General features: G+C 41.5%; 2 protein-coding genes and 1 long non-coding RNA gene across 8 annotated transcripts; 1 reads left to right on the top strand and 2 right to left on the bottom strand.

Moving 5' to 3' along the window:
* Positions 1 to 12,163: 12,163 nt before the first annotated feature.
* On the bottom strand, positions 12,164 to 17,546 carry LOC141929868 (uncharacterized). Its single transcript, XR_012625125.1, has 5 exons — positions 17,498 to 17,546; positions 17,174 to 17,277; positions 16,244 to 16,275; positions 12,716 to 12,816; positions 12,164 to 12,437 (listed from the first exon to the last, which is right to left on the bottom strand). It is a non-coding gene; the product is annotated as an uncharacterized LOC141929868 (long non-coding RNA).
* Positions 17,547 to 27,749: 10,203 nt separating this feature from the next.
* Positions 27,750 to 63,318, top strand: CAPN7 (calpain 7). Of its 6 annotated transcripts, none has more exons than XM_074839801.1 (21): positions 27,750 to 27,942; positions 32,163 to 32,271; positions 33,948 to 34,105; positions 36,340 to 36,407; positions 37,412 to 37,612; positions 39,117 to 39,203; positions 40,058 to 40,184; positions 40,883 to 40,968; positions 41,860 to 41,953; positions 43,520 to 43,666; positions 45,353 to 45,459; positions 46,991 to 47,111; positions 47,351 to 47,495; positions 49,338 to 49,437; positions 51,101 to 51,236; positions 51,685 to 51,760; positions 54,099 to 54,244; positions 54,936 to 54,998; positions 57,629 to 57,759; positions 58,967 to 59,059; positions 59,136 to 63,318. In XM_074839801.1, exons 1-21 carry the CDS (start codon positions 27,841 to 27,843, stop codon positions 59,278 to 59,280), a joined length of 2,442 nt encoding a protein of 813 aa, XP_074695902.1. In that variant the 5' UTR covers positions 27,750 to 27,840; the 3' UTR covers positions 59,281 to 63,318. The 6 variants fall into 6 exon arrangements, with proteins under 6 accessions (XP_074695902.1, XP_074695931.1, XP_074695948.1 ...); XM_074839820.1 differs by lacking the exon at positions 27,750 to 27,942 and adding an exon at positions 28,335 to 28,615; XM_074839811.1 differs by lacking the exon at positions 27,750 to 27,942 and adding an exon at positions 28,635 to 28,762.
* A 1,116-nt stretch (positions 63,319 to 64,434) lies between these two features.
* On the bottom strand, positions 64,435 to 118,746 carry SH3BP5 (SH3 domain binding protein 5). The gene is made up of 9 exons (XM_074839861.1): positions 118,612 to 118,746; positions 116,454 to 116,516; positions 106,202 to 106,330; positions 84,532 to 84,696; positions 76,660 to 76,790; positions 72,728 to 72,770; positions 70,561 to 70,780; positions 66,577 to 66,834; positions 64,435 to 65,875 (listed from the first exon to the last, which is right to left on the bottom strand). Exons 1-9 carry the CDS (start codon positions 118,690 to 118,692, stop codon positions 65,694 to 65,696), a joined length of 1,272 nt encoding a protein of 423 aa, XP_074695962.1. The 5' UTR covers positions 118,693 to 118,746; the 3' UTR covers positions 64,435 to 65,693.
* Between the last annotated feature and the right edge of the window lie 16,264 nt (positions 118,747 to 135,010).

Raw genomic sequence — 135,010 nt, 5'->3', positions numbered from 1 at the left:
TTTTATAAGTCTATTATCTATTTTTCTTTGCTAAGCTTAATAATTAGCATGTTATTCTGTAAGCCTTAAACATTCATCATCATTCATACTTGTATCTTCCTGATGGCTTAAACAGCACAAGTTGCAATGAGTACACATTAACAGAAAATTTTAAGTGGACCCTGGTATTCTAGCAGCCTCAAACAGCTCTTAACCTACCATGAAATTAAAAATCAAATTATAGCTTCTCTCTTCAGTCAAGAGGATCTCCCAAAACCAAAGCATCTATCAGAGAACCCAGCTAATTATGATGTCTCCATAACTGAAGTAACCATACCCATGTAGTCCCTCCTGAAGTCAAATGTGTTGTATGTATTAAGTATATATTTATATTGCCTCAGGATCAGGACCTGAGCTCTCAGCACCCTTTAAAAACCTGCTCTATCTACCCACCTTCCCCCAGCTCAGCATGACCAGCCTGCACTTCCCACAATGCGTTGCAGTCTCTCCTCCTCCAGGAAGAGATAAAGCAGGTAGACAAGCAGAGCTGTCTTTGCTGCCTGACAGGTAGCAGAACTAAAAATTCTGTAAGATTCAAACAAAATTTCTGAAACTGTTCTGCTGCCTGCCACAATCCCCAATACTTTCCTTTTGGGAAATCTTCAGTGAAAAGTCCATTTTTTTCCCCAGAAAGCTAATCTTTATCACAGAATAAAATAAAACAAATAGCTGAAAACCCCATTGGTTGAAAATAAGATCTCACCAGAATATTTACCGCATCTATCTAAGATCACAGATGGCTATTCTGAGGGCCTGACAAGCTTTCACTTCTTCACTTTGCACACCCTGTAAATAGCTATTTACTAATCACATCCTCATTTAATTGCTATACTTAGTTGAAGTTAATTAAAGTTTGCCTTTAAGTGTATGAATTCAGTGACACTATCCCATGTTCTCATTAAAATGTGAACAATACTATACCATGGCTTTAAACTTTTCTCCTGGTTTAGTTTCCTCAAGAAAGAAGTCAGGCTGAATGTAACGTTTCACCTTTCATCCCAGATGGGGAAAAGAATTTGAAAATCAAACCCTGTAAATGGAGCTGTGAAGCTGAAGAGTCTCTTAACCTTGTTAAATAAGTTCTTACCTAGCAATGACTCATTCTGACCTAGAACAAGTTCACTTTCAAACTCCTAACCATTTTGTTCTTTGGCCTCAATAAAAGAAGGGCATAAGGGGACCTCATATGATAATTTGGGATTGTAATCAATAACGTGTATATATATATTTGTATGTATTTCACAGCAAAGTGGGTTTGCCTCCTACTAAGGGATTTGCTAAAAGGGAGCAAAGGATGTCAAAAGAGCTCTTTGGTACGAGGAGTACTTTTCCCAAAACAGGAAGTCCTTATGGAGCAGGAGATGCATTTGTTATTGTTCTTCTACCTTTCCTGTCAATCCTGGCTTTAGACCTACTTCGCGTAAGACATGAGTATCATGGCAGTACCAAGGATCAAGTTTGTTTGCTTATAGAAAAGAATACAAAGGTGACCAATAAAAAGCATTAAAGCAGGAAACCAAAACCATTTGACAGGTCTTGTAAAATGGGCCAGCTAAACCTGGAGGATGATACAAGTAATTTGTCATATCCTTGACAGTTCCTTTGACTGGAAAGTAGACAAATGTGAACAGCATGAAGACTAAGAATATCAACTTTATCCACATGTGCTTCAGTGACTCATTCAGTAAAGGATATTAAGTGAACTAAACACAAACATTTCATTCATGAAAGCAGCTTCTCAAAGCCAGAAGTGCTTAAGAAAACTAGCAGATGTGACTCTCCTACTGCCAAGAATACTGAGTGGGAAAGCATCCTATACACAGGAGTAAGTACTCAAACCCAGTCTCATCTGGAACAAATTATTTGTATAAAAAGTCTTGCTTTAGAATACAAATAATGTAAGTCACCCCATGTTGAACTACCACAAAGTGGGGAATTCAAAATTGAGGCAACACTTTACATGTAACGTCACAGAAGTTTTTGAACCACCAGTACATTATCTGCTAATATATGCTAGACGTACCTTTGAAATGGGACTCTAACAATCTGAGCTTACTGGTGGTGGCAAGATGCAGGTTCTTGCTTTACAAAAGCTTTATGTAAGAAAATTGTAACCTTGCATTAATCAATAGAAGTAAAACTTCTGCTAACATCACTTGGCTAAAAGAACCTAATTGTCCTCCCATTTCTAATGCTGAAAACCATGTATCTTTACCAGAATCTACCACTTTTGATAGCAGGAAAACATGAAGCTAGAAAGAACCAAGGCTTTTGCTTGTGAATATCTTCACAAAATCTGCCCTGAAAACAACTGGAAAACTGTAATTTTATAGCTACAAATGTGAGGTATATCTCCTCTTTCTTACCAGTTCTAGGCTTGTAATTGCTTATAACTAGTCTTTTAAAGTAAGTAAATAAGATTTAAACCAAGCTTTCACTAAGATGCAAAAAATATATACCTCCTGTAATAAGAAATAAAGAAAGCAAGATGCTGTTCATTTTAACATTATCTCTGAAACTTCTCAGTGCTTTTCTCATTGTCATAACTCTTGGAGAACTGAAAAAGCAACAGTTTTTCTCATCCTATCTTTCCTTACTGCAAACCACCAAAATTACCATATCGCCCATAATTAGCTCAAAGCTCATCATGTCTTGTCAAATGAAATGTCTTTGTAATATCAACAAAGCAGAGATTTTAGCCCAAGGAAGCTACATATACATTTCTGAAGCATCCTAATATTATTATTAGGTGCATATTTTACTTTGAATCATTTGGAACAAATTTTGTTTACCCAAAGGCTCTTTGCTGATTGACTGAAGCAAACAGGGTTTGTCTGATGAATGATATTTGGATTTGAATGTATGGAAGAATTATGTAAATTGCATGCAGGCAAATCAGAGCTGAATAGCTTTATGGCTATCATCTTTACAACTACAGCTGTTGCAAAAGCAATGAAAACTAAACAGCACTCTTTATATATTGCCACATCATAAGAACAAACCAAAGTAAACGCTAGAAGGATGAAAGCTAACACTTTCTCGGGTGTCTAGAGTACTTACGCAGGTAACTTAGAAAATGCTTTTTGTGACACTCACCATGCGCTAGATATAATGTAAGTTAATGTACACGCAAACATTTGTTAATAATCCTCGGAAACAGTATCACTACATTGGAGCTCTTAGGAGGAAAACAGTTTTGCAAGGAGCTAAGGAACTTTAAAATGTGGCTTCACACTGAACCAAAATAAGAGCCAAAAATTCCAATTTCTTCTTGAAGGGAAATTAATCTGAAAATAATTTGGCATCCCTTAAAGCACTGTGTTTTCTCAAAAAGTAGTGTCCACTGATTTTTTGGAAATACTACAATACCAAGCTTTTAAATGCTGAAATGAGCTATATCACATTTAAAAAATGAGCATGTTTTTTGCTTCATTTTACAGAGGGAAGCCAAGGAACCAAGTTGTTAAGAAGAAAAATACCTGCTAATACTGTGTACTCACCTTCAGATGTGGCATTTCAGAGTACCTAGCAGTCAAAGAAGAGCTTTTGCTGATCTCAGTTAAAAAAAGCTAGACTCCAGCATTAAAAAAAAAAAATAATGAGGCATGCAGAGAAAAAAAAAACCAAACCAACAAAAAACCCAAACTCCTAGAACACACAATAAGAGACCACCTGTGAAAGGTTTGTCACATCTGATTACTCAGTATTACACAGGACTACCTTGGCAGATGCAGGAGTATCATTTGAGTCTCTAGAGTGGTACTGGAGGTGCTGAATTCTCTTCCTTCAAAGCCCTGTCCCTTTTGTCCCAATAAAACCAGCAAGAACTGTGCACATAACCTCCTCCACTACTTTTTTTCTTTTTTTAAATTCACAAAGCCAGTTGTTCATGCACACTGAAAAACCTGTGTAGGAAAGATACCTTGAAATAAAATACAGTTAAACACTGGTTCATACTGCATATGCACAGGGAGTCAGTCATGGAATTTGGCCTCTACAGCATCATCTACAAAAAGAATCCTCTGTTTCCTTAGGACCACACGAAAGAAAACAACAAATATAGCATCACTGTGTTTTCCCTGAGTGCTACTAAGATTTTCTGGCCAATGTTTCAGTTCAAGACTACCATATGCCTTTATTTACTGATTGGAATTCTTACATGAGCAATTATGTTTCTCCATTCTAATTTTGCTACAGAAGGTTGTAGGTTCAGTTCAGTTGCAGAAGAGCTTCTGAACAAATGCTTTTACTTTGTCTGATGTCAAGAAAGCCAAAAAAAGTGGAATCTTACACACTGTATTGCCCAACATAGTGACATATGGATAATTTAACTGCAGTTCAGTCCCTTCTTAAAGCATGCTAATTACTTCCAAACACTGAAAGCAGAGCTCTCCGGATCCTCTGAAAGTTGAGCATGGAAGTGCGTCTCAGTACCACCTGGTGATGCTGGCCTCAACAGATAGTAAATAGCCCTTCAATGAAAGGGAGACGGCAACAACTATGTAATCAAATCTATCTGGAGTTGTTCTAGGTAAGAAAAATGCTTGTACATGCTACAGAAATGTTTTCAGACATTTCAAACTTAAATTGAAAGGAAAATGCTGAAAGCTACAGTATTAAAACAACAGTCTTCCTAGATATCTTCTCACTTACATACACTGTTCACCAAGCTTGTGCTCATCAGCTATATATAGTACAGCTACACCTGGATACAGCTTCTCTTTCAGATTAATTAATGGATTGGGGATGGAAAAGCACAAAACTCTTCAGAATTGTTTCCACAGGGGTTATGTTGTCCCTCGCCACCTTTTTATAATATACTCATCAAATGCAGCATTTAAAAATAGGTGTCCTGGCTTCCCACTCCCTATTAATTAGTCTAGTCTCAGGATACAGAATAAGTAATAGCCACATCCTGGAACACTTAAAAAAAAAAAAAAAAAAAAAAACAACAAACCAACAAAAAGAAGAAAAAGATCAAGCAGAATGACAGAAATAAAGGACTCATTTATGTTCTGCTGAAGCTCACAAAGTTTCTAGAAACTGTACTGCTGTCAACAGCTAATAAGAAAAATCCCAGATCTTTGCAGTCAACAAATGCATTGCATTTCAGAGTTTCAAAGTGTTTTGAGTGCTTTATGAGAAAATTAGAGGTTCACCCATTTAAAAAAAAAAAAAAAGACCTGGAAAAACTTTAAAAGATTGACTAGCAGAACAGCAGTAGTCAGGACGTCCATAACTTCATATGGGTCCATCACAATTTAATTCAATAGGTATCACTTGCATGAATACATGAAAATCCTAAAAGATTCTACTAAAAATGATAAATTTTGTCAACAAAACCTCATCTGTGGATTAGGGTGATATAAACTTATTCTTCATTAGGGTGTATCACTTATTCTTCCACCTACTGAAGCAGATGGCCTCTACAGTTGTAACCTGACAATTTAAAAGCATAGATATAACTACTGGCTTGACCAAAATATATAGAGATGAAGGTAATGAACTGGAGGAGAATTTTCAGGTCCTTTCAATGCTACCTTTTAACAGAACAGACAGAAAAAGTGACCCCAATTTCCAACTGCTTGCTCAGGATATTTCTAGAAACTTGTCAGAGATTTGCTGTGCTAGTAGGGCTATCTTTAGCACACTGTCAGATCACCTGTGCAAAGGTGCTTCTTCTAGAGTCGAACGGCTCCGGTTTGAAGCAACCATTCCAAGAAAGAGTTTGAGGACAATCTCTTCCTTTTGGTCCTGGAACAACAGGAAGCAGTACTGAAAATGCAGCAGGAGAGAACCTGTCTCTATACCTTCTCCCAGCAGTAAATGTACACAGTACCTTTGCTCCTGAGCACAAGCCCCTTTGAGCTAATCCACTGATGAGTGGATTCTACGGCCATATGAACTTAACATTTACATATGTAGATACTGAAAGCAAAGCAAACCTCACTGTGCTCCTTTCCTGAATACTCACAGACAGCTCCCTACCATAAAATCTGAAAATTTAGCACGTTTAAGGCTTTCGTATCAGCTGAGGATGACTCTTGCAAAGGAGATATTCTCTAGAACTCTTTAAAACCTCTGAGAATAACACAAAGAACCCTTAGCACGACTAAGGAATAAACCCACTGAGGTAGCTATGCTAGTGCCAATAATTTTCCTGAGCATTTGAGATGCCACTAACTCAGAATCAGTCATAAGTTTGCATCGGGATCAAAGAAATACAAAGATGTGTCATGCACCATCCTAAACCTCCTATCACCATGTCCTTGTCAGCTGTGACCCAGGATTAGGCTCAGTATTGGAAACTGCAATCATAAATAGGAAGAGTCAGGAGAGAGCTTTCAGTATCAAATCTGCATTTCCTAACCTGTAAACACCAGGTTTACTCTAACACTCCCACACACAGACATTTAGGGGATTTTAGGAATGGAATAAGTCTTCTACTCTGCTATCCCATATTGGCATGTTTATTATAACAACTACCTATGCAAATACTAACATTATTTACTCTTAAGTTAAACTGTTGCCAAAATACAGTGCAGATGTCAAACATGCACTGCTAAGACAATCAAGCCTACCCATGTAACTTACCAATGCAATTCACATTCACGTTCTCTCTGGTACGTATGAAGATAAGCAAGACTAGGGGACATCTTCAGCTGTCACATCTCTGGTACCAGTATTCACATTCCAGAGGAATAGAAATTTTTATGAGGAATATCACTGAAGTCATGAGTTCAATGAAGCATCATTTCAAGGATTTCAGTCTCCCTGACCTCTGACTTCAGTGACATTCTAATTTCAACTAACCAAAAAGAGCTAGCTATGACAATGCTCTACAGTAAAGCCTGATCTTAGGCCCACCAACTTCAACTTGAAAGGGTGGCAGTGGGGTGCTGTACCATAGAAGTAGTCTCACAGTCAAAAATTACCTTTTTTTCTTGTGCTGGTACTTCTCAGCTTGATCACTTCCTTAAACCAGTTCACCATAGGGCTGCAAAATGTACTTGCGCCTGATGGGGACAAACCCCAAAACGATAGCAAGCTGTCGGAGGCAATAGGATTTGGAGGACAGGGATTGTTTGAAACAGCTTAAAGAGAAGGCACATGGTGCTAACAACTCACAGCCTCTGAAAGGTATTCTTGCTCCTGTCTTCCATGACACATCCTGCACTGTTGACTGCCATTGCTTAACTTGCCTCAGACCCTTGCTTGAGCCAATTTCACCCACTAAAATAAACTCCAAAAAAAAGCAGAGAGAAAAAGAAAAAAAAAGAAAAAAGAAAATTTAAAGTACAGCTTGCTACTATTTGAGTGAGCAAAAGCGGCAAATGGAAGCTTCTGTCAAAGGCTAGAACCAATACAGGTAAAAGGGGGCAGGACTACATGGTCTGGAGTGGAAAAAGGAACAAATAAGATGAGAGAAGTGTGGGGGACATGCAGCAAGTCACCGATACAGCTGTCCCAGGAGCTGTAGCCTAAAGGATTATCAACTGAAAATCAGCTATACAATACAAACAGTTCCTTTATCATGGATTCCCACAACTCAAAGAAACAGGTCACTACCCATCTGAACAACGCTTGTGAATCCTGGGAGTGCTCAGTTAGCACAGCAGGTCAGGTAGCTCAGCCTGGGGGACAAGTAAAAGATGCACTAATCACAGAAAACTCCCAGATAAAGAGGGTGAGATCACAGCTACAGAAAACTTTGGTTTTTTAAATGGGAGAGCAAGACAGTTTCTATACTCACTCGAAAAGTTCTTCCCCTATCTCCTCTGCTCTCTGAACTACCTGGGATGTGGTTTTCCACAAGGCAAGGATCTTGCTGACCACTCTGGTAAGACACTTTGCAGTCACCTAGGTATTGTCAGTTGCCTCTGAGTACAAATCAATGCACCCATCACTGCCCCAGAGGAGGGGAACTGTGGGAGCCTGTGAGAAAAGAGAAGGATTTTTTTACACTTAATCTCACCAGTAGGATCTTACTCTGAAGTAAAATACTCCACAACAAAAACTATCAAAGCTTTACTTATGTGGAACTTCTTATGTATCACCATAGGCCTGAGAAAGACCAAAGCTTGTAAAAGAAAACTGTTACAACAGCTTGATAACAAGGTTAATTACATGCTCCACTCCTTCAGAAAGCAATGGCCCTACCATATGATACCCCACCATATTTTCTACTTCCTAAACAAATCATATCTCAAGTTGTTTGTGGTAAGGGTTCTGGAATTCAACAATAAGCCTTTTTTCAATCCCTAAGCAAAGTTTTAAGGGATGGAATTTTTCTACAGTGGAATATAAAGCTATTTAAACTCCATTAATAAACTTAACTAATAAACTTGTAAGGCTGCCTTGCAGAGAACTTTGTGATTTTGAAATCGTGCCAAGGATCACAACACACTGTCTGCATATAGCATTTACTCAATGAAGGGAGAAGGCTGGAAGAATCACAGAATGGTTTGGGTTGGAAGCGACCTTAAAAGACCATCTAGTTCTAACCCCCTGCCATGGGCAGGGACACCTTCCACTAGACCAGGTTGCTCAAAGCTCCGTCCAACCTGGCCTTGAACACTGCCAGGGAGGGGGCAGCCACAGCTTCTCTGGGAAACCTGTTCCAGTGTCTCACCACCCTCACAGTAAAGAATTTCTTCCTTATATCTCACCTAAATCTACCCTATTTTGAAACCTTTATCCCTCGTCCTATCACTACACCCCCTGATAAAGAGCCCCTCCTCACCTTTCCTGTAGGACCCCTTTAAGTACTGGTAGGCCACTATAAGGTCTCCCTGGAGCCTTCTCCAGGCTGAACAACCCCAACTTTCTCAGCCTGTCCTCACAGGGGAGGAGCTCCAGGCCCCTGATCATCTTCATGGCCTTCTCTGGACCTGCTCGAGCAAGTCCATGTCTTTCTTATGCTGGGGGCCCCAGAGCTGGACACAGCACTGCAGGTGGGGTCTCACCAGGGTGGAGTAGAGGGGGAGAATCCCCTCCCTTGACCTGCTGGTCACACTTCTCTTGATGCAGCCCAGGACACGGCTGGCTTTCTGGGCTGTGAGCGCACATGGCTGGCTCAGTCAGTTTTCCATCCACCACTACTCCCAAGTTCTTCTCCATAGAGCTGCTCCCAATCCACTCATCGTCCAGCCTGTATTTGTGCTTGGGATTACCCCAAACCAGGTGCAGAACTTGGCCTTGTTGAACTTCATGAGGTTTGCACAGGCCCACCTCTCAGGTCTGTCCAGGTCCCTCTGGATGCCATCCCTTCCCTCCAGCATGTTGACTGCACCACACAGCTTGGTGTCATCAGCAAACATGCTGAGGGTGCCCTCAATCCCATTGTCCATCCAAAGATGTTAAATAATACTGGTCCCAATATGCTGTAACTCCATCGTAGAAGGACACCAATTTTTCAGGCACATTTTGCCCTTAGTGAAGCCATGTTGGCCACCACCAATCACCTCCATATTTCCCACGTGCCCTAGCACAGTTTCCAGGACAACCTGTTCTATGATCTTGCCAGGCACAGAGGTGAGACTGACTGGCCTGGGTCTTCCTTTTTTCCCCTTTTTAAAAATGGGGGTATGTTTCCTCTTTTCCAGTCACTGGGAACTTCATCAGACTGCCACAACTTCTCAAATATGATGGACAGTGGCTTAGCCACTTCATCTGCCAGTTCTCTCAGGACTCTCACATCCATCTCATCAGGTCCCATGGACTTGTGCACCTTCAGGTTCTTTAGATGGTCTCGAACCTGATCTTCTCCTAAGGTGGATCTTCTCCTAAGGTGGGCAGTTCTTCATTCTCCCAGCCCCTGTCTTTGGATTCTGGGAACTGGACAGTTTAACTAATGTGCTTGCCAGTGAAAAGCAAGGCAAAAAAGTTGTTGAGTACCTCAGCTTTCTCAGTGTCAGTTGTAGCCCGGTCTCCCATTTCTCTCATGGGGGCTGAGGGGGTGGGGGGGCAGGTGGGCAGTATACAGTTTCTTTTTCCTTTGTTGTCCTACATACCTGAAGAAACCATTCTTGTTATTTTTCACATCACTAGACAGGTTCAGCTCCAGCCGTGCCTTGGCTCTCCTGATCCCCTCCCCACACCCTGACATTTTCTCTTCAGTTCTTCATTTTATTTTCGACTTGCTTTAACCTACAGCTGTGTCATCTTGTTTTCCAGGAAACATCTTGTATGTATCAGAGTCTCAAAACCCACACACTTTTTGTTTTCTTCTGTTTTATAGCAATCAGCTGTCTCAGGAAAGACAGGCAGCAATTTTGCTTTTTTCCAGTTTATTTCCTATTCAACATATCCCTTGGGATATGAATCAGCAAAGGACCGCTGACTTCAATATCAGAGTTTACAGTAGACAAGGATCTGGCATACAGATGGAGCTTTCATTTCAACCTCTCCAGTAATCTCTTTCTTTAGAAGATAAAAGAAAAGCTATTGTACTTTAGACTGCCTGGCACTGGCAATGACCAGCTATTGTAAGACTGACTCTACTGGCCACACTACTTCAAGGTACCAGAGAGATCTTTTGCTTCATTTCCAGTGAAAGAGAGATTTAGTAGAAAAGTCCATCCCTTCTGAACACAGTAAATGAAAAAGGTGAAAAAAGCAGGATGAGATGCAGCCATAATGTGGATGAGCTAGTAATACTACTGTAAGCAACTTAATGCTGAAACAGAGATCACATAGTTAACGTTTCTGGTGAATCTATCTCTGCTCCCATCACAAGGAGCTCTACACAGTGTGGACTACAGCACACCAAGTAACAGGGCAACTGTACTGTTGGGGGTTTTTTTAGAGAAAATGTAGTGCTTTTAATTTTAAAAAATGCATTCCTTCCAGTTTGCTGGCAGAAACATGACAGTCTGTGAGATGACAAGTAATACAAATTCTTCTACTTTTGGATTATGGAGATGCAAAATAAGGAAATTTCTTATAATGAGGCAAAAAAAGCAGTAAGTCAAACTATGTAGTCCACTGCTTATAACAGATTTTCCTAATTGAGAAAAGAATCCTATCATGACACAGATTCCAGGCCCCAGATTTTAAGCTGTCCTTCTTCATAACTCTTCTTTTATTCTCTACATACTCAATCCATCAAAACTACTGCTGTCATCACTGTCAACTTAAATTTGGAAATTTACATGCCATGGGCAAAGCTACCACTAAATTTACAAGCCTGAAGGCTGGTCATGAGAAAAACTAGCTAATCCACTTGAAAAATTTAAGAATGCAGAGAGAAAGGACTAAATGACAGCAAATATACACTATCTCTGATTAAAACATCCTTCGTGTGACCACACATTCACATAGGTGCACTTCTGCAAGTCTAGTTTTTTCATACTTGATTGACACCACCCTGTTTTTTCATGAGGCTGGGCAGATCTCAGATGAAAACAGCTTTCAAGGTAGACACACAAACAAGTACGTATACTTAAGGAAGCACATTTAAGCAATTTTTTGTGCTCTTTTTCTGCGGAGTTGTTTAGCAATGAAAAATAGGTCACAGCAAATGAGGTGAGTCTGCTCAGGATTCTGCTAAGTAGTTTAATATTTTACTTAAGGGACACTATAGTTGCCCAACACTGTTCAGGATATGCATCAGAATCTTTAACCCCAGAGAATACCTTTAAATGCATAATATTTTTTATTATTTCTTTTTTTAATCAATGGACAAGATGAAGACATATCAACCCAGCACCTGGAAGTGATAAATCACACAAATTTTAAGCTGGACAGAAATTGTCTGTTTACACATAAGCACAAATGTGAACAGGCTAAACAAAGTAAAAATTTTGTGATTTACTAACTTCTACATCTGCCTCAAAGGGCAGCTTTTGCCCAGGTACATGTGCCACGTATAGTGCAAATGCACGTGAAGACAAGGCCTGTCAGTCTGCCACAACTGCTTTGTTTTAGACAGCTCAACCTTAACGTGAACTTAAAACTATCAGCAAGAGCATCAGTTTATTAGTCAGAGTTGCAACATTAAGCTCGCCTAATAAACTCCATGTAGTGTAACTCCTACTGTAGTTTCATCTCATTTCATAAACCCTGTTCATGGAATAAATAAAATCGAGGATAAATTAAAGGATAATGGAAAAACTATCTTCCTTTTTTCCTGTAAATCACAAGATACTGGTCTGTCAAAGGTGGAGAAGCAGACCTATAACCCATTCACTAAATGCCAATTTCCTACAAAACAATAAAAGTACTGATACAGATTTGAACTGGCAACACTACAGTGAGCTACAAAGTTTTCTAAAATAAATCTGACACCAGATAACCAAAAAAAAAAAAAAAATCTTTGCTGTAAGGCAAGCTTCTCACCTGAAAGGGTGATGTTTAGTTTCATCAGCCTGACACATCGCCATTTACACTCCATTGTCCTAAAAGACAAATAAAGGCTCATCTGCCATCATTTACATTCCAAAGGCATGTCAGCTCTATCACTATCTATAGCAGGCTAAATTATTATTGCAGCGCAGTTTCTATTTTATTGTGCCTTTTGTTGAACAACTGATTTCAGGTATCAAAACCATCGCGTTTTGCTACTCTCTCCTGTACCTGGGGAGTAGGGGGCCCACTGGTCAGTGTATGGGACTGGCACTACTGAATGTCTGCCCTTCCCGATAGATCATTCAAACCATACCTACTTGCAGAATACCTGATAAAAGTTTCTGGACCACGATGGTCCTGTGGCACATTCATGGGATGACAGTACACAAGTGATGCCTTAATTCTGTACGGATGAGAAATCTTCACTCCCTAGGAAAATCATATTTCACACATCAGCAAGGTGAAAATTCTTTATAAAAACACATTTTAAAAACTGACTTTTTAAACTTCTTACAAATATCACTGGCTCAGTTTTCAACCCTGCAGTGACATCTCATGGCTTCATGGTAGTTCCAGCAGCAACCACATGTTGTCAAAAAACAATGACAGAAGTGGGAAACAAATATATATGTAGAAAACTGGGCAGCTGCCATTACTTGGTAACACCAAACTCATTGATCCTCCCAAATAAAGCCAATACAAAATACTGCCTGATACAAGGGACTTACATTTGTTTGCGCACAGGGTTACATCACATGTCAAGAATAATAGTTTTAAATAAAAAGAAAGAATGGATGGGGTGAATGAAAGTATAAGAAACTAGGCAGGGCTTAGTGAAGTTAAGGAGCAGAGCCAGAAGAACAATATTAGCTACTGGAAAAACTTTCCCACCTTTTCTAACACAGGCAAGCTACCATGCCAACAGTCTGATGCCTTAGGTGGCCACCTGATTCAAGTAGAAGAAAAAAGACAGTCTCATAGTTTCAGAGGATTGAAGCCATCACATGAATATCATTACAGGGAGCTTTATATCTGCATTGCAGAAGCCAGCAAGAGATGAATTACTGCTCTGTATTAATAAAGTTAATGCATTCTTACAAAACAACTTATTAAAATGCTCAGTCAAAACTAAGTCCTAGGACTAAACCCATTCCAGTCTAACAAATCACTGCATCTGTATACCCTTTTCAGTATTAAATGCAAGTTCAGTCTTCATTCCTTATTAAAGCACAGTATCGTTTTCTGGGTCAGAAGAAAACTACTATATAATTGATTTTCTTATGATGAATAGCAAAGCTTTTAACTAGGTCTCTTGGGAGCCTGGTTTCTTCTTGCATACGTTGCTGGAAATGTTAATGTACTTCACAGATAGAAGCAAACTGGGCGGGGGGAGAAGCAACAGGCAGGCTTATCTTGTTGTTAAGGCTAGGTTTTGAGCGCAGTACAATTTTTGTGTGATCATTTGTGACAGGATCAAACTCAGGCTTATGGTGAAAACTCAACTGCCCTTATCTGCACACTACCATGCAACCCCTGCATCATTACATTCTCTCTCCAGCAAATTAAATCTTCATCATATCTTTAGGGTCTTGATCTGAATGCATGTGCACCATCTAGAAGAACATACATTGAGCTAATAAGCTATATTTCCATTTGATTAATTTTGTGTCCTACTACAGATATTGAAAAGTCTGAGTATTTCAAAACAGGAAATGTTAAAAGTAAAACCTCTACAGCTTTAACAGTGAAAAAAGTATTCTAAAACTTAAGGCTATACATTCTACACGATCTCTAAACTTTAGCTTTTGACAGAGGTAATTACTGAAGTCAAACCTCATCGTGGCAATTTTTGGTATTTACTGACAATAGCAGGGACTTCAACCAGAGGACACAAAAAAAAATATCCTTAAAGACATCCCCATCTTTTACGGAAATATGTTTTCCTCCTCTGGCAATCAGTAGTTTTCATACAAAAGAAAGGAAATTAGAACATCTGGCAAGATGACCTTTGCAACGTTCCTAAGAATGAAGGGTTTACTGAGTTCTTTTATATAAACTGGAACGCTTCCCACTTGATTGGTACATAAAGATGAAATGAGACAAGATCAAGTTAATAAAACATTCACAACTGCACAACCTTACTACTCTCTTGATATTCCTTTAGTGTTTGACAACCCATATCACCCTCACCTAAACGTTAATTTTGCTAGTTTTTTTACTTCTGTTCTTGTGACATTGTTTTTTATATTTAGATTTATTGAAGAGCCTAAATTTATCGCAGGGTGTCATATGAGAGAGAAAGAAGCAGCAGTGTTTGCATAGTTGCCTCTGGACAACTCTGACCTTTCAAGCCCATGTGTTCTTTTTTCTGCTCTTTTCTCCCACGTGATCAAATCCCCATGTCTCCAGTGGAGTAAAGTAGCAGTGACTTCACAAACCAGCAATAACTCAGCCAATTCATCCAAGCACAGAGCAGGGTAAAAGGGTTAAATGAAAGGTATGGAAAGACTTCTGAGTGCAAAATGTCTATTCAGTCTAGTGCAAAAAAGGCAACTGAGTAAAGATATGAGATGTTTATAAAGCCATGAGTGGCTTGGAGACAACGTCTCTTCAACAAAAGGACAGGATATCAAAGGAAGCTAGATGCTGACAGTTCACAGCAAGTAAAATGGAGGCTCACATATTAGGCGGTTAAGTTGTGGAATGCTTTGCAGCAGGATGTTATGAATGCTAAGACTTCAGATAAGCACAAAGGAAGAGTTGATAAATTGAAATTAAAGTATATCAGAGGTCATTAAATCTAAAGATGCCACATTTTAGCTCTAGGAGTCCCTGATCCTGAATATTACTACATTTCTGCTGTGTTCTTGTACTCTCCTTTATAACGCTGCATTTGTTTGTCAGAGACAGGATAGCAGCTTAGAGAGGCATTTGGTCATATCAGCTATTGCCATTCACACTTTTATGGCTAGTTATACAAATGCTAAAATTGCCATAAAAAGGTAAGCAAGCCATCCAGCCCTGTGGATCAAGTACAGCCCTGTTGTAGCATTTTATTGCTTCTGAAAAGCAAAAGATTATGCCTGTTAAAGAATAACACTATTTTTTACCAGATGGCACTCATACTTGCCTAAGAACAAGAGCTCTTCTAGCAGCACGTCCCTCACACTGACTTCCAGGAGCAGTGGGGGAATAATTTGAAAAATTTTTGCTAAACTAAGGATCTGATAAATTTATCATCATACAGAATAAAAGGATTCCTTTTAGAACTCAGGTTAAAGATCATCGCAGAGAGCCCAAAGTTAAGCTCTAAACAGTACAGTCCACTTTAAAAAAAACCACATGTACAAGTCACTTGTAAAACAGAGCAGAAAGACAATTTCCTGCAAAGAACACTGGGGATTGTCCTAAACAGTTATAACTTCCAGACTGCTCCAGTTCCAGCTCTAAACTGCTCCTTTGTCTGTTTCTAGGCAGCAAAACAGGCAAAGAAGTGTTCATCTACCAATATTGCTGGAGGTCCCAGTTCTGGTTTCCAGATCGTGTTCAGTGCCAACTTCCTTGCCTGCAGTACTTAAAAAATAAACAAAGTGCAGGAATTGTCTTAGTTCTGAGGGTCATTTTCATATCATACTTCACTCAGTCTTCTGAGGTAGATGGTATTTCATTGAAAACCAAATATCCTATTGGCTTTACACTTTAAAATAAAGAATGCATAAGTAAAAATGCAATAAAATGAGACAGTCACATGCAAAGCCACCACCAGGTGGAAAGGTTATAGGATATGACAGCCACATTGGAAGTAACATTTCCAGGTAACATTTTTCTGTCCTTAATTCCTTCTGACTGTACTCACCCATTTTATTTTGGTAGTTCAGAGTAGACATCCTGTAATGAGAAGAATGATAAAGTCCACTACATACTATATTCTACTCAGTGTTATTTTATCACACAGTTAAATACTGCACAATGGTCCCACAGGACTAAAGGGAGACTCTGGTTACGTACAGAAGGAAAAAATAATAGCTGGCTTTTCATTTGAAAAACTGACCAGATTTTTTTGGCATGCTTGTTTTATTAATAGCTGGAGAGTTATGGTTAGGTTAAGGGATTCAAACCTAGTGTACATATAATATCTTTTGTTCCAGCTGTACACTTATGTACATGATCAGCTTAATCCTAGTGAAATTTTCAAGGACAAAGTAAATGTTTAGAATATGCAACTGAATGAAATCCACCATTACAGTGGTACTGTCCCCAGGACTTCAGTGTCATCATTTTTTCTGCTGCATTCCTCTGCAGTGCAAATGGCATTACTTTAGCACATGTTGTGAGATCTGCCTGCTGCCTGTCTACTTACCTGCTTACAACAGTGTGTCTGGCCTTCTGCAAAAACACAAACTCCAACAAATCATGTCACTTGCTGCTCCTTAAAAATGGAAGCTATCTATAGTAAACCACAGCTTGACTGAGCACAAGCGTATTTATGCACATGGGGAAAGGTGAAGATGCAGGCTTGGTATTTACTCCAAACGCTATCAAGTTAGTTCTCTGCACTGATTCACGAGGACAGTGAACTTTCTCAGTAGAGTGACAATTACTAAGACGGGTCAAAATGGTCTCGGAGCAACTCCTAGGCATCCTCCGATTACAGTCATTCTGAGCAGTTTTTCCTCATTCCCTCATATACACTTCCTCATTCCTCAATATACACATTTGTTCTTTCATCTAGATCATGTTCTTTCCATCTAGATTTTATAGCATGAGGACATGAAAATGTTTTTACCAGAAAGGTATCTCCAAAATTAATTAAGTCCAATGTCATTAGCACAGTAATGATGTTCATTCCTGAAGGAAAAAGATCCTCAATCGTCCAATGTCTTGCTCACCCTGGAAGACAGCAATGAATAGTATGGGTATTTTATGAAATCCTGCAAGAATTTATTTACTGAAGAATCATCCTTTTAATTAAAGCAAAAATTTGTTTCTTAGAGTAAGCATATCAAACAAAAGAATCAGGATGTTTACAAGGCAATGTTTATGGATCAACTTTATCATCAGTATTGGCAGGAGGATAAACTACCCTGTCTTCCATCAAACACCAGCTTACTTGTGATCCAGAGACCATCACTGTGATCCCAAGGATTTCCCAAGAAAATCAGTCTCCCCACAGTCCACTGAGCTGTCCTTTTTAATGAAATCCAAATTTTGTGAATTTTCTTCAAACCTTCCACATTGTTAGTGAAAGTTGAAATTTAACCCATTGTGATATATGTAATCTATTAGAAGCATTAAACATGCTATCAAATCAGAGAGAGTGATCAGAGCTTGATTACAATGTGAGATTAGTCTCTTCCTAAAGGGATACAATACCAGTCTTGCAACTGGATGTATATAAAACAAACCAATGAATTCCACCTGCCCAGATTCAGCTACAAGATTAGGAAGCACCTTTTCCAGGTTCTGGAGCCTCTTTTAGAAAGTGTATGCAGTCTCTCTGAAACAACCATCAATACTCACGCTTCTATGGACAATTACAGATGCAGTTCAGAAATTGATGTTTGATAGAATTTCTTTGTACCACAGTTTACAGGAAGCAGGCACTAAAAAAAACAATCTACTTCAGACATTATAGTACATCATACTGCACCCTGAACTTCTACCTAGATAATATGACATCTGGGATGTGATATCCTACAGGAAAGCCAAGCTTCTCCAAACGACTTGGAATTGAAAGTGAGTTCAGTTCAGATGAACCTAGCATGTTATATAAGATGTAAGCTTCAGAGGAAGGAAAAAAAACCAAAGACAGTCAAGAGAGACCAATCATGCATCTGAAGGAGACACTCTCAATTAAGTGTATGATATGCAAACAAAATTACTGTTTGGGAAGGTCAAGTGTAAACTTGACCAGCAGTTGCTCAAGCACATTACACTCTCAAAGACAGTATGCACAAAGTAGTTTTTCCTTCTCACTGCTCTCACACTATTTAGTATTGCAGGCTGAAAGCATTTACATGGTACTTGTCACAGTGCAACAGATACTCATCGAGTTCACACCATAGCTTTGCTGGTTAAAACACATTCTTACATGAACATCCCTCCAACAGCAAGAGCCAACACTTTTAATACCCCGACCTCATAAGACCAGCAGCCACAGCACCATACCGCCTAACATGAGGGACAAAGCACAGGAGGTATCGGTGGTTCTAACTTACGTCCCCTTGATCATCAACATGTTTCAACTGGGTCTTCAACAAGGTCCCCCCTGTGGGATTCAGCAACATCAGTTTAGGCAGCAGGGACTTGTTCCTTCTGCAGCTGTGGATTTAGTTTTGCCCATAACCTTCACTTCAGGGTACACCCGTTGCAAACAGTACAGGGTAACCCTGGAATGGGAACCTGAACTCCACGTAACCGCTCTACGGGTCTTGTTACCCTCCAACAGGTCTTCCATCGTGCCTTACATATGTAATATCAAATATCAACTAATCCAGTCCAACCGACTGCCTTAGGTTTACTGAGCTGCCTGCTTACAAACCTGAGGAAAAAAATAAAACCTTACTTGTAATAACCTAACTCTTGCCTGCCTTCATGCTAATCCTTTTATGAGTGTACTGAGTATAAAAGAACAAGGTTTTGGTAGTGGTAGTGCGGCTGCAGGGGTGGCCTCTATGAGAAGAGGTATGGGTCTACCCCATGTCAGACACAGCTGGCTCGGCAATGGACTCACTGCAGGCCAAAGCTGAACCAGTCAAAGTTTGTTGCACCTCTATGAAAACAGTTTTAAGAAAGGGTAGAAAAAGCCAAGGCTGAGAGGACCAACACAGGGTACCAAAGAAGCAACAAGGTCAGAGTAGGAGGTGCTCCGTGCTGGAGCAGGTACACCTTCAAGGGGACTGCAGTCAGTGGAGGACCCACACCAGAGCATAGCACAAGTAAGCACAAAGGAGCAGTAGAAGAAGAGAAACAAGGAGCAGCAAAGAGAAACCGCTACATACTGACCTCTAACTCCTGTGTCACCCATCACCCCACCAAATGTACTAAGTGTAACTTGCGTCAGTAACAAAGGGGGAAGAGAGGTGTCTGGAGTGAAGTTAAGCCTGGAAAAGGGGGAAGAAAAGTGTTTTCCCAAAGTGTTTAAAAGTTTATCTTTGTTTTCCAATGTCCAAATCAGTAATTAAACATTTACGTTAATGGGCAATAAATTAAACTCCCCAACTGGAGTCTGTTTTGCCAACAGCATCTGGTGAATTATTTTCTTGTCTTTATTTTGACCCATAAGTTTTCTCACTCCTGTTCTTCCTGTTTTCTTTGTTCCTCTCCCAGGCGTGTCCTACTGTGGGGGTGAAAGTGCGCGAGCTTGGCTGCTAGCTGAAGCCAACCCATCACAATGAGAAATGTGTATAAAGCTTTAAATTTATAATTCCTTGAGATCACAAATCTTACAGGATAACAAGCTGCTTCAGTAAAGGACTTGCTTGATTAAATTTAAGTCTCTTGCAAATAACATTATTCATGCTAATTAAAAACCCTCAGCAGAAATGAGAAAATAAATAGCGCCAAAAGAACACCTTAAAAAGCTCCCCCTACCACCCAGCGCATAGTCTGAATTATTTATTATTTTTCTTCAAAATTAAAAAAAACAGCCCATATAAACCCTTAAGGTGTTGCTTCTGGTAAAAATTTGCTATCCTGTAATGAATACTGCTTTCTTTACAGAAATGTTTTTCAACAGATGAGAGATACATTTGAACATCTATTTTAGAACCTTTTTGTCCTTGAAACTGAGAAAATTAACTGGGGCTATGATCATTATTTTGATTACTTCTGGCAATTTTGAGGAGTAATATGGATATTAACAGCAAGAAACTATCAGTGCTCAGGTGTTAAGTGTGCTTCAGCGTGCTTCCTTAGTGTATAACACAGCACACAGGAAGGAAAGAAGGCTGCTAAGTGACAACCTAGCTTTTATGAAGACACTGCTGCATATACATATCTATTGCAATTCATTTACTGAATGGAGAAAACTAGCATTGAAAAGTAGACAGTGATTGTGATAAAAGTTAGGGGAGATAGCTCATGGCAAGAAACTGAACTAAATTACAAAAAACATACTGACCAGCATGCTAGATACCTTTGGTGCACAACAGAGTAACTCTTCTGGTCTCACGTCAGCATAAATAAGTGAAAGACAACACAGGAACTACATTTCACCTTTATATTGTACTAACTCTATTGTTACCACACCCGCCATGTCACACTTAAGAGAGAAAATAGCATTTAACAATTTATTTTGGCACTAATGATTCCAGATAGACTTTTGATTATCAAACAGAGTTACATTAGCCTCTCTCACCAGTCCCTAAAAAGGAAAAACTTGTCCCTGACAAAGTCATTCAGCAGACTCAAAATTTCACCTCAGTTCAATACACTCATGAAGTGTTAACACATCACAGCTCACTTGAACAAAACTTGTATTCCTCTCCCTATTGCAATCCATAATATTTTTATATTAGCTTCCTTTAGAAAGCACAACAAAGGTTCTGGCTCTGCTTGGTCAATAGTCTGTGCTGCTTCTTAAAATGTTACCAAATTTCATGCAAACCAAACCCAAATTTTGTAGACTCCTAAACCCACATAAATTCATCTTTGAAATCTAAGTAGAGGGGAGACCACTGAAATAGTTTCAGGACTTAACATTTTCTACAATTCTCTGATGATTAAATTCAGAGTCATCAATCCAAGAAGATTCTGAGTAAATTGAAAAATGCCACCCTGCCATAACTCACTGCAGAAGTTTTTCTTACTTTTTATACAAGATTACATCAGACTGTGATGTATGTGATTAATTTTATATATATATGCATAAGTAGCACGCGGAGATCTCTTAGTTAATGCAATAGTTCATGGTGTCATTGGTGCCTTTCATTAAAACTTTATATGAAATAAATTTGAGTATTAAGCTTCTTTTCCCAGTCAACACAGCCAGAAGAAAGAATGTGGAGATGCAATTCCCAGAAGAAGTGTGCTTACTAACTACAAAGGTGAAGAATATTATTGCTATCAACATACATTTCTCACTTTTATTCTCTCTTTCCATAGTTAGGATCACAGTTCCTATCATAGCAACCATTTGCCTCCAAACAGGTGCCACAAATTACAGCCACTGAGAGCCAGTGTTTTAACTGTGTAAGGAGGAACTCTTTGCTTCTAGAAAATCACATTACTTTTTGTAAGAAACTAATCTAATAAATTTTGGAGGACTTCAATAATATCTGCTGAAACAGTGCTACTCAATAAAAAAAAAATTATCTACAGAATTACAGTAACATGATTTTATATTTCCTACTTCTATTTCTCTAGTCTTCAGGGAGCAGCAGGACCCAAAACTTGTGGCCAGTCTGGATTGACTGCAAAAAACAAATCTAAATCTCTGTGACCAATTCAAGAAAACTTCAAAACCAAAATGAACCAAAGCTACTTCAGCCACACTTGTAACTAAACCAGAGCCAGAGTAAAAACATATCTGTTCAATTTCTGTTCTTTTAACCACACAAAAAATTCCAGCTTCAATCTAACAGTAGATGGACATCTAGTGGTATAATATAATTTACTTTTTTTTTCAAGTAGCTTCATAGATTCAAAGCCCTATCAACAGAAGTGCTTTCTAGCATATTAATAATTACAATATCACATACACACTTAAAGGCTTTATCTTAAGCTGTGCTTTACCTGCCTTCTTAATTTCACAAAAATACCATCAGTAGAAATCAGGGTTCAGCGTTCATATTCAGAATCCTTCAATCAAGGAAAATTTCATTTTGGAGTGAAAAGAGAGTTTAACATAATCAATAGGTGAAGGTTCAGCCCTGAAAACACAATACTTGGGAACTCTATGTAACAATAAATTGGTGATATTTACCATAAAAATAGGTCAAGATCAGATAGCTTGTCTAAGAAAACATTTTATGCATTAGAGAATATACACAAACTCCAATCATCTGTTAAAACAGACTTGCTCTGGAACAGCCCAACCAAAGCAAGCCCACAAATATAGATATAAGGAGTTGCTCCTACATAGCTGATAAAAATATAAGTAACATTTCTCTAAATTATTGCAGAATCCATTTAACAATTATTCAACAACTTACTGATGAAACAGGTATTTTCAACGATGTTCTGAACAAACAGCAGTTACTGTTTAGTGAGCTATTTTACCCTCCTTAACTTCTTGTCACTTTGGTGCATGTCTCTAAGTCCAAGGTCTGCTCAGGTCTTTAAAATATTAACCATCACATGACTAAAATAATTCTACCTGGTGCTTACTGTACTGAATCAAACTGGATAACACAAACCTACAATCTTTTAATGTAGAATAACGAGATTATTCAACATACTTGACTAAAATAATGTAAATGACACAAAAGGGGAGGGGTCCAATACAGTGATTAATTTTATTATTTATTTTATAGTAGTGACAACTTCTATCATAGTCTTGCTGTATTTGGAACTGTAAAAACAGAAGGAAACTACCTATAGTCCGACTAGACATAAAACAGTACCACCCACTGAAGCAATGAGGTAACACTGTCCTGGCTATCCAAGAGGGCCAGCATACGAACAGCATTTCATGTAGAAGGTTTTGAAAGCACCTTGTGAAAGAAGAGCATAAGAGAGTAAGAATTTGGAAGGCAGTTAAATACATGGGGACTTAAAGGTTCCCACACAGTGTCTTTCTTTAATAAGATGACAGAGGAAAACTTAATCATCAATATATGGGATGCCAGTTCTTGAAATGGCAATGAAGAAGGTCTCTATGGAACCTGAACACAGCATATCCAACTTCTGTTTCCAAAGTGGTCAACTACTGTAAAAACTAAGAAGTTATCTGGAAATGGCAGGAAATAATAAGGTGAAGAGGTATGCCAGCAATACAAATACTTTGGGTTGTGAAAGCCTACTACAGAAAGTTGCACAAGGATCTCATATCACTGTGTATATAATAAACAGCCTGTGAAATTAAATACTGTTAAATCACAGGGGAGAAAACACCACATTAATACATAACGGCAGATGCTAAACTATCCTTTCTCAGGAAAGGTGAGTCATTGTGGAGAGTTCTCAAAACTTCAGTCAATGCTCAGCAGTGGTTACAAAAGCGAACAGAGCCTTATGAGTCATTATGAAAAAAAGAACAAAACAGTACACCAGGATACAAAATTAATGATACAACCCTAATAGTGTGCACCATTCTGGTCACCCCATCTCAAAGAAAACATAGGGGAGATTGAGAAGAGCCTCAAGGATAAATCAAAGGTATTGAGAGGATTCTGTTCAAACAAGAATGTATGAAGAAAAGAAATAACTGAAGAAAGAGATGTCAAAGAACACAAACTTACAGGCAACCTAAAAGATGTGAGAGATGCGATTATAACTTCTTATAAGCAAGGGAGAAGGGACAAAAAATTTAACTGAGCAACAAGAGGGTTTTGGGTTTGGTTTTTTTTAAGGGAATGTTATCGCATATAACATATATAGAGCACATTCCCACAAAATGTTTTGGATGTCAAAATCAAGATGTGCTAAAGCAACAATTAGACTAATTCACTGAAAACAAGCCCAGCAAGAGGTAATGGAAGCAATGATGTGCGTTCAACCCACAGGCTGCAGGAAGCAGAGACAAAATTCTACTCTGAATTTGCCCTGTTCCTGTACTCTCTCCATAAGCAGCAACTACAGAGAAATACAGGCCTAGGATGGCCCATGTTCTGACTCTGTATTGCCATGATAGAGTCAAAGTAACCATGGAGGAATTCATACACAGAAACCTGATAGCAATACATGTGGAAGACCAAATTATATCAGAGTTTTGGGGCTTTGTTTTTTAATGCCCAGGAGCATTAAAAGCTGTGGCTGTAGTCAAATGAAAATAGGTAAGGCAATACGAAAAACTTGGGTAAGAACCATCACCAACACAAAATGTCTACCCCTACAGCTTCTGTTTGGAAAACTGAGGAGAGGAAGAGGCAGAGAAGCAAGAATCAAAATCAGAAGGCAGGAACAGGAGCTGGAGACAGCAAGTTATAGCATTATGGGAGACAAAAGGAAAAATGGGATGAAAACATCTCAAGGAGGAAGGACAAATAAGAATGAGCTGATTCTGTCTAATTAATAGCAAAGAAGCATGAAAGAGAAACAAAGACCTGAATTTCTTCATCTGATACTACCTCTGCAAAAAGGCAAGAGCTGGAGGGAGTAAGATAAAGACAATATATACAGCTATGATCTTCTCAGAGCATACTGACTGCAAAAGGCAGGCAGGAAGGAGAGATAAGAAAGCAAGCATTAGATGAGGTTAGGGAGGAAGGCACATAAAAAAGTAGATGGTGGGAAGCAAGGGATACTCAAGGGAAATATCACCAAAGGTAAGAAAAACCGAGGCAGAGGAGGATCTGGATGTGGAATCTGGATTTGCGGCAGCAGAGAAAGTGATATAACAAGAAAGGATGCCAGGAGACCTGTAGGGGTGTTGGAATAGGAATTATAATAGGGAAATGGAGCAAATTGGGGGCTGGGGGGTGTGTATAACACTATAATGCAAAAGTACAGGGTGGAGAAGGATTAGCAAATTTAAATGCATACAAGCTCAAAGAAAAATAGGGTTCCCCAGTATCTGTAGAGCAAGCCCTTACCAGGCAGGTGGAATCCTACCCTTGCAGCGAGAAATGGAGGACAGCAAGCAGTATCACAGGCAACAACCAGAATTTGCTTCTCCAGAGGGTGCCCTTACTTATGACTGAGTTCTTACCACAGGTGCATGTACTTTTTCCAGCCAACATCTGAGTAACTGAAGCAATGAAGCTTCTACCCATCATCATCAGCCCTAATACTATTTGTCTACTTCCTATTCCTGCACAAATAACAACACCATGGGATACTTAACAGCATTAGTAACTGGAAGTGATTTTCCGCACAGTATCTTGGAAGACAAGAGCTAACCATAGATACAAAAATTTAAATCTCTGGGATCCATCAACATCAATGGAAAGAACTAGTGCTTCTTCAGCTACAAACAAAAGGAGCCAATTTTAATACCTGGCTCCAAAACTAAAACGCTACTACAAGCAAAAGGCAAAAATTGATACATATGAAGTCTCAGCCACAGTCAAGACCTCACTAACTTACTCTACTTTTTGTACATTTAAAAGCTTCTTGCAGAATTTTACAGCAGATTAATAAGAAACAGAAACACACAAACCATTTATTATCTGAAGAGGGCCAATTACCAGTGGCCATTAATTAGTGAAAAATTAATTCTCCCAAGTGACATTTCTCAATCCCAATTAGCTAGAAGAGATCTTAGTTTAGGTTACAGAATAAATGTTTTTGACATGCAGATTTGAATAAGGAATAACATTATTCATTGTTCTGCCCAGTTCAGTCTCCTTTTCATCTTGCATGTCACTCTGGATACTTCACAGTTGCATCTGATCTATAAATGGTTTAGTCTGAAGCCATGATACATAAATTAATTTTAGGCTAGAAGAGTTACGCCACTATGTCTGAACATCAAATTGAAGCAGACCTTGACTGAAATTCCTTGTTCATTTTCATGGTGTCATTAACATTGAATCAATATGTCTTTATTCGGAAAAATCCTTTAGTGTAATCTGAATGTTTCCTGTGCTCGGATAAATAGCATAAAACATACTTCAAAAGGGGAAAAAAAAAACAAACAACCTTATCAGTAGCACAACCACAAGCAAAGCTATGAAGAGTACAAGAACTGCCTCTTACATAGCAGATCACAAAAACCAAGTCATCTCTTACACAGAATATTACTGCATTTTACATCAATGCAGTCTGTAAAGCACAAAAGGGATGAGGAAAAGAAGATAGAATGGAAACACTAACTCTGTACATAAGAAAATCAGAGAGGAAAAATAATAACTTTATTATTTCTGTACCTAGTATTTCCGCATTTAGCTGCGCCTCTTATTAAATCTATCCTTAGAAAAGAAGTTGAAAAGTCCCACGCCCATAAAGGAGAGCTTTAGAATAAATTGCTAGGCAGTATTTTTACATCTCACAAAAACAATCCCTTGCAATAAGCTGTATTTTCAGGCAGAAATAAAAGCCTGTAGAATCACAGAATTGCCCAGGTTCGAAGGGACCCTGAAAGATCATCCAGTCCAACCTTCCATGATAAAAAGAGCATAGATGAGATTATCTAGCACCCTGTCCAAATACCATCTTGAAAACCTCTACCATGTCCCTGGGGAGGCTGTCCCAATGAATGGTCATTCTTACTATAAAAAATTTTTCTGATATCAAGATGAAACCTCTCCTGATGCAGCTTGTTCCCATTGCCCCATGTCTTTGCCACATGACTCCTTGTGGAGAGACCCTACCCCTCAAACTAAGTAGAAACTCTGAAAGCATGAACATACAGCTGAAGGGGTTTTCACACTGAGGTGCAATTTGTAAGTTCACAGACACAGCCCTCCTAGGGCACCTGCCAACACTGCTTCCAGAGGCCTACAGACCAAGGCTTGCCAGCCCAGGGCTCAGAGCAGCTCAGCCTCAGGAACTCATCCTGCAACATAAGCTGGGAGGAGGGAAAAGCAGGTACTATCATGCAAACAAGAAATAAAGCACTGGTGGCCGACTCCCAGTGAGGGCGGTTTTCCCCTGAACTACTCATAAAGAAGAAAGAAAAAATCCTGAATATCCTAGATAAAGAGATCTAGGTTACAAAACTACCAACCTGAAGCACACCAGAGATGTTAATTTAAGAGGGTCAGTACAATACATATTTTCTTATTTGTTTGCTATTTTACACTTGTATGACATACAGGTATATGCCAAAAACGCTCTCTTTAAGGACAGAAAAACTAGCCTCAAGAGCAAAACATTAACGGTGAACCAGGACTAACACCCACCGCTACAGTGTAGGACTTCAAAGACGCTACTACGTATTTCAAGCACCTCCATTAAAACGTGAGGAAAGAACAAGGAAAAAAAAAAGCTCACGGCTCTGCGCGCGCTCCGCCCTCAGCCGCCGCGCGCCACCACCCCTCACCGCCCCCAGCCAGCCCGCTGTACGCACGCGCTCCCGCAAAACCCGAGAACCCCGCCCCGGCCACCCCCGCCGCGCGCCCGAGCATGCGCAGTACAGCCCTCCGCAGCGTGAAAAGGCCTCTCCCCTCTGTGCGCATGCGCACTCCGCCCCCACGGCGCTGAGCGGGGCGCGGCCGGCCCTGGGTGCCGGGGCAGCCGCTGTCAGGACAGGTGGGCGGGGCCAAGGGGGAAGGCGGCCGGGATGGGGGCGGGGCCTGCGGCCGCGGCGGGGTCGGGGAGGCGGGGGGAGCGGCCGGGCGCGCGCGGAGCCGCCGGTGGGGCGCTGCTGCTGCTGCGGCCGGTGTCGGCGGCACCGGGAGGGAACCGGCCATGGATGCCGCCACGCTGGAGTTGGACGCGGTGAAGTTCGCGCAGCTGGCGGTGCAGCGGGACCACAGCGGGCGCTACCAGGAAGCGGTCTTCTACTACAAGGTATGGGGCGGGGGGCTGGCGGCTGCCGGTTCCCTCAGAGCGCCGGTGTCCCCTTTCCGCTCGCCGCCCTAAGGCCCCTGAGCTACCTGTAGGCTTGCGCTGCTCCCCTCCGCGGGCCGAGGGAGGGAGGGAGGGGTGCCCCGCCGCGGCCCAGACGGCCCGGCCCGGCCCTGCCGGCGGCGGCCGGTGGGCGCTGCCCCCGCCGCTGCCCGCCCTTGGCCGGTACAGCCTGGGGACGGGAGCGCTGCTTGGCCTCGGGGAAGACGTGGCGGATCCTGCCGAGAAGGAAGCGGAAGGCCGGGCGTGCGCCTCGAAAGTTTGTGATGTCTCCGGAGGAGCCGCGTCCTTAAGGGCGGGTTGCGAAAGGCGTTTTCCCTGCGTTTTATTTTTAGGTGGGAACAAGCAGTGCCCGTGCGCTGCTGTTTACCGGCGGGCGTAGGGGTAGCCCGCAGCTGCGGTACCCGAGAAGTGGGTGCGGGCATTTCTTCCAGCTGCAGGAGACGCAGCCGCTTCGGTGCTTCTCAGGAAGCTGCGTTGTAACCTGACTAAAAACGTCTCTGCCCCGCTGGTGCTCCGCTTCCATTCCTGGCCTCTCCCCTACCCCCGCCAGGCCTGACAGACTGTTCAGTTTTATGTTGGAGATGTAACCGCTGAGCGTTTTGGAGAACCGCAGGTGGGCATACTGCAGCTCTGGAGGGTGCAGCTGGAAACTGTTGTGTAATCGGTCATCAAATAAGTAGAGAAATACACGAAGTACAAGGTGCTCAGCAGCAAGCTAGCTTCAGATCACAAGCTACCAGTGATTCGCTTTTAACCACAGGTGAATATTCTATTAGCGATCCAATTTTATTATTTCAATACAGCTTCAGATTGGTGTAACCAAGGGTGTGGTGAGGTTGACTCAGTGTCTTGCCCAGTATCTGTAGATCTACCACTGGTAATTAGTGCCTTCTGTGCAACCATTATGCATTTTTCACCTGTGTAAATTGTCTCTTTTTGTTGGATTTATGTTTCGCAAAGTTACATTAAAGTTCTGTATCCCACTGGCTTTACTTCTTACCTGTGAGAAGGGATTTTTTTTTTTTGAAGCCTATGTTTATCCTTGTTGCAGTAATTATTCCACATATTCCATTATCCTGCCAAAGTAATTCTGTTCTGTTAACTTGCTACAAGCTCTGTAGTCAGCCTTTTACTTCATGAGTACAGGGTGTCTTTGAAATATATAAAAAGCATAGTGTTGTTATCATGGTGGCCTATGCATGTAAGTGTGAAAGGATAGGAAGAGGAGTATCTTTTTTTTAAACCTGGCTGTTAATGCGGGGTGAGCTATGTTTGTATATGTAAAGTACATGCAAAAGTTCTAGTTGCCCATAATAATGCTGATAGGCTCTGTGCTTCTTGGCAGCAGTGTGTGTGCAGGGTCTGACAGCGATGCGCAGTACTACTTTATTACAGCGCATTTCTCAGTATATCTGGAAGAAATTGTCAAAGACTTTTCAGAAGAGAACCATCTTTTTATGCAAATAATCACTCCTGTACGCTTTTGTACAGTGTATGGAAAATCTTTCTCGCTTGCTGCATAGGGGTGATGTTCTTGCTAAGTGCGAAAATGCATGCCTGGCATTCTTGCCACACATTCTGGCTACACATGATGAAGAGTGTACTCTAGATAATGTTTTCTGGTATGCAGGAGTTGGACCATGGAGCAGCACATTTACGGACACCGATACATAATAGGAAAGCTTTGCATCACAACCGCAGCTGACATTTTTGGTATTCAGACAGGTGACTTGGCGGTCCAAGATTAGGTATTGACTCATGTCAGATTATATGTGAAGGTGTTGGTGTTCAAACCTATTGCGATCAGGAGGAGTGAGAGCAAACTCAGCAGATGTTGTTAAAGCAGAATTCTTTAGGTATGATTTAGCCTAGAGAGGTTTGGCTTTCCAGATGTTGCCTAATCAATGTTAGATTAAACAAGAGTAGTTACAAAATATCATCTAGTATTTTGGCAGTACTTTATGCATTGTTTTGGACAGTGCAAATAGGCTCTGGCCCATCACCAACTTTCTTATCAACTGCTCTAAGCAGTGCAGAGCTCACTGGTGCAATTACTAAGCACATAGGAAAGCTTGAGTGCTGAACTGGATTCTGCAAGAACTTGACCTTAAGGATGAAACACGGGAAATGTGACAGTTTGTTGCTGACAGACAACAAACGGACCTGTCTGAATGGAGTTCTGTGGCTAGCAAGTGCTGTTTGCTTCCTACTATGGTGTAACTTTGATAGATCCCTAGAGGAGGTCTGCGTGTGAACTGGCTTAGGGTAACTTGTTAATGGTGCTCTACAGAAATGTCAGAAACTTATTTGGGCACCTGATGACTTCAGCAAAACTGCTGAAAACTGTTGCTAACTTTGGGTATTGACCAGCAGTTAAGCACTTGCAAGCTGATGATCAGTAGTTACTTAGTGTGGCTGTGGCACACTACTCATGCCAAAGAACAGTAGTAGTATTGAAGAGATCATAAATACTAACTCTGAATTGCACATCTGTCTTTGGCGTGCTGGTTCTGCAGGCAGTTGGTCAACTGCTTCAGTCCTTTAGAGGCTTCATTTATAAAAAACTGTTTTCGTTATGTTTATGTCTTAAAAGCAGGCAAAACAGTAGTGTTTGAAATCACAGAAGCAACATCAATTATGCATTGGTTTTGCAGCACTGGTTTGAAAACCCACATTTGTTCTTTGCTTCGTATGTAGACAACATTGATACAGCACCTGTTTTGTCAGTCTGTATTCGTGGTATGTCACAGACAAATATATACATCCTTTGAGCAAGTATCTGTAGTGCACTTTTTTCCCCTGCAAAAAATAGTTGTGTGCTAGACCTTAACGGTAGTTAATTGATACATATAAATGGACGGGTACTTCTATTTACTTTTCTGTGCTGTGAATATTTTATGTGGTGTAATATGGTGATGAATGTTGACAGAGAGTATGTGGTACTTAGTTCTGTGATGCTTGGCAGTGAAAATTTGTCCTGATAACAAGTACAGGTGGTATCAGGATCAATTTTAAGCTTGGGCAAACTAGCAGATGTGTACAGGAACAAACTGCTAAGCTGGACAAAAATCACGGCCATAAAGCACACAAGAGAGCCTCTGGCCATGGCTCTGTGCTTGCCCTATGCAGAGCAGCCTCTCACAGCACCATCTTTGTGGGGCAGCTCTCTAGTTACTGTTCTGCTTCCTACATACTCAGCCTGCTACATGACCACCTCCTCTCTTCTACTGCTTCTGGGAAGACAAGCACTGTCACAAAGATGTGGGGTGTTTTCCATGCCAATAATGAGGACAAAATAAGGTTTTTATCCTCATTTTTGTGAGTGACAAATTTCAATTCTCCACACACTTCTGAGACTGTGTCAGCTCCAAGTGTTTATTACAGCCCTGCCAAACCTTACATGTTTTTCATAAATTTAGTGAATGGATAGACAGCTTATGCAACTTAAGGAGGTTTTTCTTAATAGATTTGTGCAGCATGAAAAAAGTCTTAATGCGGATAATGTATTGTGCTTCTGAGCTGGAGGCCTACACTCCCTTCTGGAAGTAGACTTTCAGCAATATCCAATGTGTGGTGTACATACAAACATTTAAAAAACAAAGTTTGAAGAGGCAGGAAACTTCAAATTTATAGACTTTTCAGATTTGATAGCTTTATTTGAGTAATACTAAAAGAAAAAACTTACTAAACCAAAATTCTGTGCATTTGATTTTGAAAAGCTTTTATTCTGGTTTACTTTCATTATTATCAGAGTAAATGCAAATACCTTAAGTGTTTGGTTTTTTTTTCCCCCAACCTTAAATCTGCAGCTTTAAAAATAAAAGGCAGTTTGTGGCTTGTGAGCTTTATTTAACTGATTTCAGTGCATGCTTGAAAAATCTCCTAATTCCACACATTACTATACAGACAGGCCTAAGATCTGACCTTACAGAACCTCCGAAGGTTTTTTTATAGTCTTATAGGTTGTCCCATGTGTGAGAAATTGAACATGATCTCATTTATAACTTGGAACTTGTTCTTTCCAGCAGAATTTCCCTGCAGCCACTGAGTCTGCAGCTGTAGGGACTTGCTCTCATGCAACTCATGGCTGCTATAGGCCTTCTGTTTACGGAAATTTTCTAGGCAGCAAACATTAACTTTGTTTCAAATTCTCCCTGCAGGAAGCTGCACAGGCCTTGATTTATGCTGGAATGGCAGGGTCCAACTTGGAAAATATTCAAGAAAAAATAAATGAGTACTTGGAGAGAGTTCAAGCTCTCCATTCAGCAGGTGGGTAAGGAGCTTTCTAATTAAACCTCTGCTTAAATTAATTGAGCGGAAAGCCTTTTGGTGTTGAGATATGTGTCAATGATATTTGCTCTGGTTTTCTTCATTCTAATTTTCTTGTCCTTTGTGAAGGACCACAAATACAGTGAGCACATCAGTGCTGTGAATTCTGATACATCAGAAATGAAGCGGAGACTTACTGCCTAAGCACTTGGGTGTGGGTATTCTTTCCTTTTAAATAATGTTAGGAATCACATCTGCAAAGCAAACCTGAGAAGGTAATTAAATACAGCAATAGAAATTGATCAGCAACAAATCAGCACTTGCATCTAAGCCTCAGCTGCATGATGGATTTGAAGCAAGTGGGTTCTGGTATTTATGTAGAATTACCAACTTTGAGAGGGTAAAAGATCTCTTTGCTCTCATAAGGGTTTCCTTGTTTGATCCAGTTTCAGTGTCTGTGCTTAGACCAAAATCTCAAATTTTTGCACACCTGCAATTTCCAGTTAGAATCATAGAATCATTTGTCCAAAAAGGGACCTTGGGAGGTCTATGGACCAATCACCTGCTCAAAGCAGGGTAGACATTGATTTTTGGACCAGTTTGCTCAGGTCCTGAAAATGCCTAAGGACAGAGGTTCCCCAGTGCCTCTGGGCCCCTCTTCCAGGGTGCAACTGTCTTTCTAGTAATTTTTTTTTTATATATATCTAGTTGGATTCTCCCCTGTTTCAGTTCATAGCCACCGGCTCTCATTCCCTTTCTTTGCACTGCAGTGAAGAGCCTGAATAAAAATTTTTCATAACCTCACAGTTACTGGCAGGTTGCTATTAGGTCCCCCCCAAAGCCATCTCTCTTCCTGGCTGGACAAGCTGTGCTCCCTCAGCTTCTCAAAAGGCCAAGTCCTCCAGCCCCAGCCATCATTAGGGACCTGAGATTGGATGCAGTATTCCAGATAGCCTACTGAGTGCAGAGTAGAGAGTGGTAATCACTTCCTCCATCTCCTGGCTGTGGTTCTGCTGACACAGCCCAGGGCACTGTCAGCCTTCATCGCTGCCAGGAGCCTGCTGACTTGGGCTTACCCAGCTGTCCCCAGGACCCCAGGCCCTGCTCCGCAGAGCTGTACCCTGCAGGGTGTTGGTCTGCCCTAGATGCAGAGCATTTGTCCTGGTTGAATTTTCTGTGGTTCCTGTTAGCCTGTTACTTTAGCTTGTCTGTGTCCCTTTGAATAGCAGCTGTGTCCTTGAGTGAATCAGTTTGGTGGGCTCTGCAGCCTTGACGAAGGTGCGCTCCATCTTCTCCTTCAGATCATTAACAAAGGTATTAAATAAGAGAGACACCGAAGGAACTTGTATATTACCATAGGTCATGTTTTTTCACAAATGATGCGATATTTTACATAATTAAACATCCTTGTCCTTAGTGTAGTATGGAAGAGAATTTCTTTACATTATTTGACGTGTGAAATATGCTGAGAGTGTATCTCTGCTTCGGGGGGGTGGGGGTGGTGTGTTCTTGTACCTGCAAAGATGTTTTTAGCAAAGTTTAGAAACATTTAGTTTCCAGCCAAGAAAAATAGGTATTACCCATCTGATTAGAACTGCTAGTGCTTCAGTACCATGTTAGGGATGTTTTTACATGTCTGCTACTGTAGAAAGCTGAATTCTTCCTTTTTCATTTAGTTCAGTCACAGAACACAGACCCTCTGAAGTCAAAACAACAGTTGGACTTGGAGCGTGCTCACTTCCTAGTTACACAAGCTTTTGATGAAGATGATAAAGGCAATGCAGAAGAAGCTGTAGAGTTGTACACAGAAGCGGTGGAACTCTGTTTGAAAACAGTATGTTAAGCTACAGGTTAACTTGGTGGAATTACGTGATGGTAAGAAATTCTTCCACTTACACAGTGACTGACCCTTAAAGGCTGACTTAAAAATAGAGTACCTGTGTTTCTAAAAGCTTTTTTTAATCTTTTTTTCCACTGTTTTTTTTAGTGTTTCTTCTAGTCTTTATGTTATGTTGCTATTCAGCACTGTAAATTTATGGGGACTTGTGATTTATGTGTTTTCCCTGTATAATGTGGATTATACTCAAAACTAGAAATATTCTGGAACTTTTTTCATTGTTAATTTTTGCCCTGGAGTGAATGCAACACTAAAACAGAAATTAAAAACAGTTAAAACTGAAGATGACTTGCTAATGTGTCAGCTATATTACTTTCTGACTACATTAAAAGAAGTAATTTAAGGGAAATTTTTGTATGTAACACTTTCTGAAAACAACGGTCTACTGATGCCAAAACTAGTAAAAATATGACTTGATTACTCAGTGCTCAATATTAAAGCTGTTACAAGTGAATTCAGTTCACACTGAAATTAGTGCTAAGGGTGAATTGGCCATTACATAAATGATGGAGAATATAATTACAGGTACTGCTTTTTTTCCCTTAAGTCCAGTTGCCTTAACTAACTTCTTACAGGAAGAGCTCACCATCATAATGTAACTCCACCAAGTCTGTTTTTCTTTTTCCCTTCTTTTCCCTTTTTGTATTGTAAATATATGTGGGTTGTTGGGAGGGTAATGTTACTTTTTCTACATGCTAGAGTAAAATCTCATTTTCTCTGAATTCTGTAAACTGGTTTTATGTAGGCTAAAAAACCGTGGTGATACAGTGTAACCAGATCAAGAGCTGGTAGGACTGCTCTAGTTTTTCCACTTGAGCTGTTGGAGCAGAACATTTTCAGTCTATTACATAAAATATACTGCAGCAGCATACTGTTTTTCCTCTGCTATGTTCCTCCTTCTGTTGTGTCAGTGCATGCAAATATTACATATGTTGAAGTTAGTCTGAAATTATCTCATATTAACAACTGCTTTTATTGGGTATTTCATCAGGTGCAGATACTGCTGAAGTTTCTTTTAATCTTGACTAGCATATTATTTTAAGATGACTGTAGGCTTTATCCCTCAGGGTGATCAAAAAGTACCACCTTCTTCCCAGGGTGAAGGAAGATTGAAGGAACTCTGCTATCTTGAAGCTTTGCTTCTGTCTTTCTCCTCAGTATGTTCAGGTGGAGAGATCTGTTTCTTCCTTGCCCTTGAAGTACTCAGAGCAGCCATTCCTCCTTTTCTGTGGCTGACTCCTAGATGGGTCTGCTGGCGTTTCATCTCAACTGCTTACTTTCACACATCTTTCAAAGTCTTTTCCAACCAGGAACTCTGGAGTGTAATTTATTAGCAAATGAAAATAGTTGCTTATAGAGGGTGCTTCTAGTTCTGTTTCTTGGGGTGAAAGTAGCTTGCCTTTTGTTTCCTCAGTTGACCTAGCTGATCTGGGAGAATTGGTCAAGGTACAAAGCTAGAACTTGAAACTTGCTTATGGGTGTCGCAGGAGAAGTCATACTTCATATTGTGCCTCTTGCATATCGCTTAGCTGCAGTAGCCATGCTTCATCTGTAAGGAAAACAAAAGCATGAACTGGTTGTATGAGTAAACTATTATAGCTGACCTCCCAACTGGGAACTGAAGTTGGCACTCTTGGTAATCTGGTTTGGTGTCCTGTTATAGATTATTTTTTGCCTTAGATGTGCAAGAGCAAGATTATTAACTTGCCAACAATCTTGTTTGTTTGTATTTTATGAAAGTAAACATTCAAAATTATTTTTTTGCTAAGTTACCGTGATTATTTTTGACTCATTTGGGGAAAAGAATTGGACCACATCTAAGCTCAGTAGTATACCTAACATTTGTTTTTGTCTTCTTCCCATAGTGTTTTAATATGGTTAATTCTTCTGGCAAATTTTTTGTGTATACAATATTGCCCACGCTGGAGAATTTTAAATATCACTTTTGTTCCATGAACATTCACTAGAACAGCAAAATGGTATTTGCTTACTTAGTATGCTTTTTATGCTGAGATTTTAAAAAAACATATTTGCTCATTTCAAAAGACAATTGGAAAGAATAGCTAATTGCTGTTAACTGTAATCTGTAAGTGTGAAATTTGACAAACTGAGCCTATAAAACCTGCGGGGTTTTTTGGGTGTGTAGCTTTTTCTTTTGTTTTGCGCTTAAGGCTACTGAAACTTCAGAAGCAGGCCTCCAATCAAAACTGAAACAGCTGGCTCGACAAGCACTGGATAGGTGAGTATTGCCAATGTTAGTAAACATACTGGCTGTCAGGGATAAGTGCACTCTGAGTTGGATTCTCAATCTAGTGTGTCTGTTCTGTACTGCAAGGAGTATGAATTCTGGGCAGAGTCCTCCTCCTTGGAGATAGCTGCCAGCTGCTATACCACTGAATACAGCAGCTGTTCTGCCAACCCTCTGGGAATCTTGGGACATGCAGAATTAGGAAGGGAATGTGTATTTCTTAGTACCAATGCACTACTTTAGTCTTCAGGGATGTAAATTGGAGTACTCTACTACAATTTTTGGCTTCTGTAAAAATGCTGAATTCAGGCCAGCACGAAGTCAGGGTGTCAGCATCCCTTCATAAGGAAGACAGTTTGGAAACTGGGAAATACTTCTCTTGACAGTAGTAATCCAGTCGTATGGGTAGATCTCGTGGAGTGGAGTCTGTATCTGAAACAAGTTGCACGAGTGTAAGTTCAATGTAACTTTTTTAATTAGCTGTACAATGGCGAATAATGGACTATGTTGGGCTAAGTTTCAGTATAAGCTGGTTTTCAGTACTTCTCAGTCTGTGTTCAAAAAAACCTCCATATTTTGCATATGTGTAACTATCCAGCAGCTTTATGCAATGACAACAAAATATGGCTCCTGAATGGAGGCAAATCAGTTTTCTCTCTCTGTGTTTTAGTGGTCTTGTTCTGAGGTTCCAGATAATGAACACTTACACAAATTCTCCTATTAGCATAACTTAAAAGCAACAAAAATGATGAGTTCTGCCAGAAGTAGCTTATGTATGAATTGGAAATGCTATATTTTAATTGATTATATAACAGGAAAATAAAGAAATATTGGCATCAGATATTGATTTTTCTTAGGAAAAGTGGTATTGTCAACTTGGGCATTTGTTCATGCAGTTTAACCTATGTGGGAATATGAACCAAGCAAATAAAAAGTTGAACCATAACTATATTTTTATCATTGTTTTAAACAAAATGCATTTTTATTTGCTTTAGAGCAGAAGCACTGAAGGAATCTGTGTCAAAGTCATCTCAGAAGGAGAAGTCAACTTCAGCCAAACCAAATCAGCCAGTCAGAACATTCTTTCCATTGGGACCTGATTTTTCTTTAAACGATAAACCACAGACAATCAGAGCAGTACAAGCTAGTGAACCTCAAGGTCAGAGGTACACTGCGGAGGAGATTGAAGTACTCAGGTAAGTTGAAGACAAGTGTTTCCAAAATGTTGTTGTTTGTGCTCACATCCTTTGTGCATCTTACACGGTAGATTGAAATGGCTGAAGCATGGAGTGTATAAACAGAGATCGGAAAAACACCTCTTACAAGCCCCATTGCTGGTATTACCTACACATTAATAAATTTTTATATTCCCTACCATAATATGATTAGTGGCTTTTATTCACAGAGCATACTTTCTAGTGTGTATTTAGAAGACAATTTCTTCCTGACTGCCAGGATTATTTTTCATAGCCTTATTTTTGTGTGTTACACATAGCCTACCTGACTAAGTTCATGAAAGATTTGTCTCTGAGATGCCAAGGTACAAAGATGTTTTTATAGATTACACAACTACAACTTCACTGGAAATTGAGGAAGCATAATATTTTGTAGGACTGTGATTTCTGTTACATCCATTTGCTCTTGCTTTGATTTTTATTATAGGTGGAATGGGCTACAAATAATCTATAAACCCTTTAGCCTAAATCATGAATTTTGAAAACTGTCGAATATATCTTAAAAAAAATAAATGCATTGTTTGATAGGTGTTTCAACCTTCCTCCTCCTCCCCATGCAATAAAAAAGATTGTGTCAGAGGTGATGCTCAACACTGTTCAGGATTTGATCATAAAACATTTAGTCTGCTTGTTGACTTCGGGGGACTTAAATGGACTGAGCATATGGTCACAAAGATAGAAATGTACATGTGTCTGAAAAGTTGCAGAGCATTAGAAATTGCCTTATTAAAATTTCACTTTTTCCTCTTGTAGTGCCTGTGCAGTGAATGTTTCTGGTTTTGTGGATGGTTTGGGTGTGTGTTGGGGTTTTTTTTGTTTGGTTTTCTTTAAGTCTTGCAAGAGAACTTCAAGTTGTTTCACATCTTTAATCATCATTTGATTTTAAAATGTTTTGCATACCTTTTTCAGTTAAGTCCTTGTTCGAAACTTAAATTACATTCACATTTAAATATAATTCCCATTTTTTAGAAAGTGTGCTGGGCATTTTAGTCAAAAATCTACTAATAAACACATGCAGTATTTTTATTATTGTTGTTTGACAAAGTGTTCCAAAATACTGCCCCAATTAGATGAAATCTAAGTGTTGCTAATTGTTAATTGCTGTCAACTTAGGATAAGACTCTCTGTAATGGGGGGCTTAAGGGTCTTGAGAAAGTCTGTTTAGACAGAAGTAGTTTTAAATGTGACTTCTAGAACTATGAAAAGGTTTGTGGCTGATAACCATTTCTATCCTGGCATGGTGACTCGTCCACAGGTATGTACTTGCAGGATTAGTGACTGAGCCATCAAGTACTGCATATTTCAAATCCAAATAAATAAAGTGGTTGTTTCATTTTCAAAAAATGAAAACGCATTGGTTTTGGAAGCACTGTGTCTTGTTAGTTTTTAAAAATTAATTTTGTTGTTACCTTCTGGAACTTAATCTTTGAAAGATAAGTTTGTAACTATATTTTTCGACTTGCAGGAAAACTTCAAAAATTAATGGCATTGAATATGTACCTTTCATGAGTGTTGATCTGAGGGAACGTTTTGCCTTCCCTATGCCATTTTCGTAAGTGTGATTCAAGTACTGAATTTTTGGTTCTGTTTCCAAAGCTTTCTCATATCTAGTATTTCTGTTGTCGCCTTCAGAGTTTAAAGTGGTTTAAGTAGGCTTTTAAGTGTAATTCCGGCAGAGATATTTAAATACTACCACTTTCTTCTTCTAGTCTGATCTTAAAGCTGTTTAATGTAAGCTGATCCTGCTCTGCAGTGCTTTTGCATTTATGTCTTCAGGCCTATAAGGACAAAACTATATTTGGCTTTTTGGAGTATTTGGGCTGGGCTGGCAACTTGGGTCCGTTTCCTGATTCTGCTGGATGCTAACGAGTTGAGCTCCCTCTGCCTCAGTTACCTGTAAAATTAAGGTGATAGCTGTTTCCTCTGTAAAGGACTATTCCAAGAAAGAGTGATATGTAGCTGCTAGACCTTTGTTCATGAACAATAATAATGTGTAAGGTGTGTTTTTTTCAGTTTTCTACTGAAGGCTTGTCAAATCAAGCCTCAATATTTTCAGAACTAAAGAAACTTTCTATTATTAGTTCATCGTATTGAAATAAAGTGAAGAATTTGAGTTTCTATTGGTGTAGATGGCTTTTTGGAGTTTCCTTCACCTGTTCAGTCCTGTATGAAGGATGCTCTTAGGTTTTATTTCATGTTTTTAATATTTTGGCTTTTTTTCACTAACAATCACAAACTTAGCAGTAGCGTTCTTTGAAATAGTTTTACAGCTCTGTAAACAAAGCTGTGTAATTGTTCTGCGCATATTTTGCACCATCTATCAGATATGTGTAAGACTGGACATACCATGAAAAGCTTTTTCTAAACTGCGATTGACTTACTTCTACTTTTTTCTCTCAAATCTAGTGATAAATGTGGGAAGTTACCATTATCCCCCAAACAGAAGGCGATGTTTGCCAAGTGGGTGCGACCAGATGACATAACAAATAACCCTACGATGATTTATACTGTATCAAGTTTCAGCATAAAGCAGGTAAATTGTTCCTAAAGAGAAACGTGTGCTGTTAGCAGTTTATTGCAGGGGATATAATACATTCTTGTTCAAAAAGGAATCCCCAAATGTGAGAGTGCTTTCCCTGGCTTTCATGGGATTAAATGAAAATAGTATTGCTTCAGATTCCACGAAGAATAAACAGGCATGTGCGCAGTGGAAGTGAAAATCAGAATTTGAATTCCAGCTGAAAATCCTGTTTTCCAGAAATAGTGGTGAGGTTAATATGAAATAAGGCAAGTTGTACTCTGTGGCAAAGATTTTAAGTTTTTTAAATTTTTATTTGACAGGAAGCTGAGTGGCCCATTGAGAATAGTGGAAGTGTCTTGTTTAGTGTTAAGTTGCAGATGGCCCAAGCTATTCTGAAATCGGCGATAGATTATGCCACTGGATATGGTTTATATTACACAGCATGCTTTGGGGAAGAGGGAGTAAGTGTGAGTGGACGCTGAGGTATCTGCACTTGCCTCTGATTGTCATTAATAATTCTAACTCTGGTTTGCTCTGTAGGGGCCTAATATTGGGCAAGCTTACGTTTCCTGACTCTTTAGTAGTAACTTTGCTTCTCTTGATTCAAATCCTTTCCCTTTTGAAGGGAATTACTGTTTTCCTTCCCTCCACACACCCCATTTGTCTTTCAGTATCTGAGTTATTAGTAAATGTCCTCTTTTTCTTTACAGACAATAGTGTCAGATTGTTCTTTTGTGGCATCACTTGCTATCAGTGCAGCATATGAAAGAAGATATAACAAAAAATTGATCACAAGGTAAGTAGCTGTTGCTTTCTAAGATCTCTTCAGATTTAATACTGCCAAGCTTTTGCAGTATGTTCTCTGACAGTTGGACACAGTAAAAACTAGCATTTGTTTCACCTTCATCTCCCTGGGACTCAGGTGGCTTTAGCACTTCTGAGAGGGAGCCAGCTGTATACAGACACTGGAGTCTAACTTGACATGTGCTTTGAGTAGGAATAAATAGTTTGGAAGGTTTTGTTTGGTTTTTAATAGAAATTTTACTTATAATGCTTTATATGTTTATTTTCCTACTTTGCTATGCCAGCTGCTGTGCAACAGGTGGTCCATCTTGCATCTCATTGCAGAATTAATGTTAACAACACTATCTCAGTTGCAGTCGACTGGTGCCCTGTGATAAATTTGGCATGTGTTTGGCAGACTGCTGGGAGCCTGTTGCCAGACCAGTGTTAACGTTTTTGTTTTAATCTATGCTTGTTAGGACTGAACTTGTATTCTTTTCAATAGCAGTGAGTTCTGCACTGTCTTCTCCTTGCAAATGTTTGACTTGTTATTCAGACAAATACTGTATTTATATTACAGATATGTAAATACCGTTTGTTTAATGGTAAGATAAATTTGTTTGCCTTGCTTCTGTTGGAGAAACAATTAGGTTGCTTATGTTCTTTTCGTTACTATATTAAGCAGAGAACTGCAGCAAGAGCCAGGACTGAAAACTAAACACTATTTAAACATCACTATCATTTTTACTAAATTTGAGTTGCTCTTTCATTAAAAATCCCATATTTATGTTCAGTGTAAATTTTCAGAAACAGACTATGTTAATCCCGCATTTATTGTGATCAGTGTATGTATAGCCAAGTCATTTATATCACAATTTCATTGGTTTTGTTTTTTTCTTAACAGTATAATTTACCCTCAGAATAAGAAAGGAGAACCAGAATATAACCCATGTGGCAAATACATGGTGAAGCTTCATATCAATGGTGTACCTAGAAAGGTAAATGGTTTTGGGGAGACTCAATACTGTTGCTGTTTAAGTCATATATTTTAAAAGCTTGATCTGCTTCACTGAAGCTACGCTTGCATAGTAAAAACTTTAGATAAGTTTAATTGGAAAGTGTTTTTTAATTGTTAAACCTTTTGAGATTAATTTTGGTTGTGAAGTATGTAAAAGAATGTAAGTATTTCTTCTATAGACATTCATGAGAGTAGCCTTACATTAAATGCCTAAAAAAAAGATATCTTTATATTGCTTAAAAGAATTATGAAAACCACACAGGAACAAAATTGTGCATCCCATATTTATGAATAGGGGGTGCAAGTAATCCACTTTCCACTCCATCTTAGAAAGGAAGTTACAGAACTAAAAAGTACAGAGAGGGACGTCCAGGAAGAGTATAAACATGGAATGGAATGACCGCAGAGGAATAACTAAAATGACCACGGATTTTTAGTAAGGGGAGGAGATGCCTGAAGATGTATGAAAACAGCTTCATTTTCTTTTCAGTGCAGTGAATGAGGGCATGAAATAATGTATTTCTTCATATAGTACTTAACTGTAGCACTGATTATTGGAGATCATAGTGACTGATGAATGTTTATGGGAGTTCAAAAGTTGAGTGGTCATATTCCCAGAGCGGGGGAGTGAGGGGAAAGTCCTCAGAGGCTATTCATGGCTAATATATGACCTCTGGGTCGGGAAGTCCTTGAGTTGCAAAATTCCAGCATCTGAATGAGTGTTTCAGGGAAGTATCATTTATGTGCTTGCCTTGCTCTTAATACTCCTTCCAAAATATCTCCTAATGGCTGCCTTTTTTAGGATGAATGGCCATTTGCTCTTCAGTGAGGGTAGGGTTTGACTAGAAAATGTACTGTCTTGGTAGCCTGTATTGGTAACGGACTAATGTCAACGTGAAACTGAAACATCTGTTCTGGGGAACTGTTTGAGACCACTTAACAAATACTGCAGTAACAATCTGTAATAATGCTAAATATATTCTATCTAATTTAACGAAGAAATGTTAATATTTTCACAACTGCTGCTTTGGGGTTTTTTTTCCTTTCCAGAGAGAAGCCATTTAAATCTGAAGTAGAGACTATGAAAGTGATGTGATACATAATTGATTTCCTTATAGATAAATAACTGTATGTTTTTATGCTGCCTACCAAGCACAGTCTGTACTCTGTTTCCTAATTAGGTGAGGGATATTGTTAGGCTTTTCTCTCGTTTTTCTAATGCTGGTAATTACACTGAACTTCTCTGTGGCTACCTTTTTCAATTACAAGAGTGTCCGGTCATCATCCCCATTTTACATAAAGGAAAGCAAGGCAGGTGATCACAGGTCGCCCAGTGGACCAGTGCAAGTAAGAACCAGTGATAGAATTTCTTGTTCGCTTGGGCAAACCACTGCAGGAGTGACAGAGGTGTCCACATCTAAGAGCAATGGTCACATCTGGCTGTCTGAGAAGCGGTATATTTATGAGAGTTTGGCTTTATTTTTTAAATAATTCCAAAATACTTTATTAGCTTTATGATGATTTTTCACTTGTTTATTTCACACAGGTAATCATAGATGACCAGTTACCTGTTGATCATAGTGGGGAGCTTCTCTGCTCTTATTCTAACAATAAGAATGAATTATGGGTATCACTAATAGAAAAGGCTTATATGAAGGTCATGGGAGGATATGATTTTCCTGGATCAAATTCTGTAAGTACTAAATTATTTCTAAGAAGCAAAAATTCCACTTAGATAATCTTAGGTCAAATAGCTTTCCTGCTAGTGAATAACTAAATTGCTTGGGGAGACAAGTATTGGGTTTGACATTTTCTTAAATTTTTTTCTATTTCTTTCTTTCACAAATATGCTTAGTTGTACTTGATGAGATTTATTCCATTAAAATAGAATGAGCAAGACATCTTGATGAGCAGAGTTAATCTTAGTTCTCTGGCTGCAGGATTGGCCCTTACAGTTGGGAAGTGTAGTGTTATATAGACTCTAAGTGAAAGTGTTAGGTAAAGTCATATTTTTTTTGCCCATAACAATACTGCTGATTTTGGTTTCTAACTGTCGTTCAATAAATAGGGCAGTTCTCCCTCATTGGGTAGGGGAGTCAGCTGGGAAAGGAACAGGCTAGTCATTTAGTACATGTCAATAGGAGGAGCAAGTACTTTGATCTGTGCAAGCTGGTTTATCAGATTGTTCCACTCATTTACATAAATACGTATCGGATTCCTATAATGTGGTTACTAAAGAAACAGTCATTGTATTGCAGCTAAACTGATGTGCAATTATTCTTTCAGAGAGAGACAGCTTACTGAAATGAGTAGCCCGCATAATCTTCGTTCATTACTTAGGAAGCATTTCTGATTTTAATTTAAAATTCCTTAAAATTTTAACAGTATATTTTTTATTTCATGGTGCTGTTCGCATTCTAGTTGATGTCTTGATAATCGCATTCTTGGAGGGTATACTAGGTAATCATCACCTTTTAAAAAATGATTATGGAGACAAATGTGGTTTTGTATAAGGGGTAAATGTAGCATTTGTTTTATGTATGTTTATGTCAGTGTTGGGCTGCTTTGTTTTGGAGGGCAAAAGCTGGTGAGAATAGCTGTGTTTTATTCCCGTTGTCGTACTCGAACTTGCTGTCTGGAAAAACAGCTTGACTTGTGACATTTAATCTCCACCCTTCCTGCCCTGTCTGCTTTCAACTGTATTATACTTCCCTTCTATAATCAGGGTTCCTTACTGGCAGTGTTGTACTTGTAATTCCTCAAGTTCCCACCCACTAGTGGGTGGTTATTGACACTTCAAGTGTTTATAGTCTCTGCTTTTGCTTTGAGGAGTACAAAGCAAAAGAAAAGGGAATAAGCAGTATTTCAAGGAGATGTGATGGGGAGATTAAAGTGTCTTTTTTTGGAAATACATGTCAGTGTCAGCTTTACCAAAAAGAATAAAAAACCCAAACCCTGAGCCTTAGAAGTAAAATTTAAATTATTTAAAATTCATATATAATAGCAAGGTTCCAAACAGTGCTTCTGAGACTGCTTTAAAAGTCTGTGAATCCATTAAATAAATAGAACACACCGTAGAATTGAGCACGATTGATCATTCTTTTATGCTTCCATTGCTCTGAAATTCCAGTTTGTTTCATCAGTTCACTTTCCAGCTGCTTTTTTTTTTTTGAGGCTATTTGGAAATGTCCTAAACTAATCAAATAAATTTTTGTTTGTTTTTTTAATATAGTCTTAATCTTGAACCTTTTATGTGTAGAGCTATATTGTAACCTGTGTACTTGATTTCTTTCAAGGCGCTTTTATAATTTGTGTACAGACATCATATGCTTATAGATGGATTATCTATTCTGATTTCTTTTGAATGCTTGCATTTCAGAATATTGATCTCCATGCACTGACTGGTTGGATACCTGAAAGAATTGCTATGCACTCTGACAATCAAGCTTTCAATAAAGATAGTACTTTCAGAATGCTTTATCAGAGGTAGAATTTTATTCTTTCCTGAGTAATTAAAATGCTTGTGGAGTAGTAGCTGCGTTACCACTGTAAAAGCAGTACAGTCACCACAGATCTTTCGATAGCATTTTGGTACTATTACGTATTATGCTTTAGAAAACCTCCATATGCTCTCTGGAGGAAGAAATATTGAGGTATTGGTGGCTTTGATAGAACAGAAGAGTAAAAATATTGTGGAATTTTGTTTGAGGTGATATTTCTTCTTTATGTATGAAGAAAAAAAACCAGCCCGTTTCTTGATGAAGAAAACAAAATACAGAGTCAGAGAAGAGCAGCTTGGAACCAATATACAAGTCAGAAGTGTTTAAAAAGTAGAAGGAAATGTGTTCTGTGTTCCCATACAGTTCACCAGAACTTTGGCATTGATCTGCCGTCCTTAGCAAGCAGATATAATATAGTATTTTTAATCATATCACAAGATCTTGGATATTATGTATGCCCCATTAGTAAATCTCCTAGAGGAGCAGCAAAAGTCTATCAAAACTGCAGTAGTCTGAACTGATCTTCAGGCTTACCATAACAATTCTATTCATGGTGAAAGATATAGCTGAATTATAAATGTCAGCTAGCAAGTATTTTGATTTCTTTCAAAATGGTTTTGTGCAACCAGTTTCTTACGCATTTCAATGTAGTAGAAGGGGGATATTCTGTTGACAGAAACATCTGCATTCATGATGAAAGAGTGTGGCTTTTTTCTACAGTGCTTTTGCAGTTGGTTAGGAGCTCTCAGTTGATTGTCAGCAACTTTTCAGATATTCTGGCACTGCAGTTTGGAAGTGTGACTGCAATCAGGATGGGATCTAGCCATTATGGCATCACTACCGTTCACCTGTGCTACACTGAAAATGTGTTGATCCATAGTCCAGTGACCCTGTAAGCTATCTAGGGATGCTGAGTATGTACTTGGATTTTAGCATGGGCTGGGAAACACGCTGGTGTGTTTTTACAACAATAATTGTTACAAAATCAACAATTGCAATTCAGAGCAATTGCAGAACTCAGTTGTTGTGAGTTGACAACTCAGACCCTGTAAGGCCTATGCTGGGGGACACAAGACTTTAGTGTAAACACCTGCAAAAATGTAGAAGCATGAACTTCTCATTCTTCAAGTTTTGGGAAGCTCCTTCAGAATCCTGGGGGTGTGACAGAATTGTTAATTTGCTATATGCAGTGATTGGATACATGTTGATGAAACCACATTGAACATCGGGTTGATAAATGCCGGTTTTTATTTATAACAAATATGAAATTATGTAAGAATATTTTTTACTAAAAGCCTATACTTACATACTGAAAGAAATTAGTTCTACTTTTTCAAGTTTTTTCAGGAGTGATTTCTGCTGACAAAAAGAATCTGTATTCCAGTTTTTATAAAGCAGGGTCAGTTAGCAAGCAGCTAACGGACAGTGTAAAGACATACTGTTACAGTGTCTGGGAAATATTAGCTTGCAACTTGCAAGATTTTAATTAAGCTCATTTTTCACCTCTTTTTGAACAGATTTCACAAGGGAGATGTCCTTATCACAACAGCAACAGGGGTGATGTCTGAAGAGGAAGGAGAAAAATGGGGTTTAGTTCCGACCCATGCGTATGCAGTCTTGGATATAAGAGAATATAAGGTATCAAGTAAAACTGAAGATGTTTTCAGATGCCTGTTTGAAAGCTGTCTGCGATGGGCAGCTATTTTTTTGATCTAATCGCTACTATAGTTTATTTTGTCTTGAGCTCCATGGGAAATCCCAGAAAGCTTAATGATACTGTATTTTTTTTTAGCTATTGATCCATATTCCATGTTAATGTAAATATAAAAATTACCTTGACAAGATGAATCCAGCAATTTGATTTTGTGTTTCTGTAGGGACTTCGATTTCTTCAGTTGAAAAATCCCTGGAGCCACTTGCGTTGGAAAGGACGATACAGTGAAAATGACACAAGGAATTGGACCCCAGATTTACAAAAATACTTGAACTTTGATCCAAGAACAGCTCAGAAAATAGACAATGGTAATAAGGTTTAAAAAGTCATTATCTTTTCAGATAACACAGATATTTGAGGTGTATCCCTGCAGAAAGGTGGAAAGAAATGCTTAAGCACAAGGAGAGGGAGAGTAAAACAAATGCTAGAAACTAAACAGCACAAAAGTTTAGGAAATGTTTGTGTATTCAAGTCTGTCACTTCATTTTTGTCTGTGGTTTAAGTAATTGGACGGTTTAATATATCTCAAATTCATTGACAAGAAATTACCTCCTTACTTAAGTGTTGCTATCTCAGTCTCTGGGCATGGGGGAGTGTAGTGCAAAGATAACATTCTGACCATAAGCTGTGTAATGCTGCTTTTTAATATGTGAGTAGACTTTTTGTGGATTTTTTTCCTCCAAAATTTGCAAATATCTAGCAACGTGCTTACTGCAATCAGTATTTAAATTAGTCTTGCCTGTATTTGAGGTTATGCGCTGGAGGCAGTGGGGTTTTTTCCCCTTGCATTACGTTAATAAACAAATATAAACAAATCTTTGCATACACTCTATTTCCAGCTGTAAGGGTAGATTGAGATCCGTCTTTGAGACAGTGGTACTACTATGTTACTGTCCAGAGAAACCCCTTGGAATGGTGCCCAGTGTTCTTCTGTCCCGTCTTCCCTAGGGAGCAGCAGAGTGTAGCATTTGGAAAGTCAGTGTGGGTTTGCTGGTGGAAGGGCAGGTTGCTGACAGTTTAGAAATTCTGCAGAAGCTGCGTTTTACATTCAGAAAGAGATGTCTGCTCTTTTTATGGTATCCTAATTGCTGTCTGTGTATCTCTGTGAGGGAGCCCTTTTGTTCAGTGCCACTCTATTTTGACAGCAGTATGCATCCAAACCCATTAAATTATAGCATTGAATGATAAGCCTCATGCAAGTGCATAAGGAAGACTTTTGATTTAAATATAAGAATAGCAGCCCTGGCTTTGTGACGGTTAGGAGAGATTAGCTCATTATTTATTTACTGGTTCACTTAGTAAGGAATTTATATCTGTAACATCTAGTAGTTAAAGTTTATGTAAAATTACATCAGTAATTTTAAGGGAGTTGTTTCTTCTGACTGGATTTACAATCTGGTCTTGTTGCCTAATAGCTAGTTGTTATCTAATAGCTAGTGTGTAGCTATTATGACTGCTTTTTTTTTTTTTAGTGCTGTAAGATCTGCAACTGCCTATGTCAGAGACTTGAGTTATAAGGCCATTACCTTTTTGAGAGTTCATTTCATCAGGAATCTCTCAGCTTGCAGGCATTGTTGTTGGATGGAGTTGCAATTAAGGGAGCTATGGAGAATTAGAATAAATGCATGAGAATGTTGTAAAGATGAAGCAGATTCAGGGTGCCAAAGCAAGTCACACAGGTGTGGGATGAAGAAGTATCTTAGAAATACATTCAAATGTACTTGCATGTTGATTGAATACTTGATTGTTCTGGATGACTACTGAAGTAGGTTGTTGAACTGGGGACTATGGAATTTCTTTTGTCAGAAACCTAGGAAAGGGGAATGCAGGTCAGAATCACCTAATGTTGTGTCCTTCAAAACAACAGATTCTCTCATACCTTCTGCTTAGTGCTTGAAAATGAAAAACATTCTGACAGCTTCAGAAAGTTCTTGATGATGAGCAGAGACTAACTTGTTTTTCTTGGTTTAATGTGTTTATTTCAGGGGTTAAGTTTAAATTTAGATATTTGGGCAATGCAGACATTACTACTAAGTTTTACAGAAATGTTGGTTTATATAAGCTATATCATTTGCCTGGAAAGAGACTTTTGAAAAACAAGTAAAATCAAGGTGTCTGGTAAGGAAACAATAACAGCATTTCCTTTTTAGGCATTTTCTGGATTTCCTGGGAGGACCTGTGCCAGTACTATGATGTTATTTATTTGAGTTGGAACCCAAGTCTTTTTAAAGAATCTACGTGTATTCACAGGTTGGTCCAAGAGATAAAACTTTTGTGTCAGTATCTCACTAAATGTTCTGATGTTTCCTTCCTTCCATTCCTCCTAGTTACAGCTAGAGGTTGAACTCCAGCCACGCTCTCTTGAGCCTGACTTTGCACCAATAAATTCTCAGCCCAGGCTTTGTTTTTGACTACTTCTGTAACATTGTTGAAACTCCAGTGACCTTTGTGGTGCTGCTGTGGACCTAGGGTTGAGGAACCAGATTCTGACCTCAGTTCCACATCTCTCTATTGGATTAGAAATCAGATTTTTGTGCAGTCTGTCTTTAAGCAGTGACCAGACAGCGCTTGAGTGACCTAGTTTTTATTTGGAATTCATTTTCCTAGCCAGCTGCAAGTCGTTTGTGCAGTGTGTGTTGTCTTTACAGGGTGTATTCACTGATGTCAGAGTAGTTTAATTCTGGTTTTTACCAGTTGTAGTTATCATAAGTAATCTTCCTGGCCTGCTGATTTTTTTCTGAACACAATACTTGTCTCCTACCTAGTATCCATCACATTCAGTCTTTTTGTCACCCAGTTTGAGGATAAGTGCATGTCTGGGTTTCAAAAGCAAGGGTTTCTCTATTTTTCTACTCCACTATGCTGCCCTTTGCCACTGCTTCCACGCTGTGGAACGTTAGCTCTGCACAGGCTCCTTCATCCATAGTGCAACTGTTGAGCTTATCTGTAAAGGCTCCTTCCATCTTTGTGTTCAAATTAATTCTAAAATACACAGTGGTGATGTAGCAAGATGAGGTAATGTGTATGCTAATCTCAAAGCTCATCTATTAGTCTGTCTTCCCTTATATTATTAGTAGTTGTCATACCTCTGTGTAAGGAAATGCCTAGCACAGTGGCAATTGCCATAAAAAGTGGAGTAATGAAGGTGGTAATGTGAAGGTTAGTTGGTAATGCAGCCTTCAACATCCACTGTTCAGCTTTGAAAGTGTGGGAGGGTCAGTGGGACTTACCAATAGTGTTACCCACTTCTGTTTCCAATGCGGCACGCTTTGCATTCAGTCATCAGCAATTCTTATTTTTTCACACTGTATTTTCCTTGTCTAGACAGTTCATGAGGCAGCCAGCAGATTTTGCAATAGGGTACCCCAAAGATCTTTAACGTTCCAAACATGGAACAGATCAAATGAAAAAAAAAAAAATTGCCTCAATAAAACAGTAGAGGAAAAAAATTTAGCAAGCTTTTGAAACCAACCATAGCTTATATATGGATTTCTATAGTTACAGAAGCATAGGTGTATTACACTTGCTATTTGTGTATGCAATGACTATAATGGGGTAGCCTGGGCTCCTCAAATGGTTCATGTTTTTCTGTGCTGTGTGGTTGCAGTCACCATAAAAAAAAAACACCAAAAAAAAAAAAACCAAAAAACAAAAACAAAAAAACAAACCCAAGCTGTTTGTATTTAGCATATTTTATTATCACACTTGTAGTGAAGTCATTTTATAAAGTTGTAAATAATACTTCTGACACAATTGTATTATGTAACCACTGTCATAGATTCCAGTAGAAAATCAGCCCTCGGTGACTTTGTTACTGATAATAGACAGCTCTGTACGGATGTAGGGTTTGGGGTTAGTTTTCAAAGCACGAAATAGTATCTCTCATCTAATAACATGTCTGTATTACTTGCAGTACTTGGGACGCAAAGCAAGGTCCGGTGAAGGATGCCTACAGCCTGGCCAACAACCCTCAGTACAAGCTAGAGGTCCAGTGTCCGCAGGGCGGTGCTGCTGTCTGGGTTCTGCTCAGCCGCCACATCACAGATAAGGTGCCGGGTCCTTTTTCCATGTTACAAGTTCTGCAGCATCTTCCTGAAATCTCTCTCTATAGCTTTCTGTTATTAGTATATTACTGCTTATGTTTTCATGTTCAGGTATGCCTGCCTGTGTATATGTATGCATTTTAAATTCAGCATGTACCTACAGACAAGATTGTTGAAATAGACCCAGAGTAAAAATGGAGCTAAGTGATTATATTCCGCCAAAAAGGTTCTGAAGTAACTTTGAATCCCGGGGCCTGAACTGTTATAATTGAAATTAGTGGCAGTTTATTTACTTCAGGTATTTTGAAAAGAATTGGATTGGGTATCTCAATAAATACAAATATCAGATCATGCCATGTGGTGATCAGAGGGGATGACAGAACGTGTACTTGATTCTGATTAAGCATTAGTTACATTCCACAGAAGTGTACAACTCAATTTGTGTTTTTCATAGGATGACTTTGCACACAACCGGGAATTCATTACAATGGTTGTATACAAGACTGATGGCAAAAAAGTTTATTATCCAGGTTAGTGTACCTTAATTGTCAAGAACATTATGCTAGAAATAATGAAGAATTGCAGAAGATTTTGTGAAGAAGAAAGGCACTTGCTTTAAAACTAGATGCCTCACTCTAAGAAGTCAGTCTTCTGAAATAGTTGGTTGGCTCTGTTTGACCACATTCAACAGTCTGTGCTGAAGGACTAAACCAAGCTGTACGTGCTGGAAGCATGCTAAGAGGTCTGCATAGTCCTGCTGACACTTTTGCTACAGCATTTTCTTTATTATTCTGTTTATTTTGCAGTGGTAGTAGTTAATGCTTAGAGGGAACAGATGTTATGCTGTCAAGTAAACAGAAGCACAATTATTTCCCACATTTGTGAAATTATTTCAAGGTTTACGGCTTCCACTAAAGGAAAATAATTAAGGTTAATTTTTCTATGAACTTAGCTTAGTAAAGTACCTAAGCAAGCTCGTGAGATACAGCTGAACACTTCAACATATTTCAAAGTATCAGGTATGAAATGTTTAAGAAAAATATTTAGATGTTCAAATTTTATCAAAGTATTACTCTTGGTCATTATAGGTCAGATTCTACTCACCTTGAGAAGAAGGGGCTTGGTTTTTGGAGCTTTGTTGTAGCTGCAAAAAAGCCATGTATGTTTTATTTCAAGATATAGCAGATCTGAAACACAGGTTGAGACACAGGAAGTAAAAGTAATGCCCAGGTTGAATGGATAGGGTAGGCTGCAACTTTAAGGTAGAGCTAATAATACCATATTTTTATTATGTAAATAATAATATTTACATCAATTTAGAGATCTTTGTAAAAATATCACTTGGAGTAATTCAGTGAAGGTGCATCCTAAGACAGGTAGGATTTGGCCCGTTGCTTTTACAGATGGGGAACCTCTTTAGAACCAGGGTCGCATTCTTGTAGCTGCTCACGCAACAGGCAATAGCAACAGTTAGAGAGTAGCTTTCAAAGCTCTTTTCACCAGAGTGGAATTTGTGGGTGTTTTCCTGTTGGAATGGCTGGTAAGGATTTGCATTGTTTATCTCTGGTCTTGTTCAATGAACTCTGCCGACCAACTCCCCTGGAATCCAAGCTGTCCTTCTGCAGAAAGCAGTTGTTGACACCTGACCAAATCATCATCTGGTTTTGTAAGAGCTGATCTTGTTAAAACATCTGCTTCTCCTTATAGCCTAAGACTTGCTTCTGGTGTCACTGGTAGTTGTAGCACTGCTTATTTTACACATGTCTTACTGAAAACATTAAGTGAGCAAACCAAACACATTTGTATAGTGGAGGGAATTGTTCAGTTGTTCTTGAGTCTTCCAGCAAGAACACTAGCAAGAACTGGATGATTCACATGTTTTGTCTTGCTACTCAAACTCTTTTATAAACTTTTAATCTCACGAGCTCAAACTTGTTTAAAACCTTTTTCCATGGAAATAGATTGGTCAAGCTGCAGTATTATTTTTACCATCTGTTAAAATGAGATGAGAATAAAGCGGGTTAATCCTTTGGCAGTGTGGCCAAGATTTCCTATTCCTAAGCTTCTCATTGTTTTACATTAAGCCTCTCCCCACTCCCATGTTGCTTTGTAGAAGAAAATAAAAGGACCTGATCCTGGGTCTATTGAAATAATTGGCTAGATTCGTTCCTGCTTCACTGAAATGAAAAGAAGTCTGGAAAGAACCAACTAGAGACCAAATAACAAATTACATTGTTTATTTGTAAAAGCAAATATTTGGAATGTTTCTAATAAGTACCACATGTGCGTTGGTACTAGGATGCAACTACATCTGGGTAATGATCACAGAGTTGGAGAGAGAGAAAGTGTGTGTGATTTAGTTAAAGAAATTAATGTGTTTTAAAGTCTTGTTTACCCAGTGGCCAAAGGTTTTGTTAGCTTGTATTCCAGAACTGTCCAGCCAACAAGGAAGGAACAGACTCCTCGGAGATTTTTTTTTTTAAACGGTGCTCAAACATTCCTTATCTTCCTCTTTAAATTTCAACACAATCATAATAGGTCATCTTTGAGTAGAGACATTGGTGGGAGATGGATAAGCAGTTCTTGCAAGTCATGGGATTTAAGCTGTACTTTCAAGTGCAGAATTTGTGTCCTGTCATGTGTGATGTACCTTGCCTGAAAGTGATACTTGCTCTTAAGATTATCTGTCCTTTTTATGAGCAAATCCTGAGACTATTCTTCTGAGAGCATTCAGGTCTGCTTAGAGTCTAACCTTAGTACCAACAATCTGACTTCCCTGGCAAAATTCACTGATATAAAATGGCTAAGTTGCTTACCAAGCTGGGGGATTTTTTGATGGGGAAAAGCATTCATCCTTTTCTTTTTCAGCTGATCCTCCTCCGTATATTGATGGTATTCGGATCAACAGTCCTCATTATCTGACCAAGATAAAGCTGACCTCTCCAGGGCCCCATACATTTACCTTAGTGGTATCCCAGTATGAGAAACAAAACACTATTCATTACACCATCAGGGTATGTACTGTTGGTTTCATAATGAATGTAAACAATTAAACTATAAAGTGTTCTTTTTTTGTAAGTTTGACAAGTGTACTTCTGGACTGATATTGTTATTTTGGGGAGGGAGGCTATGAATGATGGAGCAGAACCACTGGATGAAGTGTCTGATAACGTTCTCCATTTGTAGCTAAGACAACATAGTGTGTGTGGTTTTTAGTAACAAAATTTTAGTAATGAAATCAGCTAAAAAATAATTTTATTTCCTAGAATAAAAAATTAGTATCTGTGTACAGGAAGAGCATTGACACTCTATGTATCCAAATTAAGCCTGGTTTAGATCGCAGTTAAGATTTAAGGTTTGTTGACTTCTCTATGTTCTTGGACTCAGTATTTGGGTTTCTCTCTAACTGCTGAGTCACGTGATGATCAATGCCAGATGTCTGTCTTTGACACTGAAAAAAGTAAAATGCAGATTGTTTTGCTTTTTTAAAGAAAAACTAAGTAGAACTAAGTCTTGTTAGTCCCAGCACTATTCTGGATTTTGAGTTTCAGATGGGGTCATCAGATGAGTAATATAGGCATGTAGTGAACAAGTATCTAAAAATGATGTGTAGGCAATTCTGCTTTTTTTTTTTTATAACATGTCGTGATTTTCTATGAAAAGTGCAACATGAATGTGTGACCAGCTTCCTATTTTACAACACAGGTGTATTCCTTGTGCAAGTTCACCTTTTCCAAGATTCCTACACCTTACACCATTTCCAAACGGGTAAAGAAATACTTTCTTTTATGGGTCACTGCATAATAATTCTGGTTTGGCTTTTCTGTATTTGAGATGTATAAGGTTTTTAAATATATTTTTATACTACTGCCCAAAAATGCCAGCTTAGGCCATATTCTAACAAATGAAACTTCTTAACTAAAGTTTATTCTAAGCATCTTAGCACAAGACCAATCCTGTACTCAAGTCGCATATAATTTGCCCCACAATTAGCTGCAGTGTTAACATAATTCATACCAACACAGAAGTCCTTGGGCTGGCTGACTGTTCACACCACTCTGTATGGATGGTGCCTTAACTTCCACTGCCATTTGGTGTGTAAGTTCCACCTTCATTGCAGAGGGTGGCGTTACAGCTCTGCCACGGCAAATACACTGTAAAGCCTTTGTAGAATAGACTGGCATAACAACTTGTACCCTAATATGTAATTACTCTGCAGAGATCAGATTGTGCCAGTGCTACTGCAGGGTAAAAACCCTGCAAAAGTGTTGCTCATTTTCCCTTGAGAGAATGGCGTGATTTTCTTGGAAAAAAACTCTTGGCATGATGGGACAAAATCAGCAATAACAAACTAAAGGCACCAGTAGCATGACTGACAAATGGCCTTAGGATGGCAATATCACAATACATTACTGTTCCTAAATTTTGTGAAGACATCTCAAAAGTCTGTATCCATTGGGATGAGCACTCATATTGCCAAACAGGATCAGGGCAACATACTCATGGTACAGTTGATGTAGAAATGCTCCCTGAGAGTACAGCAGCAGGGGCAAGAGCAAAAAACTTGCCTGAAATTAAGTCAGAAGCCCAGGCAGTTCTGGGGCCAGCTGCTGTTTGTATTTCAGCTGTCAACGTGAGCTGCAGTTACACCTTCAGCTGAAGTATAAATATAGCCAGGAGCTCACAGGATAAAGTGACTTGCATGTATTTTCATCTATTAGCAATTTTATCCTCAAGAAAGAATAAACCAGCAGCTGTTAACTTTAAGCTCTGTACCTACCATGTTTACCCTGGGGAATCCTACTATAGGCAGAAGTCTTCTGTCCAAACAGTAACTTCTTTGGGAAGAGAGAAACAGGGCTCTGCTTGGAGCCACAGTGGGACACTCCACTTTCTAGGACGCTCATGGCTGACGCCAAGGATTATGTTACTTTGTGTGGTCAGGGGGACATGCTGGCTTGCAGCTAGGCTCGTGAGGTCAGACGGTGTTTCATACCAGCTGTTATTTGTGGAACAGCCCCTTGAGGCCAGCCTGTTCTGGAGAACAGTGAGAGCCTAGAGAGATTCCTGGGAACAGTGAGATGATGCGCTTGGTTCTTCCTTCTTAGCTCTTAAAAACTGGGCTTAGTTTGGGGGAATGCTTTAAGAGGTCAAAAACTCATGAAAGGTGACCAGCCTGTTTGAGGCAGTTTTTTGTTGTATTATGTTTCAAAAGAAAATTACGTGGAAACCTCCTGTTAATTATTTGAAGATGCCTGTCTAGTATTCAAAGGCATGTTCTATCTATCCAAGGCAAACTCTATCTTCATGATTAAATACTAAAAGTTAGTTGCCTGTGCTTAATGCTTATTTGGTGCTTGTTTACCTGTCATCACACTTAAAACCAAGCAGAATTCACAGTTAACCAGTAAAAGCAAGTTCTGTTAGATGTCTTATACTAAGTTGAGTGGTCACCTCTGGAGCTTGCTGCGCCCCAGGGGGATTCCTGGAACAAAGTGCAGCAGAGGTCAAAAAGGCCTGGAAAGCTAACAGCAGTTTTAGGTTCGTGGGAAGTAGCACGGTGGGGGGAGAATTCCCCCTTGTTTCCAAACTTGCCATGTTTGAGGTTTTTGGACACTGAGTAAAGAAATTAAATCACAAGAAAAAAACATGCTCCTTGCTGATTTGAAAGGGGAGGGAGGTAACAGGAGAAATGGATCTCAGCTATAAATGTGTGTGAATGCCTGGCATGTCTTACAAGTCTAACCTTTCAGTTTAATGACTAGCAGGAGGAACTTGCAAACAGATGGCCTGTTTCTCAAAGTCTGAGCAGCATTTTTGCTCTTGTATGTCTTTGTCCTTGCAGAATCTGTTCTTATGTGTAATTCATCCCTGTACTGCTGGTTCTCAGAGTGCCTAGAGGTGAATGGACAGGCCTGGAGGCAGCGATTCCAAAAGCAAAGGTTACAACACAAGTAGTGTTGTACTTCCTATACCACTGTTGTTTCTCATTTAGTGCAACAGAGGAACATCTGAACGAAAAAAAAATAACCTGAATAGTCCAGTAGTCATGGGATAGATGGGAATACTGATCTTTTGTTAGATGCAGTTTGTCAAGAGTCAGAAACAGTCACGTGTTAGTTATTATAAGCTGCAAGAATACAGTACACTTCTAAGGGATCTAAGGCTTTGATCAAGGTGGGTAGAGGAGTGCAGTGAAACTTTCTGAACACTTTACTGAATACTGAAATACTGAAACTTCACTGAACAGAGTCTTTCACTTGCATTTTAAAAATTAGGAGAGATTACTCAGGTCAGTGACTTCTAAAGTAAGAGGAGCCTCTGATCTTGTTTGTGTGTATAAATAAGCAATACAAACCCTCAGGCTATAAAGTATTTTCTGCATTTTGACTTTTCAGGTTAATGGACAGTGGAAAGGTCACAGTGCTGGAGGATGTGGAAATTTCAGAGACACCTACAAAAATAACCCCATTTATCAGTTCCAGCTGGACAAGAATGGCCCCTTACTAATTGAACTACGGGGACCAAGGTTTGTAGAGCATAAGTGTGCATCAATACAGCGAGAGCGTGATGTGCTAAAGATAAAGCTTTGTCAGTATCGTCCATGGGGAGGGTGGGAAGCTCCCTGAAAATCCACGACAAGATAGGGGAGGTGGTTCAGCTTTAGTACTGCTTACATTTCGAACTTCACCATCAATAGTGATGTAAACCTCTGCATTTGCTGCTGAGGAAATCCTTGGCCTACAAGGAAAGCAGCAGCCTTCTTTCTCTTTAGTTTTGGGGTCTGAGCAGAGCTAGGCCTTGCACAGGAGGGAAGAAGGTACAAAGGATTCTCCTCCCCTTAAAACTAATGACGATCATAATTCCTTTTCTTTTGTAGTAGAGCTAAGCTGCAGGATACTAAACCCTGACAGCCTCTCCGGCAATGGCCTGTGCAGCACCTTCAGCTCTGAAAGTGCATTTGCTCTGCCACCAGCAGGCCAGGAGAAGTATTGGATGTCAGCAGACCTACACAGGTCAAATTCCTTTGGCAAAATTAATGATCTACCTCAAAATACTAGTATACAGCACCTCTAAATAGCAACATCTCCTGACATGCAGTCAAGCTTTTACCTTCTGCAAAGCTCCACAGTGGGGCCCACAAAATGGCAGCACTTCTCTAGCCATCCTCCCCTCTTTCAGGAAAGCCTTTCTCATGAAATGGAGATGATGGCAAAGGTGTGACTATACTGTTCCACTAATTGAGTGGGTTTTTTATATGCAACTTCTTCTGCACTTGCAGATCATATTTAGGTAGTTTGAATGTCAGGGGCAGTGGTGCCTGTCACATGCTTTAACAGGTAGTGTGCAAACTGTCCTAAGTTATAGTGCAACATGAGAAATTCTGCTGAGATCACCGACACAGATTCATCTGACAGCGATCAGATTGCACCCCAGGATCTGTGCCATGTGGCACAGGAGTGTGTCGCCACAAGTTTAACTACTTCAGTCTGCTCAAATGCAGAGGCAGACTTCGAGCAGGCATTTTCTACATAGTCTAGTTTCAAACCTGAAATGTGTTCTGTCTTCCTCCAAATTCTACATTTATGGCATGGTAAGTTTGACGTAATGTTTCTGTCACAAATGTAACAAAACTTTTAGATGTTTTCCAGTTATACTGGTTAGTTTTTAATAAATGGCCCTCTTCCTACTAATCCTGATGACCCAAATAACTAAGTCTGTCGTGTCACTTGCAGGCAATACAGCGTTGGTTTTGAACTCGTCACGGTCTCGACAGTAGGAGATCCCGGTTCCTGTGGCTTTCAGAAAAAGAGCAGTGGTGACTACAGGTAATACTCACTAATGAAGTCTTAGAGGTTTGAAATGGATTTCAGATCTTAGTTCTAATAGTTTCTTTTGTCATAGGTGTGGATTTTGCTACTTGGAAGTGGAGAACATATTTGCTGGAGTTTACAACATTATCCCCACCACATTCTTGCCACAACAAGAGGGTCCTTTTTTCTTAGACTTTAACAGTGCTACTCCTCTTAAGGTATCACAGCTGCAGTGAGGAGCCAGGTCTATGCATTACTGTTTGAGGTGGGTTTGATCTGTCCTAGAGCCTGAGACCAGGTGAATAACTCTTACTACACATATGCATAATAAAAAATGACATTGTAAGTTATAGCCAAAATCATGGAATCACCGATGGGCCAGTTAATTGTGGTAGACAGTTGTGAGTTTTGCTGCTATGGTACTGGAGTGAGTGCTGCTCAACAGGCTTGTGAATGGGCTAAAATCCTTCTATTCAAATGAACTGGCAGAACTCAATTTATTGCAATTTTTCCACACTTCAAATCAAAGTCTAGTGAGTTAAGAGAAAAACTAGCATTGAAATTCTCCCAGAACACAGGGTATATGGGTTTAAGATTTTTATTCTTAAAAGTAAACATGTAAGAAAGAAATATTCTTGTGTATTCTGCTTATTCAGCCTCAGGACCAAATAGCTTTTACTACATATTTGTGCTGCTATCTTGAATGTTTTCAGCATTGAACTAGTTCTCACATCTAAATGTAAATTTACTACTGCTGAGCATGTAGTATTCCAGACTGACATGTTCAGCTTATCTAGAATATGTATATAGGAGTAAAGGAAAAGGAAGATTCCAGCTTTAGCTGTTTCTAAAAAATGGCTTCACTCATGTTACATGTACTCTGAGAGCTGTTATTTCATGTCTGTATGACTTTAGCACATGACATTACAGCACAAGGCACTGTGGCTTTCTTCCTACTAGCTGCAAGACCTACTTGATGCAGATGAGCAGCAAGAAGAGGAGATTAGCCAGCAGTAGCGTACAGACAGTGCAGCACACCCTGCCTTTAGCGGGTGTGGAAGGTTTTCATCTGAAGCTGCACTGTAAGATTCCCTGTATCTACCGAGGTAGCCTCATTTGCTGGTGCAAGGAGGTAGGGAACCACCCATCACCAGCATCCCAGCAAAGAAATGTTTTATTCTTGTCATTTTCATAAGTATTCAGCCTGTAGGGCAAGGATCATTTAAACCTCTCCCCCTAATAAACCACAGCTGCAAGAAATGCACTTGCTGATCCCATTATGCAAGACATCTTTGCAAAGGTACCTTTTTTCATGTAAGTTGAAACCAGTGAATGAGTTGAGCGTTTGGCCAGTGTCATTAAGAGTCAGAGTTCTTAAGAAAATAGTGGAAGTGGGATTACTGCAGAACAAGATTCTTTTTAGAAGCCTGCTGTGTGTGCTCTTCCTCTAGATCTATATACTTTGTATCTGAAGAGGTTTAAAGATAACTGAGTTTTTAATTTAAATACTGCCTCACTGATCCTAAAATGCATTTTTTTTTGTCTTTTTACAAAGAGCAGCCTTAAAATTCCACTATATTTGACAGTTGGGGGAAGAGGGTGTTTTTAAAACAGTTGTAGGAAGTTCTTTGCCATTCAGGTTGGTTTGGCAGTTTTCCAAGCAAAAAGGTAGCATTTAAATCTTATTTTAGAGCCCAGGTGCCATTTGGTCATTGGGAAATGAACACGTGTGCTACAGGAGCACCAGAAATATTATTTGTGGGCTAAAATTCTTCCCACAGAAATCTGCTATTAGGCCTCTCCAGAAAGTACAAAATCCTTTTGTTTCATTTCCTTCATCAGCCAGCTGCTTAACAAAGGTCCACTTTCAAAGGGCACTGAAAACACACGCATTCCTGAGTGCAGTTCTCTCCAAGACCATCTGGGCTAGGAGATTTGTGATAGGTTTGTCAGTATGACTTGACTTACCTTCTTTTGCAGGGAAGTTTCTGATGATTATTGCAACAGATCAACAGGGGGAGCAGCATGGGCACAAACTGAGCAAAAACCAAATCGGGTTCTTTGTAGTTATCCTTGACTTGTGGGAATATGTGCCCAGGACTGCTTCATCCCTACAGAATTAAAATTTCATTTAACTTACATTTTCCCTACAAATTTGTGTTAAGTTTTTAGCTCAGGCTAAAGCAGAGTGGCATTGGAGTCTTGCATCTATTTTATCACCTATGAAGTGAGAGGTAGTTAGGAAATCTCAGCTAAGTGTGTTTTTGACAGTACAAAAGGCAGATGCCAGAACTGCCAGCTTTCAGTACTGAGTTCTTGCACATCCTCAGCTGTTTGAGATCAAGCTGGTAGACTTGCCTACAGTACAATCTGTTGTTGGTTGTCTGTAGTTGATTTCTACTCTTCAGGAAGGGTTTTTTCTTTCTTTTTTTTTTTTTTTTTTTTCCTCCCCCAAGCACAAGTTTGTGCCAAAAGCTTATGCTGGGTGAAACGAGCATAAGGCTCAGCTTCTATACTGTACTGAACTAAAAGCAAGGAATGTACTCAGTGCCAGAGAAAGGCATTAAGGACAAAGGATCCTGTCCCCACCAGGATACTCTCACACTTCCTACACACGTACAGTACAGTCAGGGGATTGGGCTCATCCCTGTAACTGCACAGGATAACTGCTCAGTGTCCTTTATAAGGCAAGTTCTGTTCAAACATTGCAGCTACACAAGCTACCTGAATACCATCACTGTGCCTCACCCTTCAGATATAAGACAGAACATGCAGGTGGAGTATTTAAAAGGAAATGCAAAACATTCTTAAAAAGAAGTCTGCAGATTCTGGTTGCGGCAAAGTAATTTTACAACAAAATTTTCTTGCCCTCTTTTTCTTAGAAAAAATTGTTCATGTAAGCACTTAATATTTGCTTTGATATTTTCTGTCAAATGAATACTTTATATTTTTTCAACAAATAAATCTGGAAAAATTATTGAAGACTGAACTGATCCTTAGATTATAACACAGCCTCAGACCAAGAGGTAGGTAAACTTTTTTCTCCCCTACACTATTTAGCATTTTTGATCCCTATGACAGAATATTAGATGCTGATGTAAGCATGGAAGCATTATGCAGCAAGACTTTTACAAGGCCTGTGTGTGCAAAAATTGAAGTAGCTGTACAACAGCGCAGCCTGTACCACAGGTACAGCAGTCATGTTACTTCCAGACAGACAGTCATGCACCTCTTGACCCTTAAGTCTTCTCTGCCTGTAAACAAGCAATTCAAGCTTTTAAACGTTAAAATACAAAGCCTCATAAAATACACCACTGGGCATCCTGCGCTCCTAAAGTTGTTGTCACGCACTGCACAGTTCTGAGCTACAGACCCAGGGGGATAAGTGACAACATGAAAGCCAGTTGCTGTAACGGGCTTTAAGAGGATTTACATTTTCATTGATTCACTAAGGGAAGACTACTACGAAGAAATTATTTTTAATTCTTGATCAGTGGTGCAGAGGGATAACTGAGATGATCGCCTCTTCAGAAGTTTTGACATTCTCCTTACTTAGGCACTGCAAAACCTTTCCTCTGTATTTTTTTTTTAATCGTACTTTAAAGCTCCATACAAGACCCCATAATGCTGCTGTTTATAGCTCAGGGTGAGACCCCACCCAGACACTGCCCCCCCCCCCCCCCAGTTTGGTTTGTTAGGATGACACAGGTCAGCCCCTGGCTCATCCCACCCATCCGTTCCCAAAGTCTTCGTCAGAGGCGGTACCATAGGTGAATGGTATCAACAGCTTCTATCCACCTGAGTCTGACATTCAGCCCTAGTTTCCTGATGCAAGTTTTCTGTAACTGTTTTGTACAATAATTACACACCTGACCACACCATCTCTGCGGTGTTTGAAGAGCCAGCTATTTGGAATTAAGTTTGTGCACATACAGTAGAGGTTCTCATCGCTTAGGCAAAAAGGACATTTAAATTGTTTGATAATACCAAAGAGAAGCAGAATTCCTAGGTTAACATTTGCTTCGTACATTCTCACTTCAGGGCAGCTGAAGTGATCACGTGTACTTTGATACACCAGAGGCTTATTTTTATACCCATGAAGGCAGCTACTGTTGTGTTACACTTCAGAATGCATAAAGAGCTCCAACAGAAAAGTAACTGGAGAAAGCTTGTTCGTTTGCCTGTACTCCCTAGCACTGTATGTTCATTTGTCATATTTATAATTATGGCTTTTATGAAGTTTAAAATAAAATGAGTTTTCCATTAGTTTATTAGACACGCAGTCATGCCTATTTGCTTGCATGTTTGAAGGGTGACTTACCTGCCAAGCCTGGGGGTTGTCAAAGGAAGAAGGCTGCAGCAAGATCTTCAAACAAATCTTGCAGAAGCGTGGTGTAAAAGTAAGGGTGTGGTGGGTTCCACGCTCTTCGTACTTCCTGATCACTGGGTTTGCCCTGCTGGGAGCTGGACCCAATCAGGACGTGTGCTAGGCAGCGCACACAGCTATTTTTATATCCTGCTGAATATAAAATTAATTCACTGCTTAAGTGCAGGGAGTTTGGGTTTCCAGTCAGAACTGGCAAGATGAGAGGAAATTTGATAGCAAAAGAGATTAAAAAAAACAACCAACCCCACACACAGCAAACCCCATCAAAAAAACATCCAAACAACCCAGAACAATGTGATAGGGGTTGACTGGCAAGTCTGCAAAAATAAGATATTCAGCCACACATACATCTCCTAATTTCTCTAACTGTATACAGCACAGACAATAGCTTAACTACAAAAGTTTAAGTAAAGCATTTGATACAATGTGGTACTACTGTACTGCTTTTCATTTCATATTTAATACTGTCAATCCCAGCTTTTCTCCAAGTAATGGTCACACCAGGAGCTGGAACCGCTGACTTCTTTCCTAAGCATTTATTGGGCTGGGGAATGCTAGCAGTGGCAGAGTTCAGCCTTCAGAAGATGTAAATATATAAATATTTAAAGCTATTAGAGCTCAAAAGCTACAGTGTGTTGAATCTAATGTTTATGAAAATGGGTTTCTTTACCTCCAGTTCTGCATGGCCTTACAGCAGATTTCAGCAGCATTAAGTACAGAGGTGTTCGGTAATGAAATGCCTTCCTCTCTTCTGCATACTAAGGGATTTTGGAAAACTTGACCAACACTCTGGTCTCACGCAGTTCAGAATAAAAAAAGTGAACCATGGATGCAGGGATTCAGGAAGCTGGAAGGAGGTACCATGTACTGCAAAGGAATCTAATGCCAAAGAGCAACAGCAGGCTGCAGTCTTTGACTGGAAGTGGGTATTTAAAGACTAAACTTGCTGCAGAAGATTTGGTACTTAGCTATTGAGATACACTTAGCTTGCACAGAGTCAAAATGTGGAAAACAAAAATGTTTACTGTAGTGTGAAGAATTTTACATTAACTTTGAGAATAGATACACAAGCTGTGGCAGGGACAAAATACAACAGGACTGCAAAAGCATAGAATAGAAAATACTTTGGGGGCAATACTAAAATTCCCATCAAATTAACAATATAAACTGATATCTTAGATAAAATGGTGCTTTCAGAAATGCTTAGCCACCGAAACTGAAGAGTCCTAGGATTTTTACTACCACTTATTAGCATAATTACCAGACACTACTACTGCCTAACAGCTGCTGGCAAAACATGCCTGTGCCCTTTCTAGTTTTATTGAACACTTTCTCTAGTGCATACTAAAATCCCAAGTCCCTTTAACAGTTATAAAACCCCACACAGTACAACCTACGGGGAAACTTAAGAACACATCGTCAATCTACACTGGCAATTCCTTTTCTTCATGCATATTTCAAGGGCGAATCCCTTATCATAACGGTCCTGAAAACATCTATGATTCCCATTTTTGAGCGAAAAAACACTTAAAGTGCTGAAAAATAATACTTCACTTCTCAGGGGAGGGGAAGGGCAAGGGGCCAACCAACTCTTTTTGGTCACTGGCATCACCCTCAGAGTCCAAGACAGACTCAAGAAGGTGGCTACAAAGGGCCTACCACCGCTGAGCGTTAGCAACCCCTCTCTGTCTGTCTCTTGCCACCCATTTTTATAGGCATGACTCATTTTTACCCTTTCTGTGAGCACCAAGGGAAGAGTGAAGGCTTTTAGACCCCACACATGCAACAGCTTTCCTGTATACAAAATATTTCTACAGTTTCAGCATAATACAGACAAATACGGATGTTTAAAGAATATGCCACTATACTCAAGAGATCCACTGTATCTAAAGAGCATTTCATTCTACAAAACTGAAGCCAAACCGCCCTCTGCAAATGTCTGGCTTGAATTTCAGACCCCCTTCTGGCGTGAATTTACACAGGAACATAACAAGTTATTGCTTCAGCCAGGCTGCTACAAAACAATTTACAAGTCTGTGAAATAGGAGCACAGCTTAAACATTTGATAACTTGTCCGGCCTACAAAGGATTTACTGAATAAAAACTTCAGCCCTCCACATCAATTAGACTTCTTAGTGCAGTTTTAAATTCTTAAACGCTTAAGATTTGGCATATATTATTGGCACAATGTTCTTCAAACACTTAGAAGTTCGTGTATAAATATTTATACTCCCATTAATCAGGACAGGGCACAAGGAGGACTCAGCCAATCTGGGCAGCTTTTCTGCCTGCGCATATTCCCTCTTTGATTTTCATGCACTGAAGGGAGAGCTGCTTCAGCCGGTTATCCAAAGCCAGCCCTTCAGTGGAGCTGCTCCTGTTGCTGCTCCTATTCTTGTTCACTCTGTCGCTTGTCTTGTTCTCAGCCCCTTCTGCCCTATCCCCTGCAAAGAAAGGATTAAACTAGATGTTAAACCCAAATTTCACTCTGCAACTTAAGCTTCAAGCGTGTGCCTCTGCAGCTTCCTTTGCCAAAGCGTGCAAAAAAACCCCCATATATGTATATATATATAGGAGCAGGAGCAAGATGTTTTAATGAAACTGAAGTTGGCCTTCCAAGCCACACTCATCTTGTGCACTGCATCAGCAAATTACAGTGTAAGCAGCCTTAGGTTGGAGTACACAAGAGCGGTGGTAATCCTCTAATCTGAATTTGTCAGCAAGGACTGGCAGAGCCTGTAAGAGGTTCCTTTTGGTTCACTATTTTTTCCTGCAAAGCAGGATTATCAGCAAGCAGGACAGTAATTTAAAAACAAAACCAAAAAAACCACAAAACCTCAGATTTTCCTTAAAATTAACATACCATCAGAATCCCACTGATCACTTATTTCATGAGAAATCTCGAACCCGTCCACTGAGCCAGAACTGGGGAACCTTCCCAGCCAGGAGAGGAACAATTAAAACATTTTAGCTGTCATCGTTAACCGTGGGACGCAGGGCCTTCAAGAACTTTCTTCCCCAGGGAAGCGGCCCACGGGTCAGAGCTCAGTGAGCTGGCAATACGCCTAGGGCAGCTGCGAAGGTTTTCCCGCTCCCTTTATAAAGCTGAAAATCATTGGCCCGGGGCGTATCCAGCCGTGCGTACCTCTTTCCACTTCGCACTCGGGGGAGGATGCCCCGCTGCATTCGCTTCGGGGGCCGAGGACAGGAAAGATCATCCCAAACTCAGAGAGGGATACAGAGCTGGGCAGATCCAGGCTTCCGGGTCGCGTCGCAGGAGGAAACTGAGTAGACACCTCACAGGGGCTCGTAGGGCCGGAGCTGAAGCTGGACACCGACTGAGTTTCCGAATCTTCGGATACGAAGCTGCTGCCGTTGTCATCCTCAAACACTTCTGAAGCCACTGCAACGTTTGAAGAACATCCCATTAGCAAACCTACCCCCCTCGTGCACCTTCCCGAGCAACGGCAGTGTCTCAGGTTTGCATCTCCTGTACGTGCATGTCCTGCCAACCCATGGGCTGCCTCTTCTCATACTCTGCCCCCTTTGCAAAGCCTGAACCCAGCATTTCATAGGTGGATCATGAAGGCCTGATTCTGCTTTGAGGACCAGCACACCTGCCAGCCGTGCCCTGCAAGACCAGCTCTACACTAGCTACTGCTCCTCATGCCAAGACACTCTTGGATTTTTACTGCTGCCCCCTGCCCAGCTGGCCTTGTTCACTTGACTTCAGCACATAACTTGGGCCAGGGCCTAGTCCCCTGTGCCCACTTTAGCCAGCAGCATCTTGATCCCAGCACAGACTCCTGGTCATTTAAGGCTCTAGTTAGAAGGCAGATTGCTTTCACCTTATCTTCCCACTTTTGCAGTTAAAATCCAGCATGAACTCCTAAGATCCATTTTTGGGTGAGGATCACTAAGCAACACCAAATTAAAAAAAGCCCCACCCACATGTATCATTTTCCCTGCTCATGTTTGCTCAGATCTGAATTCTAATTAAAGCAAACCAACTCCAAACCGTCTGGCTACATTTAGTAGCAGGCTCTTTGTTAGCAACAGGAAGAGGAATCCATCAAAGAAGGTTCCATTTTGTGCAACACAGGGGTGTAGATTTTGCTAAAATTCAACATTTTTCAATCTTGGCTCATTGCGGGATGGGAACCTATGAACCAAAGACTTCTGCAGACAAGTAGGCCCACTGGGATCAGAAAGCTTTTTACACGCATCAGCCTCTGCACAACAGAAGTGTGTGCTGGAGCCACACTAGTCTGAAGAAGTCCCACAAATAGCAAGACATTTACAGTGACCTGAGGTTATCTTCACTTACGCCTCCTTGCGATTCCTGCCATTGTTAGAGAGGCTCAGAACCGCCTTGAAAGAGCAGCAGGAGCCAAGCAGCAACGTTAATGAAATGGCTCAAAGGAGAAGTTTCAAAGTAGTTCTTCCGTTACCCTGGCAGCCTGGGGCTCACGTGCACCACTCGGACACGAAGGGTGCCAACAGAGGCAGCTACAGGCACAGTTACTGCAGAGACATTCAGCCTCTTCCTGCTGTATTTGCAGATTGCAGAACAGTACCTACACATTGCAGAATTGACCTAAAAGGCTTCAAACAGAAAATGGATAACAGCATCATCCATCTTCCTGAGCCCCCTCCCGGGCACTTTTTTTCTCGGAGTCTCTCAGCTCGTTATGGTTTGGGTTTTGTTGTTTTGTTTTTAATGATGTCAAACCCAAGACTGCAGAGTGGCCTTTCTCCTCACACACTGTGTTTTATCAATATATGGGGAGCAATACAGATAACTTTGCAGAGGGTGAAAGCAAAAAATGGTTGGGCAAAACAAGATGTTTCCAGTTACAGGAGCCCTCTGCTTGGCAAGAAGCACTGACACCAGCTAGTCTACAACAAGCACGACTTAAACCGTAGCTTATTTATCACAATCTATACTTACTATACTGTGAGACACGATTTATAACTCCTTGAAACAAGGACTGAGAAAAACAGCCTGAGAGAGGATGATGGGGGGAAACAGGGGCCCTCCAAGCCAAGGAATGTCTCAAACACTCGCAAGTAACAAAACCACAGTCACAGGGTGGATAGTGTGGAGTTTGGAGCTGATGGGGCTGCACAGGGTGCAGGTGGAGGAGGGAGCCCTGTGGAGACAGGACAGTTCTGCTCTGGTGCATCCTCTAAAGTTTCAAGGGCCATCTGTCCCATGAATGACCTTTGCTCCATTATTCATGAAATGCATATTAAAGTTGACAGCCCTGCATATGCTAATGAAGATTAACAAGATCATGCTAATTACATCATCCCATGAAACACCTTGCCCCTCCCCATACATGGGATACGTAGACAGGGTAGGTCAACCTAGGGAAGGGACCCAAGGAAAGTGTGTATAAACTGGGGGGGGCGAGGAGTGGAAAAAAAAACCACAAAAGGAGTGAAAGAAGATGGATGCATCCTTGAACCCTTGTTGGTGGGACTGACATAGGAATCCAGGCTGGTGATCTCTATTTCTACCTCTCTCTATCTCTCCAGGACTGACATAGGAATCCAGGCGGGTGATCTCTATTTCTACCTCTCTCTATCTCTCTTCTCTTCTTTTTTCCCCTTTATCCATAGTATCATTAGGTAACGCAAGGCATACTATATTGCTTGCCATAAGTCATTATATAATTAGTCAATTATCGTGTATCTAATTAGTGCATTGTGGGAAATTAAAAAAATATCTGGACGTTAAGACTCATCTCACCATTGTCCACTCCATTGGGGATTTATGAATCTAAGTCACTTGTCTCCCTCATTTGAGCAGCACGTGACACGTACCACCCAGGAGCATCTGCTAGGGCCAGAAAACTCTTGCTGATGATGAGGTGTTTTATACAACTCCAGCAGACAGAAATCAAGATGTAAAGAGGCCTTGGTGGAACCCCCCACCATGTTACAATGCATGAGAGCTTAACCTGTCGAGGCTATTTTGGTTATTATGTCTGGCAGGCTGCTAGTCCTGCCCTGTTGTAACCCAGTTCTGTGCTGGCACTAGCTACAACCTGGAGTGCTTCCACATATGTCAGACTGTGCAATGCAAAGAGAGGGATGAGCCCGTCCTTGCCTGCAGCCTCAGCAGCGGCCAGGAGATCCAGCAAGTCATTGCTCTGAATTAACTTTCCTGGCTCTTTCTGCCCCTACATACCAGTCCCTTGAACTCCTTCAGCACAAGAAAACCCTCACCACAGTTATACCTCGGGCTCCTGGGAGGCCTTTGGCATGAGGAGGGGGCACTTTGGGTATCCAAAGAGATAATTCCTGTCTAACTCAGAAAGACTCAACCTTGGGACTTTAGGGAGCCAGAGGATACAAAACCCCACTGTATCAGCGGGCCCAGACACCACAATCACTTGCTGTGGCAACTCAGGCCCCAGCGGCACAGTACTGAACGAGGGAGCTCCAGCACACCAGGTGAAAACTCCTGCCACTGCGGAGGACGGAGGCCAGCCCGGGGCTGCCTCTCAGTTCCCACAGCACAGCCGGGCTGTACCGCAGACCTACAGGGCCTCGGCACTGGTACACACAAGGGCACTGCACATTCAGCCTTCAGGTCGTGTCATTATGAACTCCTGCAATCCTGACCTAGACTTTTCCCTGCAGAAACAGAGCTGCAATAGAAATTAAACTGGGATTTGTGAGACTGAGCAGCAAAAAAAAGACTTTCTGCATCAAGAAGGGGAGAAAGTGTCCAGGAGGGAGGAAAAAGTAGGCCACATGCAATGGCCATCTATCCACTTTCATCCGGAGCCAGGACAACACCAACAGCAGCATCACTGGCTTAGAAACTAGAAGCATGCTGTGAAGTGCATTCATTTTGTTCCTTTCATACAAAACTACAAAAACCAACAGCAATGCTAAGAGAACAGCTGATGCTCTTCAACTCATATTCCTTCCCCTTGAAAACTGGCTACTAAAAAATACTATCAGCTGCTGTAAGAACAAGAAGCATAACAAGTTAGCCACAGTCCCACAACAGCCAGCAAATTTCAAACCGCAGAATACGCAGAGCAACCTTCATCTCAGCATTTCTTACGATGCCCATGGGATACTCGCAGGCACGGGAGTGCTCTGTACTCACTGGAGATGGTGTCTGACTCCGATTTATTTGCTGACAGGTCTTCCACAGAGGTATTGCTCCCTTCAGCACCCACGCCACATCCTCGCGGCCCCATGGCAGTGGACCGTCTCCTCTCATGAATCTCATCTGAGATCATCTCCAGGTTTTTCAGGGCAGTCTTATACTCTCCCTTTGCCAGGGCCAGTTTTGCCTGCAGGTCATCCACCATCTTCTTCAGTTGCTAACAAGGGAGACAGGTATTAGATGTGCTTTCATTATGAACGACACACAGTATGCGGTTCTCATTACATGTCCACCTGACCTGGCTGTGCACCAGCAAGCGAGCATGAACCAGGGTTCGTATCAACCTGATGGGAGAGTTCATAATTCAAGAGCACCCCTGTACAAGCAGTGGCACTTGTCCAGGAGACAGCAGCAAGGCAAATCATGGCAGACAGGGGCTGGGACTGCCTCTGGGGTGTGGTAACACCCCAACTAAGCACAGAGCAGGGGTCCCCCCATTAACATGCAGGATCTCTTGTTAACATGAGTGCAGCTCTCAACAGTATGTCACTGCTTATCCTACAACCACCCCAAAGGACTTGCTGGCAGCCCCTGCCTGCAGGGCACAGCACGGCTGCGGGTCATCCCTAAAGGAACTAAGCCTCACTCTCCTCTGGGCACCAAACCCAGCACTTCTTGGTCACTAAACCTGCAAACCAGAAAGCAGCAAACCTCAAACCCTGACAGCTGTAATACAGCAAATCCTGTATCCCCAGACACAAACCCCACTCTAAAGCAAGGGCCAAAGTGTTGTACACCCTATCCCCCAAAGGTAAAACACCGCTTCAGTATCCATAGCTGTCTCAACTCTGTTTTATGTTGTACGCTAAAAGCAATCTGTGCTGTTTTTTGTATTAAATTTTACACAGCCGTTCTTCAGGAAGGGACCAAGCAGCTGTCATGGAGAAGCAACAGGCCCCCAAACAGCAGGCCTTCGCCCATGGAGAAAAATAGATTTCTCAGAAGGTGGCTATAGCCAGAAGGGACAATCGGGTTGGCACCCAGCCCAGGACAGGCGAGGGTTTGGCTCCACGCAGTGGCTGCTGACCGCGGCTGCGCAGGCAGGCAAGACAGAGGAGCAGGGGGCAGCCCAAGCCTGGACCCTGGCAAGGAAAAGGTGCACGCCTGAGTCTCTGTGGCTTATAAAGAGCTGTTGCATCTCAAGCAGCCCAGAGAAGGGCTCACAGAGGTGGTGTGGGACATACCTTGCACCCCAGGCAAGGAATGGGAATCTTCTAGCTAGGCTCCTGCTGACCTAGCACCCTGCTGGAGCCTTCCTGCACCCAACAGTGGCCAGCAGAGCAAGGCAACGTGCTCCACTCAGACCCTGTGCACGTCCTACACACCTACAGCACCAGCCACTACCCTTTGCCTCGGAGCCAGGCTCCCACTTTCTGAGGGCCACATGCAGCAAAAGTCACTCAAATAGAAAGAGAGCGATTCCTGCATTTGAATTTTTAGTGTAACTTTTCTCTCCCACCCCTGGCAGCTCCAAGACTAAGGGCTGCAATAGAAGGGCTTACCATCCCGTGCACAACTACCATGCCCACCCTGGGGCCACTGTGCCCTGCAAGGTGTGTGCTGTGCCCAAGCACTGGCTAGACATCGTCTCACCACACAAACTGCAGCGCAGAGATGCCAAAAAAAGCCCTGGCAGCCTATCCAGCCAAACCTAAAATCCCACTTCTGCCAAGCCCAAAACCAGAAATTCACATCTGCATGATGTTTGGGTACTACAAGCAGGTCACTTGTTCTGTTAATTGACCCAACCAGTGAACAAAAAAGAGCCCCCCAAGCACAGTTAAATAGCCTGATGCATAAAATATAGGAAAACAAACAAATCGACCAACCAACCCCAGAGATTTCAAACTACAAGAAGTAAAGACAGTCAGACTGTATTTGTTCAGTTCTCGCAGTAAGCAGCAGGGTTTGAACACTCTTAGTTCACACGAGGAAACAAAGCCTCTCTTAGTCTTTTATCTTTAAAATGTGCTTAGCAAATTGCTCAAGAGGTTTTGAATTGGTTTTGTACAGAAATGAAACACAGTTGTTGGAGCACTTCAGATGTAATTTCATATTTACCGTAAGCAGTAGTGTTTCAGATGGATCTGAATTACATACGTACCTCTAGTTGGACATAGTACTTTGCCTTCAGTTCAAAATAAGGTCTGTGGAAAAATAAAGAACAATTGTTTACAATCACTGAGATTGAATGCAGAGTACTGGAGTGGGAGTTGCTTTCTTCGTAGCATTAACATAGCTATTCTGTGTTTTGCTGCAATCCCAAGAGACTACTATCTAGATGATAGAACACCTACATGTTCTCTCAATGTCTCTCTTTTCCCCTCTAATATATCTATTTCTCATGGGTCTTTTGACCTAAATACAAATTGCAAAATTCCAGCTTTTGGAGTTGACAGCGTAATTCCTTCAGGCCTAGATTCTGCAAGATATTTAAATGTAATGTTCAGCTTCAGGCATAGGCACCCTCCCTGTACCCATCTAATTTCTGAGCCCACAGCACTTGTAAATTCCCCGCTGAAGGTGAACCTTAGACTTCCCCACCTGCAGATGTGGGTGTGGAGGGACAGGTCTTAGGTTTTTCAGTGAAGGAGAGGGGATGGAGGGAGGTCAGAGCACCACGTGCAAGGGCACGGCACTTCCCACTAGTGGCCCACCAGGAGCTTCCTTCCCGCTCTCCAACAGTTTGCTTGGACATGGAGGACAGTGTCACACCCAGTCTGTTTCCCACTACAGACAACAAAACTTGCTTGTACGATTGCAGGAGGACAGGGGCACAAGAGGTAGAGTACAAAGCCTAGACAACACATTCCAGCTTCAGAGTTTTGAAGCCCACAAGCCAATATCATCTGATTTCTACCCTGACAGCAAGCTTCTGAGTGGCAAGTCCTACTGCAGCTACATTTTGGACTGTGCACCAGAACTCAGGAGTATAGAACTGTGGCTTTCTGATCCTGTATGCTTTGAAGGGTTAAATTCACTACACAGTCATACACAAAACAACAGAGTCGCATTTCCCTGTGATTAGGTTATTTCGTAGCTTCTATATTTTTAATCAATGCCCCTATCACCACTAGGAGCACACAGCCAAGCCTGTGATGTTTCCAGGGACTCTGATCCACTCAAACTGCACCTCTGCCTTCTCTCACTGGGACATAATCCTGCCAGAGTCTACACAGATGGACCTGCCAGGCATAGTAAAACATCGCAGTTGGGAGTCTGGATCCAACAGCTGAAGGACTCTTACAGCTGTACCCCAAAGCACCGGGAGGGCAGACACACAGACAAAACGGTGTTGCAGGGAAACATGTGCAGGGAAAACAGTGAAACACACCCACCTCAGATGACCTGATTCTCTCCCTTCCTTACCCTGGTGCCAACTGGGAGGGAATAACCAGGCTTGAGTCCTAACCTCCCATCAGCTTCCACAAGCCTGGGGGAGAAGTCCTCTTGCTATCAGCAAACAAGCACATGTTTGTTTGTGTGGTGTGAAAAAAATAATATGAATACATATGCATGGATGTGTGTGTGTATAGACATGTAGGTATACACAAATATACACAGACACACACACACACGAGTAGGCATGTTTACAGGTAACAGACAAGCAAGATGTCACCTAAGCCAGAAAAAGGATACCAACAGCCTGACATGTAGGAGCTCAAATGCAAGCACTCTTCCTCCCTCATTGCTAACACACAGCCGGGCATCTGATGCCAGCAGAAGGCAATGCACTGGCAGGGGAGGGACTTACATCTCCTCAGGTCACTTCATTCTCTTACATCCACGACCCTGTAATTATTGAAACCTGGTCCATGACACAGCAGGGCTGGGGAATCATTCACTGATGAAATCAGCATCCTACGTCATCAGTTGTCTAAGTCCATGACAGTGCACAGTCAAGAAAAGTGCTTTTTAAGTAGATGACAGGAAAAGCGAAGGGCACTTTGCCCAAGTCACTGGAGCAGAAAGTGACTTCCAAAAACCAGCTAACACAGGTGAGTTCATTACCCAGAGGCACTAAGCCAGAAGATCTGGCAACTGTTAAGAATATGCAGCCATATGCACGTTCATAGCTTACAAGCAAGTAACCACCCAGAAACAAAATTAAGAGCAAAAACCAAAACAAAACAATAATCATCCACTCATCAACTTTACATCACAAATCATCTAAATTACTTTCCTCCAGGCTATCCCAGTCTTACTTTCAAATAGCAATGCTTTAAGCATCTCAATCCAGACTGAAGCGAGGAGCAAATGCGAATCATTTTTTGCATGGAAAAGCAACTCATTCAGCATGTCTACCCACGGGTTTATGGAGAGATGATGGACAACATGGGCCTGAAAGGCCCAGATATTACAGCCAACACTCCCACACCACCCAGGGAGAAAGCTAGAGCAGTTTGCTGGGGTTAAATCCCTCCCAAACAGCAGCTAATAGCCAGTTACACCCTACAATACAAGCAGACACAAATTCAGCACCCTCATTTCCCAGTTTTATGCAGCCACTTGACAGCACTGATGTTGACAGCTCAGTTTCAATTTTCTTTTACGCGAAGACTGCAATGCTGAGAGAAAACTGACCTTTCTAACATCCCTGTCGCATGACTTCAAATACATCCACGATAAGCCTGGTTGTGCCATCAGGCATCTTCCACTTTAATACTAGGTTAGAACTCGTGTTTCTGTACACCCCTTATTAAAAGATCTCCAAGCTACCCTACCTAGGTGGTTTATGCTGCAGCCAGCCCTGCTGTGAGACAAAGGAATATGCTGGGGTCCTTCCATGCAAGTGAAAACCAGCTTGTCCCGAGGAGAATGACACAAGACAACACCCCCATGAGGGTAGTTTCAGCCAGGAAATGAAGACTCAGAAGGCAAATCACATGAGAGGCAGCTGGGGCATCAGGCTCAGCACCATCATTGTTATAAAAAGGTATGTAGGACCCCACTGACAACTTACCAGGGTCTTTATTTTAAATCTTATTGTCAGGAAGGAACTCCTAGCAGCCAAACCACTTCTCAGATATTGCTCTTATCCAGAGGAATCTGTCATTTAGTGATCTGATGATGTTTTTCACAGTCCCTGTGCAGTGCTAGACAAACAGCATGCAGCTCATTCTAGGAAGCCACACTGCTACACTGTTTCAGCAAACATGCTTGAATCTTCCTTGAGAAGTGCTAATCCTTTCTTGAATTGAGCAACCACCAATCAAAATAGATTTTTAGTTGACCGATTTCACCAAAAAGTCATTTTTAGATGGAGGGATTAAAAGCCAAATACAGCAAGCAGATTGTTTAGACAAGCTACAGTCTGGAAATATAAAGAAAGCAACTGTGAAACATAAAGAGGATTAAGAATTGGTTGTAAACAGGGCCAAAATTTTAAACAGGTTCTGAGCAAAAAGCTGTTTCACTTCTCCGCAATAGAGCAAAACTGCACATCAAATGCAGACACATTTATTAATGACACTTGCTGCTTAGCTATGCTCTCTGAAGTGCGTTTCCTTCCCCAAGAACAGCTCTTGGACAGCTTTGCTATAGCAGCGTTAGGAAGTAAACAAGTCTGATGTACAGCATTCTACTCCAATGCAGTCTCGCACCTTTCAGGTTTCTGTCACTTGCTTTGTTGCTCTCCTAACTAAAAATAAGAACTAAACTGCAAACAGTCCTACGCTGCAAAACATCCACACAGAACTCTGTAGTTCTGTAGGCAGCATCTATGGGAATCCCATGAGCCTGTTTCTCAAGTCACACAGCACCAAAGGGTGTGCTAGAACAAGACTAAGGATATGCCCAGAAAAGGTTTCTTATCCCCATTTAGTTCATCTGTCTATCAAGTCAGGTGCTTCAGAAGACACTTAGAAGGACAACAAATGCAAGTACTAATACCAGTACCTGTTGTGCTGTGAGGCTGTCACAGGCAGACAGGAGCCCCAGGCAACACGCTTTCACAAGTTTGAAAAAACCCCACAGAATCGGTATCTCCCACAAACAGACTTCACCTCTAAACTGATCTCCAAACGTAAAACATACTTTGATTTATTGATGGCTCTTTTCAGCTTCTTCTCCAGCTGTTTCATCCTTCCCATAGCAGCATTGTATTTGGCTGCAGTCTCCTTGTGAACCAACTCACTTCTTGTTTTGGTCTGTTCCGCCTCCATGACCTTCAAGAGGAAAAATACAGGTTGAGTGGCAAGGCACAATGATTCATTTCTTATTATTTTAATTAACAGCATCTTCATTATCTCTCCAGTCAGCTCACGGCAGGAAAGTGAGGGTGTAAAAAAAATTACTTTCAATGAACCTACTAAAAAGTCTTTCCTGAAAGGAGCAGCAATATGTCAAATTTGCGAATGCTGTGCTAATTATGACAGAGGCATTGCAGCTTCTTGCATAACAGCCCTTACTGGAAGTTCAGAAGAGCCTCAAATTTCGGGATCATCCATTTTTTAACCCAGTTAGACATACAGGAGCAGAGCAGCACTAGCAGAAGTCACCCAGTTACATTTAACAGTGCTGTTTGTGTTCCCTCCTGCTTCTCTCATGGGAGCCTGCCTTCCCCAGCAGAGAGCCGGCAGGCTGCTCAGCCCCCGGCTGCAGTCCCACCACTCTGCAAAGAGCTGAAAACCAAAACCACAGCAGTGGGAGGACTGAAATGAAGTTCAGCCTGAATCACCAGTCACCAGAAAATGGAGTGTCCAGTGACTGCCGGTTTGCAGAAGGCCAGGAAGCCAGCTTTTCTCTTAGAACAGCAGACCAGCCTCAAATCACGGTTTTAACACTGAAAATGCACAACGGCTCAAGCCCTGAGCTGACACCCCTGTCACGCAGACAAGGGGAGCTACGCTGGCGACCAGCCCACTATCCGGGCAGGCAGATGCTTAACGCGCAGCAGTCCCAGCCCCAACACATCCGCTGCCCTCCACGGCCAGTCTGGGCCTTCCCTAGCCAGTCGGGCTGCAGCCCTGCACACAAGCTAACAAATTCTATAAGGTATCATTTCTTCAAAGCTCTATAAACAAATGCTCACTGCCATGGCATTTTGCAGCAATTAGGAGTCTACAAAAGCAACAGGAAAAGTAAATGTCCCTCTATTAGCTGCTCTGCTGGTATCCCATAATCATGCTTTGCCAGTAATCCTATCCAGAGTACTTCTATCATGCAAATTTGAAATGTCAGAGCTGTAACTCATAAAATCTGTCATCTTTAATGCACTAGCAGTCAAGATCCAGCCAGGGAGGTAACTGATTTGTTTAAAGCAGGAAGAGTGGTGTCACCTCTCCATTGGCCTGGCAATGAGAAGAAAGCAGGCAGTTTTCAGGCTCCCTCTCTTGCAGCTATGAAGGTATCCATACAGAAAGTGGCAGGACTCGATCTCCAGTACTGGACTTTGAAATGTCTCAGCTGTGAAACCAACTACTCCACAACTTCAAGCAAATTTGCTCCAACTGGCTCCAACCACCAGAACGTGCATCTGAGCTGTCCGATCCAGAAAGACAGAATATTCAAGATATCCTGATTTTAAATAACCTCATCCACCAAGGTCTAATTTCTTGAAAGTGTCCTCGCCCTCAGGCTGAACTGAATAGGGAAAAGAGCACAGTCAACTTTGACTTGCTTAGAGTGCTGCTCCTCTCAGAAAAATGTCATGGTGTCCTTTCTGATGCCTAAATGAAAGTGAGAAACTGCTATGTGCCAAAGCTGAACTACCATCAGCATCAACTAGAAGCTCTTGCTGCCACAGCTGAAGGCCACATTTTGCTCATCTGCACACACTGCTTATTATTAAACAAAGAAGTTGCTACAGAACTTTACACTACAAGAAAGAAAGATTTCCAAAGGCTCTTTAGGTTAGATATAAAATAATATACTCATCTCCAACACTCTTCAACTATTTTATATATAAATAAGCATCCACTTTCAAAGAAAGGTCAAAAAAATAATCTATCAGATTCTTAACAGGCTCTCGCCTGCATCCTGAAAACAAGCTGCAGCTTCTTATCTTGAACTACTGTTCGAAAGCTAGGTTGATGCAATGACTTTCCCTAGTGAAATATGTCAGACAAGGCTGGTTTTAGCGTGGAAGTCTCTTAAATTAGAATGCGGTCTCCGAAGACTGCACAGAAGCTAGTTCGCCTTCTTTGTAGCGTGGCAAGGAAACTGCAATTTAAAAATGCTGGGAGCTACAAAATAATGGAGTGGCTGGAATTTGCCAATGCTCAATTAAATGTCAATCCCTCACATCCATTCTTGGGCAAAATTAGCGTCAACTTTGATATCTGAGATGAACCACATGATAAGTACTACCAGCATCAGGGTCATAAAGCAGGTTCGGTGTCCAGTATCATGTTGATTTTGCACATCTTTCATACCAAACAGCACAGAAATGCTGAGCCCTGCAGAACTAGGATTTGAGGATGACAGATTGTAAACACCTCAAAATATCTGACAAAATATGGAATTTGCTGCCAGCCATATATACCCATGTTCATTACCCTTTCTAGAAAGAAAAAAAAAAAAAGGTTATATACTTCATCCTTTTGAGAAATCAGTGATGTAAGGAAAACCATTTCCCCCCACCCCCTTGTTTTCCTATGAGCATTCTGTTATCATGTTCACATTATCCCCACAAGTCTGCAGAGAGGCCAGAGACAGCCTGAAGGTACACTGAGGCTGAGAACAATACCTGGAAGACTGTGAGGTATCTCTGTGGAGATCCATCACCTGCCAAGATGCATTTAAGCTTTTCATTCAGGCAAGAAGAAACAAAAAGATCATCCACCCCTCTGCAAAAGCCAAATGGCCTTTAAATAGAGAAGCTGTTCATCAGGGCAGGTGGACAGAAACAGACTGCAAACCATGCTGCCACCTCTACATCTGCCAGGTTCAATGTAAGACCAACTAGGGAAACCCTTCACCTTTTAAAAAGCTCTTAGAAGATGACCGATAAGGCTTGTGTGGGAAAGAAGTACTTTTTATCAGACCTAATAATACGGCTGGGGAGAAAGCAATCTTATATGGGCTTGTAAACAAGCTTTTGGTCACAGTTACCAAATAAGCTGTTTGTCTAGTAAAAGTCACTGTGCTTCTACCACCAACCTTGACTTGCTGATGCTCCTAAACCATCACAGATGCAACAGCATCACTTAGAAAAAGGCAGAGATAAAAGTGAGGATGACACCTCTTCAAATTAAGACTGCTCAAGACACACCTCTCCTTACATTGTACCTGCCATTCATACCCTTGGGTTGAGCGGGGGACATACTCTCACACAAAAACATCCAGAGTGGGTGAACTTCTAGGATGTCCACACATTCACTGGACATTTCTGTAGCCCACAGCTATCCTTAATTACCACATCAATTAAATACTACTGTTTCTTTCTCAAAATCTTAAACCGATGGCTCTTCTAGGGAAAGAATTAGAAATAAAAGAGATAAGAGATGATGCAAGCTCAGTAAACCAGGAGGGCAGAATCAACAATTCAAGGGATCACATTTAACCCCTGCATTTCCAGGGTGAAGCGACAGAGAGATTAGGGCACGCAAGGATGTGGATATTTTGTTGTTTCCTTCACAGACTTTTCTTTCCCTCCCCTCCTTTTCTCCAAGTATTTCCATCTACAAGAAGTATCTCTTCTCTCTACATCATGAAAGCACCCACGCATTTTACACTGACAGATGGTACTTCACGGTGTAATATCAAAGGGAGCTTCACAAGCCAGATTAAACCAAGAGAGAGCATGCCTCCTCCCTCTTCACTCTCCCCTTATCCCTTCCTTTTTAAAATGTCTCATGATCAAGAGCCAAAACATTTCTTCTCCTTGCCAGAATTTATGAACTGAACATATCTCAGGAAAGACTGTAAAAGCAGAACCTTTCTAAGATTGCAGATTGCATCGGCAATTAGAAATTAGCAATTTCTCTTGAAATTCATGAAGGATCCTCCTTTCTGCTCCAGCTTGTCTCAAACTTGAGGTAACACATCTGTCAGCACTCTCTTTTTGTACACATTTATGAATGATTTTCAACAGGAGTATAAACGCAAAGATCTCTCTCCTTCATCCCTTGGCCCTTTTATAGCCCTGCTCTCTGCACCCTAAACTGCAGCATTATAATTCAAGGTACCAGCAGATAGGCAACACACTTCCTTTTCCCAAAAACATTTTCTCCAAATTTTAAAGACAAACCACAGTTACCAAAATCCAGGTAAGACAATGGCTAACAGTGAACAGTACTTTTCTTCTCCAGGCAGCTTAAGAGCTCATCAGACCTGTTTACACACAAGCTAGGTGACTACACTTCCATTATAATAAACAGAGGATTCATCTTACAATGAACTTGCCCCTCTGGTCATATGAACTGTTCTCCAGACACCATCTACTTATTGATCAGACGTCCTTTGACTATAATGGAAGTTTAGGCAAGTAACTGGGACATACAAAATAACGTTCTAGACACATGAAACTGATGAGCTAAATCCCAGCCTAAGTGTCATTACACTTATCTCGGATCTGTGGAGAAATGAACATCTAGAAAAAAAAACGCAGGAATTTACCCAAAAATACACATCAAGTTAAGAGTAGAAGTGGGTGAAGCAACTGCCTGACTTGCAGGATCGCACCACGGTCCTGTGCTTCACTGTGGTCTACACAGCGGAAGCACAGACACAGGCTCAAGTACAGACATTTACAGAGATGAGATGCATATCTGCAGTACAGGCAGGCAGGCAGGCATCCAGCTCCTATTTAGGCACCCAGCTTCCTTTGGAAACACAGCTCAAACTGCAAGGTGAAAAAATTGCTGAGCGACAGCCTGTACTCCCTGTACCTATTCATGCTGGTCCTGTCTGCTTCGCAAATAAAAACATCTTCCACATGTTATGCTTCCAGCCCACCCAGGATAAGCAAAATTTCAGTAACTTTCCCATTTCTCATCAGTTTAATTATATCATTTTCTATATCAGTGGCCACAACAGCCTTGTTTACAGTAACCGGTCAGACTGTCACATTAAAAATAGCGTTAATAGCTTTTCAGTTTATGAAGAAAACAAAAATCAATTACAACATGCAACCTTTATCTCCATTTCCTTCCAGTGAGGGTCTGCAAAGAGCATTTCCTGTTTGGTACTCTGCACCCAAGTCTTTGTCCACATCCATTGGGCCAAGTGCAAAAGTAACCTGGCAGTATTTCCATACATGCCTGTATAAAAAATAAGCATCTCGTTTGTTCTCTTGACTACCCTTTTCCTTTATGCTCTCTGTTTGTATTGTTTGTCAGCTACCAAGTTGCTACAGGGCTTGGGGTTTGTTCCAAATTCCAGATTAATTCAACAGAGCCTGCTACCTCTGCCTAAGAATAGCAAATAAAAACACTATTCTTGCCCGACATTTCTGTCAATAAAGAAACAAATTAATTAGTGGCCCACCTCTAACATTTGGCATAGAGGTGCTTTTCTGCACTTGATTCATTGCTGTACAAGGCTCAGTGCAAGATTAATCTCTGCCCAGTACAACTGTCATTTATAAATGCATGCAAAAAAGCTAGCAAATCCAAACAAATAGAGTACAAAAACTATCTCTAAGAGTGATTTTATACATGGAAGTAGAGGAATTCTATTGCTTAACCCTCAGACTTCACCCTCAGAAACAGTTTTTTCCATTAGTAATTTCTAATGTAACTAATAGTTAACAATCTGAGTGAACAGCAACACTGTGGCAGTCAAGGACGACTTTTGTTCCAGTAGATCTCATCCTCCAAGCTGTTTTCATTCATAGATTGGTAGGGAATTGTGATGTTTCCTGCTCCTCGAGACCCCAGTTATTCTGTTTACTTCACTGAACTCCAAGCACTTCACTAATTGCATGCACTGAAACCAAGGAAGTATTCACTCTCCTTCTGAAGAAGTTATAAAACTCAGTCAAGCACTCCAAACAAACTAATGCTGGGTCTGTTCAATCAGGACTTCCAACAGCATTTTCACCCTTCTTGGCTCTGGTCCTAGCCTAATCCAGTATGGCCAATGAAAATCATGAGACAAACTTCCATGTCAGTCTTCCAAAATCTCCGGTACCCTAGAAAGCTGCAGATTGGTGCTTTCTGGGAACTGAGTTTACGCAGACTATTTTAAGCACCAGGAAGAGTTGGGTAATACACTTTCCATTCGAGGAGCCATCAGCTGCTCTATACAATCCAGTCTGGGCCTAGGAGATTTTATAAGTGCAGCAAATAAATCGAAGGTTCCTATTTGCTGTTCAGCTGTAACCATCAGAGACATTATGGTTTGAATCAGTTCCCTGACAAGCAGATATTCTGCATTCAGTGATGTTACATATCAACGCCACCAGCATGACTCCACCAAGCACTGTCAGCAGCCATCTTCTGCTCTAAATCACTGGGTTTGCCCATCTGAGGTGTACTCCTCTCACAGACAGTCAGGGAAGGATTAAGGGTTGTAGAAGGATACAGAGATCCCCTTGAAATATCCAAGGAAAAGAGGAATCCATTTGAACTCTTAAAATTGCTAGCATTTCTTTTCTTACCTACACCAACACAAATTTTCGCGATGCCTGCTAGAGGCAAGTGGCTGATATGTGGTTGCTATCACTCTCCACCAGATCTCAGCAGTTTAGCAGTCAGGAGCTCTAAGCGACTCCCTAGATGCTTGAGTTTTCTCATCTATCTGTTCTGAGAATCAAAAATTGTGTATGCATTTCTGGACTTTGCTCATATTGAACAGGGATTACAACAACTAGGGAAAATAAAAGCTGCTGGTGTCCTGGTGCACATACCCTGCAAAGGTGGGACTCCCTTCAGAAACACACTGGGGCTACCAGAGCTGCAAATACCTAATGATAACAGGGACAATAACACAAACAATACCCTGGAGTTTGTTTTCTCTTTTTTAATATATACCAGGTTTTCCATCTCTCCCCTACACACAGCCAACATCCTTTTTGTTCCCTGTTTCTTCATCAGACAGCTGGTTTTCACAATTCACTCAGAAATAGAGGCTTTCTTGTAACTGAGGAGCTTCTGCAGCAGAAGAGAGCTACTGCATGGAGGACTGCAAGACAATACGAACATTATATGGCATGCTAGCATATTCGGAATAGCAAGTTCAGCTTCACTGGCATATTAAGGGAACTCAGAACAAAGGTTTTTCAATTTTTGATTCTTTCATGTTAAAAAAAGATCTTTTCTGCCTTTTTTTTTTTAACAGACAGGAAAAGAGAGACACAGCAAATGACAGGAAAATTCTTCTTGACAGTTGCTAAAATGAATACCGCCTTTCATTGTTAGATGGTGCACCCCTTTTGTAGATTTAAAAAGACTTTACAAAGGAGGTAAGACCTTGTCTAAATTTGAAAGTTAATTCAAGATAGAGCAGTGTGCTGGCTTAAAATGCAACACACATTTTTGAGTAATTCTGCTTTCAAACACATATTTCCGAAGCAAAGTGCCTTGTTCAACTTACTTCTACTAAGTACTAAGAACAGGTTATACTTAAAATTGGAACATGTCCCTGTTTTTTCAGACTAAGAGTTTCCACAACACGTGTATTCAGCAATAGCCATCCCTATGCAATTATTTTGGCATAACTCCAAATGCAGATGTGCCTTAAGACATTGTTTATCCTATTATATAGATGTTTTGTTTTTTTTCTTTAGAGAGCTACTTCAGTAGCTACTGGCACAGCCAGATGGAGAACTAGAGTTGTCCCAGTAGCAGCCCAAGGCCCAAATCTTTTAAACTTAAGCTTCACAATTTTTGGTAGCTTCATTTCATCCTACTCATCATGTATCTGGACCCATACAAAAATTTGGCCTTTCAGAAACTAAGCGTCATACACCACAGGAGAACACAAAATATGGAAAAGACAGATGCTGGAGCAAGTCTGTATTACCCTCTGAGTAGCATGGTTGAGCATCTCTTGCCAGGCAGAGTCAAACTGACGTTTGTCATCTTCCAGTAGCCTCTGCTCAGCAAGTGAAATGGTCTCTTTTGCAGCACGCAGCACTTCAGTGGCCCTCTGAAAATCCTGAGTCGCCCTCTGAGCTTCCAGCTGTGCCTAAAAAAGAGAAGTTGGGATCAGAGACAAAGGAACCCTCACAGTCTGGTTTAGAAGATCTACCACACTAATCCCAGGACTTTAAAAACACCACACCAGCCTCACTGTTTCCCAACCTTTTACTTGGAAGTGACACATATTTCCTCACTGGAGTTAAGTACTGCTAAGACAGCAGTTCCCACCCAAACAGGTAATTTGCAAAGAACTGTCTCACAGTGTTGGTAGTCAAAAAACACACAGCTGATGGCCTACAAATAAGCACCTGACGAAGAGATAAATATCTTATGATACAGGTTTAATCACTGAGAAACAAAAAAGAGAAAATGCAATAGCAAACTTGTAGCATGTCAAGAATACATTGAGAACGGCGCTCCCTGAGTTTAGTCAGGGTGGATTTTTATCTGGTGCACCATTAATCACACTGAGGAAATGTTTTGGAAGTAATACATTGCTATAAAACATAAACAAGTTTTCTGAGAAGGTGGCTGCTAATTCTCTGGGTCTTCTACTTTACTATCACTGGGACACAACTGGTGCAGCAAGTCCCCAGTACACAGACACAAAGGTACCCAAGGGCACTTGCAATGCATATAAAACACAAATAAAGGCCTTGCTATGTCCTTTGGAAACTGCTGCTTCTTTTCAGGAAAATAAGACAAAGTTTAAGCTTGAAGGAGGCACTTTCAAGTGTCTGCATGGAAGCAGAGAACAGAGTCTTCTGGTGAACTATATGGTTCTTGCTGCAAGAGCAAAAACTCCTCCAAAACAACATACAACCTTCCCAAAGCAAGCACATCTTAGAAGCCATCTAATCAATGAACTGTGTTCTCTTTCATTCTGGACCAAGAAAAGTTCTCAAGACATTGCATTTACAGACCTTCAACTCTCCTAAAGGTTTTAACAAAGCCCTCATGATATCCAAATCCCACTCTGAATAGTCCTCAAGTAAAATGCTCACATCCCACCTTGCAGGCTGGAACCACCTCCATTTTTCACAGCTGAGCATCAGCTCTCCAGATCTCCTAACACAGCAGCAAGCCCTTGCCTATTCAGCCAAAACAGGGAGAGCAGCCAATAAAGCAGAAATAATGACAATCATGCTGCAGGTTTCAGTAGTACCATGGTGACAAAAGTCATCACAGAGTTCAGCAGTCTGCAGTGGTTCACTTTAGTACCAGTGACAAGTCTTAAATGTTCAAAAGAAGTGACTCTGCAATGAACAAAGAATATCCATAAGCAAGTTACTGGTGTTGGCTCAGTTTTGGTTGGTTGGTTTGGTGGTTTTTTAAGAAAATAGAGGTATCCTCTTGTTTTATAGTTATCATGGAATGACTAGCAATTTTAACATTCAGACTTTCAAATATGCAGGTTTCCCATTGTTTTCCCTCATCAGAAATTTTTAATTTTTAATTTCCGAAGCTTTTGTGTTCATTTGCTGTCTCTTAACTATATCAGCACTTTACTGCCCCAGAGCCCTTTCAAGGTTGATGCACAAATACCTTGTTTAGCTCAAAAGTAAAATCTTTACCTGAACTTTTCTACATTACATATTTCATAAATTTCTATTTAAAGTAGTATTTTTGAGTTGTTTCACACTGAAACAGCACCCTTCAAATGTAAGCTTCACATTCAATTAATTGAACTGTGCAGACAGTTTTTGTTTACACTTCGATGATTTTTGTAAAAATAAACTGGAATTACCCAGTTTATATGTATGGGAAATGTCTTTGACCAGACATGACTGACAGAAAAGAATAATGAGAAAAGATTTACATGTTATGATATACAGAGAAGGAGTCCGAGGCTGAAACAGGGGAAAGGGCTCTGATATACAGAATACTAAATTGAGGAAGATGAAGTCTTATGAATAAAGGAAGAGGTTTTAGTGTGAAGAAATGGTGGTCACTTGGGAAGTGGCTAAAAATCCCTGATACAAGATGGGAACTAAGTAGAACAATGGTACATTTCTCCAGCAAACAGCTGGCTACACCTCCTCAACACCAGCTGCGTCAAATACCTTCACACTTAAGACACCACAGCTATTTGTAACGATAATGGAGAAAACCCTTCTCTCCCTGCCCTGTGGCAGGGGAGATGGACTCCTAATTTAAACACAAGTCTCAAAAGGAAATAAAGCACACTAAGTTTCCCTCAATGTCCTGAAATAGCAGCAAGCTCTTCTTACTTCCTTCCCACTACCACACAGAGGTACTTCACCCCACAGCGATCATGGAAAAACAGGAGTTACGTGTCAGAGGTCCTTCAGCTTCAAGCTGGGGAGGGAAATCAAACTCATCACAGTCAGTGCAGTGATTTCCTTCCAACCAAGGTCCTTGATGCACTTCCTTCTGAAGTGGCTGCTGGTGTTTTCCACAGAAGAGAAATTCATCTAACCATGCCCTTTAGTGCTTTCAGGCAGCTTGCACCACACGACTGCCTAAAGCCTTTGTGAAGAGCCAGGGCACTACAGTGTTAATTTCCATGCAGGGCTGCACATCCCAAAGCAGCACAGAGCTTTGGGCCAATATTAGTGGATAAACATCATTCTGGTGTAAATTCATCATTAATATGGTCTCTTAGAAAGTTTAAGAAAAAAAAATCCCACACATTACATCTCCTCACGACCCCAGTCATCAGCTGCCTTAACAACATTTTATAAATTCAGAATAAACCTGACTAAGGAATACTTTAATTTAGCCACTAACCTAAACCATGGTAACCACCAAGCACAGGAAGTCCATCTGAGGATCTTTAAACAAGGCTCAACCAAAGCTTCCAACAAAGGATACAACAAGAAGCTCGAATCTTAGTCCCCAAAATATCCTCTGCTGAATTCTCTGAAAAGTCACAACTTTTTTCTTTCACTGAGTTTCAACTATGCTAGTAAAGGGATCAAATGCAAATAAAGGCCAACAGTTTTCCATAAAAATAGTTTGAGATGGAATTTTTAAAAGTGAAATAGAATGGAAGACTCCAGTAAGAGCCTGCACTAAATACTGTAGAACAGAGCTGAGGATGTTGGGAAGAGGAGCAGGGCTGATTTTCATGGGAGACCCTCCGAGAGGGAACCGGGTCCCAGTAACTTCCAGGCAATAAGGCCGTCAAAGCCTAGCCCCAGCAAAGGCTTCAGCTCCATGTCTGCCCCGCTGCAGGAGCGGGCCTGCCTGCACAAGAAACAACTTAGAAACACGGGAAAACGGAGTGGTGACCCATTCCTAGCACAGGCAGAACCGCACCAGCAAGTAACTGCTTTCGAAACTCTAGTAAAACCAGATCCCAGGGGCAGTGCGAGCACAGGAGAAGTACAGATTTCTCACTGTAACTGCATCAGCACTTGAAAGTTTCTGTTGGCACAGATACCCTGGTCAGGGATCAACACAACTAAGCCAGCAAAATGTCTGCAGAGCATTAGGAGCGGAGTTACTAAATCCCCATGGAAAACAACATTTAGTGGTAGCTTGCAGTACTAGTAGCTCTTCTGATGAAGCCTCTAAAGCACAACTGGCTGCACAGCAGGAAAATGTTATGATAAGAAAACCAGAAGCTAAGTTTACAATTCAGCTAAATTTCTGCTTGCACCTGGACCTGTAGGACACTGAGAGCTGAAACTGTTACCAAGTAGGCCCATAACTCCGGCCACATTCAACTTCCTGCCCCAGGACCGTGGGGCAAATGGAAAACTGAAACAAAACTGTAAATACTCTCTCCCAGATGCATTTGTTGAATGCTACTCTGCAACAGCAGTTTGGAAACACTGTTTTGGAACATAAAATGTTTTTTGGTTTAAGCAAAAGAGTTAGTCCAAATAGCAATTTAGCTTCCACAGTTATCTGAAGTCAGTCTACAGTCTTTTATTTTAAGCAACTTACTGAAAGCCTGGGAAAGAAAAAAGCCAAATGCTAAGGTAAAGAATGATACATTCGTCATTACAGAAACATCAACAGGTTTGTGGTTTTGCCAATGTGAAAAAGGATACTCAAACACTTTTTAGTTAGTGTAGTTACTCAATAATTAGCCTTCATTTAAAACTCCCTGCAGCACGTACGAGGTGTTCTGCACCATCACCGACAGATTGCTCTCACGCACTCAGTCTCAAGCCTGCAGGTCATTCAGTTTGATGGAACAGAGTAGCCATGTTCTTTATGTACTTTTAAAACCATAGAGAACAACAGAAGCTCATGTCTCCATCCAAGCTCCTGACACAGCGTATGAATTTCTTCATTTTAGACAGTGTTGTTTCTCTTAAGAGACCAGAATTCAAAATTCAAATGAATGGCTGAAAACTAGGTTATTTTGCTTTTAAGCACAAAATGGTGTTTGAGTTGAGAGAGGTTTAGCTCTGGGGTAGCATGAGGAGAAGTGTACTAGGGATGAGGACAAAAATCTCCAAGGGAGGCTGGGGACAAATGGGATGTCAACTTTCTGCCTGTCACCCATATTGCTGGAGCTAGTTGGAGTCTACCCGACATTATAGTGAGCATCTCTTTCAAAAAAGTCAGAAGGAGCTAGGCCAGTAAAACCTCTTATTAAAAACAAAACGAGGAAGCGTTGAGACCTTGGGAACTGTGGAACCTGTGGCCCACTGCCAGTGACCAGGAGCTTGTTGTTCCTCATCATCGGTACTTTCTGCCAGGAAACTCAACCGAATGTCCTCACCGCTGCAGACCCTTCCCCTATTCGCATAACATGTAAAATGGGACCCCGTGAGAAATGCAATTAAGCAGCCACAGGAATCTCAGCTAAGGAGAATCCCACCATCACAGCAGCGTCTGTCACACTCCATACGCACAGAGCACCAACTCTTTCTGCCGCTGCATTCATCCCTCCTCTGCAAGTCAGTACTCTGCAAGCACCCTGCTACAAACAAGTCTCCCACAACAGTAAAACCCTTCCCTACAACAAGCAGCAGCACGCCCAAGAGTCCTGCTCTGCCCACTCAGCTCCCTCCTCTCTACCTCTCCCCGTGGCTGAGAGCTTCCTCTTTGCCACTATCCATCCACCCTGTGCTCCTCTGCACAGGTGATCTCCTTACCAGGTTCATCTACCGCTGACCTCCCTGGCTCCGATACGCACAGCCCCGAACTTCCCAGCCAGCTCCCAAAGACCCAGAGGTGACACACAGTAGCAACGCTTGCAGAAGCAAATGGAACTATGCGACATAAAATATGTCAACTTTTAAAATAAAGAATGATGTAAAGTTAAAGGGGTACTGACAAGGTTCATAATTGCAAGCTATTAATGTATTGCTGAAAGGAGCTCAGGCCTGACAAATCCCTTTTGGGGGGGGATAAAAGCTGCACCCTCATGGGCAATCCTCTGCTTAGCCTACACAGAGCCTTGCACAGAAGGGAATCACACACGACAGCTGGATTATGTTGTTAGCTAAAGATAGTGATGAAAACAAAAAAGCTGGGCCACGGCAAGCTAATAGAAGAAAACAAAACCAGGCACTTTTTAAAATGCAGTCATTCTTCTGGAATTGGCAGCAGCATACAGACAGATTTTCAGGCTAGCACAGACACATCTGCTTGTCCACTTTCAAAGCAGAAAACCCTGTACTCTTTAATTAGACCATACAATTTTCTGTTTAGTCCACGTAGCTTTTATTGCCCCAATCCCCCTTTGTAGCCAGAGCCCTTGCCCAGCTGACCTAACAGAGAATTTTTCCCACCCTACCTACCCTTGAATCTTCTGCCTTAACATCAACCAAGACATATACTCCTCTTCCTTGTTTCATCTAATCTCCAATTTTTGTTTTTGCCTACCTAGTTATAGTGATATTTGCACAATATCACTGACGCCGAAACACGGTGCAACACAGCTATAGCATTCCTCCAAGGTTAGCTGACATCTAATATACCACGGTAGTCACTGCTCAGCCTCTGACCCATGAGCACACAGCTAACAGCTAAGCCAGGCTGCCAGAAATAGATGCAGAGGGTACATTTTGTGGGGCTACAGAATTTCTCCCCTTGGCCAGCCTTCTTTACCAGAGGACCAGCCCACAATTGTTGATAAATTCATGAAAACGTCATCACTAACACAACCAGCAAATTTCCCATTAGAAATGGCAGTCAAAGATCAGTTAATTTTCAAGTATTTACAAAACTGGCTTCTCATTTATCCAGGTGAACCTATCTCATCTTGCTCTGACAAGGTCTTGACACCCACTTTACTTCAGCATCTCTGCATTATTGCCAGTAGAAGGCATGAACAATCCCCATTTGTCAAAATCACTGTAAGCTGGAGCGTGAAGGGAACGCACAGCTGCTGCTCAGAACAAGGCACCAGCACACCACGTGCTGGCCCAAGGCCTTTGCTCTAAAAGATGCTTGTTTGTTACTGTGAAACCAATGTCTCTCCCACTCATTAATCTTTAAAACAATAGTTGAATTGCTACCAGCAAACACGTACTTGCTTACTACCAAATAGATAATGATTAACTGTGTTCCAGGCACACTCTTCAGAAGGAAGCAATTTTCAGATGTTTTCATTCAGGCCCCCTCTCATTCTTTTAACAACATCCCACGGTTAATTTGCCGTGCAAAGTACAACAGGGAACATGTTTTAAAATAGGAACTTTCCTCCATCAGTCGCCCACCAGAGTTGCCGTAGCATTGCCTGTCTTCAGGGATCGCTCCGATCACAGTGACTGCACCACAGCATCCTGGCACAAGCTTCTGGCAGAGATGAGGACAACAGGATCACCACCCATTTGACCGCAGCATACATGTCTTGCCCACGACTGCAGTGGATTCAATAATTCAGAAGCCTACAAGGTAAAAGCAGTTAAGTGCTCACTGCAGCATTCACAGTAACTAGCCATTGAGCGCTGCTATTTTGGCTCCAGTTTTCCTCAACCTGTTTCAATGCAACTGGCAGCCAGTAACAAGAAGAGCATCCCAGATGTCAACACAAGGGTCCATAATGCTCAATATCCTAATAACAATCATGATACTGGCACAGCTGCACCCCCGGCAAATCTGCAGATGATACTAAGGTAGAGGAGGTGGTTGAAAAGGCAAATGGCAGAACCTCAACCCAGATGGATCTTGTGAAACTCCACTGGGCCAAGAGAAACCCCACAAGGTTCAACAAGGAGAATTGTGGAGTCCTGCACCTGGGGTGGAATAATCTGATGATCAGCACAGATGGGAAGATCAGCTCTGCCAAAAAGGACCTGTGCATTACAACGGGTGCCAGGCTGAAAAATCTGAAAAGGTGCACTCATTGCGAGCGAGTGAGGTAAACCATGTCCTAGGCTACATTAAGAGGGCCACAGCTGGCCAGTCATGGGAAATTATCATTCCTCCCAACTCAGTGCTGGTGAGGTTGCACACCGAATACTACATCCAGGCCTTCCCAGTTCAAGAGGGATGTCAAGACAGGGTCCAGAGGCCTACAAGGAGTGCTGAGGAATACGGGCTTTTTTAATCTAGCAAGGAGGAGACTAAGGAGTAATCTAATTAGCTGCCTGCTAAAGTCTGAAGGGAAACTGCAAAAATGACAAACAAATGCTTCTCAGCAGTATTGGATGATGCAACATGGAGCAACAGCCACAGACAGCAGCTTGGAAGTTCAGGTTGCACATTAAAAAAAAGTCTTTCTTACCAGGAAGGCAGTGTGACCCACAGACAGGTCACAAATTTCAATCTCTGGAGGTTTTCAAGACTTGGCAAAGCCATTGTTGATGCAATCCAGCAACAGTGACAGTTCTGCTTTGATCAGGAGGTTGGGATCAAAATGACCTTCAGAGGTCCTGCACAACTAGCATTTCTATCAAATACCACATTTATTTCTCAGTTTCTCAAAAAAACAAAGAACATAGTTGCAAAAAATTTGCAGTGATGCTGAATATTCTCCTAGATTCTCAGACCCACACATTTAATTTCTTGAATAATCAGACTAGTGGTGCAGTTGGGGAGTGGGGGGTTTTGTTTGCCTTTAAGGACCATGACCTTCCTTTCCCCTCTCCCCACAGACTAAAAACTCCAAGCCAAACCAGAACTGAGATGTAGTAAAAAAACCAGAAATCCTTTCCTGCTACAGGTCATGTACAGATGCTTATAAACAACTTATAAAATCCAAAGCCTTGGGAGTGACCTCATTTTGGCAGATCTATGAGGCTTTGTGAGCTATATATTAATCTGTGATGACTGTTTGCATTACTGACAGAAAATACAGTCTCTCAAGAGTCTGAAACACCCTTGTATTCTTTAAGCTGTTTATTGAAAAGCCATAAAATTGTACATGGGTTAAAATTTGCTTTTTCAAAAGCAGATTTGAAGACTTTTATTTGGGTGGAGAAGACAAAGGGGAGGAGAAGGTGAAAATAAGCCTTGCTAGAGATTTTTGGAGCACAAACCATTTCTTCCCTGCTGCATAACTAATCAAAGGCCTGTGGAATACAACAGATGTCCCTTAGTCTCTGCTTTTGATTAGGTGTCTTATTCGTGTGCTGGGCTTTTTGGTCTCATCCATGCATCCACCCCTCCTCTTCTAACAGCTTGTTATAGAACTGACCTGACTCCTGGCTCTGTTTTATTTTCCTGGTAAATCTGTACTCTATAAAAAGGACCGGGAAATAAGAGCAGACCTACAAAGCACGTTCTGAGAGACATCTAGCTCTGTGCTAAAGTTAGGCAGTATGTGTAACTCCCTTAAGACAGGATCACAAGCCATATTCCAAGAGACAGAAAGTTCAGGGCACAACCAGCAGCTCACTTCATTAGCTACTTCTGTTACCAGCATACAGACAGTCAGTCTCCTCAAAGACAGAATCCCACCTCCCTTCTTTAGGAACTATGGAAGGAAATGAGAAAGAAAATATCTAAACATACAATTTCCTTAAACACTGTTAAAACCAATCCTGGACTGGACTGAAAGTCAGCTGCCGGCCCTTCTCTGTTCTCTGGTGGCTCCCATCTAGGCTGTACACTAGGATCTTGTGAAACTAGGGCAAGAATATAATCTCTGAGCAGATCATCTCCACTGTGCACTTAGTCATTTGAAACCTACTGGACTCCTTGCTGGTTTTAACTGATCTAGCTCCTTGCTTCACAGGAGTAGGGAGGTGATGCTCATTTGGGCACAGAGATTGTACGGAAGATACTACACCAAGCCTTTTAGCCTTCCCTCATTTTTCATGAGGTGATTGTGAGATGTTGGTCTGCTTGGAGTTATTCACACTAATTAGCAAGTCTATGGCACCAGAATATGACAAATTGTTCATCCTAATACCATCCAGACACAGCCTTCTTGGGCACTCACTGCCATCTGCTTGTTAGTTGTGCACTTGTTACTGGCCAAAATTATAAAGCTGCTGCTTTCTGGAAGAGGGCATCATAGAATATGTCCAGGTTTTTCTCTCCAAGGTAAAATATCTTATTAAGAGAAAGATATCAAGATAATCCTTCCCCCAATATGCACCTGCATTCTGAGAGCTTAAGAAGTGACTCAGCGAGTCTAGAGTTTACAGCTGGTTGCTAGGTTTATAGAGGCTCTACATGCTCATCTGCACCTGACAGCAACCTCCTTTGCTGAAATCAAATATAGAAGCAAGGAACAAACTCCCACAAATATACACTGCAAGATACATATACGCCTGCCTTAGTGGATTTTGCTAATTATCCAAGATAATAAACATTCAGCACACACGGATGCAACAGATAACATTCAGGAGAAACACCGGATCGTCGCCTCACCCAATTGCCACCAAAGCAGCAAATGTTTGTAAGTAGAAGTTTCCAGAGAGTTGGCAAGGGATTGGCAGCCTGGTTCTGAAAGCACATTTTGTGCATACATGCATACCAACATAAGCAAAGACAAGGCGTGCAGGTAGAAGTTTCACTTGGGTGATGGGTCTGGACACATTCTGCCTGTCCCAAAAAGCCTCACACCCACCAGCAACTGCCCAGCTTCAATAGCAGGGACATGCTCTGGAGGAAAGGCCCAGGCTGACCTTGTACATCTTTGCATGCTCACAGCTACTTTTCAGCCAGTCATTTTCCTAAGTGACCTGTTGAAGATAATTAATCTATTGACCCTTCAAAATTTTTTCTAATGGAGTTGTGTAATTCCACAGGACTCATGAATAACAGGCTTACTTCACTTAAAGGAAAAAGTTGGGGGTGGTGTCCTGGACAAATGAAGGGCTAAGTCCATTCCTTGAAGGAAAAAGTTTAGGTAGGAACAGACAGAACTTCAATTCCACTTCACAGCAATAAAATCCTCTTTTAAGAAAAAACCATTAGCACCCTTTACCAAGTGAAAAAACCCAAACATCAGAAGCAGACACAGCTAAAATGGTGGACATTTCTTCCACATCCTGACAGCAAAATTTATTTTCTAACTACAAGTTTGCAGCAATTAAGAGAGATTTTTCTTACAGAAACTGAGTCAGTGCAGAGTCGTTTCCACACATGCTACAGAGGAATTAAACTCTTTTAGTCTTGCTTCTTTTCCAGCAAGAACAGACAAGAGCTCATAAATTCATACTGTTTTACTAGAAGTCATAACGAAACACACCCAGAATGCAGTAGCCAACCTCCACATCAGATCTGTTTTGGCAGCAGCATGAGCATTTATCACTTCATAATGAACTCCCACCTATTTAGACCACTGTACACAATAAAGATTGGGGTGGCTAAACAACTTCCCAAAGTTGCAAGACTTGTGCTACCTTCCGCAGTCATCCCTGAGCAATTACCATGCAAAACAGGTACATAGGATATCTCCCTGACCTCAAGTTACCCAGGCTCAAGTGCCAGCTACTATTTTTAACAGATGATCCTGTCTGTGGCTTACAATCTCTTGAAATAGCCTTTACTAGTGTCCAGAAAATATTGGGAGCGGAAACGGTAAAAGAGAACAAAGCAAGGCAATCCTGCCTTTAAATTATTGTTTTTTCAAATGCTGTAGATTTGCCTTTTGGCAATAGCTGTGCAAAGGAACCCACAATCTAAATCTCTTGGGCTTTTCCAAATTGAAGAGGATGCAAAATTATGTTAATCAAATCTTCAGACAACAGCAGAGGAAAAAGGAATTAACCTCTATTTTCACATCCCAGCACCCTTTGAGAACTGCTTACAACTTCCTGCCAGTTCCAGCATCTGCCATTGCATCTGTGGCTAAGCCAGACACCTGTATCACTTCTTTCTGCCTAAATCAGCTGACATCTAACAAAAAACCCCAAACTTTCTTGCCATAGCCCTCTCCTTGTTCCTCCAAAGAATGGAGGGCATTTCTACACCAACTTATCCCAGTATTCCAGTATTTCAGACTTACTTGCACAACAGTTCTAGTATTTCACAACAGAAAAAGAACAGGAAAAAACATTCTTGAAGGGTATGGAAAATAATTACATCATTGCATTCTTGACAATTAATGGAGAGGAGGTGAACAGCTAGCTGGCTTTGTATCGCTGCCATCCAGAATAGCAAAGAACTAATGGATGCTTTGTAATGTTGGAGAAAGCAGGAGAAAGAGACACCAAAAAAAAAAAAAGAGAGTAATTTTTTTCATCTCTTCTAGATAAATTCTTCAAAACACTTAGATGAAAAGAATATTTTCTTCTACTTCTGAAAAGAAAAGCAGAAGAGGGAAGAACCTCTATTTTACAGTGCACAGCTAACAAATTTAAATAACGGAGCCCTCCAAGGCACGTCTTCTACTAATGATGTGAAGACCAATTACACTTTTAGCATCAATAGCTTATACACACTAATCATCCATCAACAGAATAGTCCTCACATAAAACGAAAATGTAGGATGTACAAATACCAACCCAAAATAACCAGGCTCATTCCCCGAGGCATAGAGAGCACAGATAGACACAGGTGGTCTAACGTTTAGAGGGGGCATATATATGTGCAGAATTTATTGCTACAGGTGTTTCAACAACCAAGTGGCTAAAATTTTGTTCCTACTATTCAAAGGTGCCAAGAACACAGTATTTGCAGATGGTGTTGCTACAGATGCCACCTAGTCTGCAGGAAGTAACAGAGCACTAAATATGAATCAGGTAAGGATTTTTTTCAGTTCATCATCTGTGAAGTAGCAGCTGCTGGTGTTCCCAAACACAGGGCAGATTTCCAGCTGCTCAGGATTAAGAGGGTAGAAACCTGCCAGTCACACTGACCTACTATCCTGCATTAGCAGGGTTGACGGGAAGACAAACATGTTCAGGAGCTTTCCTTCACAGATCAGATCTTTGGTGTAACTTTCCAAATCTGACCAGATCTTCTCAGCAGTTTAAGGACAGCTAGTTTGAGATACTCTAATATCACACTGCTCAACCAGATGACAGAGCCAGAACACAAATGTAAAATTGAGGTCTTAAACTTTAAGTAAATAAATAACAATACTAATAAATCAGGCAGGCAAAACCCAGCTGGTTGACCCAAGTAAGTCTCCCTGAACTCCCTGCTTCCTAGACTTCATCACAACTTTGGCCTGAAGGAAAATGCAACAGAATCATAATGCAAGACTTAAAATACAGTTTTCAGGTTTTAAGCATTCAGGTGGAGCAAACAGAACACACCAAGCACAAGCTCCACCTGGCAGCAGTGAAACACTGAGCCACGCGTACCTGAACGCAGGGTAGCAACTCCTGCACACTACTCACAGTTTTCAATCACAACTGTACAAACATGACAAGAGTACACAAGAGGCACTCTATCAAATTTTGAGTGTGGCAAAACATTTTTCTTTACTTAACCCAAAGTGCATCCTACTTTAGAAATAAAGCTTACAAAACTCAGTGTATTCTCTGGTGGAAATCCAGGAAGTGACTCCTCACCCTCAGTAATAAAATTGCTGATGTCAGATTCACTTGCTTGGTTTATTTCCCTTTCAGTTGGGTGCCTGGCCCCACAGTCAGCCATGCATTATGTAGAAAAGGAGATGAATATACTGAGAACGCCCCTGCAATCACAGCAATGGGAACTACGCATTTCACAAGAGGACTGACGTCACATTGGCATGGTTTCCCCAAGGTTTAATAATGTGTTTCGTAACAAAAAAATGAAAGAGTTGGTGGGAAGAAGGGGTTCAGGTCTAGAGCATGTCCACAGGGAGCAGAAAGGGAAAGGGGACACACAAAACTTCTCAGGCCATCAGGTACAACCCACAGCCTCTTCATCCTGGCAAGCACCACTTCTTGACTTACCATTTCTTTATAGTGCTGGTCTCCCCAATTGCCCACATGGCAAATTCCATGTCTCCTTCCCTTCAGAGCATGCCAGCCATCTCTTTCCAGGCAAGGCTTGTGCTGCCTCCCTGCCTCTGTCCTGCGCCTGGCTGTCCTCAGCACTAACCAAGGCCATCACATCAGCCTCCACGCCACAGACAAGTCTCTCAGCCACCAACAGGTAAGTCCCAGTTCAGTAAGGGAGCTGCTCCCCTGCCACTGAGCAGCCTCTCCACTCCACCAGCTTAAGTAATCCAAAACCAAATCACAGCCATTCTACATGGTTAATTTACACACTTGGAGAGCAAGCCACTTCTCACACCACTCACCCCACCTTCCTAAACCAGAAATCGTTACCTCCTCTATTCTCACACTACTGTGAAGCTCCCCAAGAGCCACCAGGGCAGCTGCAACACAGCATCTTCAGTTAGAAGGGCAAACTATCAGCAAATAACATAACCTCTATTACAGCCTAGACTGATCGTTGCAAATGGCTGGAGGAGCAACATCCATATATAAAACCTTCTGCTGGCTCCACCACCACAAACATGGGTGGAAATGCTCTTAGGAGCCTATGGCAGTTACTGACCCCACGTTGACAGGAGCTGTTCTCATTTGATAAAAGGGACACTTCTGCACACGGTGTTTTCTACTGCTTTTTCCATGTGCAAGATGAACAAACTGTAAGAGAGACCGGAATTAACAATCCATTAGCAGCAGTGCTGCACAGATGATCATTACCAACGAAAACACAGCACTGAAATAAAGCCATGGAAAGCAGTCAAGGGTTCTGGGTGTTTGGGTTTTTTCTTAAACAGTTGGAAAGATTTGTAGAAGCTTTGTCAAATTCAGTTTTCAAGTTTCTATATCCTTGCTTTGAAAATGTGAATCCACCAGATAGTTTTTGGGTTTCTAAACAGTTAATCAGAAACACTCCTTCAGCCAGGAAGGTCAGTTGGTTGTTCCACTGTAACTGTTCCAATAATTTTGCTTTTTACTAGCTCCATGGCAAGTTGCCAAAGAAGAATGCAAGTCTGTCACAGTTCTGCTGACATTTAAATTTTGCTTCTCAAGTTCCCTCTCCCTCCACCTTTTTTGCCAAGATAAGCTTACCAGATAATACAAACCAGCCTTAACTCCTTGTTGTCTTAAACATGAGCATGAGGACTTCAGCTCATAAAAGTAGGATCAAAAAGGAGATTCCTTATGGCATGGCTACCTCCGATATCCTGGTGGATAAACACATCTAGTGCCTAGGAACCAGAGGGGAAGACCTGGATATCCACCACTGTTGGATCTGGACCCAGGAACTGTCACCCACACTCAATGCTGCCCTCCTGTCCACAGCAGAGCCAGCTGGTGCTATGATCTAATTAGCTTTCACTCACTGAGCGAATTTGGATGGGAAACTTGGGTGCTGCAGGAAGCGACACTGGCAAGACCACAGTTTCTAGTTCCTAATTAATTTTTAAGGGTGATTGGCAGTTTTGAACCTCCAAGTTATGTGAATTTAAAAAGCTTTTGTCTCCTGAGCTAAGAAAGTTACCATCTGTAACTTCCCACACTTGTCACGCTACTTTCAGACATCTCAAGCTGAACACCTAGAAACTGAGATGCAACGGCCACTTTGGAAAGTTTTGTTCATTTATAGGCACTACAATCCCGACTTCTGCAAAGAATGGTATCGGTCTCATCTGCCGAGGAAGAGTCTTCCAACTAGGTAAGCATGCTTTTATCTGCTTACACCCCTCCCACCTTCATCATCAAGTGGCTCAGTTCCTGTTCTGCAAGATTACAGTGGCTACTTCTCATCCTGATTCACTTTGGATATAAGATTCATTGAACCACTTGATGCAGGATTCACCTGACAACTTTCAAATGGCTAAACAACCCAAGAGAATATGTCTTAACTCCCTCTGCATTTCAGGAGACTGTACCTACCTCAGAAGGCTTTTCAAATGCACCTACCTCTCACCACTGACTACAGTCAGTGACTAAGGGCCCTAAGTTTTGTGAAGACAGGCAGAATGGAGACCCAGGGTCTGAATATCTGAAAGCTTACCCCTAAAAATTCTTTACCCTGTCAGCTGATTTCTTCTAACAGATGTGGCAATCCAGTATATTACATAAGAGAAAGATTATCAGTGAGGTGAGAGGAAGGAGCTCTACTACAGAAAAAGTTGCAGTGAATGGGACAGGTTAGCTGTCCTTGCTGAACGCAATCTACTTGTCCATCAACTGCATTTCCTCTCTGGTACGCCTAGACTTCAGCAGGGAAGAACCGTTGTACGTACTGATTCCAGCTTGTTTTTCCAAGCCTTCTGAGATAAAAGGGTGCTGCTTAAGAAAGTATGCCAACAACATGAAAAGAAGAATTAGTTATAAAGCTGAACCAGGAAGAGAGACCCAAGAGGAAGCAGAACATGCATACCCTTCAACATATTGCGCTCTGAATGCTTGCTACAGATGGGTCCCTTAGTGAGAGATACATATAGATATGACCTAGCATAGATCTTTCATCTATTTTTGCCTGAAGTAAGTTTTCTGACACTCTTTGGTAAAAGCTAAAGGAAGCCGGGGGGGGGGGGGGGGCAAGAGGAATATCACAAAGCAGAACTATGTTCCTCCCAAATAAGTTCAGTACTAAAGCTGAGCAAAGCATCTGCACCTACTCTCAATCTGAGCCAGTACTGGGGACTAAAACATAACTCCTCACTCTGCAAAAAAAAAAAATGGTCAATGATAGGAGCTAAAGCTTAATTAAAAGCAACACTCCCAGGGTTTTTATTCAGTTTGGGGTCATTACAAATGCATGGATTGTTTTATTTGTGGGGGTGGGTGGAAACACATTTTTATCAGATTTTTTTTTTTCTGGTAGAAGGAAATCAGACAGGCAAGTCCTCTGTTCAGTTTGTCCCTGGGTTCACAAGTGATGACATATGATAACAGTGTTTTAATGGCACCTCTCACCCAATGACCCCAAAGTGCTTTTACTTCTCTTAGTAAGCTCAGCTTCACAGCAGCTTGACAGCTCTATTTTACATGGCAACTAAGAGAGAGATGAAGTAATTTAGCTACACCATGCAGCAGCACAAAATCAGCTCCTACCAGCCCTGTGATTTACGCAACAGACCATGCTTGGTTTTGCACAGCATCCTGTCCCAGAGCATGCTGTCATTAGGGAGGTAACACACTTCTCAGACTCTATCACCTGCTCAGACACTACTGCGGACACTATTGCGTAGGTGCTTTCCAGCCCCAGCCCTGCAAAATGCTAAGTCAACAGTGGCTTAAGACACTCCTTACCTCAGAAGCTCAAGACCTAAACTGTTGTTTACATTATTAATGTTTCCTGGCAACTTCGCCCTTCTTCCCCATTACCTTTGGGCAAGAAAAGTCTAATTCTTTAACTAGTCAACCAGGGAAGTAGATAACTAGCAAAAAAACCAACCCACTACCACCACAAAAACAAATAGACATCAGAAGATTGATCTTCCCAACACTTAGAACCTGGATCACCTTCTGGATTATAGGAATTTCATATTGCTGCAACACGGTCATTTCTTGTGTACAATCCTTCACTTTATGCCAAGGTTCTTACATCGAACGTGTGCATTATGGCATAACTTAAAGAACACGAAAAGACAATATGCCAAACACAAAAAAGCTCTTGCAGCAGAAATACCTTAAGATTTGATTAAACAACAGATTTGTATCAAAATGCTCCAAACCAGTAAGGTGTGCCTGCGATCAACACAAAAGGCCCACTAGTCTACCAAATGAGGAATCACAACAAAGTTGCCTTGGCAGAAGTTGCATGAAATCTACAGGGGCAAGAATATTAGCCAGCTCTCAATTCAGTCTCAGCAAAAGCCGAATATTACTGCTTTGGTGCCAACAGACAGCATCCTGATTCCCTGCGCCACCACTTCAGAGGACAAAGCACTCAAATCCTAACGTTAAGGGACCATTGTTCTATTAAAGCAAAGTTTCACCCCGAGATAAGCCAAGCTGAAGCTCTCTTAGCATACGTTAGACAAACAGAATCACAGAATCATTCAGGTTGGAAAAGACCCTTGGGATCATCAAGTCCAACCATCAGCCTGACTCTACAAAGTTCTCCCTTACACCATATCCCCCAACATCTCATCTAAACGACCCTTAAACACATCCAGGGATGGTGACTCCACCACCTCCCCGGGCAGCCTGTTCCACTGTCTGACCACTCTTTCTGTGAAATTTTTCCTAATGTCCAGTCTGAACCTCCCCTGTTGCAGTTTAAAGCCATTCCCTCTTGTTCTATCACTAATTACCTGTGAGAAAAGACCAGCACCAACCTCTCTACAACAAGAAGCTACAGGACTTTTGCATGGGAGAGTTAATTTGTTTTGAATTCACCAGCTTCTGGCAACACAGGATTGCAAAAGGGCTCAAGGTCCTAACACTTCTCCAGGGAAGTAACTTGAGTTGTGGACCTGATTTTTGCTGACCCCACATCAGTGCCCTCATACCTTTTTAATGGCATTTATCTTAATAAATGAAACAAGTATTTCCAGAAGATGATCATGCTGGTGCCAAGTGAAAGTAAGCTCCTCGATATGACTAAATACAGCTTGCATCATGCAAATCACCCTACAGCTGACATCTTAAATGCAAGTAACTCTGGACAACTCCTGCATTTCTGCCAAACTAGATGTCATTAATTATGCAGGTCTCTGCTCCCGGAAGACTTCAATTTAAGGGTCAAATTTTTACTTCCCTTTACTGAGAACAACAAACAAGAATTTACACTTCCCCTTCTAAGTACTGTCTTGCATTTTTCCCTTATTGTTTAATTAAAGCTTTTTCAATCACTGAGAACCTTGTGCCTATGTTTTCAGAGGCAGCCTAATGGCTCTAAAATAACTGTAAGGACAGAAGGAGGAAGACAGCCTTCAAAGGCTAGATGTTATTATCAAGCTGTTCCCATGATTTCTCTACAAGTTTACAAATCAAAGCAAAAAGAATGATGCAGACTAGCACCTAAACATATTAATATTCTGGTACATTCCTCCAGTTTCATATTTCCCTACCCACTTACCCCTTCTCCCTGCTTTAATACAGCAAATTTGGTCCCAGTTAAATGGAAATTTTCTAGACTAAATTAAGACTAGAAAAACTCTTTAGGCAGATGCTTTACTAATGATTGGTACCATGCTTCTAATCCCCTGGTTTCCAAATAGATTTGCTTCCTTCAATGTCTTTCTTGGCCCTCACATTTTCTGTTTCAAGGTTTTATTAGACAGAGAGCCAAAGGGAAACAGGAGACCATCTTCCAGCTTTGTCTGCTGAGCAGATACAAAGAGGGAGCTCTGTTCCATGACCAGCTCCATAACACAAAATGGAAAAAAGTGAACAGTTAGAAGGGGAATCCCTGCTTAAACAAACAAACAAAAACCAAATACAACCATACCCTCCCCCAAAAAAAGGCTATCAAGGAATTAAAAGAAAATTGAGTGTGTAGCAAATTAGCAGATCTGGGATAAGAAGCATTTAAACTCAGCTAATGACAGAATGGATTGAGAGAAAAATATGGTTCTAACAAGCCCAATACCAGAATAGGACCTTAAGCGATTTGGGGTTTTTTATGCTCTTGCAAAGCACCTTTGAAGCAGCATGACTGAATGGATTTCAGTAGCAGCAAAGACGCAGGAATAAAAAAATCCATTTTCAGGACATAATAAGCTGCTGTGAGAGACGACTTGTACCTCCCCAAAATAGGGCCTGAAAGAAACAGGCATGCGAGGAACAAGGACTGAGAAAAACAGCCTGAGAAAGAGAGGATGATGGGGGGGAGTGGAGGCCCTCCAAGCCAAGGAATGTCTCAAACACTCGCAAGTAACAAAACTACAGTCACGGGGTGGATAGTGTGGAGTTTGAAGCTGATCAGGCTGTCTGGGTAGCACAGGGTGCAGGTGGAGGAGGGAGCCCTGTGGAGGCAGGACAGTTCTGCTCTGGTGCATCCTCTAAAGTTTCAAGGGCCATCTGTCCCATGAATGACCTTTGCTCCATTATTTATGAAATGCATATTAAAGTTGACACCCCTGTATATACTAATGAAGACTAACAAGATCATGCTAATTACATCATCCCATGAAACACCTTGCCCCTCCCCATACATGGGATACATAGACAGGGTAGGTCAACCTAGGGAAGGGACCCAAGGAAAGTGTGTATAAACTGGGGGGGGTGAGGAGTGGAGAAAAAAAAAAAAAAAAAAAAAAGGAGTGAAATGAAGAGAAGACAACAGATGCATCCTTGAACCCTCATTGACAGGACCAACCCCGGGGCCAGTGATCTCTATTTCTACCTCTCTCTCTTCTTTTCTTTTTTCCCTTTTTCCTTATTATCATTAGGTAACACAAGGCATAATACATTATACACTTAGTCAATTATCATGTAACCAATTAGTACATCGTGGAAAATTAATAAATGTTTGGACTTTGAGGCTCGTCTCACTGTTGTCCACTCCATTGGGGGTTTACAAATCTAAGTCACTTGTCTCCCTCGTTTGAGCGGGACATGACAGCTGCCAACTTCAGGACAGAGGACAAAGTTCACTGCTGTCAGTGCCTGATGTTACAATCCTCAGTCATCTGATTTTTTTGTACTGCAGAGTATGCATTTCTACCATTGACTTTTCCAAGTATAATTCTAGAAGTCCTATGCATTCTGTGCCTTACATAGCTATTTATAGTGATAGAAGTATAAGATCATACTTGAGGCTGGATTTGGGAGACTGTTCAATTTTAAAAAATGAAAAAATATTTACTAATTAACACAACATAAACAATTCTTTGGTCTTATTTTACTAACTTCCTGCCTTTCTCTAGCTCACTACTTCATCTCTAGCACATAGCATAGGCCCCATGAGCAGGGATTGCTTTCCGAGCAGTTACAGATGAGTAGTAGATACCGTGCTTACTGTGCTTTGAAGCAGAGTTTACCTATTTGCCATGCCACTACTAGTCTGAAGGATTAAGCCTAATAACCCCCACACATCATGCCCACTGCCTAAGACAATGGCTCCAAAACAATGTCATGCAATTTAAAGGATCAGCGTGGTCACATATTATCTTGCACGCCACATCCCATCAATCCAGTTCCTGCTTCATCAGCTTTCAAAGCAATTCATGCCTCCCTTTCCTACGCCCTGCTCTATTCTCTTCCCTTCTCTTACCCTGCAAGTTTACTTTCTGCCTTCTGGCACATACCTACACTACTTTTCTCATCCCTCAACCTCATCCCCTACCCATTTTTACAAACAAAATCCTTCTCCTGTAATTTTTCTGTATTTCACACATGCTATTCCATCTCTCTTTCACTCTCCCCTTGAACACAGTCACATCCTGGTTACTCAGCCACAGATGTCACCCCATACATCTTTCCAGCCAAGCACAGAAGCAGCAGCTCTAGGCAACCCTTCCCCTGCTTCTGCCTCTTCCTGCCTTGAGAGAAAATAGAAGTAGCACCCAGGAACAGCCTTCCCACTGGGGAAAAAATGAAAAGCCTCAGACACCAGAAGAACCCATCACAGACACCAAGCAGAAGCACTGCCTAAGCCACCACACACTTAGCTGTCAGCTACATTTTCCCTAAGGTGAGAAGCTGCCTGACATCTCGTAAGCTTTCTCATTTTCCCTGCAGTCAGTAGATCACACCCTTACTTCCACTCCTCATCCTTCTCCGCCTCAGTCACACAGGCCCCTTCCAAGCCAAAAAAAAATATTTTAGGTGACTATCAGTAATCAAGTAGTAGTTGGGGCAAGGGAGGTAAGGTCCTGATGACAGTAGGGCTGTTTCTCCCAAAATCAACACACTTTAGAGCCACTTTTAGCACATTCCTGTTTCAGTACAACCTAATCAACACCAAACCCTGCAGGCTTCCCCAGGTCTGCGCCACTCCAGTCTCTTGCCCAGCAGCTGCCACTTACAGCTGCTGAGCATTTTGCTTTAAGAGGAAGAAGAAGATACATGAAGCCTACACTATATTTTCAAACAATTACAACTCTGAAAGGCCATTGATAATGAGGGGGAGAACAGAACTATTGATAGTTTGTCTACTGTAGCTGTTCCTAGAACTGAAGAACATGTGCAGCTGTGGGTCTGAAGAAACACATTTTTGTCATTGATTCACACGGCTGACATGCAACTCAAGACATAGGCCAGTGTCAGCCAAGTGCATGTGCTTAAGATGCTATTAATAGCAGGAAAGCAATGCAATCAGTATGTGCTTTCCAACTACCAGCACAAGTTTATAAGGCAGAAAGTTCTCACCTGCTTGGCCACCCTCCGAGCTTCCCAGTAAGGTTTAGAGTCTTCTACAGCTTTTCCAATCTTCTTCACCAGTTCATCCAGTTTTACCGTTGCTTCAACCAGCACGGAGCGGAACTTCTGGCGTGCATCCTTCAAAACGTTGCAGAAAGGAAAGAAAGGACAAAGACAGATTAGAGCTTTAGAATTTATTTCTACCTGTTTGTTCCTACCTTCAGGTTGCTCTTTAGATTCACACAAGGGCCGACACATTCAAAACAGTTACTGGCATTTGGACTAAGCCAGAATTCTTCAGTAGAGGTAATAACAAGAACCCAGAACCGCACCTGAAAGTGTGCATCCTTTGTCTTTCAGAGACAGCTTTTATATGAAGCCTGCAATAGCCTGTGTTAGATGTCACCTCTGGCAGGGTTTCTCAGACAGAAACAGCTTGTAAATTACTCGCTCGGTGAGGAGGCAAACAGCAACATAACAGGTTCTGAGAGGGAGTTCAATGGCAAAGACATCTCATCTAGACAACGCTAGAACGGGGCTAGCAGGCAGGGCAAATCCCCACAGCAGGCTGGCAAATCTGCTGGAATCAGCATCTCCTAAACCTTAGCAAGTCACACCCCCAGTACTGTTCCCCCCAGAGACACCATTTCACAATGCAAACGAGGACGGACAGGATCTGCTTTCAGCAGGAAAAATCTGGACACTTCCCACATGATATATTTTCAAGTCAGCTCCTCTTTCCTTTTATAAACACACCCTGCTTACTTCAATAGCAGCAATTCCAGGTCTTTGTGGCAAGACTTCCTGCCATAAAAGCCCATCTTGTCAGCTGTGGCTTGTATCAGTGGGTAAGATGCCTACTTTCCACTTGATTTTTATTATTTACTACATTTAAGAAAAATAAATTCCAGCTACTTCCAAACTGGATGAGTTACCCTCTTTACATGATTAGCTGAAGAAATTACAGTAGTAATTCTGCTCTGCTGAAATTTCCACACCTTTAAGCAAAGTGATTCTCATTTTCATCTCAGCACCCAACACAGACTCTAAATCAATGGAATTATTGCAGAGAGATGCAAATTCAGTCTGGGACCTGGCCCAGGATTTAAGGATACCAAGAGCAAGGGCCATGTGAGCTCTCAACAAGTCTTGTAATTCTAATTAGAGAACAGGATTTACACAGACTGTTGGAGTGACATGTTGATTATCAGGAAGCAGCTGGCTTGAAGAAGCGCTCTAATTCAGGAGCTTTTTGTCATTATTATTGAGGATTTCTAGAATGCACAACTGCTTATTCATTGGAAGAATTAAAATACATTGGAATCTACCACTACGCTCTCAGAAGTGGAAAAAAAATGCAATAATACATTCGTTTTTCCAGAAAAAGCAACATACTTCAGTAAAAGCTTCTTTGCTTCCTTTTTAGTGCTATCTAAAACCTTAACCAGCATCGGTAATATTTCAGTCCAATGCAAATAGCTTTAGATTCCTAAGGTACTCCCATTTACTCTAAGGAAGTATTCAAATGGGTAACAAATGCATATGGACTTACCATTTTATTAACTCCAATCCAGTCAATGTCATTTCTTAGTGAAAGCCTGAATTGTATCATTCAAGCGATATGTATCGAGTCAATGATTTTCAGTGAGAAGAGTTTGAATATTTCCAATTAAAGTACTGGACAATATATGGTTTGCTGCTTAAAATGAGTTTCACAAGTAACTGAAGTAAGACTGCAAGCATGCTGACTATATTGCAAGAAAAATGTTAAATACTGAATTATATTTAACAAAAAAAAATATTTCCTACAAGTACAAAATTAAAATTTCCAAATGAGCCTGAAGGTTTGTTTTCACTTTCTTTGTGAAAGCTGCATATTAAGATACTAGTTGTGGAAAGCAAATACTTAAAAGAAAAACATAAATGTATATGCATTAAGTAAAAAAAGCCCTATGCACTGATTCATCAAAAAAATTCAGTTCCCATGTTTGTGAGATAAGCACTTGGAACAAAGAAACCGTCGCTACCAAATCTGTGCTTAGAGACCTACCCCAAATTCATTCACGTAATAATTACGTACACTCTTGTCTAATAGGAAAAAGAGGACTGGTCTCCCCGTGAAGTTTAAAAAAAAAAAAAAAGAAAAGAAAAAACAAACCAAAAACCACCAAGGACAGAGCGGTCAAGCTAACAACTTCCATATCCATTAATCTCCCACCAACACAGATGAAGCACATACAAATTACTAAACTGTAACTAATCCTGTAACTGGCACCTGAGGCACAGGTCTCACAAATGGTTAAGCACATGCTTATCCATGAGCACAGCCCCACTTCACAGAGTTACACTGAATAGGGAGCTTCAGCTGAAGAATAGACTGGTGCAAACTTCCAGTTTATCATTTTCCCCAAAAGATGCCTGCTTTCTATTTTGACGCTTCATTTGAGTCTGACCATCCTCATTTTTTCCCAGTGAAGAACAATAACAAAAACCAAAACACCCCAGAACTTCATACCCACGTCATCCGTCACATGATGTTTTAAACAACATTTATTCTCAGGCTCCTGACTGTCAGGCACACAAGCCTGCAGGCTCTGCCATCTTCTGCATGAGAGAATAAGCAGATGCTCATACTCTGCTGGGATCAGTCCCCCCAGCCAAAGGTTTCCAGCCGTCCCCTTTGGACACATCAAGATGCTGAGGTCTCTGAGAAGGTGTGGTGCTAAACCCATGCCCTCTCCTGCACTACACACGACACTTTTACTCTCCACTAGCCCCAACTACACTACAAAAGCAAATGATCCCACATTGTACATCTCCACCGTGTGTGCTCCTGCGGCGACCCAGTGCATTCACACCAGCCAGCCTCCTCAATCTGAACCAATTCAGCTCTCGTGGTCTTGGTGACCGCAGCTCCTACCCAGGAGCTATGGCAACACCTCCCGTGAGCAAGGGCACAGCTCCCTCCTGCAGACACGCAGCCGCAATCAGCGGGTCAGCTCAGCGTGTCGGCCCTGCCACGCACCGGCAGAGCATTTGCAAAAGTCATCACCCTTGGGACAGTGCAAAATTCCCCTGGCAAGTGCCCCTGGGGAAGTTTAAATATGAAATACAGGTGCAGCAGCTATTTTTACTCTTCATGTGAAAGTGGGGAGAACAGAAGCACCAAGGCAATTGTACCAGGAGCGCTGGACTTGGTGCACTTGCTACTTACGTGACATGAAAAGTGCATCTGTGGTTCATGGAAAGGATGGGTCTGTGGGCAAGGCAATAACTTGAGAATCAATTTAATTCCCTGCTCTACATCCAGCTTCCTGTGTTACTGTCAGTGAGACATTTCAACCCACATGTGAAGTGGTTCAAAGCTATAAATCCTCTTTATGGTGTTTTCTGTAAGAACACTCACGTCAAAAACTTAGAGGCTCAGGAACAGCACAGCAATGCAGTTCATCCATGGTCCCCAGCACGAGGGAAGCCTTACATCTCTGTGTTAGGAGACAAGCACATCGCCTTCAACTTACTTATCAAATCCTCTGGTGTGATGTGCCTCCCTACAAGTGTTACTATGTAACTGCCAAATTCTTGCTTCATTCAGACCTTTACCTAGCACACATGGATAATAGAGAAAGCAAAAGATGACAATTCCTGCAACTTGCTGCCATGAGCAAAACCAAGGCAGCGCAGCATGTGCCACACAATTTTTCTAGCACAGTCCTCAATTCCTGGTTTCTGTATTTCAGTTCCTTGAAAGATGACGCTTTCCCAGCAGAAACACTAGTTATTAATAAAAGCAAGTATGCAGCCTTAGGTACAAACTCTGTGAGTCACACTCACCATTTCTGGGGGGGATTTTTTTTTGAAAAAAAACACATGGGGTTGTTTTTCATCACTGCACTGAATATATACACAGACCAGATAAACTAACAGAAGCAATGCAACTGACAAAACACCCAGACAACATTTCAAAAGCATGTTTTCCCCTCTATTCACTCACAATCTTCCATGATCATTTTTGAGAACACCTTGTTACCGATTTTGCAAACAGAAAGGAGATACTGAAAGCTGACTGGCTAACATTTCCAATGTTTTCTCCCTTCTATTAGCTCAAATGAGATGATAAACCTTTTTAAAGCTCTGCAAAAGCCAATTAGAGCACTTCACCCTCAGTGCATGTCGCAAGGTGAGGAAGAAAAAGAAGTAGCAGTTGAAACTTCTCACTTAAGTTATATTCTTAGTAACTAGACTCTCACTACCTAGGTGTTTGTCATACAGATGCACTAGCAGGCATAGCACTTAGTGCATCACGTGAACATCTGCAGTTTACTTTCCAACATCTTGTTCTACAGCTGCAAGAGCTCCACGCTCATTAACTTTCTCCCTGGAAATCCTTAGCACATTTCTCCCAAATGATAGGTTTCACAAGCACAGTTTTAGGGAGCCTGCCAGACTTCTACCCCATATATGCTTTTGCTGCAATATTTCATTGCAAAAAGCAGGCTTTGTTTCCAGTAACTTCGCGCTGGGCAGCTATCCGCTACTGCACCAAAAGATGGACCACGCTTAATGACAGGCCATCCATACAGCAGCATTTTGGAGATCCACCCTTAAGTGTGGAAAGAAACTAAAATATAATTTTACACTTACACTGCACATGTTGGAGAATAAAGCATGCTCATTTTCCTTTCCCACAAGTGATGGTGATGAGCTGGTGTTAGATGCCAGATGACAGGCAAATAACTATTTCTGCCCATCAAATGAAGTGTGTATTTTCAAACAATTTTCTTTCTAAAATGAACTTAACACATCAACTCGGTATGAAACATCTTAGTACCAAGCACATCTAAATTTCATTTACAAAGGTTGTCCTATGACCTTTCTGACAATCTGGCATGCAGAACCTCTGACAACCCATTAAACCAACCTGGGAGGTGCATGGGAAATTAAATTGCTGACTGAGAGACAAGCTTCATCTATTTTCAAGAGGTAGGCAGTATCCGTAACTGCCTTCCTCTGCTGCAGAGACCTACCAGCTGCAAAAGCTCATTTCCAAGTTAAAATAGCATCAGTATCAACAACGTCCAAGTGTGAAAGCAGGTAGGCTTCCCAATTACATACACACCAGATAGATGCACATGCATGTGCTCAGAAATCTACCTCAGAGCATCGAACAGGTTAATGACATTTTTAACATCTATTTGGTGCCTGAGTAATTCAAGTAAACCAAACTGACTACCAAACCTTAAAAACAATGGGCAAGGAAGGGCTTAAGTAACATCTCGCTTAATTTTTAAGCATAAGGAAAAGTCTTTTCTTCCACACAGGTACTAATTTGTTATCTAATAACAATAAAAAATGGTATTTGGAAGTTGCTCTAACCTCCTGCTTGCAGACAGTTACAGACTGAGACTACAAATACACTGGTATTTTTAGTCCTCTTAGAAGCAGGGAGAGGAAAGCAGGCAGGGGAAGGCACTGGGTGCTCCTTCCAAAACAAGATTTCTCTGCCTAACCCTTCCTCTTCCCTTAGGCTAGAAACCCATCTCTGCTTCAAGAACATGAATGAAGTAAAACCCTTTGACTCAGACAACAAAATCTTTCCACAGCCATAGCAGAGGAAGGAGCCTTTCCTTACTCATCCATGGATGAAAGCACAAGGCAAACAACAAGCAGTCCACATGCAGGAACCGTTTCCTATGGAAACAAGTAGATTATAAAGAGACACGGAAAGATTTGTCCCACCAGTGCTGGACAAATCCATCATGCATGTATATCACACTCCAAAAAACATCTGGAACACCAGCTAGTGAGCTGCTTCGTCCTGTGTACTCTTTTATGGACACTGGAAAGTGCTACACAGGGGTGCTGATAAGGTGGCAAATGTTTCTATGGATAGGCGTTTCCCCAGGCCAAGCAGGCACGCTCAGAATGAGATTCCTGCCACTGACAGGCCGTTTATCTAAAACTTGAAAGATTGAGGATTTTTTTAAAAAAGCCTACTTAACTTGAAAGATTGAGAATTTTTTTTTAAACCAAATATTTTAGTGAGGAAGTAAGAAGAGCAGCTCTAAATAAAACAGCTCTTCCCCTTCTGAGAGGGGTTCAAATGCCGAGAAGGCTCACAAGTGAAAGAGCATCACAGCTGATATACCCTTTTCCTTTGATTCTACCCAACACCAACCCAGGATGCCCTTTAGGATAAATCCAGGACTAAAAGTAACACAAAGTCTTGCAGATCAGGACTAGAGGACCTAGGAAAGCATACAAGAAGGATCCTAACCAGGCCCTACTTACAACAAGCATGGCTGAAAGCAGCACTCTTCAGCTCCAGTTTTCATGTGCAGTTGCCTCCCCTTAAACATTGGCAAGCTCGTAGCTCCAGCAACACAAAAACTCTCTCTAACAAAAACCACATTTGGGATAGCTGGGATTCCAGTGGTAATTTTAATGGTATGTGCTGTATTTCCCCTCCCTGCAATGCTGCCAGAGGGTCCCCAAGCGAATTTGTTACATCTGAATTGTACTTTCAGGAGCCAGTGAAAGACGTGTATGAGTTAGCTGAACAGGCAAGTCATGCACATTTGCTAAGTACATTTGCAACTCCTGATGTGAGTTCAGATAGAGATGCTTTTCCAATAAACAGGAAAAAAGCTCAAATAGCAAGGCGCCGCTCTAACTTGCATTTGGCCAAAACATACTTGTATCTCCACTGCAAGATGTTTCCCCCACCTCTTCACAGACACTTCCAACATAAACAGGGATGTTAGCAAAGCCAAGTGTTAAATCCCTCAGAGGACCCTCATCATCTTTTTGCTGTGTCAGTAATGCTCAGTGTTGCACTTAGTATGAGCAGCATTATGGATTTTAAATCAAGCCTAATCAAAGATTCATTAACAGGCAATACATTAACGCAACATATAACTACCAGCCACTCAGTGCCCTTTAGCAGCTCCACAACTCCTGAACAGGCTGTGAGCATCATCAGGTCAGCATATTTCTCCAGGGTTTAATAGGATAGGTCAAAAGAGCAAAAAATGAGTAATTATATCAAGTAAAAGAATAGATGTAGCCAACTTCAACGTATCTGTTCAAGTCATGCCATGTATGTAAATCCACCCCTCTCACATGTGGTTTGGGTGCAGAACTTTTTTTAAAAGATACAAAAAAGTCAGGCTGATCAACTTAAAACAGAATTCCCCATTTTGTCACCTCTGTGAGCAGTAAACGCCAATATTTTCTACGTTGTTGAAACACAGACATGTCTGTGGCCACACCGAGAGAAGCCTAGTCTCAAAATCCTAGAAGCCTCTAGTGATTTCAGCCCCATAACATTTCCATCAGGTAAACCAGCATTTTTACTTCCATTTTGCAGATGTAGACCTGAAGCACAGTGAGAGCAAAAGCATGAGGTTTAGAAGCATTTAACACCTACAGCCCCTTTTCCCAGTTAATGGGAACTGGAGAGAGTCAGCAGTCCCCTTTAGAGCAATTTGTGCAAAGCTACAGGAAGTCCAGAACACACTGGTAGTACTTAGATGCTACAAGGTTACTCTTCCTGTTTATCAGAGAGTACATCAAGTCACAAAAACATGGGTGTCTTTTTCTGAACTTCCTTCAAAGAAATATACCTTCTACTCAAACACTCCCATTGCTTTTCCAGATTATTCTTGGAAAAAATTCAACAGTGGGAATGTATGGACCACAAAGTAATGTTACAGGAAGCTGGCAATCAGCATCTTATGCTGCAAATAGCCTAATGATACTATGTTCCCATTAAAGTCAACTATGGCCAGATATTGAAAAGATTAAGAAAATAATAATAGTAATAATAGAAGAATAGGATAAATATAACTCCATTGTCTGGTTAAAAACCCCTACATCTTTCTTCTAATGAAATACTGTGCAATAGCAGCAACACCACAGACTAGGAGGGGGTAGCAAGCGGGACCCAAAGTACCTAACAACAGCCAAAATAGCAAATCTTCAAAGGCAAACTCAGCATGACCCTCCCAGAAGCCCACGTTTTCAGCAGCATTCAAGGATTTCGGAAGTCTTTGAAGCAGAATGATGCCAGTTCTAAACTCCCCCTTCCAAAGTCTGGATTCATGCTATAAGGCTGCCTGGCAAAGCTCTCTTTTCTTGTCCAGAGTATGAATGCAGGGATTTTCTTCTAACCACAAATGGTGTTGTTTTTTTAATATCTTTCCTCTAGAAAGGTCATAAGTCCATTTAAAATGCATTTATCAACATGTATATAAATTAATCCTTGCTTACATCATCCAACTGCATTTGTCCTCGAAATTTAAGCAGATCAAAAGTAATGAAAATCTTTCCGGATTAAAAATTATGCAGTTGCACAATAACACAAACTGGCTTCAATCCAGTAAGATTTTCACATGAAGAGTGAAGAGGAAACATTCATGAAAGCATACTGTTGATGATATTTCCATTTAATTCCGTCAAACACTGCTTACAGTAAGTACTCCAGAATGATCTGCAGTAAACATTTAATGACATAGAGGTAGGAAGCATCATATAATCATTCCCTGCAGTATCTAACACCTAGTATTTCTTAGACTAAGTAAAGTAAGCAACAATATAAGACCAAGCTAATGTGGAAACACTGCTCTTTTATTTACAATGATATATCCAGGAGCCTTTCAGCTTTTACAGCTCAGCATGTGTCACACACACAGTAGCTACAAATCTCCAGGCTCTACAAACACTTGAACACATGAATAATTTTAATCAAGCAGTAAAATCCCATCTTAAGTCATTGGGACTTATTTCATGAGTATGCATTTGCATTATTATTACTATTCTATCTGCTTCATAATATGTCCTCAGTGCAAGGTTATGACAAGATTAATGAAAACCAGGCAACTATCCATAGCACCATCTTTCAATTTCAGTACCTCAGCATGAAATAAGGAGACTGAAAAGACACATATATATAATGGGGTTTTTCTAATATATGTATATAAAGAGTCCTGAAGTCCATTTAATTGGTACTGTTGCAGACTAGCATACTGATTTTTAAAGTTCCAGCATAAAATTTAAATCAAGCTAGTGACACTTAACAGTTTTCACAGCTGAAATATAGTTTAATTTTGCATAAAAAGTAGTCCCCCATTCCACTAAGTTTATTTGCCAATAAATTCATGATCTACATGCCACAAAGCACAGAAAATGCAAACAAGTAGGGAGAAGAAAACAGCCATGTGACAAGGCTGCTTTGTTTCCAAAGAAGTTCATAACCCTGTATTCTGTCTGGTGCATACAGTGGATACTCCAATATTTTAAAATACTACCAGGAACCACCCCATGCTCCAGGTACCTATCTCATGAAAACAGACATATGGGGCGGGAACCACAGACTTTGACGTTTTGAAGATGCAGAACAGAAATCTATAGATGTATTTTTAGAGTATGTTCATGTCTGCAATGTCAGCATGTTTTGATACAATATTCAAAATATTGTCAAGTTATCAAAATTATTTAGCATATAAATTAGCATTTTATGCCAGTTTTCCCTTAGCAGCATATTCATCTTACACTTCCGCTGGCTTTACGCTCTTTGTTTTGCAGTTAACAAAAGAAAATTTAGACACACAAGTAGGACAGTTTGTTTTGATTTGTTATTAGATGAATAATGCTGAGCCTTCCAGAATAACTACCAAGTAGCTGAAGCTCAGATTTGGGGCATTAGAAGCAATTTCTTCAGAACTTTCCATTAGATTTTTAAGTGTCCAAGAAAACCTCTTTCTCCAAGTAGGAAGTCTTTTCCTTCAACTCTCCTTCATTACTTTCCTTACTCTGAAAGCAATGGCAAAAGAGGCAAAACTAACGAGCTAAAAAAAAACCCAAACCAGCCACCAAGGAGGAGATCCTGGCAGGTATGGCAAAGACCTCTTAACCAAATAAACTTTCACTGTCTATAATCACAAGAACACAAACCCAAAACAGGGACTTGTAAAAACAGAACTTGTCTAAGTTTAGTTTCAAAACCTAAAAATAGGGTTTGGCAGTGGGAGGGTGGGGTTCTCCACATTCGGTCTTCACACTATCAGCATCCCTCTACCTTCTCCCTTTCTGTTCCAGCTGTTAGCTCAGTTCATACCTTTAAGAAATCATCACCAGACTCTTGCTGCCAAATTACCATTCAGGATAGCACAATTCAGATGGGAACCTACTCAAAAATACTGTTCTGTTGCTCACAAAATCCAACATGCACAAAAGGAAAATGCAAGGATGAATATTGTACCTCAAGCTCCGTCTCTCTCCGATTGATATCATCTGTAGATTGATTTAGTTTTTCCAGCTCCCCCTAGAAAGAAAAGTCAAACAGATATTAAGAAATCAGGGGAAAAAAGTGTCTGAGAAGGCTCATTCACCATGCCCACTGAAAGCTCACAAGGGCTGTAACTTACAAATTCAGTGAAAAGAGGAAACCCTGAGACATTTAGAATAACTTTGCCACTGGTCTTCTGTTTTGCTACTTACAAGAAAAACAATCAGGGAAGCTCTATAGTTTTATTTTAAGGCAGTAGGTTTCCTGTTCTGGCTTATTCCTTGCTATTAAAAATAAACAGAAAGTACAGTGAGCTCTGTCTTGTTAATCAGTATATCACTATCTGCTAGTTTCCAGTGAGATACACACACCCCCTCCCCCCCCCCCCCCCAAGGATTAGCATAAAGTTAGTACTATCACAGGAGAGAGGCAGTGAAAGCACAGCATTGATAAGAAACATGTCTTGCAGCATTTTACTCTGGATTTTGGCAAACCATTTCAGAACACAACCAGTCGATAGGACATATGATTACGTTTACTTAGTCCGCCTTCGTGCCAACATTTTGATCTCTCAACAGCAAAAACAAAGGTGTTAAATCCCTTGAATAAATATTTACTAGAGGTGGTGTTGGCATGAATGAAGTTACTGTAAAAACAAAGCTTGTTCTTAATGACTTTCTTACCACAAACAGCAACCCTCAGGAGCAGACACCAATAGCCTTCTTTCTTTGAGCAACATGTTACTCCATGTGAGATCTTATGATTTCAGCAGGAGTGTTCTCTAACTCAAATGTTATTTAATTTTCAACCAGTGTAACAGAATCCGCCTTGAAACGTTTAGCTGTATAAACCAAACACTGTAAATTGATTGTCACTTGAGTGATTTCCCACTAGATTACAAGAATGACTCTGGTTACAATCAGGAAGGAATTAATGCAACAGTTTAGTTCTCTTATCCTCAGAGGTCAGATTTCATTTCCAGCTCCTAGGATTTGGGAGATACATATTTGCATATCCATGTTTTCTGAAACAGACACTCCCATAGAAATCATCTAATTGCCTTTTACTATAGGGCTCAGAGTGCTGCGGCTCTCACAGTCAGACACTGTATCCTGCTTTTTCAACCAAACAGAAAACTCGACAAAAACACTGTTTCACCAACAATGTGCAAACCAGGTATGTGGAAACATGTTGCAAGCTGAAGAACCCAAGGCCAAAATTAGATCAATAGGCACGAAGGGAGCTCAGCTTCTCAAAATCAGGGCAGCAAGAGCCTATCTTTTGGCTCTGTGTAACCATGTTTTGTGAATTTTGTGATTGCTCTGCTCAGCCCTGGAAAAGAAATGCTCAGGATGGAGAAAAGAATGACAATTACAGCAAGGAGGGCCCTATGCCAAAGATCCATCCTCTCAGCAATGTACGCACATGCTTATATTCACTCATGACAAACGGTCCCAGCAACGCCAGAGGCAAAAGCCATAAATCTGCAGAGATCTAAAAATACAATTCATTTCAGGGACCACAGCGTGCTGAAGTTTGCATCAGGCAATTGGTCATGATTTTGGATGTGATTTTGGGGAGAAAAGCTTTGTTTAGAAACCACGTAAGAATAAAAGGCATTTCAGAAGGCATTCGGAGAGAGGAGACACCATCTTCCACTAAAGCTCCTTTTTTAACCAACTAAAAATCATTTTAAAACCCCTATGTTTTCCCCCATTTACGGATTTCTGAGCGTCAGCTCTGTTTCACGAGCAAGGTCACGCTGTCACGGGCAAAAATAAAAGGGGAGGGGGAGTTCAGCAGCAGCAGCAGCCGGACGGACGCCCGACGGAGCCCGGCGCAGAGCGCTGCCCGGGGCCGCGGGGTAACAAAGGGCTGGGGCGCCCCGGGGGCGCTTCCCCCGCACTCGGCGGGGGCCCAGACACCCGCCGCCGCTCCGCACCGCCGCCCGGCACATATACGGGTGTACATATGCCTGCGTGTGCATGTATGCACATATACATTAAACAGCAACGGTAAGGGGAAAAACAGGCAATCGTTAGAGCAGCTATAATGTACACTATACACATATCAGAATCAATTAAAAAATGAAGCCCCTCGGGAGAGGCAGGCGAGGCGCGGCGGCCCTCACCTGGATGCGGGGGTCCACCTCCTCCTCCTCGGGGCGCGGGCCCTCTTCGGCGGCGCGGCCGCGCCTGCCCCCCGGCTCCATGGCGGCGGCGGCTGCCGGCGCCTCCCGCTGCCGGTACGCTGCCGGTACCTCCCGCTTCGCCGCTGCCGGCTCTGGCGCCCCGGTCCGGCCCCCGCCCCGCCTCCGGGGGGAACCCCTCCCTCCCTCCTTCCCCACAGCGCCCCCCCTCTCTTTGTGCATTCGCACTGCAAGGAGGAAATGAGCGCAAAATTGCGGAGTTTCCTTTTTTATTTATTTATTTTTAAACGTGTGTGTGTGTGTGTGTGTGTGTGAGAGAGAGAGAGAGAGAGAGAAGAAAAGGGGAGAGAAAGGGAGGAGAGAAAAATAATAAAGGCACTTTCAACAACCTTGAAAATTCAAATAAACCCCACACTTCTATTGTGTGGCAGCTAGGCAAGCAACTACGGTACCTACTGGATGCAGCAGAAAAAGACATACTAAAGACATGTGCTTCTCTTGTCAGTGAAAAGGAACGTCTTGCAAGAAGCACTGATACGTGCATGGCCCCTGGCTAGCAGAGCACTTCAGATTAGGGCCTCCTTAATCCTGGGGGCAGCACCCAGACTGGCACCCAAACACTAATAGGAAAAGAGCGGGTGACCCTTCTGATGAGCAGTGTGCCAGCAGGAATGAGCTCCAGCCCCTCTTCATCTCACTGGCCTCGGGCACGGCTGAAACTCCTTCTGTGGGTTGCAGCGAAGAAATAAAATTTTAAACAATTATTTTCTCTTCCCTTCTCACAGCAATCCCAGAGAGAAACTAACAGCGCATTCCCTCATCCTTGAAAAGGAAAAATATGATGCTTTGTCTTTTTCCTCCTCAGGACACAGAGAAGAGAGTCCCACCAAAGCACGTGGGCCGGGCTACCTAGGTTTGAAAAACAAGACAAGAATTGGCAACTGGCTGAGCCAAGGCCCTTCCTCAAATCACACCAACCACACTGAACTGCTTCCTTACTCCCTCTGGGTGGATAACAAGTCATTTCAAACGGACGTGGGATATATTGCCACCTTAAAAATAGCACTTTTGATTTAACTCCATTTTTGTTAGAAAACTCCTAAAAAGATTTAAAAAAAAATAAAACAAAAGTTTAGATGTGGTAAAGAAGATTCCTTTGTGAGACTGAAGATGAAAAAAAAAAAATCTCAGCAAAGCACAAGAAGATACAAAAATCATGTTCCTAAGGTAAAAAAGGAGACGAAAGAAAAGCAGTTAAGCTCTTCTAAACCTGTAAAGCAACTGGGGAAAAAAAAAAAAAAAGATGCGAGGAAGAGGAGAGTGACACAAACATTTGAAAATAGTATAAACATGCCAAGTGACACCAACAAACTAAAATAATCGAGGAACAGAGGAGGTGTTGCAGAAACGCAGATGGGTTGTTTGCAACATCTTCATTTCTCAGAGCACAAGAAATCATGTAAAGGGGAAAATAAACCCAAGCAGCCAAAGCCAAGTGTTTCACTGCTGTCCATTAAGGGAATTCAATGTGTACACACAGCCAGAGGTTCCCCAGGCCCCAGCATCCCTTATCCCCGGTGTGCTGTGGCTCATGCCAAGATCATGGTGGTCAAACATCCAAAGTTCTCATTGTCCTAAAAGAGCACAGAAAACACAAAGCAGCATACAGAAGAGTTAGTGCTGGCAATCCCGCTGTTATCGCTTACATTTCTAGAAAACAAGGCTACATAAAACAGCTATCGTGGCTATGACACGTTTCTCCAAAACCTACGCAGCCTGACCCATGGCAATGTCACGCAAAGCACTGCCTGCAGCGTGGGGTACAGAAATGCCCCCGCACAGACGTGCTCTCCCCGAGTGATTTGTAATGTTTGCGCGAGGACCCTGTTCTTCCATTGCCACTATGATAGTCCCCGTGATTGCCACAGCTCAAAAAACCTCCAGCCAAATTCATCAATCTGCTACCAATCGAGGCAGAGCAAGCTGTTTCTTTCCTCAGTCGTGGAATTAGCATGTTGGGAGAGCTGCCTGCAGAGCTTAGCGCTGTGCAAGAGACAGTATGAACACACAGGCCCCTTTACCCACAGCTCTAAAATCTCACAGAGCCCCAAGGCCACTGAGATCATTTTCTATCAAACCAATACATTGAAAGATTTATATATTAAAAAAATCACTGAAGAATGCACAGATCATATGTCTGTCATCACCGCAGACATCACTAAGGCATAAACAGAAAAGTGACCTTAAGGGAAAGATTTGATAGAAAAGGGACAGGGAGACTATTCAGTACACACGAAGATCAATAAAAGACTCCAGAACATTATTTGCATGCTCAGTTTTTTCTCTTCCCCATGAAAGAGTTTTGGCTGAAACCACTGTTACATGCAAAGGGCAGCAGAGCCCCGGGAGTATCCGAGGAACAATCCTGCACAGCACGTAGGCAGGCTTCATGCTCAGCCTAAGTCAATACTATGCAAGAAGTCAGCTGCGGATGATGGAGTTTGGTGTTACTTTTGCCAAGTCATGAGTGATCTCATCCCAGCGAATTTCTCCTCCATGATCTGTTAAAAGCCAGATACCTCCCCAAGCCCTCCCCACTCCCAGAAAGCCAGTCATACTGACCTTTTCACTTCCCCCACAGGTCCCACACGCACCAAGGCGGCTGAGTAAAGCCTGCACGAGGCTTGACTGAGACAGCCTGTGCTTTCTCCTGTATCAATATTTCAAAACCCTGGTCCCAAGCATTCAATATTTGAACAAAGCACTGTGAAGTTAACGTGGGAAGAAACATCTTGCTCTTTCACTAATGGGATTCCAGAGTGGCTGCAGCAGAGAATGAGCCCAGACCCGCTGGGCTGGGCTGCAGCTCAACACGAGTCAGGCTGGAGATGGTACAGCTCACCTAAAAAGCACAAGGAGAGGTACCGCTGCAGGAAGAGCCGTGATCCAAGTTACATCAACAACCAATTTAATCGCGCCACACACCTCTGTGTTGCCACATTATAGCAGGCATTTGGGATACAAGCCTTATCATTATCACCAGATCCTGGAGCACGGAAAATCCTGGGCAAGGGTGGTGCTCTGGCCAAGAGCATTGCTACAGTCTTACTTTGGGGGGAAGTTGCTCGATAACCTCATTTTTTGGTCCCACAGAAATCCTCGCTATACAGGCAGCATTTGGCAGGGGAGAGGGAAAACGTCTGCACTTTGAGGGAGGAGTGCAGAGAGGAATTCTCTCCCCTGTTCTGGAGGATGGTTTGCAGATCAGGTATTATACCTCTGAATAAATACATGTTGGGGGACTAGAAGTTGCATTTTAAAGAAAATCAGCTAGGAAGAAGTATGCATCAGTGAAGAACCGCTTGGGGAAACATACTAATGACTGCAGTTAATTTATGGGGGAAAAATCAAAGTGAATGGATAGCGTAATTTTACATATATTTGATAATTGTAGATTCTGAAAGGATTTTAAGAAAGGGTTGGGGTTTTTTCCAAATCTCATCTTACATTCAAATTTCAGCTCATACGTGCCCTCAAAGCTTGCTTCTGCCCAAGCACTAGAGGCAAGGACCTAAAATACAAATCAAAGTTGGATTTCCTTCCTCAGAAACAAGTATCTCCTCTTTTTGAACACCAACAGCATATTGAGCAGAGTGCAGGACTAATTAATGCACATTTGATGACTGAAGATGCATTTGCAGTTCATGGAAACCTTTGTAGAGAAAACAGCCTGAGAGACAGAGCCTTGCTTACAGAATCCTGCTTCTCTCCTCAAGGGGACTGGAGAAATAGTTTTGCTCTGAAAAATTCTTCTACTTTTGTCAATTATGATGCTAGAGGCTAACTTCCAATTGGCCTTGAATATTGCACTGTTGCAATTTGGTTTTAAATAACTTACCGTCAAACACACACAGAGGAAGTATAAACAGTCCAATTCTATGGAGGAAAAAAAGTATATAAAACCTGGCCCCCAAAATACACTTATTAAAATCCTCCATGTAATTTCTTAACTGAATTAATCCTGAAGACCACTTTACCACACTGGCTTTTGCAACGTTACACCAGAAATTAGTGTAGCTCAGGAAACATCTCATTTAAAAACAAAACCACCATCTCCTTCTTCCAAACTGCAGCAAAGACATAGCTCTGCCAACATTCAAACCCCATATGCTTTCCCGGTTTTCAGAAGTATATTGCACATGTTCAAAACATTTTTAAACATTAAGTAGGATCTCACCCACAGTCACAGTACGTTTGAAGATCTGGTCCTCCATATCTTAATCTTTGATAAGAGGCTAAGCACATGCATTTTCTGAAGATATGTGCTATATTTATGGAAGATTTTAAATTCCCAGGATACTCATGCAGGGTATTAAACATTTAAGAAGTGGTCAGAATCAAAACTGGCTTATTTCTGAAGAAAATTTTCATGCTTCCATACTCACAATGGTTGTGGCATGCATGTGCTCTGCATTTTAGAAAGCGCTAAAAATCAATTATCTTTTTTACACCACTTTGTAAGATGCTATCGCCTTATGAACTTGCATGCAAACGATGCACACAAAGACACATTAATGGAGCTTGAGAATCTATGGTACAAACAATTGTAAATTTCCCCACCTACAAGGAATGTATTTAAAGAAAAAGCTACATCCCAAAATACCCTTTAATTTCACTTCTTTTTAACAAGCACCATTTAAGGATGATTAAAAATACCCTCTAGGCTTCACAGGGCTACAAAGAAAGGAGGCTCATTTAAAGAGGTACAATCTGTTTTCTAGCCACACTAATCTTAATATCTTTCATAAAAACTAAATACAAGGATTATTAGCTGCTGGGCCAGTTTCTACTGGATATGCATGTATATCCCATGAGCTACTTCTCTTATTATTCTGAAGCCTGATATTGATGATGTTTTATATGGACAGTGTGAGTGCAATATATTTTTTATATATACACTCACATATACTATGCTATATAAATATTTTTATATATACATAAAAAATGCATGACTAACAGCTTGATGGATTTCCCTGCTTGTTGTTGTTTCATTGGGAAAGAACCACCATCATCACAGGACTTATCTTCTCCTCCTCCAAGCTGTCTTTTGGCAAGGCGGGTGGAATTTCCCACTGGAAACCATCAGTACGACACTACATCTGCAGAAGAGCAGAGCAGTCCCACTGCTCATCTGGCCAAAATACAGCATGCACTACTCTTGCAGATTTAGAAAATAATAGAGTAACATGAGACTCTTCCTCAGATCTGCTGCTGAACGATAAGGAAGATCCCTTTTACTGTGCCTGACACTTGAACAGGGAAAAACCCTATACTGCACCCTTTTAAATTGAATATATCCACCCAAGTTCCCAGTCCTGCTGTCTGCTTTCCTTGATAAGTAGTCTCCCATCAGTTTCAACAGGAGTAGGATCAAATGCAAAGGTGTTAGTCTGTACTCAAAATAAGGCCTTAGACAAGAGGTGTTAAGAGCCAAAATGAGATGCAAGTGCCATTCTCTTCTGCCCAGCCTGACAATTCAGTAATGCTTCTGCAGAGGTGCAGATACATCATTGCTATTCAGTACAAAAACACCCACCCTCGTCTTTTATTCTTTATACTTAGACATCTATGCAAACCACATTTAAAACATTTATTTAAAGAACCACCTCTAATTCCCAAATAACATCAGCAATGTGCCAGAATACATCTCATTTTTCCAGTCCTTTGTTTGCTTAATGTTCAGACTGACTCCTTATTTGTGGCTATTCATTGGTAGGTTTCTCACTGGTAGATTTAAAGGATAAAACCCCCTCACTGGTTTCTTGCCACCGGCCCACACTGCTCATGACACCAAACGCAACACTGACAGATGAAGGCAGGAGTCCCTGCAACACAGCACTATGAAAATATAACAACAAACAAGAATCTCCAGGTAATGAAGCTCCTGTGGGTCTGGCTTAGGGTATTCATGTGTCCAGTGTACTTCAGTGAGAGCCATGAACGGTTGCTCAAAGGTGGGAGTTGCCACAGCCCTTCCTTCACACAGCACGGCTACTCTGTGCACTCAGCACAGAGTCATTTTCCAGCTTACCAGGAAAGGGTCTTGTTAGGTGTTGGAAGCGTGTGAAAAGCAAAACAGTGAGAAATCTGTAAAACACACATTTCCTTGACACAGGGTGCCCAGAGCAAGCACAGGACAGGATGGAGGTCCAGTGACTTGTGTTTGTCGTGGCGCCAAGGAGGAATGCGAAGTGGGGTGTAGGCCGCACGATCCCATTCTTTCATTGCAAGGACAGATTTATCTCCTGCTCTTTGCAGTAGCCTGCCGGCCTTGTTCCTCATCCTCCCTTTTTTTTTCCCCTCACAAAAACCCAGCTGCACCCCTCTCATCGAGCCAACCTTGTTTCTCCCTTTTTTCCCACAAAAACCAGCTGTATCCCTGGCACCAGAGAATGTACTGTGTTGTTACTCAAAAGATAACGGCTTGACTACAGTCCCACCCACTCACACATACAGACTAGGATAAATACTACCCCAAGGTTGTACCTCACTTGGAGGGACGATAATCTGACACCAAATCGGAGGGACAGATCGGTGGGTTTGTGCTCTCGTCCCCCTCCAGAAGGGACGCCTTTTGGTAAGATTTCCTCAGCTACGTCGAGTGTTTACCTGGGAACTTAGTGTGTGTGATTGCAATCGTTTTTCTTTTGTGTAGTGCTATAGATAGAGCCAACCTGCAGTTTTTGCATTTATCGTAGGCAGTCTTAAAGAATCTGTAGATGTTGCATAAAAATAAACTGTACTATTTGTGAATCTGACTGCTTCTCTTGAATGCAACCAGACTTACAGTATATGGGCTGTTTGGGCTGGGTCAGACCTATAGTTACAGCCCCAACTGGCATACCTATTAAGAGATAAGTCCAGTCGCCCCTAGCCCTTCTAATCTCTGAGGACCAGCTAGAACACGAGGGGATTTATCTCTTACCAAATTTATTCTCACCCTAAATGCAACAGGTCTCCTTATGCCTCTCATTCACAGGCAATGCTCCCGAGAGGTGCTATGTGACACTGTTTGCAGGCACCTTCCCGCTGCCAGCGACACACCTCCTACAGAGCAAAGTCTGTGTGTGCAGGCTGGAGTGCAGTGCTGTGCAAAAGCAACCTGGTGACTGCTGAAAGTTCTCTGACTACAGACTTCACTTCTTTGTAATCTTGCTATCAGACAGAAAATTCACCCATATTTTAAGCTGCTGAGCGCACAACATTAACACCTTGAACCTCCAAAACACCTTTCATCAGAGGATCTCAGAGCATTTCTTCAAGCATCAGCTCTTCAGGGAAGTCTTCCCTTTGGTTTCCTGCACAAATCCCATTTCTTACAGGTGCTGGTTGATTAAATAGAGGGAAACAGCACAGACAAGGATGGCCCAGAGGATCAGGGAAACAGACACCTATTCAAAATGAACTTTCAAACAGGGGGCTAAGTAGACCAGGTAGGTACAGAAAGATTTGGGACCGTTACCATCATTGTCATCATTACCAGCTGAAGTACAAACAGAAAAGGCAGAACCCCGGTCTCTATCTAGAGAAACAAAAGACGGGGGCTGGCAACCAAAGGGGAACTCCTGTCTCTGAGTTGTGAAGGCAGACTGGCAGCCAGGAGGGAAACAGCTGGGCAGCCCAGAGATGGGGACAGGCCCTTCCACAGCCAAGCCTCATTAGCCAGGTGTTAAGAAAGGTCTTTGCACGGCTCTTTGCTTCCTAACCACATCTGGCTGACCCATAAGCAGTGACAAGAGAAATAGGAAATGTTTTTTCTACCCTCCCCTTTAGTTTCCTTTCCAGGCCCATTACAGCCTAATTTACCTTGTGCTGGAAAATATGAGCTTATCAAGTATCTGGACACAGAAAAAAAATGTCAGTTTAACAAATCTGAGTTTGATGCCTGTAAGATCAAGTCCACACATCAGGTGCGTCCTTCCAGATATGTATGGAAATCCACAAGCCTTTAAAATATTCAAATAAAAGAAATCTGCCTCAGCTTTGTAAAAGTGAAATGCTTCCTCTGTACAAAGCCCCTTTCCCCTCTCTCCTACCATTAATAGCAAGATTTTCTGCCCTCCACTGCCTGGCAGAATCGTACTCTTCAGCGGTTCCTGTTACATAAAAATGGAGTGACTGAGCACATTGTGTGTAGGAGTGAAGTAGAGTCTGTTTTAGCACCCAACTCTATAAATCAGGAGAAGAAGTAGTGATTATCTGCATTCCCTCTCCTGCCTTCCTCCATGCCACAACCCGCAGGGGTATGCTGCTGCAGAGCCACATCCCTGCATTTCCACTTTGGTGCCCAACAGCAGCCCAGAGCAGCACCAAGGCTGTGAAACCTGCCCCGATCCAAAGTCAGTCACACAGAGCAGGTTTTGAAGCCTCGCTGCCACCACCATGCTGCCAGCAGTATCTGACCAAGTGCCTCACACCACCAAGAGTCAAATAAACATTTTGGTTTGCAATGCAGATAACAGGCTCTCCCTCTCACCTCTGCTCCCCACTCCTGAACTCTGTCATCTCTACTTCTCCCTCACCATCCACACTCAGCCTCTCTTTTCCCACAGTCTTAATACCTTCCCCTTCTTTCTACCATCTCAAGTATCATTCAACCCATTGGTTCCCTCCTTCCCTAATTTGTCTTTGTCCTTCATTTCTCTTTTCCCCTTCTTCCAATCTCGCCAACTTTATGTCCTGGAAATCCCTCTCCTAGAAGCAGAATTTGCTGTTCACTCTCCCCAGCTGAAAATTTCTCTCTCATTTCTCTGTTTCACCCCATCTCTCATTCACTTTCCCACACCCCTACTTTCCACCACCAAAACACAGTCTCAGCATTGCAGCCCAGACTAGACACCAATTCTCAGGCTGACCTTCACCCATCCCACCCTTCATCAGGTCTTCCCCACAGGTCCCTCAGCAACGCAGACAAGGCAGGCACAAAGCAGAGGCTGCTGGGGCTGCCTGAGGGACCTAGAGAGGAACAGGGGCAGCAGCAAGAAGACACAGAGTAAGTTCTGAAAAAAAAAAAAAAAAAAAACAAAAAACGAAAGCAAAACTGCCCACTGCTTCACTGCTTTGGGGACTTCTGAGGATTAGGGGATATCCTTAGAGCTTCTACAAATTGACATTATGTCTGGAAAGTACAGCATAGATACGCAGCAGCAGGCGGGGGAAAGGGTCCTCAGAGTTTCGTGACACTGAATGGTTCAGACCTCCAATCAGCTGAAGAGCTCTGAAGGCACAAGACCAAACCTTTAAAGCTACCAGATTACAGATACCTGCACATCATGCTTCTTGTCTCACTATTAGCTGAACTGGTTCTGATTTTTCTCTTTCACCTGCAGGTGCAGACAGGTTCCAGACCTAAGCTTAAAAATATTAATTCAATATACCAGCAAAAATCTATTGCCAAGGCCAGACTAGCTATGGTCATTCCTGGATGGTAAAAGCAAGTGCTGTACCAAAGAATGCCAACAGAAGCAGCTTTGGGTAAGAGACTGAGAGAAGACCTGTATTATTGCTATATCTGCTTTACAGGCAAAGCCATGAAGATATAAAGAGGCCAAATGACTGCAAAAAGGTACATAAGAATCTTATAACAAAATTCAAAAGCAGACCCCAAGAGTCACTTTTTTAATTTAACCTCTCTTCTGGACTCCCCTTTTTGGCACTTCATCTTTGCTCTATTCCTCTAGTTCTGCAAAAGGCCTTTTCTCGTTTTGAACTAGAATAACCTATTTAGGAGCCATGCCCTACTGCATAGTCCTTTAAAAAAACCTCACTAAGATTTCCGTAGTACAAGTTACAAAACTAAAAAAAGTAATTCTTGCTATGGTAATAAATTCTTTCAAAAACAGATTTCTTTTGTTCGTATATAAACTATTGCATAGCACTTGCCATTAGCTATGGTTCAACACCAGTGTTTGTCCAAATGATAGAGCTACATCATTTCAACTCCCACTTTGGGGTCGTGTCTGCTTGCCTGTTGCAGAGACTGGAGAATTTTTGCAGTACTGTCTGGAGTATGTTGATCCTCCCCAGAGCAGACAAGTCTCTTTTGCCACAGAAAACACTCTTAACCCTAGGAAAGATTAACATATGGTGCTGCAAACTCCTCCACTGAAATCTCTCCAATATGAGGGCACTCACTTCCCACTGAATAAGAGGTCATAGGGGCAGAAGTGAAGCATTTCACCTTGGGAGTCCTTGCAATCCTCCCACCAGTCAGGAAACTCACTTTTTTTTTTTTTTTTTTAAAAAGATGCCCTCTAGACCTCCAGAGTAGGGGGTACATAGGACTGCTATGTGCCAGGTAACTGGATTAAAAAACTGCTCCTTTTCACCCCCAAAGACCCTTCATTGTTCTGTTTTCCTCATGCTGTTGACACAAGGAGGCAAGGTGACAATTCCTTTATTCTCAGCCAGTGACTATATCGGAACAGCACTTTCCCAGCTCAAATGTGCAGGCAGGCCATTTCCCAGCTACAACAGGCAGTGCCTACCCCAGGAGCAAGTGCCACAACAGCAGGAAGAGATAAGGGAGCACGCTTCAGCCCTTTGGAAAATCCTGCCCAAGAGGACCATGGGGATCCTGACAGATAGTCCTTCACTAACATAAACACGAACCACTCCACACTGGGGACTATGTTCCGCTGATCTAAAATATGACCCCTGAGCCTCCCTTTTAGCTCCTCTGGCCTTTCCTCCAATTTCCTCCCATCTTTTAATTTCCTACCCTCCCACAGGGTAACTCCTTGCAAGTGAGCTGTTAGCACCAGAAGCCAGACATACACCCCTGCACCCACACGTCTGACGAGCTGCCAAGGCACAAGCAACCCTCCTGTGATGCAAAGTATCTGAATTCCCTGGAAATGGTAGGCACGATGAATAGCTGGGGCAGGTTCTGGGTAGGATAGTGGGATTTTACATGTCTGAAATTTGATCTGAAAGGGTACCTTCATTTATCTAAACTCTTCACATTGCCTTTTTTTGTAGAAAAGAGGTGTTCAGGCACTGCGTCTAGGAAAGGAAAGGATGCCTAGGTGATTTGTTGCCAGGACCATTACAGCGAATGGACCGAATGGCTCAGGAAATCAGGATGGTCACCAGCCAAAATGTGGATAAGGAGGAAGGTAGTTGAAGGGGTTTGTGTTTGACAGGTGTGTGAGGATAATCCAGCCCTTGTTTGGAGAAGGATCCACATATTGCAAATTATTCTGAGAATGTGCTTGACACACAGACCTCTCAAGAGCAAGCCTACCAGAAAGCAGATAAGTCTGCCTCCTTAGTCACCAGCACAAGAAATGATTCAGTGTGCTCACACCCTGGGGACCCAGAAGGCTTGACTTTGAGATTTCCCAAGTGAATTGGGAAAAGTGTCAACAGTGCAAATGCAGTCCTGACACACGGGGACAAAAGTTGCTCTAACTCAGTCTGGTATTCACACCACTTCCCAGTCCCAGCAAGCAGGACTGGGAGGGAGTCCCAGTACAACAATAGCTGCAGCGGCGCAATCAGTCCTCCACCTGCCGTTGCACAGCAGCAGGGATGCACGGTGGGATGCAAGCACAGGAACACCCTCTCCAAACAGCAGCAGATGAAACTGATTTTCAGATGTAGGCATTTTACAGAGTGAGTGGAAGGAACAAAGCAGATGTCAGGTGGTCTGCAGTACAGCTCTCCCCTTGCAGTCACCCCTTTGGAGCAATAATTCCTTCAAGGCAGGGAAGGGGAGAAAAAAGAACCACCCAGCAGTGTGCTGATCTTCACAGACAGAGCAGCTTTAATGCTGTCTAATCCTCCAGAGGGAGGAAACAGCATTTCTTTTGTGCCAAGGATATCAAAATGGTTGAAGGTAGCAATCTCCACTGACATTAGCTTTATTAAAGGAGGGGTATTTCCACAACCCCTGAGAAGGCTTACTCAAGAGCCAGCTGGAGACACATTGCTATGTAAGCATCTAGTCGTAACAACAGAAAATAGCAGGCAGTTGGGAACTCCTGAAAGAATATATAGGCATCAGGCGTGCACACAAACTAGAGATTGCATATCACAGCCATACACATTAATTATACAGCTATCAAACAGCAGCATAGCAGCAGCAATGTGAGCAGCTAATAATTGCCTTTTATTATTTTTAAATTTGGCTCCTGTATTATTTTGTTTCAGCTATACAATTAACTCATATTCTGAAGGGGGAAGCGGTGCCCCTGAGTTGTTGTTAGAATGCCAAAGCTTCTTGAGCCACTTCCTCAGCAGAGAATGACTTTTCCATGTAAACTGGATGCAGAAGTGAAAGAAAGGAGATAAGCATTCTCAGTAAAATTCTGAGTAATAGGAGCCTGCATTTAATTAAACCTTACTTTAAATAACAGTAGTACTCACATTCTACTCATAAACACTTTTCTTGCATTTAAATATCAAACAACTGTCATTTCACAATGGCACTGAAAATAAAGTCAGTTCCTAAACAGCGTTAGGTAACGTGCAAGAAATATCATCTGGAATTCGCATTGGTGTGTCAGTACATCTCACCCAGCCTTGCCTAAAACACCTTAGAAATAGCAGCTTGCACTGTATGCCGCTGCCTGGATGTTCATAACCTCGTTGTACAAATCAGCATAGCTCTAAGTTATTCTTGGTGATCAGATACTTTTGTTATTTACATTCGGTCGTACAGAGTTTCTGAAGTGTTTAAAACAGTTGCACACATTGCCTCCTTCTTGTGCAAAACAAAGTTAAAACTCTGAATCAAGGATCTGAAATACAAAACTCTAGTATTGTAACAGAAGCAGAAAATACCAATGCATTCATCTCCCCTTCCTGGAGAACAGTTCAATTATAATCATGTCCCCAAGCAGATTTTGCACTGAATCACTGTGACATCTGCTAGGGAAATGAACACAAATCTATATCTGCATGCAGCAAATATATTGGCAAGGCTGCAATGGGGGGAAGGGAAATTAAGTGTCACTTTTCACACAAACTAGAAGATGACAGCTTGTCACATCCATGAGTAAATACTAGCAGAAATGAGAGGAGGCAAGATGCTTCTTCACCTTTTCCCCCCACCACAGTGTTACAAAGATACAGATTAAGAACAAAACTGTGGCTTCTTATCCCCTGCCTACAGTAACAGCATCTGGGCACGTATCGCCCCTGGGAACACTAACACTAATGGATCATATCCGCCACTCACATACGTTAGCAGAGCTCCACCGAGTTCAAGGGAGCTGTGCCCCTTCCCTAGCTGAAGAGCCTGTCCAACACACCAGAGCTGGGGGGGACAGAGGCCAGAAGAGCCCCCAAGGGTGAGGGTGCAGGGTAACCTCCTTCAAATCACTTACAGATAAGAATTGCGCACAGCCTTGTCAGCAGCTGGGACAATGTTATGATACAGAAGCAAGGGGTTTAGTCATCACTTGCCTACATGCAAAAACCATGCTATAATATAGTAAAACCCTCTTTGTACAGGCAGACATCCGGAAGATGGGTGAAGTTAGCTCAAATTCCCCCATGTTTCCCCAAGGGCAGGAGTATGCACACAGACAATTGCTGCAGAGCCACCCACGTGCTATAGCTTGCTTGCCTGTCTGAGCCTGTGGGCACAAAGGTGAAGACCTTTCCCACCTGCCTTCAGTCCAACATGCAAGGCTTCACCAGTTGCATCACATGGCTGGGCACAAGGTTGGCTCCCAACTGCAGGATGGAAGAAGGGCCATGGTATGAAGCTACTGATAGAAAACCACCTTCTAGCAAGAGACCCCTTGACCCCAAAACCTGCCCCAGCTGCACCATAACACTGCAGCCTCTCCTCCATCCCAGTCACACACAAGGTTGGAAATGAAGGCAACAGAGCAGAGCACGACTGAGACTCAAATATGCAAGTCTCATGCACGATATACAAAATGGATCTGATCTTACACCCATACAGGGAACAGCAACATCACTCGAAGGTGCTTTTAAGCTAATGACACGGTTTACACAGGGTTACAGTCACTGCAGCTGTTTTGGGAGGAAACAGGTTCTCTATCAAAAATACATAAATGGGTACATAAATTCTGCATATCACACCTTCACCTATAGGAAATGCATTGCATTGATATTTAATAGTATCTCATTGCTGGAGCAGAGCAGCACAGCACCCTTCCATCGATTATGACTTGCTTTCAGGTGTACCTTCCCCACACCCAAAAGCCCATGTTCACAATACTGTATATTCTGGGATTCATATGGTAAGATTAACATGACTGTAAAAAGGTTCTTTTCTGTTCTTTTTTAGAGATGTACAACCTTCCACCCACTCTTCCTTGTGCTTTTACAGTGAGAATTTGCTCCTAATTGGTATCCAAGTGTGCAGAGTCAGATCAATTCCTCTTCAAAAAAAGAGTGCTACTTTTTATCCTGATGAAAACAGATACTACAGACTTCACTTACAGGATCTGATTTTAAAAATTACTGTAATCAGGCTTTGATGGAACCACCCTGATAACAGATGTGTGGCTAATGTGTTTCCTAATTTTATGATAATTTGACTACAGGCAAAGTAAATAAATGGCTTAAAGATAAGCAAAACTTTAGGAACCTGGACACTGGTGATGAATGCCAAATTCAAAGCTCTGAAGTATTTTCTGGAATGTTATTAGTCCATATCCTCCTACTTCTCTACAATCCCAATCTTTAAAACTTAAGATAAATGTACATAAAGAAAACTCTGAAATTTGGACTCCTGACCTGAATTTGCTTTCTCATGCAAGAGATAAACTTTAAGCTTTCAGGAGTTACATATTTACAGTCTGATTTCACAACAAAGAGCATCAATTCTTCCATTCAGTAGGAAAACAGAAACACTCTCTGTAAGAAAGTTTTATTCTACAGTTTACAATGAGAAACTGCTTGAAAAAAGTAGAAAAGGAACAGTAGAGGTTTTATTAAGCTATGTAAAGAAAGGTTATTCTTAGAATCACAAGAATTCTTTACATTGGAATAATTTAGTGTGGGAATACAAGGGAAGATTGACAAGAAGGATTCTAAACATGCTCAAGTGACTTGCAGCTGGGGTGCTGAAAAACACATCTATCTCACTAATTGTTGCTTAGCTCTGTGTGCTTGACGGGTAGAATGTCTGCGCTTAGATAACACAGGCCTGTGATAGACTCAGAGGTACCCTATCGAACATCTTGAGATTCCTGCCCTGCTGTGGGAGAGATCAAAGCACAGTGGAAAAGCACGCCTGCGAAAATCCTGGACATACACAGGCAAAAGAAGCAGGCCCGAGATCTTTTCTTTCTTCTCCTTTTCCTGGCTAGCGAGGACTGAGCTCTGCAGTGCCTGTGTCCTGCTTGTGTGCCTCTGTCCAAGTGTTGCTGCGGAGATCCCCCAGGTCATGTGGTAATGTAAATAATTTTACCTTTTGTGTTTCATCCCTGGTTTTGTGGTTGTTCCTGTGTCCTGCCTGTTTCGGCTCACGCATTTAGTAAGCGCACTTAAATACTTTTCTACTAAATCATGTGTTTCAGTCAGGCACTTTAAATTGGTATTTTCACAAATCCACTTGGTCTAACTGGAGGGCTGTTGGCTAGAGACATCCCACTGCCTGTTTCAAAACAGAGGTGGAGAACAAGTATATGTTCTGCCAGACACCTCCTCCTGTGCTTGCCACAGCCTGATCCAGAGCCAGGCTGCTGCTGCCACCCCTGCCTCAAGCACTGAAATGGAAGATTGCAATATGACCATGCACAGAGGCAGCAAAGAAACACCTGTATGCCCCGAAGGGGAAAAATAAATGCAAAGAAAGAAATAAAATTTGAGTTTTAAAACTACTCTTCCTTCCAAAAGATGTATTAAAAGGGTCTCATAGCTGTTTTACACATAGACTGACAAGCAATAAAAAGTCAGCAAGACGTTCAAAAGACACTGGTTGCTTTTATCTGTCACACAGACTGCTTTCGAGTCTGCAGTTCTATGTGGTTTCTCAGATGAGCAGATCTCTCTTCTAGGTGTTTCTAACACGCCTGCTGACTCAGATTCCTATCCTGCAAATACTAACAGTCATTAAATGCATGTATGTATTCTTGTCTGCAGTATCCAGAATATATTTTATGTGCATTATACTTAGGACACCTTTAAAAACTACAAGCACTGAAGAGGGACACACATGAAATACAGCAGTTTCGTGAAATATTTCTGTTAAAATACAAAATGTCCAGCAACTTTTAAATCAAGAAATCATAAATAGGTTTCCTCCATCAACTCCAGTTAACACAGTACATTCTCCACCTCTTCATCTACAAGAACTGTGGGTAGGGGAAGGGAATTCTGCAGCTTCTGCATAGTA

The sequence above is a fragment of the Strix aluco genome, chromosome 1 (genome assembly GCF_031877795.1).
Source record: "Strix aluco isolate bStrAlu1 chromosome 1, bStrAlu1.hap1, whole genome shotgun sequence".
Classification (NCBI taxonomy): domain Eukaryota; kingdom Metazoa; phylum Chordata; class Aves; order Strigiformes; family Strigidae; genus Strix; species Strix aluco.
This window is presented reverse-complemented; position numbering and strand designations above follow the sequence as displayed.

Coding starts and splice junctions, on each gene's coding strand:
- CAPN7 (XM_074839801.1), top strand. CDS start 27,841: ATGGATGCCGCCACGCTGGAGTTGGACGCGGTGAAGTTCGCGCAGCTG. Junction 37,613..39,116: donor GAGGAGATTGAAGTACTCAG/GTAAGTTGAAGA, acceptor TTCGACTTGCAG/GAAAACTTCAAAAATTAATG. Junction 51,237..51,684: donor GCCGCCACATCACAGATAAG/GTGCCGGGTCCT, acceptor TGTTTTTCATAG/GATGACTTTGCACACAACCG.
- SH3BP5 (XM_074839861.1), bottom strand. CDS start 118,692: ATGGAGCCGGGGGGCAGGCGCGGCCGCGCCGCCGAAGAGGGCCCGCGC. Junction 116,517..118,611: donor AGGTGGACCCCCGCATCCAG/GTGAGGGCCGCC, acceptor TTTTCTTTCTAG/GGGGAGCTGGAAAAACTAAA. Junction 106,331..116,453: donor GGAGAGAGACGGAGCTTGAG/GTACAATATTCA, acceptor AACGTTTTGAAG/GATGCACGCCAGAAGTTCCG.